Source organism: Bos grunniens, chromosome X (assembly GCF_055505025.1).
Source record: "Bos grunniens cultivar Pamir isolate PY7600 chromosome X, Bosgru_T2T1.0, whole genome shotgun sequence".
Classification (NCBI taxonomy): domain Eukaryota; kingdom Metazoa; phylum Chordata; class Mammalia; order Artiodactyla; family Bovidae; genus Bos; species Bos grunniens.
Window position 1 is genome coordinate 143,603,817 of NC_141194.1, and position 121,486 is coordinate 143,725,302.

At 41.4% G+C, this 121,486-nt stretch overlaps 1 protein-coding gene and 1 non-coding gene across 3 annotated transcripts; both read right to left on the bottom strand.

Moving 5' to 3' along the window:
- Positions 1-554: 554 nt before the first annotated feature.
- IL13RA1 (interleukin 13 receptor subunit alpha 1) lies at positions 555-78,641 on the bottom strand. 2 transcript variants are annotated; one of them, XM_086388264.1, is made up of 11 exons: positions 78,499-78,641; positions 72,290-72,429; positions 66,417-66,555; positions 65,042-65,162; positions 51,942-52,129; positions 48,735-48,886; positions 42,810-42,857; positions 42,403-42,535; positions 38,585-38,681; positions 34,903-34,987; positions 555-3,025 (listed from the first exon to the last, which is right to left on the bottom strand). In XM_086388264.1, exons 1-11 carry the CDS (start codon positions 78,575-78,577, stop codon positions 2,933-2,935), a joined length of 1,275 nt encoding a protein of 424 aa, XP_086244390.1. In that variant the 5' UTR covers positions 78,578-78,641; the 3' UTR covers positions 555-2,932. The 2 variants fall into 2 exon arrangements, with proteins under 2 accessions (XP_086244390.1, XP_086244391.1); XM_086388265.1 differs by lacking the exon at positions 555-3,025 and adding an exon at positions 4,992-5,026.
- Positions 73,727-73,854, bottom strand: LOC147341571 (small nucleolar RNA SNORA35). The gene has a single exon (XR_015160011.1). It is a non-coding gene; the product is annotated as a small nucleolar RNA SNORA35 (small nucleolar RNA).
- Positions 78,642-121,486: the final 42,845 nt, after the last annotated feature.

Below are 121,486 nucleotides of genomic sequence, written 5' to 3' on the forward strand. Positions count from 1 at the left end.
AATACTAGAGTGGGTTGCCATGCCCTCCTCCAGGGTATCTTCCCAACCCAGGAATCGAACCCAGGTCTCCCACATTGCAGGCAGATTCTTTAACGTTTGAGCCACCAGGGAGGCCTGAGAATACTGGAATGGGTAGCCTATCCATTCTCCAAGGGAACTTCCTGACACAGGAATCAAACCAGGGTCTCCTGCATTGCAGGCAGATTCTTTACTAGCTGAGCTAGCAGGGAAGCCCACACTGTTCTCTACTGGAAGCTTAAAATCAGAAAGGACCAGTTCCCCATTTCCCTTGTTAGAACCATGATTTATCAAACACTTATGTCCCTTTAGGTACTGTTTGCAAAGGCTGTGCTAATATTAAACCACATGCACACCTTTATCAGAAAACCCAGGCATGCCAAGAACAGCAGAGAAGCTCATGATAAATGGTTGTAAGATAAATTAGCAGTCTTGGAATTTTTTCCCAACTTACATTCTTTTAACTCCATTTTTTTTTCTGCCACCTACTCCTCATAACACTTTCTTCGAAATAAGACAAAAGGAAAACATTTGGGTGACATACAAAAAAACAATATTTATTTTACTCAAGCTTTTCTGCAAGAAGTTAAAATCATCCCCAGTTGAAGGCATTACCAAAAATGTTAACATAGTTTCATGTATCCCTTCTGTGCCAGATGAGGAAAAGACTTATCTGAATGAAAGAATAAGAATGACCATTTTTACAGTGGGTTTACTTAGCTATGTGGAGAAAAAAAAATATAGGTTAGACATCAAATAGTACATAAATCTACTAGTTTCCTATAGGTAGTGGGAATTAAGCTGATGTATTAAAGTATCCAATTGCTCTCAAGACCTGGGGATCACTTTTCAGGAATTATAAAACAGCCATAGGCACTTTCATAATTCACCACCCCATTTTTTCCCCCAACTATTTTGCTACTAAAAGAGCAAGATGGAAACAAAACACAATTTTCCCACTCCCAGGCTGCAGGACTGTCTGGCATCAGTAGTTCCTTAGATCATCAGAATATTAGAGCATCCCCCACCACTGCCATCTAAGTAGGACGACAGGAAAAATGGCTTTGGGTGAGGCATTTAGGTGTTGTGTTTTCTGGAAGTATAAGATCTGGCTAGGAAATAATAATCTCTTCCCTACACAGGAAAACCAAATATTCTTTCTAGAGAACAGTAGGGCAGAATGGAACATCCATGCCTGTCTTCCAGCCTCAACCTGACCTCAAATATAGAAGTGCAGGGAGGAAACATCTTGACATCTGCCATTGCCATGATCCCTAATTTTCTCCTCCACTGTGGTGCAAAGACATTGCCACTTTTGCCCAAACCTGTAAAGAGTAGGGATGTCTTATCTCCCTTCCCCCTAAGAGCAGGAACTGGAACTAGCACTATCTTATTAATATGAATGAATGAATGTTTGGAGAACTTGTGACATAGAGTTCTCAAATTCCTACCAGTAATCTGAGTCTATGTGAGGAGGGGGACTTCTCATTTCCATACTCTGAATATAGAGGAAGTAGAAATAGAGGGAATATATATATATATATACACATATGAATATGTTGTGGGGATGGGTGAGGATGGAGCCCTAACATAGGCAAAAAACAAACAAACAAACAAAAAAACCCCACAAAGGACTAACGTTGGAGCCTGGGATGGCTGGGTATCAGTATTAGAAATGAAGCCTGCTAATAACCATTTGGGGGAGTAAGGGGAAAGAGAAAGATATAACTATTCTTTTTTTCTCAAGCAAATATCAAAGTTCTAAGTGAAGAGAATACTTCTTTTCTGTGTAGAAAATGCATAAACAGTAAATGCTGAAAACCTTCAAATAAATGCAGACTCACATAGAAGTTAAAAAATATGCGAGAATTAGTCATTGTTTCTCAATCTACTCACACTTGTCCTGAGATGCAAATTACTCCGTGCTCCTCTAGGTGCTGTGAGCAGATTTATATTCTAATTGCTAATGAGAGGTGAAAGAATACACAGAGGGAGAATGCAAAAGGGGAAATCGGGGTGGGGAGTGGGGAGCTGAAACGTCTGGAAAATGACTAGTGGGGAGAAAAAACTGATCGAGCCCCAACTAGACTGTGAATTCTTTGAGGGAGTCAGCGCTTCACAGCTGGAGGCCCAATACAATCCGGACGTGTGCTAAATACTTGATCTGAATAGCAGTGGTGAAGAAGAAATTCATCATTAGAAACTGTGTCCTTCAAACTCTAATAGTCAATAAGTTGTTCTGCCTCCACTGCCATTAAAAGCCTGCAATGGCTTCAAAAGTTCTCAGTAAAGAAGCTGCGTCTGCTTTTTCTGTAGTCACAGCTGGCTGACACGGATGCCTGGGCCTTTCAAAGCAGAGAAAAATGCTGCTGGAGGGGATGAAGGTTCCATACTATTAAAGAGTTTTAATAGCCGTAGCCCCAACTCAGTGGGATCCCAAACAATAGATAACAGATTCTATCAATTCTGTTTTGTTAGATGTTCTCTATAACTCAAGTTTGACTTCAGCATTTGCACCCAAAATGAGTTCTCCTACAAATAATATGTGTTGGTATTATCTGAGAAAAAGAATTCAAAGCAGGCATAGATCCCTCAGGAAGTTGTCACAATTCTTGATAAGATTAACTCAACTGCCATCATCACTTTCTAGCTTTTGCCCCCTAGTGTGAAGCCTTCGCAAAAGATGTCTGCCTTTAAAATTCAACAAGAATGACTCTGTTCTTTTCTCCAAAGGGCCTATTATTTTTAGTTTTTCGGTGCACGACTCAACAGAAAAACCTGTGGCTCTTATGAGCTGCCTGTTTTGAAATGGTCCAGTAGTTTCAGTTTCCCTTTAACAAGGTCCCAGATAATAAATGGAGAAGGGAATGAATCTTCACAAGGTCACATTGAAGGTTAAAATAAATTATCTCCGTCACTGAGAGGCTCTCTTGAGGCTTTCTATCAGCACTACAGAGTCAGTGTCTTCTTTGGTTTGCTTCTCGTAGATGTCATACTTCTTCCAGTGCTGGAAGGGAGAAAAAAGCACAAGATGACTTTTTAAACCGTGTTCTTTTCCTGAGTACCTGCAGTAACTGCTTATTTTTAGGTTTGTGTTCATGGAACCCCGAGTGTATGTTTTCCTTTTTGTTTTGGGGTTTTTGTTTGTTTGTTTTGACCCAAGAATCTTCATCTGTTTGGACAATTAAATGAATTTATCAAGAAGAAAAGCATGGGATTGTTAATAGCTATCTCAAAAGGTAAACTTCTGTGGACATACAGCTCCAAAACTGGAAACAAAGTCTTTTGTAGAAGAATGAAAGAGTGACATGTTTTTCTTACTTCAACTGTTTCTATCTCTATTTTTTTACTGCTCAAATTTGACCATTGCTCCAGAGCTGTCAGAGGCTCAGGAAGGCATCAAGGTTTACGGCAATGTACAAAATATCCTAGAAGACAGTGCAGTTAAAAGTTTTGAAAGACCTTGCATTAACAACTTCATGCAAGAAAAGGGAATTGTGCATACAAAGTAAGCACATCTTGAACTCAAGTTAAGTGTGTCTCTTATGGTGAAAGCCAATATCCTAGTCCTTGTCTTCCTTCCTTCCAAGTCAGAGGAAAGGATGAAATGTCACGTCCATTTGTTTCTGTATCACCTATGGCTGTTTTCACGCTACAACAGCAGAGCTGAGTTGCTGTAATAGACCCAGTGGCTTGTGAAACCAAAAATATTTACTATCTTCTTCTTTACAGAAAAAGTTTGTCAATCCCTGCATTAGATTATTTCTAAGCTCCTTTCTGCTCTGCTGTTTTCTGGTTCTGTAAGACTAGAGAAGTAAATGGAAAGAAAAAAAACCAAAAACAAATGACAATGATGATTTAGCTGCCTCATGTTGTGCAACTAGAGATGGACCCAGCAAGTCAGGAGCATCCAGTCTTAAAGCACATATAGAGGGATGAGTTGGGAAACACTGCTTAAAATATCCAAATTATCCTAAATATTTAACCGTGATACTCCTAGTAGAAAGGCTACAATAAAAAAATACTGACAATTCCGAGTGCTGATAAGGATGCAGAGTACCTGGACTTCTTATATATTGCTGGTGGCAATGTAAAATAGCACAATCACTATGGAAAACAGTCTGACAGTTTCTTATAGAACAAAATATACACTTACTGAATGACCCAGAAATCTCGCTCCCAGGTACTGACCGAAGAGAAATGAAAATATGTCCACACAAAGACCTCTACATGAATGTTTATAGGACCTTTATTCATAAAAGCCAAAAATCAGGAATAGTCATGATGTCCTTAAACAAGTAAATGGTTCAATACAAATAAAAGCAATGATACACAACAACACAGCAACATCATGCTAATTGAAAGAAGCTAGACTCAAAAATCTGTGGGTTGCATGATTATTTTGGGCTTCCCTGGTGGCTCAAATGGTAAAGAATCTGCCTGCCAATGCAGGAGACCTAGGTTTGATTCCTGGGTTGGGAAGATCCCCTGGAGAAGGAAATGGCAACCCTCTCCAGTTTTCTTGCCTGGAAAACCCCATGGACAGAGGAGCCTGGCAGGCTACAGTCCATGCGACCACAAAGAGTAAGACATAACTGAGGGACTAACACTTTCCCCATTCACTTTAATCATGATTCCATTTATATAATATTCAGGAAACGGCAAAAACTTACGGATAGAAAACAGATCAACGGTTGCAAGGGTACACGATCAGGGAAGGGGGTGTACTGTAAAAGAGTATGAGGGAACTTGGAGGGATGATGGAAGTTTTCTATATCTTGATTGGAGTGGTGGCTACAAAATTGCATACATTGGCTAAAACTCTTGTAACTGTACACATAAAAATAAAATGTATGGTATGTAAATCTTAACACACTTGAATTTTTAAAAAATGCATAGATAACTGATAAAAAATCTAAAAACATTATACAACTGGCTAAACATTTGAAAACTAAAGTGAAACCCTACCTCACAGCCTGTATGGATACACCCTCTATGGATTAAAGGCCTGTATGTGAAAAACAAAAATCAAGTAAGTCCTGGAAAAATGTGTTAAGGAGCAATTATATAAATCTGTAGTAGGAAAGAGCTTTCTACACATAAAAAATAAAGGAAGGGGAAGAATAAGATGGTGGAGGAGTAGGTGGACATGGAGTACAATTCTCTCCATGGATACATCAGGAATACATCTTCAGACACAGAAGTGCATGCAGAACACCAGCTGAGAGCAGACAGGAGTACCTGACCAGAGGAAAAGAGTATATAGAACCATGTAAAACTCGGTAGGACGAAGGAATTAGGGAGAAGAACAGGAGTGTGAGTAGGACTGGACCTGCCCTCGGTGGGCAATCATCTGAGTCAGAGGAGACACATTTAAGGCTGATAGTGAAACAGCTGATCTGTGGCAATCTAAATGGAATGAGAATCAGACAGTCCTTGCCACAGCTATACATAACCCAGACAGGGATGCAAGTCTCCTAGAAGGTGCAGCAGCCAGGAGCTAAAGTTTAGGAATTGTGGAGCAATCCCAGGGTGAGGGCTTCTGTTGACTGGGGCGAGACCAACTGAGGGGACTTGAGGGAGGAGACTGTGGTGGGAAATGCCTGTGGAGGAAAGCCAGGCAGCCATGGAAGCAAGATGATACTGCTGAGTCATGCATAGGGGGTGGAGCCATCACCATAGCCTCTTTCTCCCCACATACCAGCATCAGGAGCTGAACAATAGACAGGCTGGCCCATCAAACCCCTGACTGCACTGAACTACAGAGCAGGACCCCACCCAGGGTGCTCCTTTAAGTGCCTGATGCGCTGATCTACAGAATAAGACCCCAGCCATGGGGGTCCCTCTATGTACCTGACACAGTGAACAACAGAAGAACCCCAGGCAAGGGAGCCCTCTAAGTGCCTGAACGGGCAGAGTTATGGAGAAAGACTGGCCAAAGAGGCCTTCTGATCACTAGCTAAAAGGGGCTTGAAAAAAGACTCTGATAGGGCCATAACTTCTGTGGCAGGGGCAATCCGTGTCCCTGCATACTTGGTGCCACCAGGGTCCCCGCAGGCCAAGCAGCTGTACCACCTTCATGCTTAACTCTCACTGGGGCAGAGCTGCCACAGGCAAAAAAAATTCTTGCATTTATGCATGCAGGGTCACTTCAGTAGTGTCTGAGTCTTTGCAACCGTATAGACTGTGGCCTGCCAGGCTTCTCTGTCAGGGAGGGGGGTTCTCCAGGCAAGAATGCTGGAGCAGATTGGCCAATACTGGTTGCCATACCCTTCTCGAGCACTATATTTCCTGCTGCCCAAGCTGCCAACTCCCCTGACTACCTGGTACTGCCAGAACCCCTGCGAGCCAAGCAGGTGCACCACCTCCACACCTGGCCCTCACAGGGGCAAACCCAAATCCTCCAGGGCAGCCTCAGGAGCAAATCCCAATGGAAGACCCACATGCAGAGGTAGAAGTAAAACCACAATTGAAACCCAGGGGCAGTGTGGCTAAGGAAGAAGACCCAAAACCTTCCCACCAGCTGTACAAGCTGCAGATTAAATCCACACAATCAACTAGGCAGACTCTGTCTATGGAATATATAAAAGGTCATGAGAGCTCCCACAAAAGAAAATGCCCTAGTTCTGATAGCTGAGGACATTGAAGGCAAGAACACATAGTAGTTGGATCAGATTAGAATACGAGCTGCCCCCACAGCAGGTCCAGAGATCAGCACAGTGTTGGACGGCATCCTAGGGAGGTGAGGTGGACTTTGACTCCCAGAGAGGGAAAGGACTCTGACAGCAGTGACCCAAGAAAAACATTTATTATTCTTAGGTTTTGACTTGTTCTGTAGATTCTTCTGGACTTTTTCTTTCTTTTTTTTCCCCCTTTTTTCCACCCTCTGTTGTAGTTGCAGATTTTATTGGCACTATGAAATCTAATTAAGCTTTTGATTTTTTTCCTCAGTCACATTTTTTACTGTTGTTATAAACATCTGCCTGTACATTGGGCTTTTGCAATTCTGTGGAGTTTTCCCTTTTCTCTTTTTTTAATTTTAATTTTTTAAACCTATTATTATTTTTCTAAATGTACTCTTTTGTTTGCCCTTCCTACTGTTCTTTTCCCCTTGCAGTTAATCTTTAATGTATATGAATCTTCTTCATCTACCTCTATTTGACTGCATATTTATTCTTTTTTTCTTTTCTTTCTTTCCTTTCCTCTCAACATATTTGTTAGCTTTGTTTTCATTGCTTTATTCCCCACTTGGTACCTTGAACTAGTTTTGTTTTCCAGTTTGTGCTTTAGTTAGTTTTTTTCTTAACTGGTAAATATAACTTTTGATTTCCATTGTTCTCTGGGTCAATCTACTGTACTTTATTTTTGTCGGACTTTTTTTGACTTTGCTCATGGGTGTATATATATATGTGTGTATATTCCATTATTTTAATTATTATTTGCCTGATTTTGTAACTGCCATTTGTCTGGGGTTCATTTTTGGTTTCTTGATTTTGGATATTTGTTTTAATCTCACTTAATGCCATAACAAGCCACTTGTGGAATCTTCACTCCTGACCAGAGATCAAGCCCTGAGCCTTTGGGAGCACTGACTCCAAGACCCTAGACTACCAGAGAACTAACCCTAGGGAGTATCAAATAGTGAGAACTCACACATAGGAAGCCACGTGAATTCAAGACCTGGCATCACCCAACCACCAGTAGCCTCATCTAAATAACAAACAAAACAAAAATACAAACCCAATCATCAGCAGACAGGATTACCACCTCACTCAGCCTTGCCCATCAGAGGAAAAACAAACAAACAAACAAAAACTCAACACAAAACTCAGCCTATACGAAGCTCACACAAACCACTGGACCAAACTTAGGAGGGCAGAAACGAAAAGGAAGAAAGAATTCAACACTGAAGCCTGGGAAAAGGAAACTTTAAACACAATAACTTACAAAAAAAATAATGAAAAGGCAGAGAAATACTACACAAATGAAGGAACAAACTAGAAACACAGAAGTCCAAATAAATTAGGGGGAAATAGGCAAACCACCTAAAGAATTCAGAATAATTATAGTAAAGATGATCAAAAACCTTGAAAACAAAATGGAGAAAACGCAAGAATCAATTAACAAAGACCTAGAAGAATTAAACAATAAATGTACAGAGACAAACAACACAATTACTGAAAATAAAAAAACTCCAGAAGGAATCAATAGTAGAATATCTGAAGCAGAAAAATGAATCAGTGATCTGGAAGATAAAATGGTGGAAATAACTGCTGAAGAGAAGAATAAAGTAACAAGAATTGAGGATAGTCTCAGAGTCCTCTGGAACAATATCAAATGCACGAACATTTGAAGTATAGGGGTCCCAGAAGAAGAAGAGAAAAAGAAAGGGTATGAGAACAGTTTTGAAGAGATTATAGTTGAAAATTTCCTCAACATGGAAAAGGAAATAGTCAATCAAGTCCAAGAGGCACAAAGAGTCCCATACAGGATAAACCCAAGGAGAAACATGCCAAGACATACACTAATCAAACTAACAAAGATTGAACACAAAGAAAGAATATTAAAAGCAGCAAGGGAGAAGCAACAAGTAACACACAAGGCAAGCCCCATACATTTAATAGCTGATCTTTCAGCAGAAACTCCGCAGGCCAGAATAGAATGGTAGGATATATTTAAAGTACTGAAACGGAAAAATCTACAACCAAGATTACTATACCTGGCAAGGATCTCTTTCAAAACTGATGGAGAAATCAAAAACTTTTCAAACAAGCAAAAGTTAAGAGAATTCAGTACCACCAAACCAGCTTTACAACAAATGTTAAAGATACTTATATAGTCAGGAAATACAAGAGAAGAAAAAGATCTACAAAAACAAACCCCAAACAATTAAGGCAATGGCATTAGGGAACATACATATCAATAATTACTTTAAGTGGAAACGGATTAAATGCTCCAACCAAAAGACACAGACTGGCTGAATGGATACAAAAACAAGACCCATGTATATACTGTCTACAAGAAACCCACTTCAGACCTAAAGACACATATAGACTGAAAGTGAGAGGATGGAAAAATATATTCCATGCAAATGGAAAGCAAAAGAAAGCTGGGGTAGCAATCCTCATATCAGACAAAGTAGACTTTCAAATAAAGAATATTACAAGAGATAAAGAAGGACACTACATAATGATCAAGGGATCAATCCAAGAGGAAGACATAACAATTGTAAATATCTATGCACCCAACATATGAGCACCTCAATACATAAGACAAGCACTAACAGACATAAAAGGAGAAATTGACAGTAACACAATAATAGTAGGAGACTTTAACACCCCATTCACACCAATGGACAGATCATCAAAACAGAAAATTAATAAAGAAACACAAGTCTTAAATGATTCATTAGATGAGACAGATCTCACTGATATCTTCAGGATATTCCAGCCAAATACAGAAGAGTACAACTTCTTCTCAAGTGCACATAGAACATTCTCCAGGATAGACCACGTCTTGGGTCACAAATGAAACCTCAGTAAATTTAAGAAAATTGAAATTGTATCAAGCATCTTTTCTGACCACAATGCTATGAGATGAGGTGAAGTTTTTTTCTTACAAGAAACAAACTGTAAGAAACACAAACACATGGAGATTAAACAACATGTCTCTAAATAACCAACAGGTTACTGAAGAAATCAAAAGGGAAATCAAAAAATTTCTAGAAACAAATGACAATGAAAACACAACTCAAAACCTATGGGGTGCAGCAAAAGCAGTTCTAAGAGGGAAGTTTATAGCAATACAATCCTACCTCAAGAAACAAGAAAAACATCGAATAGACAACCTAACTTTACACCTAAAACAACTGGAAAAAGAAAAAACAACCAAAATTAGTAGAAGGAAAGAAATCATAAAGATATGAGCAGAAATAAATGAAAAATAAAAGAAATAATAGTAAAGATTAATAAAATGAAAAGCTGCTTCTTTAAGAAGACAAAATTAACAAGCCTTTAGCCAGACTCATCAAGAAAAAAAGAGAAAACCATCAAATCAACAAAATTAGAAACGAAAAAGGAGAGGTTACAACAGACAATGCAGAAATACAAAGAATTATAAGAGACTATTATGAACAACTATATGGCAATAAAATGGATAGCCTGGAAGAAATGGACCAATTCTTAGAAAAGTTCAATCTTCCAATACTGAACCAGGAAGAAATAGAAATTATGAACAACCCAATTACAAGCACTGAAATTGAAAGTGTGATAAAAAAAATCTCCCAAAAAAACAAAAGCCCAGGACCTGATGGCTTCACAGGAGAATTCTATCAAACATTTAGAGAAGAGCTAATGCCTATCCTTCTAAAAGTCTTTCAAAAAATTGCAGAGGAAGGAACACTTCCAAACTCATTCTATGAGGCCACCATCACCCTGATACCAAAACCAGACAAGGACAACACCAAAAACCAAAACTACAGGCCAATAACACTGATGAACATAGATGCAAAAATCCTCAACAAAATTTTATCAAACAGAATGCAGCAACACATCAAAGCTCATACACCACGATCAAGTTGGGTTTATTCCAGGAATTCAAGGATTCTTCAATATTTGCAAATCAATGTGATACACCATATTAACAAACTGAAAGATAAAAACCACCTGATCATCTCAATAGATACAGAAAAAGCCTTTGACAAAATTCAGCACCCATTTGTGATTAAAACTCTTCAAAAAATGGGCATAGAAGGAACCTACTTCAACATAGCAAAGGCAATATATGATAAGCCTACAGCAAACATTATTCTCAATGGTGGAAAACTGAAAGCATTCCCCCTATGATCAGGAACAAGACAAGAGTGTCCAGTTTCACCATTATTATTCAACATAGTTCTGGAAATCCTAGCTATAGCAATCAGAGAAGAAAAAGAAATAAAAGGTATCCAGATCAGGAAAGAAGTAAAGTTCTCATTGTTTGCAGCTGACATGATACTGTACATAGAACCCTAAAGATAGTATCAGGAAATTACAAGAGCTAATCAGTGATTTTCGCAAAGTTTCAGGATACAAAATCAATACACAGAAATCACTTGCATTTCTATATACTAACAATGAATATTCTGAAAGAGAAATTAAGGAATCAATCCCATTCACCATTGCAACAAAAAGAATTAAATATCTAGGAATACATGTTTCAATGCCATTCTCCCAAATCTTCCCACCCTCTCCCTCTCCCACAGAGTCCATAAGACTGTTCTATACCTCAGTGTCTCTTTTGCTGTCTAATATCATGTATGAAATGAGTCACCAGTCCAGGTTCGATGCACGATACTGGATGCTTGGGGCTGGTGCACTGAGATGACCCAGAGGGATGGTACGGGGAGGGAGGAGGGAGGAGGGTTCAGGATGGGGAACACATGTATACCTGTGGTGGATTCATTTCGATATTTGGCAAAACCAATACAATATTGTAAAGTTAAAAAATAAAATAAAATAAAATAAAAATGAACAAACAAACTCACATAAAAAGAGATCAGATTTGTGGCTATCAGAGGTGAAGTTAGGGGGGAAGGGGAGTTGGATGAAGGCTGTCTAAAGGTACAAACTTCCAGTTATAAACAAATTATTAGGCATGCAATGTACAACATGATAATTAACACATATGTTATATATAAAAGTTGTTGAGAGTTAATCCTTAAAGTTCTCATCTTAAGTATGTGTATTCTAATGCCACCATTTCCTTAATATGAAGGAATCATACCCTAGATATTGAACCAGAGTGTTTAATGAGACAGCATATATTATATATTTTTATACATCAGTAAAATAGACCTACCTCATTTTCTTGAACCTCTGTATAATATTTCATTGTATGACTACACTATAATTTATTTAAGCAGTATCCTTAATATTAATAGATATTTAACTTGTATATCCTTTCTGGATGACAATTTGTCAATGGCAATTCAAGAGTTTAAAATGAATATAATCTCCTTTCATCTGGCAATCTTAACTGTAACAATTTATCCCAAGAAAGTAATGAAATATATATGTTAATATTAGCTGTGAAATGATGCCTATAATAATAAAATTTAGATTAATCTAAATGGCCAATAATAGGGAACTGATCAAGTGCATCATGATATTGACACTTTGCTGCTGTAGCATGAAAGCAGCCATATACAGATGAATAGGCATGGCTGTGTTCCAACTGACCTTTATGGACACTGAAATTTGAATTTCATATAATTTTCTTCTTTAGATTTTTTCAACTACTTAAAAGTATACACACCATTTGCAGCTTTCAGCCTATATGCAAACAACTGGCAGACAGGAGTTGGCCCACAGTCTGTAGTTTACAGAGAAATCCTATGAGGAAGGTCATGGATGGCAGCATAATTTTTTTTTTTAATTGAAGGATAATTGCTTTACAATGTTATATTGGTTTTTGCCGTTATGACAGCATGAATCAGCTATAAGTATATACATATCCCCTCTCTCTTGAGTCTCTCTCCTCCCACCCCACCCTTCTATCCTGCCCACTCTTCTACCTTCTAGGTCCTCACAGAGCACCAGGCTGAGCTTCCTGTGTTATCTAGCAACTTTCCACTAGCTATCTGTTTTACACATGGTAATGTATATATTTCAAGGCAGCATAGTTCTTCTGTTTCCCCAAATGCCACAATAAAAAGCACAAGCAGGAAAGGTAAGTCCACATGCTAAGTAGGAAGGCAAAGCTAAAATCCACAGACATAGTCTGCAATAAGACCAGATCAAAGTGATGCTCCAATGAACCCTGAAATATGACTGGGTGGCCAAATTAGAGATGCTAGAAGAGCAGGATCGTATTAGTTACAGGAGAGTCTGGAGACAGAATCAGCAGGGCCTCTGGTAGATGTCAGGACTCTAAGACAACTCACTGTAATGTCAGCAAGCTGATGTATGAAGTGAGTGAGTCTGGTAGGAGTCTGCATTGTCCAAGAGTGACCAAATGCAAGGAGACCATGGGACAGCCTGGGAGCCACCTGGGCCCTTTGAACTCTCAAAACCACCCAAAGCTCCCTTCCTGGGCCAAGTCTACCCTGAAGAGAAACTGATGGAAACAGACTCCACACTGGCTAGGATAGAGCCAGGAGACACAAATTACAGAGTCCAGATAAAAGTAGAGGAGGTGAACAGGCAGAGTCAGATTTCAGAAAGGAATTTACTATAATTAAATTGGCAAAAATAATAGAAGATGGAACTCTATTGCTGTGAAATTAGGAGAAAAAAAAAAACTATCCTAAATCAAGCCTCCTTCTAAAACTTCAGGGAAACTACTTTCATGTAAAAATAAGCAACAGAATAATATTGTTACAGAATTAAAGCAGGCCAGAAAGATGTCCACCAAAAAATAGATGAAAATTATAATCTAATGTTTTAAAACTAGTGAAAAGATATTAAGAAAAAGTTATGTGATATGGGAAAATGTACATGATATCAAAAAATATAAAAATTCAAAATAAGAGCAACAGAGAAATTATATGGTAAAACCCAATAAACAGAAGTAAAAGAAAATAATCATTTCAGAAATGAAGACTAGCTAGAGGAAACATGGGCAAATAAACACAACAGATAATACCTTAAGAGAAACAGACAATGAAAATTTCTTTTAAATCAAAAGAATTAATTAAATAAGATTTCTTTTAAATCAAAAAGAAATGAGATTAAAATAATCAAAAAGAAAGTTATCAAAAGGATGTGACAAACATAGAAGACAGGCAAATAAAATAAGGGGACAGAATAACAAAGTTTATAAGCAAAGAAATTTTTACTGAAATTTAAAAAAATGATTTGAAACTACATACTGAAAAGGCACACTATATACCTTGGAAAATCAACCCAGAATGACTAACACCGAAACATATCCTAATAACATTATTAGACTTGAAGGAAAGAAGTCTTTTGACAACCAGGCAAAAAAGACCAAGTGTTTCAATACAGAGAAAATTGTCAGTAGACTTTGACAACATTTATGCCAGAAGAAAATGGATGACATATTTAAGACACCCAAGGCAAGAACATGTAAGCCAAGGATTTTATATCTAGCTAAAATGACTTTCAATTATTAATGAAGGAAACTCCATCAGTGTGTAAATAATTCAGGAAATGTTGGTCTCATGAATCCTGAGAAAACTTTTGGTGCTTCATAAAACCAAAATTACTGGAATGACATCAACAGAAAGAATGTGAGTTAGCATCAAATACATACCATACAGAATTAAGACTAAAAAGGGCTATAATGGAGAAAATATAGTACATAATGACCTTATGCATTGGACATGTAGATACTGGACAACTTCAAGAATGGGGAGATAATGGGAAGAACATATGGAAAATTTGCTATATTTGATAATCATTAAAAATTATTTTATAGCTTTGTCAAAAGTTCAGAAATTCCTTCAGATCCACCTGTTTCTTTCTCTTCTGTTAAATTCAAATAAAGATGTGAGCATTTTATTAAAACATGTTATATACTATGATTTGTTAAAAGCATGGACTGGGCGGTCCTAAGATGGTGGAGGAATAGGATGGGGAGACCACTTTCTCCCCCACAAGTTCATCAAAAGAACATTTGAATGCTGAGAAAATTCCACAAAACAACTTCTGAATGCTGGCAGAGGACATCAGGCACCCAGAAAAGCAGCCCATTGTCTTCGAAAGGAGGTAGGAAAAAATATAAAAGATAAAAAGAGAGACAAAAGAGGTAGGGACGGAGCTCTGTCCTGGGAAAGAAGTCTTAAAAAAGAGAGGTTTCCAAATACCAGGAAACACTCTCACTGCCTAGTCTGTGGTGAGCATTAGAACCATAGAGGGCAACATAATTGGGAGGAAAAATAAATAAATAATTAAACCCCACAGATTACATGCCCAACAGTAACTGCCCCAGCGGAGAAGCAGCACAGATGCCTGCATTCACCACGAGCAAGCAGGGGCTGGGCAGGGAGGCTTGGGCTGCATTGCTTAGAGTAAGGACTGGGCCTGAATGCCCTGAGGACAATCTGAGGGAACTAACTTGGGATAGAAAACCAGACTGTGGGATAACTACCACGTGAAAAGCCCTAACCTGAGACACCACCAGGCCGGCTCACAGAACAAAGGACTGAGCAGAGCTAGCCGGCTGCAGACCAGCAATCCCCCTCCGGTGCCAGGCAGACGAGGGTAGCCAGAGCCGGAAGGGGGCAAATGCAGCCCCAGAGAGGCATTATCTACCAAACTGCAAGCAGGCTTCATTGCTAACCAAGACTTCTTGGGATTCTGGACGGTCAACATCTGCCTGAGAAGGTGCACTGGTTGTATACCCAGAAAACCAAGAGGCAGGGATGGGGGAGGCGATAAGTTCAGCTACCGCACTCACCAAATACCTGGTCACCTGAGCTGCTCGGACCTGGGAAGGGCACAAAACACAGGCCCAACTGAGTCTGTGTCTCTGAGGACTACCCGAGTACCTGAACCTGTGTGGCTTAGACCTGGGAAGTGCATACAAGCTGGGGCTGGCCTCAGACAGTTCCTGGCAAAGCAACCTAGAGCCTAAGCAGTGTAGACAGGGAAAGCACACACGCCGTGAGCGGGGGCAAACCCAATGTGGCCGAGATACTGCAAGCACATGCCAGTGTTATTTTTTTGCAGCGTCCTTCCCTCCCCACAGCATGACTGAACAAGTGAGCCTAAAAAAGTGTCCACCACCGCCCCCTTGTGCCAGGGCGGAAATTAGACACTGAAGAGATCAGCAAACAGAAGAAGCTAAAATGGAGGGAACCTCCTTGGAAGTAACAGGTGCAATAGATTAAGATCCTGTAGTAGGCACCAAACTACATAGGAAGGGGCCTATAGATCTTGAGAAATATAAGCCAGATCAAGGAACTACCCGAAAATAAACTGACCCCACACTGCCCACAACACCACCAGAGAAAGTCCTAGATATATTTTTACTATCATTCTTTAATTTTTTAAAAAAATTGTTCTATTTTTAAGTCCTCTATTACTCCTTTAATTTTCATTTTTATAACCTACTATTACTTTGCAAAAAAAAAAAAGAGAGACCTATTTTTTAAAAGCAAACTTATGTATATATTTTATAATGTTTGTGACTTTTTTTTCCTTTTTCTTTAATATTGTATTCTTGAAATTCCAACCTCTACTCTAGATTTTTAATCTTTGCTTTTTGGTATTTATTCTCAGTTTTGTACCTTTAAGAACCCAGTCTTCAGTACCCATTTTTACTTGGGAGCGAAATTACTGGCTTGACTGCTCTCTCCCCTTTGGATCCTCCTTTTTCTCCACTAGGTCGGCTCTATCTCCTCCCTCCCCCTTCTGTTCTCTACCCAACTCTGTGAATCTCTTTGTGTGTTCCAGACGGTGGAGAACACTTAGGTAACTGATTACTGGCTGGATCTGTCTCTCTCCTTTTGATTCCCCCCTTTATCCTCCTGGCCACCTCTGTCTCCTTCCTCCCTCTTCTCTTCTCTGTAGAACTCCTTGAACATCCCTGAGTGATCCAGACTGTGGAGTGCACATAAGGAAGTGATTACTGGCTAGCTTGCTCTCTCCTCTTTTGATTCCACCTCATCTCATTCTGGTCACCTCTATCTCCTTCCTCCCTCTTCTCTTCTCTTCTCCATGTAACTCTGTGAACCTCTCTGGGTGTCCCTCACTGTGGAGAAACTTTTCATCTTTAACCTAGATGTTTTATCAACAGTGCTGTATAGATGGAGAAGTCTTGAGGCTACTGTAAAAATAAGAGTGAAAACCAGAAGCAGGAGGCTTAAGTCCAAATCCTGAGAACACCAGAGAACTCCTGACTCTAGGGAGCATTAATCGACAGGAGCTCATCAAATGCCTCCATACCTACACTGAAACCAAGCACCACCCAAGGGCCATCAAGTTCCAGAGCAAGACATACCACACAAATTCTCCAGCAACACAGGAACATAGCCCTGAGCTTCAATATACAGGCTGCCCAAAGTCACTCCAAACCCATTGACATCTCATAACTCATTACTGGACACTTCATTGCACTCCAGAGAGAGGAAATCCAGCTCCACCCACCAGAACACCAACACAAGCTTCCCTAACCAGGAAACCTTGATAAGCCAGCCGTACAACCCCACCCACAGCCAAGAAACTTCACAATAAAGTGAACTACACAAACTGCCAGAATACAGAAAGGCCACTCCAAACACAGCAATATAAACAAGATGAAGAGACAGAGGAATACCCAGCAGGTAAAAGAACAGGATAAATGCCCACCAAACCAAACAAAAGAGGAATATCAGATAGGGAATCTATCTGATAAAGAATTCTGAATAATGATAGTGAAAATGATCCAAAATCTTGAAACCAAAATGGAATCACAGATAAATAGCCTGGAGACAAGGATAGAGAAGATGCAAGAAAGGTTTAACAAGGACCTAGAAGAAATAAAAAAGAGTCAATATATAATGAATAATGCAATAAATGAGATCAAAAACACTCTGGAGGGAACAAATAGTAGAATAATGGAGGCAGAAGATAGGATTAGTGAGGTAGAAGATAGAATGGTAGAAATAAATGAATCAGAGAGGAAAAAAGAAAAACGAATTAAAAGAAATGAGAACACACACCTATGGATAGATCAACTAAACAGAAAATTAACAAGGAAACACAAACTTTAAATGATACAATAGACCAGTTAGACCTAATTGATATCTATAGGACATTTCATCCCAAAACAATGAATTTCACCTTTTTCTCAAGTGCACATGGAACCTTCTCCAGGATAGATCACATCCTGGGCCATAAAGCTAGCCTTGGTAAATTCAAAAAAATTGAAATCATTCCAAGCATCTTTTCTGACCACAATGCAGTAAGATTAGATCTCAATTACGGGAGAAAAACTATTAAAAATTCCAACATCTGGAGGCTGAACAACACGCTGCTGAATAACCAACAAATCACAGAAGAAATCAAAAAAGAAATCAAAATTTGCATAGAAACGAATGAAAATGAAAACACAACAACCCAAAACCTGTGGGACACGGTAAAAGCAGTCCTAAGGGGAAAGTTCATAGCAATACAGGCACACCTCAAGAAACAAGAAAAAAGTCAAATAAATAACCTAACTCTACACCTAAAGCAACTAGAAAAGGAAGAAATGAAGAACCCCAGGGTTAGTAGAAGGAAAGAAATCTTAAAAATTAGAGCAGAAATAAATGCAAAAGAAACAAAAGAGACCATAGCAAAAATCAACAAAACCAAAAGCTGGTTCTTTGAAAGGATAAATAAAACTGACAAACCATTAGCCAGACTCATCAAGAAACAAAGGGAGAAAAATCAAATCAATAAAATTAGAAATGAAAATGGAGAGATCACAACAGACAACACAGAAATACAAAGGATCATAAGAGATTACTATCAACAATTATATGCCAATAAAATGGACAACGTGGAAGAAATGGACAAATTCTTAGAAAAGTACAACTTTCCAAAATTCGACCAGGAAGAAATAGAAAATCTTAACAGACCCATCACAAGCACGGAAATTGAAACTGTAATCAAAAATCTTCCAGCAAACAAAAGCCCAGGTCCAGACAGCTTCACAGCTGAATTCTACCAAAAATTTAGAGAAGAGCTAACACCTATCCTGCTCAAACTCTTCCAGAAAATTGCAGAGGAAGGTAAACTTCCAAACTCATTCTATGAGGCCACCATCACCCTAATACCAAAACCTGACAAAGATGCCACAAAAAAAGAAAACTACAGTCCAATATCACTGATGAACATAGATGAAAAAATCCTTAACAAAATTCTATCAATCAGAATCCAACAACACATTAAAAAGATCATACACCATGACCAAGTGGGCTTTATCCCAGGGATGCAAGCATTCTTCAATATCCGCAAATCAATCAATGTAATACACCACATTAACAAATTGATAAACAAAAACCATATGATTATCTCAATAGATACAGAGAAAGCCTTTGACAAAATTCAACATCCATTTATAATAAAAACTCTCCAGAAAGCAGGAATAGAAGGAACATACCTCAACATAATAAAAGCTATATATGACAAACCCACAGCAAACATTATCCTCAATGGTGAAAAATTGAAAGCATTTCCTCTAAAGTCAGGAAAAAGACAAGGGTGCCCACTTTCACCATTACTATTCAACATAGTTTTGGAAGTTTTGGCCACAGCAATCAGAGCAGAAAAAGAAATAAAAGGAATCCAAACTGGAAAAGAATAAGTAAAACTCTCACTGTTTGCAGATGACATGATCCTCTACATAGAAAACCCTAAAGATTCCACCAGAAAATTACTAGAACTAATCAATGACTATAGTAAAGTTGCAGGATATAAAATCGACACACAGAAATCCCTTGCATTCCTATACACTAATAATGAGAAAACAGAAAGAGAAATTAAGGAAACAATTCCATTCACCATTGCAACGGAAAGAATAAAATACTTAGGAATATATCTACCTAAAGAAACTAAAGACTTATATATAGAAAACTATAAAACACTGGTGAAAGAAATCAAAGAGGACGCTGATAGATGGAGAAATATACCATGCTCATGGATTGGAAGAATCAATATAGTGAAAATGAGTATACTACCCAAAGCAATTTATAGATTCAATGCAATCCCTATCAAGCTACCAACAGTATTCTTCACAGAGCTAGAACAAATAATTTCACAATTTGTATGGAAATACAAAGAACCTCAAATAGCCAAAGCAATCTTGAGAAAGAAGAATGGGACTGGAGGAATCAACCTACCTGACATCAGGCTCTACTACAAAGCCACAGTTATCAAGACAGTACGGTACTGGCACAAAGACAGAAATATAGATCAATGGAACAAAATAGAAAGCCCAGAGATAAATCCACGCACATATGGACACCTTATCTTTGACAAAGGAGGCAAGAATATACAATGGATTAAAGACAATCTCTTTAACAAGTGGTGCTGGGAAATCTGGTCAACCACTTGTAAAAGAATGAAACTAGAACACTTTCTAACACCATACACAAAAATAAACTCAAAATGGATTAAAGATCTAAACATAAGACCAGAAACTGTAAAACTCCTAGAGGAGAACATAGGCAAAACACTCTCTGACATACATCACAGAAGGATCCTCTATGACCCACCTCCCAGAATACTGGAAATAAAAGCAAAAATAAACAAATGGGACCTAATTAACCTTAAAAGCTTCTGCACATCAAAGGAAACTATTAGCAAGGTGAAAAGACAGCCTTCAGAATGGGAGAAAATAATAGCAAATGAAGCAACTGACAAACAACTAATCTCAAAAATATACAAGCAACTCCTACAGCTCAACTCCAGAAAAATAAATGACCCAATCAAAAAATGGGCCAAAGAACTAAATAGACATTTCCCCAAAGAAGACATACAGATGGCTAACAAACACATGAAAAGATGCTCAACATCACTCATTATCAGAGAAATGCAAATCAAAACCACTGCGAGGTACCATTTCACACCAGTCAGAATGGCTGCGATCCAAAAGTCTACAAATAATAAATGCTGGAGAGGGAGTGGAGAAAAGGGAATCCTCTTACACTGTTGGTGGGAATGCAACCTAGTACAGCCACTATGGAGAACAGTGTGGAGATTCCTTAAAAAACTGGAAATAGAACTGCCTTATGATCCAGCAATCCCACTGCTGGGCATACACACTGAGGAAACCAGAAGGGAAAGAGACACATGTACCCCAATGTTCATCGCAGCACTGTTTCTAATAGCCAGGACATGGAAGCAACCTAGATATCCATCAGCAGATGAATGGATAAGAAAGCTATGGTACATATGCACAATGGAGTATTACTCAGCCATTAAAAAGAATACATTTGAATCAGTTCTAATGAGGTGGATGAAACTGGAGCCTATTATACAGAGTGAAGTAAGCCAGAAGGAAAAACACCAATACAGTATACTAACGCATATATATGGAATTTAGAAAGATGGTAACAATAACCCTGTGTATGAGACAGCAAAAGAGACACTGATGTATAGAACAGTCTTATGGACTCTGTGGGAGAGGGAGAGGGTGGGAAGATATAGGAGAATGGCACTGAAACATGTAAAATATCATGTATGAAACGAGATGCCAGTCCAGGTTCGATGCATGATACTGGATGCTTGGGGCTAGTGCACTGGGATGACCCAGAGGGATGGTATGGGGAGGGAGGAGGGAGGAGGGTTCAGGATGGGGAACACATGTATAACTGTGGTGGATTCATTTTGATATTTGGCAAAACTGATAAAATTATGTGAAGTTTAAAAATAAAATAAAAAATTTAAAATTAAAAAAAAAAAAAAAGAAATGAGGACAATCTCAGAGACCTCTGGGACAATGTTAAATGCCCCAACATTTGAATCATAGGAGTCCCAGAAGAAGAAGACAAAAAGAAAGACCATGAGAAAATACTTGAGGAGATAATAGTTGAAAACTTCCCTGTTTGGGATGCAGAGAGTCCCAAACAGGATAAGCCCAAGGCAAAACACCCCAAGACACATATTAATCAAATTAACAAAGATCAAACACAAAGAACAAATATTAAAAGCAGTAAGGGAAAAACAACAAATAACACACAAGGGGATCCCCATAAAGATAACAGCTGATCTTTCAATAGAAACTCTTCAGGCCAGCAGGGAATAGCAGGACATACTTAAAGTGATGAAAGAAAATAACCTACAGCCCAGATTACTGTCCCCAGCAAGGATCTCATTCAAATATGAAGGAGAAATCAAAAGCTTTACAGACAAGCAAAAGCTGAGAGAATTCAGCACCACTAAACCAGCTCTCCAACAAATGCTAAAGAATCTTCTCTAGACAGCAAACACAAAAAGGGTGTATAAACTCTAACCCAAAACAATAAAGTAAATGGCAATGGGATCATACTTATCAATAATTACCTTAAATGTGAATGGGTTGAATGCCCCAACCAAAAGACAAAGACTGGCTGAATGGATACAAATACAAGACCCCTATAAAAAAAAAAGACCCCTATATATATTGTCTACAAGAGACTCACCTCAAAACAAGGGACACATACAGACTGAAAGTGAAGGGCTGGAAAAAGATATTCCACACAAATAGAGACCAAAAGAAAGCAGGAGTAGCAATACTCATATCAGATAAAAGAGATTTTAAAACAAAGGCTGTGGAAAAAGACAAAGAAGGACACTACATAATGATCAAAGGACCACTCCAAGAAGAAGATATAACAATTATAAATATATATGCACCCAACATAGGAGCACTGCAATATGTAAGACAAATACTAACAAGTATGAAAGGAGAAATGAACAATAACACAATAACAGTGGGAGACTTTAATACCCCACTCACACCTATGGATAGATCAACTAAACAGAAAATTAACAAGGAAACACAAACTTTAAACGATACACTAGACCAGTTAGACCTAATTGATATCTATAGGACATTTCACCCAAAAACAATGAATTTCACCTTTTTTTCAAGTGCACACAGAACCTTCTCCAGGATAGATCACATCCTGGGCCATAAAGCTAGCCTTGGTAAATTCAAAAAAATTGAAATAATTTCAAGCATCTTTTCTGACCACAGTGCAGTAAGATTAGATGTCAATTACAGGAGAAAAACTATTAAAAATTCCAACATATGGAGGCTGAACAAAAAGCTGCTGAATAACCAACAAATCACAGAAGAAATCAAAAAAGAAATCAAAATATGCATAGAAACAAATGAAAATGAAAAACACAACAACCCAAAACTTGTGGGATACTGTAAAAGCAGTGCTAAGGGAAGGTTCATAGCAATACAGGCATACCTCAAGAAACAAGAAAAAAGTCAAATAAATAACCTAACTCTACACCTAAAGCAACTAGAAAAGGAAGAAATGAAGAACCCCAGGGCTAGTAGAAGGAAAAAAATCTTAAAAATTAGGGCAGAAATAAATGCAAAAGAAACAAAAGAGACCATACCAAAAATCAACAAAACCAAAAGCTGGTTCTTTGAGAAGACAAATAAAATTGACAAACCATTAGCCAGACTCATCAAAAAACAAAGGGAGAAAAATCAAATCAATAAAATTAGAAATGAAAATGGAGAGATCACAACAGACAACACAGAAATACAAAGGATCATAAGAGACTACTATCAGCAATTATATGCCAATAAAATGGACAACTTGGAAGAAATGGACAAATTCTTAGAAAAGTACAACTTTCCACAACTGAATGAGGAAGAAATAGAAAATCTTAACAGACCCATTACAAGCATGGAAATTGAAACTCTAATCAGAAATCTTCCAGCAAACAAAAGCCCAGGACCAGACAGCTTCACAGCTGAATTCTACCAAAAATTTAGAGTACAGCTAACACCTATCCTACTCAAACTCTTCAAGAAAATTGCAGAGGAAGGTAAACTTCCAAACTTATTCCATGAGGCCACTATCACCCTAATACCAAAACCTGACAAAGATGCCACAAAAAAAGAAAACTACAGTCCAATATCACTGATGAACATAGATGAAAAAATCCTTAACAAAATTCTAGCAATCAGAATCCAACAACACATTAAAAAATCATACATCATGACCAAGTGGCTTTATCCCAGGGATGCAAAGATTCTTCAGTATCTGCAAATCAATCAATGTAATACACCACATTAACAAATTGAAAAATAAAAGCCATATGATTATCTCAGTAGATGCAGAGAAAGCCTTTGACAATATTCAACATCCATTTATGATAAAAAAAAAAACTCTCCAGAAAGCAAGAAAAGAAGGAACATACTTCAACACAATAAAAGTTATATATGACAAACCCACAGCAAACATTATCCTCAATGGTGAAATATTGAAAGCATTTCCCCTAAAGTCAGGAACAAGACAGGGTGCCGACTTTCACCACTATTATTCAACATAATTTTGGAAGTTTTGGCCACAGCAATCAGAGCAGAAAAAGAAATAAAAGGAATCCAAATTGGAAAAGAAGAAGTAAAACTCTCACTGTTTGCAGATGACATTTTCCTCTACATAGAAAACCCTAAAGACTCCACCAGAAAATTACTAGAGCTAATCAATGAAGATAGTAAAGTTGCAGGATATAAAATCAACACACAGAAATCCCTTGCATTCATATACACTAGTAATGAGAAAACAGAAAGAGAAATTAAGGAAACAATTCCATTCACCATTGCAACAAAAAGAATAAAATACTTAGGAATATATCTACCTAAAGAAACTAAAGACCTATATATAGAAAACTATAAAACACAGGTGAAAGAAATCAAAGAGTACACTAATAGATGGAAAAATATACCATGTTCATGGATTGGAAGAATCAATATAGTGAAAATGAGTATACTACCCAAAACAATCTATAGATTCAATGCAATCCCTGTCAAGCTGCTGCTGCTGCTGCTAAGTCGCTTCAGTCATGTCCGACTCTGTGTGACCCCATAGACGGCAGCCCACCAGGCTCCCACATCCCTGGGATTCTCCAGGCAAGAACACTGGAGTGGGTTGCCATTTCCTTCTCCAATGCATGAAAGTGAAAAGTGAAAGTGAAGTCGCTCAGTCGTGTCCGACTCTTAGTGACCCCATGGACTGCAGCCCACCAGGCTCCTCCGTCCATGGGATTTTCCAGGCAAGATTACTGGAGTGGGGTGCTATTGCCTTCTCCGCCCTATTAAGCTACCAACGGTATTTTTCACAGAGCTAGAACAAATAATTCCACAATTTGTATGGAAATACAAAAAACCTCGAATAGCCAAAGCAATCTTGAGAAAGAAGAATGGAACTGGAGGAATCAACCTGCCTGACTTCAGGCTCTACTACAAAGCCACAGTCATCAAGACAGTACGGTACTGGCACAAAGACAGAAATATAGATCAATGGAACAAAATAGAAAGCCCAGAGATAAACCCACGCACCTATGGACACCTTATCTTTGACAAAGGAGGCAAGAATATACAATGGAGAAAAGACAATCTCTTTAACAAGTGGTGCTGGGAAAAGTGGTCAACCACTTGTAAAAGAATGAAACTAGAACATTTTCTAACACCATACACAAAAATAAAATGGATTAAAGATCTAAACATAAGACCAGAAACTATAAAACTCCTAGAGGAGAACATAGGCAAAACATTCTCTGACATAAATCACAGCAGGATCCTCTATGACCCACCTCCCAGAATATCGGAAATAAAAGCAAAAATAAAGAATTAATCTCAAAAATATACAAGCAAGTCCTGCAGGTCAATTCCAGAAAAATAAACTACCCAATCAAAAAATGGGCCAAAAAACTAAACAGACATTTCTCCCAAGAAGACATACAGATGGCTAACAAACACATGAAAAGATGCCTAACATCACTCATTATCAGAGAAATGCAAATCAAAACCACTATGAGGTACCATTTGATGCCAGTCAGAATGGCTGCTATCCAAAAGTCTACAAGCAATAAATGCTGGACAGGGAGTGGAGAAAAGGGAACCCTCTTACACTGTTGGTGGGAATGCAAACTAGTATAGCCACTATGGAGAACAGTGTGGAGATTCCTTTAAAAACTGGAAATAGAACTGCCATACAACCCAGCAATCCAACTGCTGGGCATACACACCGAGGAAACCAGAATTGAAAGAGACATGTGTACCCCAATGTTCATCGCAGTACTGTTTATAATAGCCAGGACATGGAAGCAACCTAGATGTCCATCAGCAGATGAATGGATAAGAAAGCAGTGGTACATATACACAATGGAGTATTACTCAGCCATTAAAAAGAATACATTGGAGTCATATTATACAGAGTGAAATAAGTCAGAAAGAAAAAGACCAATACATTATACCAACACATATATATGGAATTTAGAAAGATGGTAACAATAACCCTGTATGTGAGACAGCAAAAGAGACAAAGATGTAAAGAACAGTCTTTTGGACTCTGTGGTAGAGGGCGAGGGTGGGATATTTGGGAGAGTGGCATTGAAACATGTATAATATCATATGTGAAATGAATCACCAGTCCAGGTTGGATGCATGATACAGGATGCTCAGGGCTGGTGCACTGGGATGACCCAGAGGGATGGTATAGGGATGGATGTGGGAGGGGGGTTCAGGATGAGGAACATGTGTTCACCCATGGTGGATTCATGTTGATGTATGGCAAAACCAGTACAATATTGTAAAGTAATTAGCCTCCAATTAAAATAAATAAATTTATATTAAAAAATAAAAAATAAAAGCGTGGACTGGAGGGGACTTCCTTGGTGGTCCATTGGCTAAGACTCCCCAGTCTCAATGCCGGGGGCCTGGGTTTGATCCCTGGTCATGGAACTAGATCCCACATGCCACAACTAAGCGTTCACATGCTGCAACTAATATCGAAGATCCCACATGCTGCAACTAAGACCCAGTACAGTCAAAAAAAAGAAATATATTTTTTGAAAACAGTGGACCAGAGGATAAGAATGCCTGAGTTCATATCCCAGCTCAAACACTTGTTAGTTGAGATCCTAGCTCTGCTAGGTAGCAGCTGTGTAACCTCAAATGAGTTACACATAATCCCTCTGGTACTTCATTTTCTTCATCTGTATAGTGGAGATAAAACCTACTGCATAAGGGGGACAAATTAATGAAGGAAAGACTTGGACAAGTTTCTGACACAGAGCAAAAGTTCAATAAATATGAACTGTTATTACTATTTTTGTTACTATTTTTCCATTTACCGGTAAAAGTGCAGTGAGTCCTCCAGAGGATATTCATAGGTTATGTGCAAATACTACACCATTTTATATGAGGGACTTGAACATCCATGAATTTTGGTATTTGAGGGGGTCCTAAAGCCAATCCCCACAGATACCAAGGGACGACAGTAAAAATGATTTTAATTAAAAAAAAAAGTAACCTGAATATTACATTTTCATTGGTTTCTGCTCATTAGACTCAATGCTTAAACTGTGTTGGACAGGAAAAAAGCAATCTGCACACTGCAGCAGAAATGGCTTCTAAAAATACATTAATTTTTTAATTGCCTTTTTTTATTCCTGAAACTTTTATTACTCTCATTTTTACCCATCATCAGCAACAGGGCCTTTGAGCACTATGTCTGCGAATATGTTCACATAAGGTTAAAGGGACAAAAGCAAAAGCTCTGGCCTATTATCCAATTATATGTCAGTCTAATTTTGAAATTACTTGTAGAAAAAACCTAAATCCACAAAACTACAGTCCACAACTCAATTCTTACCCGATTGATTTTTTAAATAAGATAATCAACAACAGAATAATGGCCAAAGATGAAAAACATCCTAGGTGAAAATATAACAGGTGTTTGGGTGGTGAACACAAGTAGTTTTTAGTTGGTAGTCATCCTAGAAAAATAACATGTATGTAACTATTATTTTTTAAAGAAAGAAATAAAAGTCGTAGAATAATGGAACATCAAGTCTCAATTGAAGAGTGCTTTCAAGATTTAGTTATTTCCTGCAGTGAACTATCCACAGGGGTGAAGTGGGCTTCATGCACCTTAGCATCACACAAAACACTGGACTTGTATGTGAAAGTCAATGGATTACGTGCCTCTGTCTTTTTCAGAGCAACATTCACAACAGAAAATTGCACAATATGAATCATAAATCCCCATGCCTTCAAATCACTGTAGCTTAAAAAGAACTAGCTGAATGTGGTATGGAGGGGACTAATTTGATATCAGTTGAGGTGGTTATCAATTCAAACCCTCACTTTAAAAATTGATAATTAAAGGGAAAGAATTAAATACATTTCCTGCCTTTCTAGCAGAAACTGAATTCCAGAACAATTAAAAGGAGCCTAGCTGATAATTGAGAGCAGTGCTTATAGGAAACTGTCAGCTTAGAAATGTAGATTAAATGATAGATGAGAAAAATCATCATCATTTCACAACCACTAGTGAGATTATTGAATCAAGCAAGGATACTAAGTGACCAATAAAAAGCATCAGCTGAAGAGTTGACAGGGTGCTAACATAACACCACACAGATTATCTTCCAGTGGCAAGGGGAGACGACATGTTATCACCATCTTAAATACAGTGGTCGAGCTTAGCCTCACTATGGGTGGACAACTGGATATTATCTGTCTCCTGATACCTGGGACAGCTGGAAAGATTGGAATATGGACTGAGCATTAGATGATGTGCATGCATGCTAAGTCGCTTCAGTTGTGTCTGACTCTTTGCGACACTATGGACTGTAGCCCACTCTTCTGTCCATGGGATTCTCTAGGCAAGAATACTGGCTAAGTCGCTTCAGTCGTGTGCGACTCTGTGCAGCCCCACAGACGGCAGCCCACCAGGCTCCCCTGTCCCTGGGATTCTCCAGGCAAGAACACTGGAGTGGGTTGCCATTTCCTTCTCCAATGCAGAATACTGGACTGAGTAGCTATTTCCTTCTCCAAGGGATCTTCTCAACCCAGGGATCGAACCTGCATCTCTTATGTCTCCTGCATTGGCAGGCGGATTCTTTACCACTAGTGCTACCTGGTAAGCCCGTATTAGACGATATTAAGGACATAATCATTTTTAAAGTGAGGCCATGCTATTTTGGCTATTTAAGAAGCGATCTTAGCTTTTAAAGATACATACTGAGGTTTAAAAAAATTCAGCAGTACTTGGAAGTCAACTTCAAGTTAAAAAGGCTGTTTTCTAATCAGGAATTCAAAACTGGCACAGGACTGAAAATAAAATTGGTTTCCAAGAAGCAGGGGAAGAATAGATAATATTTTAGGGATGAAAAGAAATGCAGATGCAGAAGAAAAGCAATTCCCTCTGCAAATCACCCACCCCCAAATATGGCCAGTGGCCCAATTAGTCACAAAGAAAGGGAAAACAGCAAAGCAACAGGAAAAAATGCTGTTGGCCAAAATGTTACTACAGTGATAAACAAAACATTGTCAAAACACTAGAAACCTTAAGGAAAACTATACAGAAGATTTAATTTATTGGTAGCCACACCTAAATACATTTTAAGTACCACTACTGATGGCACAGCATGGAAGAAGAAAGTGTTTAGAAAGGGCATGGATTATTTCTTGGGATTAGAAGCTGGTCACTTTGGGCTACAGTGACTTTTAGTGCAGGTTCTGGAATTATCTGTCTATGTGATAGTCCTTAAGAAATTTCTCCACGGCCCCCAGTGTCTCCATCTTAAAAGTGAGGGCCTGGACCAGAACCTAGAGTTTTGAAAATTTATAATTAAAGGCAACTAAACATGTAAACATATACCTCATTAGATGACCTCTCGGGCAATGTTCATGCTGTAATTATTCATTTCATAATTCAATGGTTCTAGAAGTAAAATGACAGTCTTTCCGCTAGTATATGCAGTTCAGTTTGTGAGGATTATTGTCATGTAGAGAAAGTAGATTAGTCATCCAGTTAAAAAGCAAACATGGAGATTTGCTCTATTATCCTTTCCCCTGCCTGGCACTTTTATTATATTTTTAGTTTTAAACACTGATTTTATTTAATGGTCTGCAGCCACCACAAACAAAAACATCTTATGCTTTTAGTGGTCCATCTTGTCAGTGTATCCGCCTCACTAAATTACAGAATTATCTGACTCATCGGGACAACATATTATCCTCTAGACAGCAAATTGAAAAAAAGCAATTTTCCCATCTCTGAGAAAGATAATTGATTTGATTTTGCTGTCAATGTTATTATCATTCACTCTATCACCCAGACTTGAAACCCTGAAATTATTTTTTACTCTCACCACCTTTCATCACCCACACAGAGTCACTGAGTCATAATGAGTTCCCTTTAATAATGTCTTTTGCATCAATCGCCTCTGCTACCACCTAAGTTCGAATCCCTATTATCTCACAGGCTTGGATGACCATGATATTCGCTTTTCCCTTAATGACTTGTATGGAGTTTCTTTTTATTATAAAAGTAATACATGCTCATTACAGGCAATTTGGAAATTTCAGAAACATGGAGAGACAAAATAATATCAATTATCCACAATCTTTCTGCCCAGAGATGATTATTTTGACCTATTTCCTTCCACTCATTGTTCTATGTATATATTGATGAATTTTTATAAAAATTAGGATTGTAATACACTACACATTTATGATACGTTTTTTATACTTATGTCGTAAGTATTTTGTTAGGACACTAAATGCTTTGAAAACCTAACTTGTTAAAAAACTTATTCTTGACTGTTGATGTTTCCTTGGCTTCTAATTTTTTGTGTTAGAAACAAAATCTGCATTGGCCATCCTTATGTCATTGTTGGATTATTTTCCTAAAATAAATTCCTAAAGAAATAATTATAATATTGAAGATGATTCTGATTACATTTTATTGGGTTGCTCTCTGGAAAGAAGGGCATTTTACAGGCCCACCAGTGGTGTGTGAAGAGTACCAGTCCCCCATCCATTTGTTAACACTGGATATTAGCACTTTTTAGAAATTTAATAAGCTGGAAATTCATATATCTTTGGTTGTATGTCTCATATATATCAATGAGTCCAAACACGTTTTCACAGACATTGGGCATTTGTGTCATGGCACTTTGCCTGTCTTCATTCTGCTAAGAGTGGTAGCAAACTCAAATGCCTTTCAGGGGTCTAGCATGTTAGGTCAATGTGTGAAACCACAGTGGGAATTGGGAATGGTAGGGCCTGAGATGAATTGGTAGTCCATGCCCTGCTTAAGATCCCAAATTGAAAATTTTTAAATACACTACACTGGCCAAACAAAACATCTATGGGACAAATTCAGGACTAGATTATCAGTTAGCAACTGTGATAGCACTTCCTGTCTCTAATTCATTCCCTTCAGGTTGTTGTCAGAATGATAGGTGTGGAGACAAGGGAACCCTCCTACACCATTGGTGGGAATGTAAATTGGTACTGCCACTATGGAGAACAGTATGGATATTCTTTAAGAAGTTAAAAAGAGAGCTACCATATGATCCAGAAATCCCACTGCTGGGCATATATCTGGAGAAAACCATGGTCCAAAAGGATATATGCACCCCAGTGTTCACTGAAGCACTGTTTACAGTAGCTAAGACATGGAAGCAGCCTAAATGTCCATTGACAGGGGAACGGATAAAAAAGATGTGGTATATTTATACAATGGAGTACTACTTGGCCATTAAAAAGAATGCCATTTGCAACTTAGACGGACCTAGAGATTGTCTGGGAGTAAGTCAGACAAAGACAAATATTGTATGATATTGCTTATACACAGAATCTAAAAAAAATGATACAAATGAGCTTATTTATAGAACAGAAATACAGAACAAACTTACAGAATAGATTTATGGTTACCAGGGGCAGGGAGGGTAGGGGAAAGGGATAGACTGGGGAGTTTGGGATTGACGTGTACACACCGCTATTGATATATTTAAAATGGATAACCAACAAGGACCTACCATATAGCACAGGGAATTCTGCTCAATATTACCTAACAACCTAAATGGGAAAATAATTTGAAAAAGAATAGATACATGTATATGTATAACTGAATCACTGTGCTGTATACCTGAAACTAACACAACATTGTAATCAACTCTACTCCAATTTTAACTATTTAGGTTGGCCAAAAAGTTCATTAGGGTTTTCCATTCCATCTTACAGAAAAACCTGAACAAACTTTTTGGCCAGGCCAGTCAGTTCAGTCACTCAGTTGTGTCTGACTCTTTGCGACCCCATGGAGTGCAGCATGCCAGGCTTCCCTGTCCATCACCAACTCCTGGAGCTTGCTCAAACTCATGTCCATCGAGTCAGTGATGCCATCCAACCATCTCATCCTCTGTCGTCCCCTTCTCCTGCCTTCAATCTTTCCCAGCATCAGCATCATTGGCCATGCCAATGAAAAGGATTCATGTTGATGTATGGCAAAACCAATACAATATTGTAAAGTAATTAGCCTCTAATTAAAATAAATAAACTTAAAAACAAACAAGCAAACAAACAAAACCCCAAAGAATGATATTCCTATTACCTTCTCATAGAGACCAACCAAAATGTGACTCCAAATCTATTTCTGGGAACTCCTCTATCCCAACCCAGTATTTCTACCACACAGAACTCTAAGGAGACTGTGAGGCTCTTGAGGACAAACATCCTGTCTTACAAAAGGCCCTGCAGCATGGTGGAAAGAGAGAACTCTAGAATCAGACACTTCTTGGTCAAATCCCACCTTATTATTTCCTTGCTGTGTGACTACAGTAAAGTTATCTAACCTCACTGAGGCTCCAATTCCTCATCTACAAAATGCTACTAAGAGCACTGACACCACAGGGTGGGTGTGAAGATGGAGCACTGAATACACTGTGTACACATGGGAGACTGCCAGTCGCTGGTTACAGGTGTTATTAGAATACTTGCACAATTCTTAGCCTCCAGCATCTATCACAGCAGCTGGTAAAATGAAGACACAGGGGTAATCCTAAGGAAAATATCGGTAACAGTGATTTTCAAAGTGTGGTCTGTGAATGATCTTGCCAGGAAAGGCATCACTGTTGGGCTCCTGTTAAGTGTGCAGATTCCTGGGAACCATCCCAGACCAGTGAGTTCGAACTTCTTGAAACAGGGCCCAGGATTCTATATTCTTACAAGCATTCCAGTCAACTGTGACTCAAAGGTGAAGAACCACTGGTTGCCACAGCCACCTCGGTCACAATATATGAGTCCTTCATTAGGCAGCTGACTTCTGGATCTCCCTGCCTAGTGGTGCCCTATATAGCAGAGTTACCCACTGTCTATGACCCTGATTTGGTGAAAAAGATCCAGCATGCGAGCCTCTGTGCCTTCCTTCCCTAGCCACATAGCATCACTGCCACTGTGAACCACCCGTTATTATAAGAACTGTTCGGGCATTAAAGAGAAATGGAAAGTATTATCAATAGTAATACTAAGCACTAACATTTGTTGTGGTTGTTTAGTTGTTAACTAAAAAGTTAATACAATAGTCATGTCTGACTCTTGCAACTCCATGAACTGTAGCCTACCAGGCTCCTCTGTCCATGGGATTATCCTGGAAAGAATTTTGGACAGGGTTGCCATGCCCTCCTCTAGGGGATCTTCCCGACCCAGGGAACGAAGCCAGGTCTCCTGCATTGCAGGCAGATTCTTTTACCACTGAGCCACCTGTGAAGCACCAAGCACTAATATTTACTAAGCACCTATAAAGTAATTTCCAGGCACACTAAGGAGTTTCTATGTATTAATTTAATCCACATAACAACATTATGCATGATAAACTGCTTCAGTCATGTCCGACTCTTTGCAACTCTGTGGACTGTAACCTGACAGGCTCCTCTGTCCATGGAATTCTCCATGCAAGAATACTGGAGTGGATAGACATACCCTCCTCCAGGGGATCTTTCCAACCCAGGGATCGAACCCACATCTCTTATGTCTCCTGCACTGGCAGGCAGGTTCTTTACTGCTAGTGCCACCTATTATTACCTTCACTTTACAAGTGTGAAAACTGAGACACAGGGAGGTTAAGGAAGTTACCTAAGGTCAAATAGATGGTACATGACACAGCAGAGATCCGAATCCAGACAATCTGACTCCAGAGCACAAGCTATTATCTACTATGTTCTACTATTTCCCTGAATTAAGTGTCTTATGCCTGAAATGATTACTTTAAGATACATACAATAATATTGATATTTATTTTATTTAGTGTCTTTATTATCTTATTTGGGTGAATGTATTTATCAGAGAAACCACAAACTCTTTTGTTCCCACAAGGTCTTAGCTCTCCCAGCCATAAATTCCAGCAGGAGTATCTGTAGCCACCTAACTCTAACAGTTCGGGGGGTAAGAGGTTGCTCTAGTTCCGTGTCTTCTGAGGCCAGCTTTCCAGGCAATAGCATGAATAAAATCGAACTCAACTGTTTGCATGCATGTGTACTCAGTAGCTCAGTCATGTGTGACTCTTTGCAACCCCAAGGACTATAGCTCACCAGGCTCCTCTGTTCATGGGATTCTCCAGGCAAGAATAATGGAGTGGGTTGCCATTTCCTCCTCCAGGGGATTGTCCTGACCTAGAGATCAAACTCGCATCTCCTGTGTCTCCTGCATTGCAGGCAGATTCTTTATCATGGAGCCATGAGGGAAGCCCTTTGACTGTTTATCTTATGTTTATATTTCCCCAAATTAAATTTGAAAGATTATCCAAGAGTCAGAAGACCTACCTATCAGTTTAGTTTCATAAAGGAGGCTCTTCCCCCTGCATGTTTGGATCAAATACATTCTCTTCCCCAGAAAGAGAAAGAAGCCCAGCAATACAAACTGGGTGAAGTATTCTGGGGATTTCTTAAATATTATGTTTGGCCTGAGATACAGCATTTTAAATCAGTTCTTTAATCTTTTAGACAAAATGTACTTTAAAATAACCAATTTTGAAATGAAATTCTGACCCATGCTACAACATGGATGAACCTTGAAAACATTATGCTAAGTGAAAGAAGTCAGACACAAAAGGCCAAATATTGTAGGATTCCATTTATATTAGGTACCTAGACTAGGCAACTTCATAGAGACAGAAAGCAGAATTAGAGGTTGTCAGGTGTTGAGGGGAATGGAGAATTATTGTTTACCAGGTACAGTTTCTGTTTAGGATGATGATAACATTCTGGAAATAGTGAGGATGGTTGAGGATGGTCCAACAACATTGTAAATGTACTTAATGTCATTGACCTGATATTTAAAACTGGTTAAAATGGTAAATTTTATGTTATGTATATTTTACCAAAAAAAAATTTTTTTAATCCTATAGCCTCCCCTCAAAAAATCAATTTTATACCCCATATAGTCAGTACTTACCAGGGTATCATCATTCTGGTCTCCAAACATTTCTTTAAAAATCTTGCCAGGATCAGGAATTGGAGGGAATATAATGATCTTGAGCCTTTAAGAAAACAGGGACATTTCTGATCAAATCTTCCAGTCCATAGAAATGTTCCTCTTAAATACAGCCATATTAAAAGAGGGCTTAGACAAAAGACATGGTACGCAAGTCATCTTTAGTGATAATGCAGTTGTGAAGAAATTTCTAAAGCACGCTGAGAAATCAATGTCTCAAGAGTATCAAGTGTGGGTTTTCCAGCTTTATTGAGGTATACTTGACAAACAAAAATTGTATAAATCTGAGGTGTACAAAGTGAGTTTTATGTAGGTGTACATTGTGAAAAGATCATCACAATCAAGGTAATTAACATATCCATCACCTCACATAGTTATAATTGTGTGTGTGGGCCTGTGTGTGTGTGTGTGTTATACCCTATCATTTAAATAATAATGGTGTTTTACTTATCACAGATCACATGGGAGCCTGCTGTTTATAATTTTTTAAAAAAAAATCTGAGAACAGGGGACATTCCTCTTTAATTTTTCTTTTCTTTTTCTAATTCGTCTTCTATTTTAAATTTTTTTTCAATTTTTCTAATTGAAGTATAGTTGATTTACAATGTTGTGTTAATTAGTTCTGTACAGCAAAGTGACTTAGTTATACATATAAACGTATATTCTTTTCCACTATGGTTTACCACAGGATACTGAATATAGTTCCCTATGCTGTACAGTAGGACCTTATTATTTGTCCATTCTATACATAATTGTTTGCATCTGCTAACTCCAAATTCCCAATCCGTCCCTTCCCCCACACCCCTCCCCCTTGCAACCATCAGTCTATTCTCTATGTCTGTGATTCTGTTTCTGTTTCACAAATAAGTTCATTTGTGTCACAGTTTAGAGTCCACAATAAGTGATATCATATGACAAATGATAATCTCCCACTGCATCAATGTTGCTGCAAATGGCATTATTTCATTGTTTAATAGCTGAGTAATATTCCACTGTATAAATATACTACATGTTCTTTATCCCTTTCTCTGTCAATGGATATTTAGGTTGTCTCCATGTCTTGGCTATTGTAAAGAGTGCTGTTATGAACATAGCAGTGCATGTATCTTTTTGAATTACCGTTTTGTCTGAATTCTGTTTTTGCATCTGATAGTATTACATTGGCCCAAAAGTTCATTCAGGTTTCTCTGTAAGATGGTGTGGAAAAACCCAAACGAACTTTTTGGCCAATCCAACAGTACCCTCTGGTGCACCTACCTCATCTCCTAGGTCTCTAAATATTGATGTGTCCTAGGGTTCAGTGTTTTGCCCTCTTTATCTCCCTCACTTTATGAGCACTCTCTTCTGGTCTTAGGGCTTTAAATCTATTTATATGCTGAGGACTCCCAAATTTCTAACTCTGGCCCAAACCTCTTCTTTAAACTCCTGTATACTCATGTATACAGGTAATGATTCAGCATCTCTACCTGGATATTTAATAGGCATTCCAAACTTATCATGTTCAAAACTGAAGTTCTCACCTTTTCCCTAAAGTCAGATCTCCTCCCAATCTTCCCCATCTCAGTAAAAGGCTGCAATATTCACTCAGGTGCTGAAGCCAAAAATCTAAGAGTTATCCCTTGAATCCTCAATTACTCCTACAACCTCCAAAAACAAGCAGCCATCAGCAAGTGCTATTATTAATTTCATCTTCAAAATACATCCTGCTGCTGCTGCTAAGTCACTTCAGTCATGGCCGACTCTGCGCAACCCCATAGACGGCAACCCACCAGGCTCCCTCGTCCCTGGGATTCTCCAGGCAAGAACACTGGAGTGGGTTGCCATTTCCTTCTCCAATGCATGAAAGTGAAAAGTGAAAGTGAAGTTGCTCAGTCGTGGCCGACTTAGCGACCCCATGGACTACAGCCTACCAGGCTCCTTCATCCATGGGGTTTTCCAGGCAAGAGTACTGGAGTGGGGTGCCATTGCCTTCTCCACAAAATACATCCTGCATCAGAATATTTCTTACTACCTTCATTGCAAACCTCCTGGCCTACACTATTCTCATCTTTCCACCCAAGCACTACAATGTTTCTCAACTGGTCTATCTGCTTTTTACTCTTGTCCAAGTCAAGTCTTCACTCAACAATACAACGATCCTTTATGACAGTCAATCCAATCACATCCCTCTCCTGCTTAAAACTCTCTAATATTTTCCCATCATGCTTAGGATAACATCTCAATTCCATGCCACAGCCTACATGATCTGGTCTTGCCAGCCTCTCCTGCCTCATATCCTCTTGTTCTCCCCCCTTGTATGCTCTCCTCTAACAAGACACACTAAGCTCATTCCAGCCTCAGGACCTTTGCACTTGCTGTTCTTTTGGCCTAGAATGTTCTTTCTTTGAATATCTGACTGGCTAACTCCTTTAAGTCTGTCTTCAAATGTCACTTTCTCAGAGAGGCCTTGCCTGGCATTCCATGTAAGTGTAGCCTCATATCACTTCCTAGCCTTTCTCCCCAGCCCAACTCTATAACTTTACTACTCACTATGTGAACCCATAGGTAGGGATTTTGTCCTGTTCAGCACCACAGCTCTAGCAATTAGAAGAGTGCCTGGCACATAATGCTGACAAAGGTCCATCTAGTCAAAGCTATGGTTTTTCCAGTAGTCAAGTATGGACGTGAGAGTTGAGCACCAAAGAATTGATGCTTCCGAACTGTGCTGCTGGAGAAGACTCTTGAGAGTCCCTTGGACTGCAAGGAGATCCAACCAGTCAATCCTAAAGGAAATCAGTCCTGAATATTCATTGGAAGGACTGATGCTGAAGCTGAAAGTCTAATAATTTGGCCACCTGATGTGAAGAACTAACTCATTGGAAAAGACCCTGATGCTGGGAAAGATTGAAGGCAGGAGGAGAAGGGGATGACAGAAGATGAGATGGTTGGATGGTATCACCGACTCAATGGACATGAGTTTGAGCAAGGTCTGGGAGTTGGTGATGGACAGGGAAGCCTGGCGTGCTGCAGTCCATAGTGTCACAAAGAGTCAGACATAACTGAGCAACTGAACTGAACTGAGCTGGCACATAAATAGGCACTCAACACATGCATGTTTAAAGAATACTGAAATAATGATAAAATATTGATTCTAGAACCAGCTTAGTAAACTTATTCCAACTTTAGGTATTTTCCTGAAAGAGCAAATAATAGCACCAGACTAGTCCCTATGATGAAATCAAGAAAGTAAAAAATTCTCCAAGAATGAGTATCATGTCTTAGAACTTGAAGTACTTTATCCTATAGCATTAAGTAGCAACTCATTTTGCCTTCACATTAGACAAGTCATTTAATTGGTAATGATCTCCACTTCTAAAACTTAAGAGCTAGCAAGTAATGGTTGACAAATTAGGTGTTTTAGGGAGTTGAGTGAACGTAAGTCTTATCAACATTCTAAAACTGTACAAACAGAGCGCTGCCTGAGCAGCACCTTGGAAGACTAACACTTTGCTCACTAGAAAATGGGCACAGTAATACTTGCCACGCCATCCTACCAAAAGCCAGGTATAGCCAAAATGCTGCCAACACACTGGGAAGACATCAAACACACCCACAAAGAATAGTAGCCAGGCTAGCAGAAAGCCTGCCTGAGCAGCTGCCTTACCTTTTCAAATACAGCAGAAGGACAATGACTGCGGCTGCAACGATGACTGGAATGATGAGTAATGTGGTTATGTAAAATGTCTGATTGGCCTTCTGACCTGGAAAATGGAAAGCAAACAGAAAGACATGAGAAATAAAACCTTTTGAGAAATAAACTAAGCAATCTTGTTATATTAGACTAACGAGATTACAGCTATTTCTGCCCTCTACACCAACATATTCCCCTAAATTCTTCAATTCTCTTGTCTTTTGTTATGTTACTAGTGGGGAGGGGGGAGTCCTACTCTAAAATTCCATGGATGAATAAGCACCTTAAGGATTATCTGAAACCAGGATATCTTAATTGGTTTTAGACACTATTAACAAAGAAGTTATATTTTTAAAATATGTCATCTCATTAACACCAATTATCTTGTTTTATTGGTTATTTAGCATTATTGTTGTCATTGTTTTAGTTGCTAAGTAGTGTCCAACTCTTCTGTGACCCCATGGACTGCAGCCCACCAGGCGCCTCTGTCCCAAGGAATTCTCCAGGCAAGAATACTGGACTGGGTTGCCATTTCTTCCTCCAGAGGATCTTCCCAATCCAGGGATCAAACTCATATCTCCTGTACTGGCAGGTGGATTCTTTACTGCTGAGCCACCAGGGAAGTTCTAGAGATAGATAATATTATTTCCCATTTATACAGATGAGAGGTATAAGGCTGAGAAAGGTTTAATGGCTTGTCCAGAGGGTTTAATAAGTAATGGAGTCAAGCCTAAAACCCAGCACTGTCCAATTCCAAATCCTTTCATTAACTGCCTTGCTACACTTAACACTTAGAATGGCATATGTCTATTTATATCCTCATCTTTTCCATGAGGGCATGAACATCTGGAAAGCATCATCAGGGCCTAGCATTGTGTTAGGCAGCCTCTAAGATGACTCTAAATGATCCTTGCCTCCTGATATTCACACCCTTGTGTAATTCTCTCCCCTTTAGGGTGGGCTAGACTAAATGTGTCAGAGAAGGCAATGGCACCCCACTCCAGTACTCTTGCCTGGAAAATCCCATGGATGGAGGAGCCTGGTAGGCTGCAGTCCATGGGGTCACTAAGAGTTGAACACAACTGAGCGACTTCACTTTCACTTTTCACTTTCATGCATTGGAGAAGGAAATGGCAACCCACTCCAGTGTTCTTGCCTGGAGAATCCCAGGGACAGAGGAGCCTGTTGGGCTGCTGTCTGTGGGGTCGCACAGAGTCAGACACGACTGAAGTGATTTAGCAGCAGCAGCAGACTAAATGTGTGAACCACAACAGTGATGGAATGTCCCTTCTGAGACGAGGTTATAAAGGGCTGTGGTTCTCATATTGGGTGTTCTCTCATACGCTCTTTCTTTCTTGGACCACTCACTTGGGGAAGCCAGCTGCCATGTCATAAGGTAGCCCTGTGGGGAGGTTCAAGTGGTAAGGGACTGAGAGAGACCTCCGTATTAGTTTCCTAGAGCTGCTGTAAAGAATCGCCATATACTGGTTGACCCAAAACAATAGAAACATATTCTCTCATAGCTCTGGTGGCCAGAAGGCCAAAATATTAGCTTCTGGTGGCTCTCAAGAATCCTTGGCATTCCTTGGCTTGTAGCTGCATCACTCCAATCTCTGCCTTCATCTTCACATGGCCTTCTCTGTTTCTGTGTATTCTCTCTTCTTCTGATAAGGATACTAGTCACTGGATTTAGGACCTGCTCTCAGCCCTTAAGGGCTTCCCTGGTGGCTCAGATAGTGAAGAATCTGCCTGCAAGGCAGGAGACCTGGGTTTGATCCCTGGGCCAGGAAAAGCCTCTGAAGAAGGGAATGGCAATTCACTCCAGTATTCTTGCCTGGAGAATTCCATGGACTGAGAAGCCTGGCAGGCTACAGTCCATGGGGTCACAAAGAGTCAAACACAACTGAGAGACTAACACTTTTACTTTTCACTTTTCACTTAGCCCTTATGGCCTCCTCTTAACTTGATTACATCTGTAAAAATTCTATTTCCAAATAAGGTCATATTCATATGGATGAGGAATTGCAACTTGAACATATCATTTGGAGGCACAAAATGAAACCTTCTAAAGCCTCCATCCAGCAGCCAGTGTGAAAATGAGGATTTGCAATGACCATATAAGTGATCTTGAAAGTGGATTCTCCAGCACCAGTCAAGCCTTCAGATGGAACCACAGACCCAGTCAACAGCTTGACTGGAACCTTATGAGAGAACTTGAGCCAGAGGTACCTAGCTAAGTTGTGCCCAGATTCCTGAGCCATGGAAACTGTGAGATAGTGAATATCTATTTTTTAAGACACTAATTTCTTATGCAATATAATGTAGCCTGGCATATAGCTTGTTCAATCTCTCAATTAATAGGGCTTGATTACTTCAATAGCCTGCTTCTCTTATTGTTAGGTAGCTGTTGCTGCTGCTGCTGCTGCTAAGTCACTTCAGTTGTATCCGACTCTGTGCGACCCCATAGACGGCAGCCCACCAGGCTTCCCATCCCTGGGATTCTCCAGGCAAGAGTACTGGAGTGGGTTGCCATTTCCTTCTCCAATGCATGAAAGTGAAAAGTGACAGTGAAGTCGCTCAGTCGTGTCCGACTGTTAGCGACCCCATGGACTGCAGCCTACCAGGCTCCTCTGTCCATGTGATTTTCCAGGCAAGAGTACTGGAGTGGGGTGCCATTGCCTTCTCCAAGGTAGCTGTTAGGAAGTTCTTAAGTTGGTCCTGTTTTGCCCCATAGAGCCACACACACACACACAAAAGACAGCCTATTCTCTCTTCTACTTGACACTACCTCAAATACTAGAATTCAGCAAACATGACTCCCTAGGCTTACTTCATTAACTGTGCCTCCCCAAATTTTAACATTCTTCAACATCCTGATTATGCTTTCAGGGAAAAATTCCAGTCTCCTAATATACCTCTTACAATGTGGTGCCCAGGATGGAATACTGCACACTTCAGATGTGGCCAGGACATTGTGCCACACGCTGTAGCATTCCCTTATTCTGGATGCTGTACTATCACTGCTGCCTATGATTATATATGCCTTTGGGAGACATTTAAAGGGTCTGATGTTGAGTCACTTTGAGCTTACCATCTAATAAAACCCTAGCCCCCACCCTACAATACATGTATCCATAAGGCACATGTCTTTTCAATCCTATACTTGATTCTAGCAATTAATAAGTGAAACTTTTTTTTTTCAAACCTGAAAGTGTGAAAGTCACTCAGTCATGTCCAATTCTTTGCCACCCCAAGGACTATACAGTCCATGGAATTCTATAGGCCAGAATACTGGAGTGGGTAGCCTTTCCCTTTCCCAGGGGATCTTCCCAACCCAGGAATCGAATCAGGGTCTCCTGCACTGTAGGTGGATTCTTTACCAACTGAGCTATCAGGGAATCCCAGATACAGGTTTATTTCAATAAAATGTCATCAAGGTTATTGTCATACTCTTGATTCTGTTACCAGCACATAGGATAGTCCTCTAGCACTGCACAATCTGCAGATTTAATCATGCCTGCCTTCTATAGTTTTGTTCAGGTTGTTGGCAAAGATGGAAACAGGACAAAAGAGAGAATAACATCATTTGGATGGCAAATTTTCAAAGAGCTGCATAATGTAAATTAACTCTGAGTGACTTGATAATAATTAAACAGAAAGTATATTTCAATTGTGAGTGTTCTCTGGCTGATGTCAAGAATGAAGAACAGTGCTTTCCCATAATGTTTTCTGCCTCAATTTAGTTTCCATGCATCAATGGTTTAAATTTTAATGAAATCCCATTCTCTTACCTATACTCATCGCTTGACTCCAATTACTCCAGAGTTTGTCATCTTCATAGCATAACTTATTTGTTTTGACTCTTATTCTGACTGTGTTCAAAGTATCAGGAAGAACACCAGGAACCATGAAACAAATTGTACCCTTAGATACAAGATAAAAACACAAGGAATATTACCAGTTTATTCTCTTTCTCTGCTTCTGAATCCTAAATATAATTATCTGCCAAGTTCTGTATATGACAAAGACTTCGTATTGCAATGTAAATTATCTGACTTTAACTCATGAAAAAGAAAATTGGCAATAATCTATAGAACAAAGTACTTTGTTTTCCTTAAAGCAGTTCAAATTTAGGATATGCCTCATCACCAATTACCATTGAGTTTAAGTCCAAATAGCTCAAGTTGAATTCACTGACCTCTAGGTTTCCTTCAAATTCTGTATTCTGACATTTGGCCTCTTCAACCTCAAAAATATAAAAAAATACATAAATTCAAAAGAAATTAAAGACCATATTTTATATCATTTAAGCATTTTAACAAGTTTTTTTTATACCATTAATAGAAGACCAGGTATAGTGGGAAAAAGGGAGGTTTTTTAAAAAATAAATGGTGCTAGGATTGTCATACTGAGTGAAGTAAGTCAGATGGAGGGAGGAAATATCATAGGATAACCCTTGTGTGTGGAATCTAAAAAGAAATGAGGGGATATATGTACACTTATAGCTGATTCACGTTTTTGTATGGCAGAAACCAACACAACATTGTAAAGTGATAATCCTTCATTTAAAAATAAAAATTAAAAAAATAAATGATACAAATGAATTTATTTATGAAACAGAAACAGACTCACAGACTTAGAGGATGAACTTATGGTTAGCAGGGGGAAGGGTTGGGCGAAGGGATAGTTAGGACGTTTGGGATGTACAAGTATACAGTGTTATATTTAAAAAGGATAACCAACAAGGACCTACTGCACAGCACAGGGAACTCTGCTCAATGTTATGTGGCCGCCCGGATGGGAGGGGAGTTTGGGGGAGAATGGATACGTGTATATGTATGGCTGAGTCACTCTGCTGTGCACCTAAAACTATCACTACATTGTTCATCGGCTACATCCCAATACAGGGCTTCTCAGGTGGCACTAGTGGGATTCGAAGTCCACATAATAAGTGCTCTTTGGGAAAGTAGTGACCAAAAGAGGTCACGATTGAGCTTATGGGGAGCTGGTTTTGTAAGTGACAAATCATTTGTGAAGAATCACTGAGCTGTCCATAATGCCTTCTGCAATTTTTCTATAGTACACTACATAGCAATACATAGTTTAAAAATATGCTCCCTTGTTGAGAATACGTGCTCAGACGCTCAGTCGTGTCCCACTCTTTGCAACCCCATGGGCTGTAGCCAACCAGGCTCCTCTGTCCATGGGATTCTCCAGAAAAGAATACCGGAGTGTGTTGTCATTTCTTTCTCCAGGGGATCTTCGTGACCCAGGGATTGAAACTGCGCCTCCTGCACTGGGAGGCAGATTCTTTACCACTAGCACTACTACCTGGGAAGCCCAATAACATATCAAATATCAAAAAAGGACTGAGTTAGGACTTGCCTGGTGGTTCAGTGGTAAAGAATCCACCTGTCATGCAGGAGACACAGGTTCGATCCCTGGTGCAAAAAGATCCCACATGCTGGGGTGCAACTAAGCCCGTGAGCCACAACTATTGGGCCTGAGCTCTAGAGCCTGGGGACTGCAACTACTGAGCCTATGTGCCACAGCTATTGAAACCCGTGTGCCCTAAAGCCCATGCTCTGCAACAAGAGAATCCACAGTAATGAGAAGCCTGCACACCACAAGAAAGAGTAGCCTCTGTTTGCTGCAACTAGAGGAAAGCCCATGCAGCAACAAAGACCCAGCACAGCCAAAAATAAAAACATTAAACAAAATTATTGTTTTTAAATGACTGAGTTAGAGAAAACAAAAGAAAATGCAAATTTCTCCTCTACACAATTTAAGTCACTTGCTGTACGATGTAAAGAGAATAACCAGTTCCTAAAATGCAGATATTTCAAAATCAACACATGAAAGTCTCTTGCTTCATTTCAATAGTCTACTTTTGGCAACAGGTCCATGAAAAGACATTCAACATCACTAATATACACTATTATACACTAATATCACTAATATACACTAGTGTATAAAATATACACTAATCATTAGCAAAATATACATCAAAACCACAATCATCTTACACTGTTGATAACAGAATGGCTGTCGTCAAAAAGATAAGAGATAACAAGTGCCGGAGAGGGTGTAGAGAAAAGGAACCCTCATGCACTGTTGGTGGGAATATAAACCGTTGCAGTCACTTTGGAACAGTATGGAGGTTTCTCAAAAAATTAAAAATAGAACTATCATATGATTCAGCAACCCCAAGGAAATCCTGCCATTTGTGACAACATGGAAGAAACCTCAGGGCACTATGTTAAGTGAAATAAGTTAGACAGAGAAAGACAAATACTATATGATCTCACTTGTATATGGAATTCAAATAAGTCAAATTTACTGAGGCGCAGTGCAGCATGGTAACTGCCAGAGGCTGGGGAGTGGGGAAAATGGAAAGATGTTGGTCAGGGGTACAAATTTTCAGTTATGAATTCTGAGGATTGAATGGGGCTTCTCTGATAGTTCAGTTGGTAAGGAATCTGCCTGCAATGCAGTAGATCCTGGTTCGGTTCCTGGGTCAGGAAGATCTGCTGGGGAAGGAATAGGCTACCCACTCCAGTATACTTGGGCTTCTGTTGTGGCTCAGCTAGTGAAGAATCCACCTGCAGTGCAGGAGACCTGGGTTCAATCCCTGGGTTGGGAAGATCCCCTGGGAAAGGGAAAGGCTACCCACTCCAGTATTCTGACCTGGAGAATTCCATGGACTATATAGTCCATGGGGTTGCAAAGAGTTGGACACAAGTGAGCAACTTTCACATGATGATTACAGTTAATAATACTGTACTGTATACCTGAAATTTGCTGAGAGATCTTGTTTTCTCACCACAGAAAAAGCTAAGTCTGTGAGGTTATGAATGAGTTAATTTGAAGTGATAATCATCTCACAATGTATATGATTATTATAACCTTGTATACCTTAAAATAATATTGTACAACCTAAATACATATAATTTTTACTTGCCAATCATACCTCAGTACAGATGGAAAAAATAGTCAACTTCTATCAGAGATGTTTAAACATGGGACAAAGACTAGAACACATGCTATGATTTGGGGCATTCAATGTCATTCACTGAATGGTTCCTACCAGCATTTGTGAAGAGTGAAAGGCCAACTGAATGATGATGAGCCATCCTGTCAATACTTCATATAAGGTCAGAGAAAAAGCTACTCGGGGGTTACTGTACCCCAGTGCTGGCCATATGGAGTCAGAGGCCTGTTGTGTAAATTGATGGTTCTGGGCTCTTGTTCAAATGTAAATCTCCTTGTGTAGTTTATCAGCTGCTCAGATACTTCCGTGAGAAAAGGGAAACAAGGACACAGATTACCAAGTGGATAGCTGGCGGGAATGGGCATGCCCAAAGATAAGTCACTCCATGCTTTATGATTCTGTCATAAGCGACCCCTGACCCAGAGCCATGGATGGCACCAGCTCATGCTCCAGTTTACTTCCCCCTCTTAACTAGAACACCAGGCCAAATAGCTCCTCAAAAAGTCTTGCAAGAAGAACCAAGAAAGGGTCTAACCAGCTGAGCTCAAAAGCAGTGTGCACACAAAAAGCTGATGACAATCTAGGGGATGGAGCAGCTGGTGAACATCTGCTAAGATACAGAACATTAAACTCAAGTGTATAAACAGAGTTAATTCCAAATTGACTACAGTTCTGGTTTTGATGGATAAACTCCACAGTATATATGCTCTCTTCAGTTCAGAAGTTTTTTTTTTTTTTAAAAAGGTAACAATCCAATAAGAATTTATTAAGTGACAACTGTACACATGGTCTTATACCCAGTGTTCTTGGTTAAAATGTAATACCTGGAGACCAACCTCTGAAGTCATACTTACTAGCTGTGTGGCCTGTAGCAAGTTACTCAACTTGCTCTTTGAGCCTTGTTTCTCACTAAAACATAGGTTAAAAAGGAACCAATTTCATGGATTGCTATGAGCAACTCTATAAGAAGTACATAGAAGACTGTATTTGTAATACATCATGAGCAATAAGTGATGGCTATTACTAGCAAGAGGAAGTACTGAGGTGGTCCCTAGGGGGTTAAGAATAAAAGCTTTGGAGTTAGACTTTTGCTGAAATCTTGAATTCTAACCCTTACTAGAAATGTGACCTTAGGAATAATCTTTGAGACTGAAGTTTTCCTATCTGTAACAGGCCTAGATCCTTGGGGTTACTGTGAGGACTAAATGAGACAACTCAGATAAAGTACTTATTAAAATAGCTGCTGTTGCTGCTGCTGCTGTGTCGCTTCAGTCGCGTACGACTCTGTGCGACCCCATAGGTGGCAGCCCACCAGGCTACTCCATCCCTGGGATTCTCCAGGCAAGAATACTGGAGTGGGTTGCCATTTCCTTCTCCAGTTGAAATAGCTAATACACAGCAATTGCTTAATACATTAGCTGGTATTAGTAGCCAGAACAGTACAAAGTAAACACCACCTAACTCCTCCCCCTTACAGGAGCTTATATTTTTAGTCAAGATCATGGGTAGCTAGCAGGACATCATTTAGTGCCAAGTGAGTAATGCAAGTGGCATGTGTCTCTGGATTTCAGACAGAAGAGAGCAGTCAAGGCTGGAATAGTCAAGCATATTTGGCTTTCTGATAACTCAGTTATAAATTCAAGCCTCACCCCCTCCCCGCATGGAAGCCCTTTGCTTTTTCCTTTTGTGGCATTATTTGGAGACCCTGGTTTCTGGGATGAAAAATGATTATTCTGCTTCAACAAATGCTTTCATTTGCAAATGCCCAGAAGAGCTCTGCTCAGCTGTGGACCTGGTTGCTCCCTCAAGAGTTACAGCCTGTCAACAGTGGCTTATTTTAGTAAATAAAATACTTTAGTTTTCGAAATTCCCATGACGAGCTAAAACAAGTGAACCAAGGGATCTTCCCACATGTGAGATGCAGGACTCCTGTAAAAGCCCATGGTTTCTAACCTCTCAAACTCAAATGGACACAGGGCCCAGGCAGGTAACACAAGTGAGTGGCACAGTTCCAGTGGTCCTAAGGCGCCACCTTATGGCAACTATACCCTCAGGTACCACAGTTTTCAATCTGGGCAGAAAAATCAAATGTAATATACAAGCAAACAAAACCCCACTTCGTTTTGTGGTCCAAACAAAAATGTCTGAGGTCTGAGTTTGAGATCTCTGTTCTAGAGCATAACAATGCAACTGAGCCCTGAGGTTATGCCACACCCTGTTAGGCCCAGTGCTCCAATGCATGTGTATATGCTCAGTCGCTCAGTGGAGTCCAGCTCCTTGCGACCCCATGGACTGTAGCCCGCCAGGCTCCTCTGTCCATGGAATTCCCCAGGCAAGATTACTGGAGTGGGTTGCCATTTCCTACTCCACAGGGACCTCTAATCTGCTTGTTTTGTATTAGATTCTAAAGAGCATAAATGTACATTATCCAAAAAATACTAACTACTCAGTATTGACTACTCTAGTTGCTACAAACTCCAAAAAACTGAACAGCCATACTGGAGCCTCTAAGTAGCTACATAATCTGATCTCGGCTCTAGGCTCAGACACCTCTTCCTACTATGTTTTGGTCATGCCAGTCTCCTGTTTCTCACACATGCCAAGCTCATTCCTGCCTAAGTCTTTGACCACGCTGTCCCCTCCACCTCCAGATCATCAAATGGCTAGCTCCTGCTCATTGTTCTGGTCTCATCTCAAATCTCATCACTGTGGATACCTACCCTACCTAATATTCCCTCAGGCCTTGCCATTACCCCACTTAAATTTCTGCATAGCATTCATTCTCTAAAATTAGTTTGCTCATTTATGTACTTATTTTTTAGTAGGTAAGCTTCATGGGCAAATTTTTTTTTTTTTTTTTATCAGGTGTCACATGCACGTAAAATAGTGCCTGGTAGTACACGACAGACATGTAGTAAAAAGACTTTTCAGCAAATACATTAAGGAATGCCTGAACTCTTGTAGGCAATACTATCATAAACCATCAAACCTTCCACCACACGCTGTTTCAGAGAAACCATTATCATCGGGTGACAAATCTATAAGCTATTTTTCATTGATATTTCAATTTATTATACTGTAACAAATGCAAGAAAAATTTCTAAATAACAACTATCTAAAAAAAAAACTTACATAGAAAATATCATGTGTCTCAGCGTGGCTGTTATTGACTTCTACTTCATAAGACAAGCATTTGCTTTGAAAATTCTGTGGATTTGTCCACTGCACATATAAGTCACCATTTTGGAAGGAGAGATTTTTAATATGTGGAGGATCAGGTTTCACTGAAAGACAAAAAACAGAAGAATACAAATTAATTTCCAGAGTTAATTTTGATGAGATACACATATGGGCTTTCCTAATAGGTCAGCTGGTTAAGAATCCGCCTGCAATGTAGGACAGCCCGGTTTGATTTCTGGGTCAGGACATTCCCCTGGAGAAGGGATAGGCTACCCACTCCAGTATTCTTAGGCTTCCCTGTGGCACAGATGGTAAAGAATCCACCTGCAATGTGGGTGACCTGGGTTCGATCTCTGGGTTGGGAAAATCCTCATTCTTGCCTGGGGAATCCCTATGGACAGAGGAGCTGGCAGACTACAGTCCATGGGGTTGCACAGAACTGGACAGGACTGAGCGACTAAACACGGCACAGCACTTATACGTAGAGACAATGAAGGTCACAAAGGTAAATCAAAATAGGTCTGATGCTTTTAATGGCCTTACATGATCAGACATACAGTTCTAGAATTTCTGATTAATCACAGTTAATGTAGGAAGCTTATTTTTTTTTCTTTGTTTCTTTTTCTTGTTTTTGGCCACACCACACAGTATGCAGGACCTTATTTCCCTGATCAGGGATTGAACCTGGGTCCTCTGCAGTGGAAGCTCAGAGTCCCGATCACTGGACCAGAAGGAAAGTCCCTTGTAGGAAGCTTAAACTGCGTAGTAAAATAGATCTAAGGAACATCTTCGGGCTGGCAGATGATGCAGATTCTGACCTGCATCTGGTTAGGGCATGGCTGGGGTATAATCTAGACATCTAGCTACAACAAGGGGGTGGGGTAAAGAAGTGCTTGGGTCCAGACGTGACTCTTCCTGATGGTACTGAGGGGCATCAGGTACAAAGGGTTCCCCCAGCCAGCGCTCATTTATGCCAATCAAAGACCACAATGAAAACATCAGCATAGTTTTGTCATAGATTACAACAGGAATGAAGGGCTTCTCGTGTGGTGCAGTGGTAAAGAACCCACCTGCCAATGCAGGAGATGTAGGAGATGTGAGTTCGATCCCTGGGCTGGGAAGATCCCCTGGAGGAGGGCATGACAACCCACTCTAGAAAATCCCATGGACAGAGGAGCTTGGCAGGCTATAGTCCATAGGGTCACAAAGAGTCGGATATGACTGAGTGACTAAACAACAACAGGGATGAACTTGGAGGACATGATACTAATGAAATAAGTCCATTACAAAAGGACCAATACTGTATGATTCCACTTATAAGAGGCATCTAAAGCAGTCAAAGCCATAGAAACAGAAAGTAGGAAGGTGGTTACCAGGGGCCGGGGGAGGGAGAATTAGTATTTCATGGGCATGAAGTTTCAGTTTTACAAAGTGAGAGAGTTCTAGAGATCTACTGCACAACATTGTGAATATATTTAACACTACTGAACTGTACACTTGAAAATGGTTAAGATGGCATATTTAATGTTATATAATCATAACCATGATTTAAAAGAAAGTAAAAAGAGAAATTAGCCTGGTCAATTTAGTTTTTCAGGAGTCAATTATGCTTAAGACCAAGCAACAAAAGAGAGTGGACAATTAACAGAAAACAACTTCACAGCATCCTCTTCTGGCTAACAAGAATCTCCCATTCATCTCTTACAGCACCACTCATCTCTAGGTAGAAGAGCAGCAAAATGAGCTTTAAAAGGTCCATTGAGGACATGCTTCCAAGCAAGGGGGAGGAGAGAGAAGGGCTTTGCTTCAAATGATCCCATTTGGCAAGTTGCCTCAACATCACTCCCTGGCTTACAAATTAAGCTGCCTTGGGTGCACTATTAGAATTCACTTCCACGACTGTCTGAAAGGGCAGTAAATAGTGTTCTGCTCACAGACTTGGGAACCTTTGTCAATTCATGATTATTTGCTTGTAAATTTTCTGTGTACCACTTTAGCTAGAATCAGAGCTCCCTGTTGTGATACTACAGCAAATAAGTAAATATAATGTGGCTTCCCTGGTGACTCAGGCAGTAAAGAATCTGCCTGCAATGCAGGAGATCTGGGTTCGATTCCTGGGTTGGGAAGATCCCCTGGAGGAGGGCATGGCAACCCACTCCAGTATTCTTGCCTGGAGAATCCCCATGGACAGAGGAGCCTGGTGGGCTATGGTCCATGGGGTTGAAAAGAGTCAGACACGACTGAGTGACTAAGCACATATGACTCTGCTTTAGAGATATACAAAATGCCTTTACATATGTCACATCATTTGGACCTTACAACAATCCTCTGAGTTCCAGAGGGACTATGTACCCCCTTTTATAGATGAAGAGGAAATTAGAGTGTATATGCCATATCCAAAGTGACCTTAAGCAGGTATTTTGTTTTCCAGTTGAGGGCTCTTTGTAATGGGCCGAAACTCAGCTGCACTGGTTGTTCTCATTGATCCGTGCCTGGGTTACTCAAAATGTTAGACAGTTTGAATATCAATCCTGATCACTCCATCTCCAGTCTAAGCTTTTTTGTTGTTGTTAAACAAAGAGACAGATTATTCAGCAACTATATTAAATCACATTTATTCTGCAGCATCATCCTCTGGAGTGTAAGTAAAAGAGAATAGATCTTAAGAGTCAGAGAGGAACATCCCTGGTGCTCCAGTGGCTAAGACTCTATGTTCCCAATGCAGGGGGCCTGGGTTTGATCCCTGGTCAGGGAACCAGATCCCACATGCTGTAACTAAAGATCCCATCTGCCACAATGAACATCAAAGACTCCGCATGCCTCAACAAAGACCCAGTGAAGTCAAATAAATAACTAAACATTTAAAACTGTTAAAAAAGTCAGAGAACCTGAGCTCCAATCTCAGTTCTACAACTAACTGCTTGCTCTAAGGCTCAGCATATGCATAAGTAAATATGGATAAAGCATGTGGCATATATGCACAAGAAATATGAGAATTTACAAGCTTGCTACTTTAACAAGGAACAAAGAAAAATATACATAAATATAGTCCCTTTTTTCTGGGAAGATCTTCAAATCAAAATCATCATTTTTTTTATCATGCGTATTGATGACATAACACTTTCATCCACACTGTCATGGAGTACTTCTAAAACTTACCATGAGAAGTTAAAGGCACTATATTGAAGGATGGTCTGATTTTTCCTGCATTGTCCTTAACCATTACTTGGACGCTGTGCTGTTCAAAACTGGAATCCTTCACCTTAGTCAGATTAAAGGAACAAGCAATGTGTTGGCCTTCTCTGTAGATGTTTTCACACTGAAGAATTTTTCCCAGGCTGTTGTGCCTACAGGATAAAATGAGATAACCTTCTGCATTATTTTTTAACCACATATGCAAGAAACAAATACAGATGTCTGTTTGTTTTTAAATGATTAAAGATATCCATGAAAAGCCATATTTGCAATTTGGCAGGGTAGCTTTTTTTTTAAAGCCCTATTTTATAACATGGCTCCACTTCACACTTGAGGAAGAAATGAATGTTCCTTTTTCATGAATATTGTATTTTCAATAGCTATGGAAACCATAGGAGTCTTGACTCTTTTTCCTCTTCTGTATGGGAAACAGTACGAAGCCAGGAGGACAAATTTTATGTTTCCTGAAAATGCCTTATCTGCTCAATTCCAAGTTTCCCTAGTCCCTCTGTCTGCTCCTTCCTTGTTCTCTTGGCTTGTTCCTTTCCTTTCTTCTATTCTCACAGAATTCACACCCAGTCTTCAGCCCTCTGTGTATTCTTCTCTATTTCTTACTCCCTCATCCACTCGCCCATTTATCACTTCCACTCCTCAACTAGAATTTCTGCACTGAGGATTCCTAATCCTGACCTACTGCCTTGGAGCCAGTCCCAGATTTCTAACTGCTCCACTTTAGAGTTCCACTCTTGCCTCAAATTCAACAGCCAAGACAGATGTCCCCTCTTCTTGGACAAACTGCCTTTTTTTCTAACCATCCCAACTGCCATCAGCCAGAGCTCATTTTTCTCTGGGCTCCTTGATTAGATTAGAGCCTCTGAAATCACCCCTCCCCTCTTTTTTATATCTTATCACCAAATTCGGTTACTTCTTTCTTTGCAAACCCTCTGGAATTCTCTATGATATTCCTCTCACCCTATTTCATGCCCTAATCACTTGAGGCTTCATGTCTTCTCCAGATTGACCTCTCTGACATTATTAGTGTCCTTTAAACACAATCTTTACCTATCAGGGGGCAGACAGAATGAAAACCACAATCACAGAAAACTAACCAAACTGATCACATGGATCACAGCCTTGTCTAACTCAATGAAACTATGAGCCATGCCGTGTAGGGCCACCCAAGATAGACAGATCATGGTGGAGAGTTCTGACAAAACGTGGTCCACTGGAGAAGGGAATGGTGAACCACTTCAGTATTCTTGCCTTGAGAACCCATGAACAGTATGAAAAGGCAAAAAGATATGATACTGAAAGATGAATTTCCCAGGTCGGTAAATGTCCAATATGGCAAAGAGTGGAGAAATAGCTTCAGAAAGAATGAAGATATGGAGCCAAAGAGAAAACAAAGCCCAGTTGTGGATGTGACGGGTGAAGGAAGTAAAGTCCAATGCTGTAAAGAACAACACTGCATAGGAACCTGGATGTTAGATCCATGAATCAAGGTAAATTGGAAGTAGTCAAACAACAAGAGTGAACATCGACATACGAGGAGTCAGTGAACTAAAACGGACCCAAATAGGCAAATTTAATTCAAATGACTATTATATCTACTACTGTGGGCAAGAATCCCTTAGAAGAAATGGAGTACCCCTCACAGTCAACAAAAGATTCTGAAATGCAGTACTTGGATGCAATCCCAAAACAGCAAAATTATTTCTGTTCATTTCCAAGGCAAACCACTCAATTTCACAGTAATCCAAGTCTATACCCCAACCACTAATGACAAAGAAGCTGATGTTGAATGGTTCTATGATGACCTACAAGACCTTCTAGAACTAACACCCAAAAAAGATGTCCTTTTCATCATAGCGGAGTGGAATGCAAAAGTAGGAAGACAAGAGATACCTGGAGTAACAGGCAAGTTTGGCCTTGGACTACAAAATGAAGCAAGGCAAAGGTTAACAGAGTTTTGCCAACAGAATCCACTTGTCATAGCAAACACTGTCTTCCAACAACACAAGAGACGACTCTGCACATGGACATCATCTTATGGTCCCTACCAAAATCAAATTGATTATATTCTATGCAGCCAAAGATGGAGAAGCTCTATACAGTCAGTAAAAACAAGACCAGGAGCTGACTGTGGCTCAGATCATGAACTCCTTATTGCAAAATTAAGACTTAAATTGAAGAAAGTAGGGAAAAACCACTAGACCATTCAGGTATGAGCTAAATCAAATTGCTTATGATTATACAGCAGAAGTGACAAATAGATTCAAGGGATTAGATCTGATAGACAGAGTGCCGGAAGAACTATGGACAGAGGTTCATGACATTGTACAGGAGGCAGTGATCAAGACCATCCTGAGAAAAAGAAAGGCAAAATGGTTGTCTGAGGAGGCCATACAAATAGCTGAGCAAAGAAGAGAAGCTAAAGGCAAAGGAGAAGAGGAAAGATATACCCATTTGAATGCAGAGTTCCAAAGAATAGCAAGGAGAGATAAGAAAGCCTTCTTCAGTGATCAATGCAAAGAAATAGAGGAAAACAATAGAATGGGGAAAACTAGAGATCTCTTCAAGAAAATGAGAGATACCAAGGGAACATTTCATGCAAAGATGGTCACAGTAAAGGACAAAAATGATATGGACCTAACAGAAGCAGAAGATATTAAGAAGAGGTGGCAAGAATACATAGAAGAACTATACAAAAATGATCTTCATGACCCAGATAACCACAATGGTGTGATCACTCACCTAGAGCCAGACATCCTAGAATGTGAAGTCAAGTGGGCCTTAGTAAGCACCACTATGAACAAAGCTAGTGGAGGTGATGGAACTCCAGTTGAGTTATTTCAAATCCTAAAAGATGATGCTGTAAAAGTGCTACACTCTATATGCCAGCAAATTTGGAAAACTCAGCAGTGGCCACAGGACTGGAAAAAGTCAGTGTTCATTCCAATTCCAAAGAAAGGCAATGCCAAAGAATGCTCAACTACTGCACAACTGCACTCATTTCACACGCTAGCAAAGTAATGCTCAAAATTATTCAAGCCAGGTTTCAACAGAACATGAATCAAGAACTTCCAGATGTTCAAGCTGGATTTAGAAAAGGCAGAGGAACCAGAGATCAAATTGCAAACATCCCTTGGATCACTGAAAAAGCAAGAGACTTCCAGAAAAATCTACTTCTGCTTTATTGACTATGCCAAAGCCTTTGACTGTGTGGATCTAAACAAACCCTGGAAAATTCTTAAAGAGATGGGAATACCAGACCACCTGACTTGCCTCCTGAGAAATCTGTATGCAGGTCAAGAAGCAACAGTTAGAACTAGACATGGAACAATGGACTGGTTCCAAATTGGAAAAGAAACACCTCAAGGCTGTATATTGTCAGCCTGCTTATTTAACTGCTTTTTATTTATTTATTTTCCTGCTTATTTAACTTATATGCAGAGTACATCATGTGAAATGGTGGGCTAGATGAAGCATAAGCTGGAGTCAAGATTGCTGGGAGAAATATCAACCTCAGCTATGCAAATGACACCATCCTTATGGCAGAAAGTGAAGAGGAGCTAAAGAGCCTCTTTCAGTTCAGTCACTCAGTCAAGTCCGACTCTTTGCGACCCCATGAATCGCAGCATGCCAGGCCTCCCTGTCCATCACCAACTCCCGGAGTTCACTCAGACTCACGTCCATCGAGTCAGGGATGCCATCCAGCCATCTCATCCTCTGTCGTCCCCTTCTCCTCCTGCCCCCAATCCCTCCCAGCATCAAAGTCTTTTCCAATGAGTCAACTCTTGGCATGAGGTGGCCAAAGTACTGGAGTTTCAGCTTTAGCATCATTCCTTCCAAAGAAATCCCAGGGCTGACCTCCTTCAGAATGGACTGGTTGGATCTCCTTGCAGTCCAAGGGACTCTCAAGAGTCTTCTCCAACACCACAGTTCAAAAGCATCAATTCTTTGGCGCTCAGCTTTCTTCACAGTCCAACTCTCACATCCATATATGACCACAGGAAAGACCATAGCCTTGACTAGACGGACCTTTGTTGGGAAAGTAATGTTTCTGCTTTTGAATATGCTATCTAGGTTGGTCATAACTTTCCTTCCAAGGAGTAAGCGTCTTTTAATTTCATGGCTTCAGTCACCATCTGCAGTGATTTTGGAGCCCAAAAATACAAAGTCTGACACTGTTTCCACTGTTTCCCCATCTATTTGCCATGAAGTGATGGGACCAGATGCCATGATCTTCGTTTTCTGAATGTTGAGCTTTAAGCCAACTTTTTCACTCTCCACTTTCACTTTCATCAAGAGGCTTTTTAGTTCCTCTTCACTTTCTGCCATAAGGGTGGTGTCATCTGCATATCTGAGGTTATTGATAGTTCTCCCGGCAATCTTGATTCCAGTTTGTGTTTCTTCCAGTCCAGCGTTTCTCATGATGTACTCTGCATATAAGTTAAATAAGCAGGGTGACAATATACAGCCTTGACGGACTACTTTTCCTATTTGGAACCAGTCTGTTGTTCCATGTCGAGTTCTAACTGTTGCTTCCTGACCTGCATACAGATTTCTCAAGAGGCAGGTCAGGTGGTCTGGTATTCCCATCTCTTTCAGAATTTTCCACAGTTTATTGTGATCCATGAAAGTGAAAGAGGAGACTGAAAAAGCTAGCTTAAAACTCCACATTCAAAAAACAAAGATCATGGCATCTGGTCCCATCACTTCATGGCAAATAGATGCGGAAACAGTAGAAACAGTGAGAGACTTCTTGGGCTCCAAAATCACTGCAGATGGTGACTGCAGCCATGCAATTAAAATATGCTGCTCCTTGGAAGAAAAGCTATGACCAACCTATACAGCATATATACCAACCTATACAGCATATTAAAAAGCAGAGACATAACTTTGCCAACAAAGGTCCATCTAGTTAAAGCTATGGTTTTTCCCGTAGTCATGTATGGATGTGAGAGTTGGACCCTAAGGAAAGCTGAGCACCAAAGAATTGAAGCTTCTGAACTGTGGTGTTGGAGAAGACTCTTGAGAGTCCATTGGACTGCAAGGAGATCAAACCAGTCTATCCTAAAGGAAATCAATCATGAATATTCATTGGAAGGACTGATGCTGATGCTGAAGCTGAAGCTCCAATACTTTGGCCACCTGAAGCGAAGAACTGATTCATTGGAAAAGACCCTGATGCTGGGAAAGATTGAAGGCAGGAGGAAAAGTGGATGATAGAGGATGAGATGGTTGGATGGCATCACAGACTTGATGGACATGAGTTCAAGCAAACTCTGGGAGATGGTGAAGGATAGGGAAGCCTGACGTGCTAGATTCCATGCAGTTGCATAGAGCCGGACACGACTGAGTGGCTGACCTGAACTGAACCACTGCCAGATCAGTGTTCCATAGCATGAGGTCTTTCTAAGTGTCTTACTCTACTATGTGGCTCTAAATGCTGATATCTTCTTTCTTATTTCCAAAAACGTCTATGTAGACCTTTCCCCAGTAATCATCCAGCACAGTACAGGCAGACAGAATGTGCTCATTACACTTTTTGTCAAAGTTATCAAAGGATTCTCTTTTATAGTAACTAGAAGAATACACAGAGTAAAGCCTTACATCATTAGTCACAAGGGAGATGTGCAAACATTCTGCAGAAAAGGAAGACAATGTAGAAAATGAACTAAGAGGAAAGAGTCCCAAACCCTTGATTTGTTTACTTTAGAATCATCTGTGATCATTTGAAAAATGCAAGTCCCTCAACCCCTCTCCCAGAGAATCCTACTTAGAAGGTTTTGCCCAGGGACTAAGATAAGCATTTTGACAGCAATTCTCCAGGGGACTGTGCTACAAATCCAGTCTTATAAAAAGCAGATCTTTCCCATAAATACAGTCAATTGATCTTTGACAAAGGGGAAAAGGCAATACAATGGAGCACAAATAGTCTCTTCAACAAATGGTGCTGGAACAACTGGATATCCACATGTTAAAAAAAAAAAAAGAATCTAGTCACAGACCTTATATTCTTCACAAAGCTAACCTCACAATGGATCACAGACCTAAATGTAAAGTGCCAAACTATAAGCCTCCTAGGAGATAACATAGGAGAAAACCTAGACAATCTTGGGTATGGTGATGACTTTTTAGATACAATATCCAAGGCATGATCTTTAAAAGAAATAACTGATAAGCTGAATTTCATTAAAATTAAAAACTTCTGCAAAAGATAATATCAAGAGAATAAGAAAAGAAGCCAAACACTGGAGGGGCGGGAGAGAAAATGTATGCAAAAGACACATGTGATAAAGGGCTGTTAGCCAAAATATACAAAGAACTCATAAAACTGAACAATAAAGCAAAATACTCAACTAAAAAATGAGCCAAAGATCTTCACAGACATACAGATGACAAATAAGCACATATCATCGGAGAAATGCAAATGAAAGCAACAAGATACCACTACACACCAGTCAGAACGCCCATAATCCAGACATCGGCAATATCAAATGCTGATGAGGATGTGGAGCAACAAGAACTCTTGCTCATTGCTGGTGGAAATACAGAACGGTACAGGCACTTTGGAAGACAGTTTCTTACAAAACCAAACATGTTCCTACCATATGATTAGTAATTGTGCTCTCTGGTATTTACCAAAAGAAATTGAGACCTTATATCTACACAAAAACCAACATACAAAAGTTTAAAGCAGCTTTATTCATCATTGACAAAGCTTGGAAGCAATCAAGATGTCCTTTAGTCACTAAATGGATACATAAACTGTAATACATCCAGACAGTGGAGTATTATTCAGCACCAAAAAGAAATGAACTATCAAGCCATGAAAAGATATGGAGGAATGTTACATGTGTATTATTAAGTGATAGAAGTCCATCTGAAAATGCTACATACTGTCTGATTCCAACCAGATGAAATCCTGGAAAAGACAAAACTAGGAGAATAAACAAATCAATGGTTGCCAGGGGTTGGAATAGGGGAGAGATGAATTAGTGGAACGCAGAGGATTTTTAAGGCAATGAAAGTACTCTGTATGGTAATTATAACAATGGATATATGTCATACATTTGTCCAAACCCATAAAACGTAGAAGGCCAAGAGTGTACCCTAATATAGACTATGTAGAATTCTGATGGTGGTGATGTATATCAGTGTAGCTTCATCAATTGTAACAAATGTACTATTGGTGAGGGATGTTGATAATGGGGAACGCTATTAATTGTAGGGGCAGTGGGTATATGGAAAATCTCTGTACCTTCCTCTCAATTTTGTTGTAAACCTAGAACTGCTATAAATAATGTCTTTTTAAAAAAACGAAAACAAAAAAAAATTTTTTTTTAATTCAGATCTAATGTATTTACTTCTTCAAAGGCTGTTCAAAGAAATGCTTCAATATAGAAAGTGACCTTGTCCTTTAAGAGATAGTATATAAATTTTTTCTCCTAGTTGTTGGCCCCTGTGGTTCATGAATGAAAACAGTTTTTTAAAAACTAAGTTACAGCCATGACTAGTTTTTAGATCAGAGAGGCCTGAAATGTTTTGCACACACACAGAAATAGAAACTGAAGAAACTTACGACATTATTGTTACATAACTAAAGAGAACTATGTAGAAAGTTAACGTTGTTCAATAATGAAAGGAACTCGTCTAATGAGTAACCTTTGAGATTCCTTTTTCATTGTACCCTGAGTATTTCACATATTCTCATGGAATCCAGATAAGAAATGTAAAAAAAATCTTTTGTTGTACTTCAGAAAAAAATAACAAAAGGGAAAATACTGATTTTGAAGATAAAATTTTTGAAATCTTGTGAAAGATTAGATGATAACCTAAGATAGGAGGCATTTTAGTGCTTCCTGTTAAAAACCACACACTGAAATCCACACAATCACTCTGCTGACAGAAGGAGGAAATGGACAAATTAAAGACTATTTCCTGCACTGTAAAGATGATTAGTTTGTTAAGAAATTCCCTAAAATTCATTGGCTTGGCTAGTCTGTAGCTATTAAGGTCAGGCTCCCTTCAATGCCAGACTATCCCTGAAGGACTGGAAGTCATCGCCCTGGGGCTTCAAAATGACTCCATCTTTTTCTGACTGGAGATTAGGGAAACAGTCTCTCGCAGTTTGTTTGAGGTGATTTTAAACTGGTACTTCAACCAATTCTGACTGTTTGATAATGAATGAGCCACGTGTCTTTCTTCTGTGGTTTAGATTGGAAAGGATCTCTCCAGGGGAGAGTGGGGAGGAACAGGGGTGGGCTAGGTGCCAATTCTGTGAGGTGGTGGAAGAGGTCAGCTCTGTGTACCGGCTGCATCCTCAAGGGAGTGGGGATGAATAATAAAAAACCATATAGCTAGCACGTATTGCATGCTATATGGGCTTCCCTGGTGGCTCATACGGTAAAGCATCTGCCTGCAGTGCGGGAGACCCGGGTTCGATCCCTGGGTTGGGAAGATCCCCTGGAGAAGGAAATGGCACCCCACTCCAGTACTCTTGCCTGGAAAATTCCATGGACTGAGGAGCCTGGTGGGCTACAGTCCATGGGGTCACAAAGAGTTGGACACGACTGAGCGACTTCACTTTCACTTTCATTACATGGTTACTCTACAGATGTTAGCAATTAGGCCAACTCCAAACACTCTTCATATAACAGCCCTCAAAACATCCTTAAGAGGCAGCACTATTGTTACTACTCCCATTTTACAGATTACAAAACTGGGGCTGAGAGAGAAGTAACTTGCCCCAAATCACACTGCTAGTAAGAGAGTCAGTATTTGAACCCAAGCAGTATGGCTCCAGAAAAGAGAATAAGGTGGTAAGGGCAAAAGATACAGAATTTATACCAGCCTGTCCAATAAAATTTTCTGGGATTATGGAAATTTGTGCTGTTGGTACAGGAGCCACTAGCCATATGTGAAACTGGCTAGTAAAACTGAGCAACTTAAGTTTTAATTTGATTTAATTTTAATTAATTTGAATTAAAATGTAAACACAGTCATGTGTGACTAGTGGCTCTTGTATTGGACAGTACAGGTCTATGTTATAGGAAGAGTCCACGCTGATGACCGACTCTGGGAATGTGTATGACAAGAAGTGGTATCCCTGCTGCATTCCCCCCACCTCTGGGTGCCAGCGAACCCCCACTATCTTGGGATGGATGCCATCCCATGGTTGTAGCTTATCCCTGCACCACAGTATGAACTAAGGGCTGAAAGCCAGCCAACCAGCCCAAGCACCGTCTGCGGTCAGCTTTGGTAAGATGCTGCATCAGCCCTGAAGTTGAACACTTTGGTCCAGAGGAAGAAGAATGCCTTCTTATTTGATTGGGCCAGTTTTTGATAATTTATTCATCCAGAGGGGATGCTAGTTTTGTAATCTGCACTAAGATTCATTTTGTGCTGGTATATGCCCCAAGGTGGGGCTTTCCAGGTGACTCAAGGGTAAAGAATCCATCTGCCAATGGAGGAAATGCAGGTTTGATTCTTGGATCGGGAAGATCCCCTGGAGGAGGAAATGGCAACCTACTCCAGTATTCTTGCCTAGAAAATTCCATGTACAGAGGAGCCTGGCAGGCTACAGTTGGTGGGGTCACAGGGAGTCAAACACAACTGAGTGACTGAGCACGACACACTACTATATATAAAACAGATAAGTAATGAGGACTCGCAGGAGATGTGGGTTTGATTTCTGGGTCTGGAAGTTCTCCTGGAGGAGGAAATGGCAACCCACTCCAGTATTCTTGCCTGGGAGAACCCCATGGGCAGAGAAGCCTGGTGGGCTACAGTCCATGGGGTTGCAAAAGAGTCAGACACACTGAGCCACTAAATAATAACACGTTCCAAGGCACTTCCCTAAATTTGTCTAATAAGAACTCCAAGGGCTAGGCTATCATCTGCCTCAGAGCTACCCTAATTTCTATATTTAGGTTACTTTCCTGCACGGTCTGCTGTGGACTGAGACAAAGTTTTAAGACTTCTTCCCTTCCTTTCCCTGTCCCTGCTAAAGATAGATTCTTTGAAGGTTTTCCCTGTGATTTTACCAATAACAACTCTAGGAAAAGCAAGGGGAATTAATAGCATAATAAACTCAGGGATCCTAAGCCTATAGTAACGGCTCTTTCCAGACTTCACCAAAACATTACCAGGGCCAGGCTGCTTCTTTTAAGGCTTAGTTCTTGGGGAGGCAGATCTACTCCATCCTTCTCTCTTTTTGTTCCTGAATTATAATGCTCCTGAGTTGCTTATCCTTGCCCCCTAAGTCCTCACCCCAATCCTGAATGTTGTCTAACTTTGGATACTACCAAACGTTCAAAAACCTATTCACAGAGCACCTCCCATGTGTCAGGCATGGGGTGTGGGGGAATAAGACACAGCCCCTGCTCTCAAGGGAGACGGTAGCCTGGAGAGGATGACCACTAAGTAAACAGGAAATGACATTGCAATGTGCTGAGTATTATGACACAGGAAAGTACAAGGTACTATGGTACATGACAACCGGGCACGTACCTAGGCTAGAGAGGTCAAGGAAGGCTTTCTGGAAGGGAAGAGGTGCCTGAGCTGAGATAAGGACAAGTTAGAAGCGTCCAGGTGAACAGGCAAGGCCTGGGCCACAAGGGCATGCAGAGTGATTCCACTATTCTGCCTGAATGTTGGGTCTGTATGCCACTCTTCTGTTTGAGTGTCTGAAGAGTGAGTTTGAGGAACTGAAAGAAGTTCAGTGTGGGTTGGGTGGTGGGTGCAGGATGACACTGAGGCGACAGAGCCAGTTAGGAGAGCGAGCATAAAAGGCTTTGTTGCTCCTGCTGATGAGTTTGGACTTTAGACTGTAGGCGCCAGGAACCACTGAAGGGCTTAAAGTAAAGGAGAAGCAACAGGTACCACCAGCAGGCAAGTGAAACTGCAGACCTCACATGAGAATGATCTGTACTGGGGAGTCAGGGGGACTCCAGACTGAACCACGTGAATTCAATGCTGTCTGCCTTCGCCTGCAGTGCCCCTCAACTTGCCTGGGAGCACCTCTGGGGACAGGGGAAGAGAGAGAATGCCAACCTCCAGGTCACCTGGGAGGTTTCTGTTCAAAAATTCATGTGATTTTTTGGTGTCCTATTCCATGATATAGCCACGAGGGTCGTCACATACCAAAAATATTCATACTTTTCATCCAGTCATTGGGCAAAATGGACATTCCAGGATAAAGGCCCTGTTCATCCTATAACTTCAGAAGTTCTGGATGTGGCCCTCCATACCCCACTCTCTCAGAAACAGTCTGAATGAATGACAGATGGGGGGACAAGGCCAGGTGCAGGGCACCCTGCCAACATCAGACCTCCTGCTTCCCTACCTGGAATCACATAAACGAAATACTCCCAGTCCTGAGACCATTCTGCCTCAGCGCCAGCCTCCAGCCTCAGAGACACTTCCCCATCTGGGCAGTCCACCCATTCAGCAATGCCTCTCACCTCGCTCCACCACCATGCCAAGCTCCACCCTCACTCCTCACACGCCTGTCTGCACTTCTGCAAGCCTCCATCACGCACTCTTCTTTGTATATAAACTACCGTGTCCAGCGCTGTCACCTCTACAATGACGCTTCAGGAGTAAAAAGACGGGTTTCTTATTTCTGCTCACCATTCAGAGCTTTAGCCACTATGTATGCTCAGGTTTTACTAAATTCAGTTGATTAACCTGGTTCTTTCTTCCCTGTTCTGTTGTTAATAATCAATTCTAGGCTCCAAATGAAAGGAAATAATGAAAGATTAATTTAGAAATTTAACAAATTTTGTAGATACAGTCACACATAGGAAATACAAGTTATTCTCTGGGGCAGTAAACTACTTTTTAACTCTGGGAATGATATAATTTTCCTTTTGAAAGATAAAAACCAATCACTCATACATTGCTGGTGAGAATGTAAAACAATACAGTTACTCTAGAAAATAATTTGGTGGTTTTTTAATAAAACTAAATGTGTAATTACCATATGATCCAGCAATTATACCCTAAGGCATTTGTTCCAGAGAACTGAAAAGTGATATTCACATAAAAACCTGAACATGAATATTTATAACTGCTTTCTCATACTTGCAAAAAAATTGAAAATAACCGAGATATCCTTTAGTGAATAAAAGGTCAAACAAACTGATACATCCATATCATAGAACACCACACAGCAAGAAAAAGAAATGGACTATTGATATATACAACAGCTTGGATGGATCTCCAGAGTATTATGCAGAGACTGAAAAATATAGTCAGCCTCTGACAGTTATTAATATATTTTGTATGATTCTGTTCCTGTTACATTCTTTAAATGACAAAATTATAGATGGAGAACAGATGAGTGGTTGCCAGAGGTTAGAGACTTGGGGGAGAGGAGTGTGGGGAGAGGGGTGCAGGAAGGAGGTGGGTGTAGCTATAAAAGGGCAACTTGGGAGTGCCCTGGTGGTCCAGTGTCTAAGATTCCTCACTCTCAATGCAGGGGGCCTGGGTTCGATCCCTGGTCAGGGAACTAGACACACATACCACAACTAAAGATCTATCATGTAGCCACTAAGACCAGGTGCAGGCAAACAGATTAACTGATTTTTAAAAATAAATAAAAGGACAATTAGAGGGATCCTTGTGGTAATGGAACTGTTCTACATCTTTGCATATGATAAAACTGCATAGAACTACACACAGATCCAAATGCCTGGACGGAACACTGGTGAAATTGGAATAAGGTCAGTGGACTGTACCAATGTCAATTTTCTGGTTTTAATACTGCACCATATATATGAGATGTTACCATTGAAAGCAACTGGGTGAAGGGTAGATGGGATCTCTTTGGATATTTTTTGCAACATACCAGTGGATCTATAATTATTTGTTAAGGTTTTTTTTTTTTTTTTTTTTTTTAATGAGACACCAAGAGCAGATGCATTTTTCATTAGAGCAAACTGTAGAAAGGAATAGGGTATTCTGTTTATGTTTTAACTAGGTTAGCTTCAAAGGTTCCCAATGCAATCACAGTCAGTCCCTCTGCAGTAAGTAAGTGTACAGTCCATACTCACCAGTAGTATAGAGTGTAGTTAGTGTCAGGACTTGTATTCCTTCCAGGGAGCCAAGTGCATTTCATGTACCTCAGGTTGTGCCAAATGCATTGGAGCTCAGTAACAGCAGACTCAGGATCACCTAGAACATCCAGCTAAGAGTTCACAACTGTCCTCGCCTTGTAGTGCCAGCTAGCCAATCACTCTGAGGGCTGGGCGTGATGAGGGTGCTTCAGGCTGCTTCTCCAGAAAGCTGACCCCTAACTTCTCAGTCCCATTTGACCCAGAAGGCACCCAGGAGGGAGAAAACCCAAATCTAATTTGCTCACAACTTTCTCTCTCATCTCCTCAGATTAAGAAGACATCTTTACTATTGAGGGACCCTAACTCTTGTACTCCTAACTGGAGAGAGAGTTTAAAGGTCAAACAATATTTCAATCATAGGAAATGACTAGGAAGTTTCCCAAATGAATGTGAAAACATAAACAACCATTATATCTACTTGTTGTTTAAAAAAATACATTTACTGAGTTATAATTTACCTTCTTGTCAATTGAGCAATACTGACACATCTTGTTTTAAAAATTAAACAAACATTCCTCTTGAAGCAATTTGGGGAAAGGTAAACAAAATATAACTCTTAGTCACTTCCTATTGCGTGTTATGGTGTTATGGTCTTAGGAGCCAGAAAATCTTATTGACCTGAAATCTCTACCTTTAGAAAGCCTTTTAAGTTACGATATAACATCTCTAAATTAAATGCCTTTGTTTAAAATTCAAACCTGCTATCTATCGTGATCCTTAAAAGGCTACTTTTTGCCATAATACAATTTTTTGTATCACCAACCACCTTTTGGTCATAATACAGTTTAGGCTTTATTCAGATTATTAAACTCCTCGGGAAATGAGAATAGGGGAGGTTAAGTTGTTATAAACCATGCTCCCAGCCTCTTACCCATACTGAATAATATTTTTGTTATTTTTTTAAGGCACTGGATCTAGGATCTGAAGATCTACAGCAACTCACTCAGTTTCCTTTTTCCTCATAAAATGAATCAGGATAATAATACACACCTTTGTCATTTCACAGAATAAGCTTAAGAAGCTCAATTCAGGGGAAAGGCATGTGTGCGCGTGCATGTGTGCATGTGAGGGTGCGCCAGTGTGTATTACTTTCCAAATTAGTCGGTACTCTATAACTACCAGGCATGGTCATTCAAGTTGTCTGTGAGCATCTCACAGTTATCAGTGTGTTGTCATCATCTAGTACAAGTGCCTGACACTTATTAGACTCAAGTGTTTGAAAATGGAATGAATTAATGAACACTGAACATAAGCAGGTAGATAATTTGGATGTATTCTCTAAATGCCAAGAGATAGTGCTTTTGGTTGTTACCTTCAGGGGGCGAGATGCACTTTTCCACCAAAATGCTGGGCTTTTCACTTTCATTGGTGCTGCACTGGGACCCCACCTGCAGACAGATCCTCTCGTTCAGGGGCACTTCTTTTGAACGATGAGTTTCTGGAGCAATTTTCTAAGGTAAAGAAATGTAAAAGGTATTGCTGTAGCCAATGCACAGAAATACATTTATGTAATAAAACATTTGCATGTTGAAATGTGTAAAGAAAATGAAAAGTTAGTAAATGGTATGCAGTTCAGTGATTCTCAACTGGGTGTGATTCTGTTCTCCCCCCCGTTGATAACATTTGTTGATGTCCAGAAACACGTTTAGTTGTCATAACTGGTGGGGGGGGGGCGGGGGCAGAGTGAATTGCTACTGGCATCTAGTGGGCAGAGGCCAAGGATGCTGCTAAACCCTCTACAAGGCATAGGACAGCCTTCCCTCCCCCCACAACAAAGAATTACCCTACATTAAATGGCAGTAGTGCCACCATTGAGAAACCTTGGTAGAAACAAGAGACAGTTCCTCACATTTTCATGTATAAACATCATGACATTTTCTCTAAACCTACCATGCTAACATGTCAACTGTCTAAGAGCAAACTCAAAGGAAACACAGTGAGATTATAAAAATTCACTTCCAAGTAGACGTAGTATAACATCAAGATTAAGGTCAAATGAACTGGTCTAAGAACCTGGCAACTCTGGTCACCTCTGAGGAGAGGAAGTAAAGAAGAGGAGCCTGAGGGCTGAGGAACGACTTTTTCACCAAACATCTTTCCGCACTGACCATTTTGACAATCTCACATAAACATAGGAATGATAAGGGCTGACACGTGCACTGAGTGCAGCACACTCTTATTCTGAAAGGTAGATAAGCTTTGTGGAACCACAGCCAACTTACAGACAGCCTACAGATAAAAATCACAAGTCTTGTTATTATGATTTAGAATAATGAGATTAAAGGACTCTTCAGGAAATTCACATTTTCCAAGGTGACAGAGTTGGAATTATTAAGAATGGAGCTGCTTTTAATCAGAGTTCCAAGGCGCTTCCTGTTTTGTAATATTTTCTGACTCAAGTTGGAGACAGCATTTCCTTTTATATACGTGCTGAGAGCCATGAAGAGGAAATTTTGTCAGTGTTACCTCTATCTACCACTCTAAAGGGGCTACTCTGCCATTTCACATGCCTGCCAGCAGCTGAGCATGAAGGCGACTGTGAGAGACTCTCAAAATGAGGACCCAAGGATGTCCTCTGAGAGGTAGCCAGCCAATCATCAAGCAACAAACCATAGCAAAGACACAAGGGAAAAAACAACACTTTATGAGATACTGAATAGCTCTAAGGACTAGGCAAGACAGCACTCTAAAAGAGGAGTTCGTTGGTCAGCCCTGGAAAAAGAGAAAAAGAAATGTCTGCAAACAAAATTGTGATGGGGAGAAAAGGTGATTCGGTCCATGAACATTGAGTCAGTTTGTCCCAGCAGCAAAGCCATGCCTACCCTCAGTGGTGCCTCCAGCTATTCTGAGCCAAGTACATTTTCACAACAAATTCCTGACTCCTTGCCAAGGAACCTACTTATCATTTTGCTTTCCATACAGTTGCTGCCTACAGGGATGGAACATACCAGCTGTGCCAACAGAAGCCTCTCGAGACTGTTTCACCATTATTGTTCTCATGGTGAAGTAAGGAACTGGCCCTGGATTGATGAATACATGCTGAGGAAATGAGGTTTCTTGAAACACTCTTGAGAATGCTTTGGCATTATTGTTCCCATGATGAAGTAAGGAACTGGCCCTGCGTTGATGAATGTGTGCTGAGGAAATAAGGTTTCTCAACCGGTGAAACTGACGACCAGTCCCAGGATTTTTGGTGATGACGGCAGGGAAGCTCTGAATGCACATTTCACCAACCACACTATTTTACTCAGCAAAAGTCCCATATACCCCTGAAGGAGCCGTCCTGACCAAGAATCCTTGATAATTCTTGTGTGGAAGTTGCGTTTGCCATTTGAGGACACCCAGGGGAAAATGCATGGTCAAATGCCATCAGTGAGAATCATCAATGAAAAATCTCAGTTATTATACTAGATATTGTTCCAGTGAGTGGGCTGAGTTTTATTACGCAAATATTTTTAATAAATAGAATTTCTTAAATTAAAAACATACTTTAGTACCTAAATCTGAACCTTTTGTTTTGGGCAAATGAATAATAAAATAACTTAGAAACGACATGGTAGGGGAAAAGAAAATACTTTAAAAAAATTCTCTTCTGAAGCTCAAGGCAAATAATATTAAACTGGCATGAATAAAGTAGGAATCCCAGTTGTCAATGACTGCCACATCAAGTGTGCCTCTATCAGACCAGGAACCAAATCCCTCCCAGCAGATCTTGATGAAGTATGTCTGATGGCTCCCACGTGACTTTCGGCTGTGGTGACTCATTCAACTGGTAGCTGCTGTATGACATTATGCTCCACCCCTCAGAGAGTCTGGGCTCCTTTGAAAATTAATCAAAAATCAAGGCCAGAGTCCTGAGCCAATCCTTCCCCCTCAAGACCAATGTTCATTTGGCTAGGTTGCAGCTTTCCCAATTCCTAATCCTTTCTCAGAAGGAAAGGGGGGTCAGCTTGATCTTTAGCTTCTTTGGATGCCTAGACAGAACAACAGCCTTTTAATTTATTCACCGAGTGAGACTCACCTGTCTCTTGATGATGAAAGAAATCTAAAATCTGAGGCCCGATCCTATTAGATATTGCTAAAACACTGGTGGAGGGCAGCCATTTGGACTAGTCTTCTATTTAAAAAAAATTTTCTACGATTCTCTATGTCTCATCTTAATGTTTCTCCAATCTGAAGACTGAAAATGACCTCAATGATTTACCTCATTTAGCAATTTGGGACCATTAGATGGTCACAAAAACACCATAACACATACAAACTATTATAATGCCACTGCATCAATATGCTTCAAAGCATGGGCCTTCCCTGGTGTCTCAGTGGAACAAAATCCACCTGCCAAGCAGGAGACATGGGTTCAGTCCCTGAGTAAGGAAGATCCTCTGGAGAAGAAAATGGCAATCCACACCAGTATCCTTGCCTGAGAAATCCCATGGAGACAGAAGCCTGGCAGGCTACAGTCCATGGGGTTGCAAAGAGTCAGACACGACTTAGTGACTAAACAATAACAATATATACATCCCAGTGTGGTCTCACGACATTAATGCTATATTCAAAGGACAGTGTGAGGGGAAGAAAATCTCTCCTGCCATTGACTCTCAGACTCAGGACTGTAAACTTCAAAAGGACCAGACAGGAAATCCCCCATCACTGATTGGAAGGGATAATCTGTGTTTATCACGGTCCTGACATTGGTAGCCTTCAATGCTGCAAATGCCTGCAATAAATGAGTAGGCCTTAGGCAGAGGCCACCCTTTATAGGTTTCTTTGGGAGCAAAAGGGAGGGACCAAGATTAAACAATAATACTAGTTCAACCATACAGATGACCTATAAAAGAAACAATTTTACATGATTCGATCCAACAGTAATCATAATAAAAGCTAACAATTATTGAACACAAACTCTGTACCAGGTATATCACAAACATTATCTCCTTTCATAAATGTACACCATTCATACGAAGTAAGTACTTTTACTAGCCTTCCCCCGCCCCACCCCAGCATTTTACAAATAAGAAAATGGAGGCTCATGCTCAGAGAAGTTAAATGACTTGCCTGCCTAAGGCCACAAGACTTGAAAGGGGAAAAGACAAAATTTCCAACCCAATTCTGATTCGACTGCCTCCTAAAGTTACTTTTATGTCTAAGTTTCTGTAACTATACTAAGGAGTCAGCCCCATTTCTAGGCTGGCATGTCAGCATATCTAGCTGACTCATCCTTGAGCATGGCTGACAGGCTACTGAACAAGGCCCTGTTAGAAAGATGGTGACCTCTCTTGGGGGTTTCAGTTAGATTATTTAGGTGACACACTAAAAAGGGTCTTTCCTGTAATTTCTGAAGGCTGAACTACCAGAAGCTGTCACTAAGACTCCAACTGTCCAAGGCCCATCCTTCGGAACAAGAGGAAGCCAACAGTGTGAAAAGGGGAACTGGTCTACCAGAGTTTCACTGGCTTCCGCATTTGGAGGACCTCTCTTAAAAGGCAAATACTTGGAACTGACCAGCCTCTTATCAATCGACATCTAAACTACAATTAACACCTCTGTGGGAAGGCAGATTAGCAAGTTCCCCTCGGGAGGGAGAGCCCATTTCATCCTCACTTCATTAAGCTTTCCCATACATTAGTTTTGGTGTCCCAGCAAGCCAGAGAAGTATAAAGCCACAGTTTACACACAAGGAAATGAAGGCTCAGAGAGGTTAAGGACTTTACCCCAGGCCACTGAGCTAGCTGCATGGTGCACTAACTAGTTCTCCGGACTCTTCCTGCCACCAAACTGCCTGGACGTGATGATTCCACAGTTCACTGAGCCGAAGTACTGTCATTAATAACAACTTCTCATTGGCCTCCTCAAAATCCTGGGCAAACTCAACCCCAAACATCTTCCATCTTCCCCACCCACACACTGAAAGAAGAATCACCCCTCTTACATGGGAGAGGCATTGGTTCCAGGGCCTCCTGTAGACACCAAAATGTGTGGATGCTCAAGTCCTTTATTTAAAATGGCCTAGTGTTTGGATCTTCCCTGGTGGCTCAGACGGTAAAGCGTCTGCCTACAATGCGGGAGACCTGGGTTCAATCCCTGAGTCGGGAAGATCTCCTGGAGAAGGAAATGGCAACCCACTCCAGAATTCTTGCCTGGAAAATCCCATGGACGGAGGAACCTGGTAGGCTACAGTCCATGGGGTCGCAAAGAGTTGGACACGACTGAGCGACTTCCTCACTCACTTCACTCAGTGTTTGCATATGACCTCTGCCCTATACTTAAATCCTCTCCTATACTTAATCTCTGGATGACTTATAATACCTAGTACAATGTAAATGATATGGAAATAGTTGACAGTTTGAAAAATTCAAGTTTTGCTTTGGAACTTTCTGGGATTTTTTTTTTTTCCTGAATATTTTCCACCTGTAGTTGGTTGAGTCTGCAGATGCAGAAACCAAGGAGTGTATACAGGTATAAAACAGTTCTGAACAGACAATATGATGCTTTGAGGAACCTGTCAATTATAAGGGGCTACAAACCAATAAGGCTCTTAAGAGAAATTTAAGTTAAATACGATTATCATAAAGAATCTGAAATCTTGTTAACAAAAATTCACTGAAATTGGTTGCACATCCAACTGGGAAAAGCTGAAAGTTTCTCTCATTTTTCCTCAAACATCAGGGAATCTTTTAGTCAATCCCACCTGTCATGGCTATTTTCTTTGGCAACACATAGATCTTGCATATCTACCTGTGCATGTGATTAATGGATGGTAAATGAGAAAATTCCCTGAGAAACTGAGAGTCTTATATAAATACAATGCTTCAGGCAACAACACAGAAACCAATTTTAACATAATTAATTATTCATGGAGTGCCTATAGGAACTAATTTTAACATAATTAATTATTTATGGAGTGCCTACTAGACAACGATACCTAATATTTCCTAAGAGATTAATAACCTCAATTGTATTTGATTAGCAAATATTTTCTGATGTTCAGTTTTGGACATAGTTGTTTTCATAATTTTCCACATAAAAAAAATTAAAAAAAAAAAAGATGCAAGTGAAAAAAAAAAAAATTTGGACACGACTCTAAAAACCCCACTTTGAAGTGAGATTAGAATGTAGCTCATTCTTAGCTCCAACTCACAGTTGATCACTTTACCTTATCAGTGTGATCTGTTCCAGAAAACTTACCTTATCCTGTTTGTTGCCAAAATGACTGAAATACTTTAGACTACAATTTGGACTGGCTCCCTCAGGAGGATTCCATGTCCATATGATGGTGCAGAGGTTTTCAACAGAAACACTCAAATTTGTCACAGGTGGCTGAGATTCTGTTCAAATCAAGCACAGGAAACACATTTATCAACAGCAGCCAGTGTTTTCAGTGGTTCATTTCATTTTTCCTCCAAGTCCTAGAGGCCAGGAATCATAAAACTGAGTTAATGAGAGCTAACATTTACTGACCCAGGTAGTATCATAAATACTCTCCACAAACGAATCTGCTCAGCCCTCACAACCTTAGAAGACAGGGACTATCAGCTTGTAAAGATGAGGAGACCAAGACAAGGGCTTTGAGTCACTTGCCCCATATCCCATGGCTGGTAAATGACAGAGCTGAGATGCAAACCCAGGAAGTATGGCTCCCATTCCGCATCATCTGCTACAGAGTGAACCCAGAGGACAGTATATTCTTAAACATCCAACTTTTCCTCCTGTGGGTATTTGGAGTCCCCTACACTTGCTCACCAAAGGGCACTCCATATAGACACTTCCCTCTCAGCAGTTCTGCGAATGTGTTGAAGTGCCTCATCTTTAACTGTGCTTGCTAACGTGACCTGGTAATTGTTTTTTAATGACTATTCCAAAGAAGTACTGAGAGAGAGATTTAACAGCCCTGGTTGCTCCCTTGAGGTCTGACACTAAACAGCTGGAACTGTAGCTCTGGCAAATCTGAAGAGGGAAGAGAAGAGGAGAAACAGTGAACCAATGTCTTGAAAAATGTGTTTCATTTGGAGAAAACCCACCACTGTCTCCACCAAGTATTTACTGACTCTATTATTTTGGATTCAGCTTTAGGACCAGGGAAAGGAGTTTTCATGCTTCTGCCAAATGCAGGGAAGGAAACAGAGAGGGAAAGGAAATATCATTTCAAACTTTCCTGAGAACTTCTCCTGAGGCCAGGACTACCAAAATCATCCCCCGCCCCCCCGCCCCGCCGCAAGGAGACTGGATAAGGGCTTCTCTGTACTATCTTTGCAACTTTTCTATAAGTTGAAAATTATTGCAAAACTCAGTTATTTAAACTAATGGAAACTTAATCATTATTAATTACTTAAAAACTACAGCTATATTAACTTATCAATAGGTAGTTATATTTTATACTCTATGCCAACACTTTGGAGTGCTCTGGGCCTCTTACATGATATGCAATATTTATAGCATTACCTTCCTTTTTAACTGAACAAAAAAATGCCATTTGTCCCAAAACATCAACCCGACAGGCACTATGTAGTTGTGATTCCCCGCAAAATCAGTTTTCTACACGGCAGCCTGCACCGGCCATGAATTCTCAATATTCAGCCCACCATTCCTGACTCAACTACCATTAGCATTTCTGAAAGGTAAACCAAAGGCCCAGCTGTGGGGAGGAGCAGCCCATAGCAGGCCAAGTCCTTGTAGAAGCAGGGAGTTCCTATTGCACTGCATTTAAACACAGCTGGTGCCAGGGGGCACCAATGGGTCAGGTGACAATGATTTTAAGTTAAGATTTTAAGTGATTAAAAGTTAGGATTTAAGTTAGGACTTGATATACAGTTATTCCATTTTGGCCTTTCTGACATCACATCAATGATATTTTTGAAGACAAATCATTTATCAGGTATACAGCCTTTAATGAAAACATTGTTCCTACTGGAGACCACACTCTACTTTAGGATTAACTCCCTTACTGTGCAGTTTCCAGAAATGCACTGCACCAAAAGTCCAGGATAGCTGGTTTAGCCCTTCCTGACATACTGCCTTCTCACCCACCTCCCACTCCCACACAGAAATTAAAGCCCTCACAATAAAAATATTACCTATTTATGGTTCACTTTAAATCATACCCCAATTTTCAAGGTAGTTTAAGACTTTTTAAAATCTATCTTTTAACCTTGGTATTTTAATGGAATATTAGCCTCCCCTATTTCCCATCTCTCAAATGGATTTCTTTTTTGCCCATTTGTTCTGAAGTAGATCCCTGGCTCGGGAAGATCCCCTGGGGAAGGAAATGGCAACTGACTCCAATATTCTTGTCTGAAGAATTCCATGGACAGAGGAGCTTGGTGGGCTACAGTCCATGGGGTTGCAAAGAGTAGGACACGACTGAGCGACTAACACACACACACAAACATCCTTTAGTCAGATCTTCTAACTCGTTTACATTTTAGGTACTTATGGCTCTCTGCCATCCTTTTTTCCCCTAATAGTTCCTTCCATTTCTCTTGAGATTCTTCTACTTCCTATTTAAAACACACACACTCACAGAAAGTTTAAATGCAATCTGCAAATGTTTAAACGTATCTGAATACATGTATGTGGGTATAATACATCCAGACATACTCATAAACAAGTGGAGACTGTGCTTCTTGTAAAGCTCTCTAACAGCTCTTCATCTGTAAGACATTTCGTTTCAGCGTAGTGTAGTGATTAAGAGCACAGACTATGGAGCCAGGCTGCCTGAACTCAGATGCCAGCTCTATTACTTACTAGCCAGCAAGTTACTTAACCTCTCTGCCTCTCTCTGCATCTATAACATGAAGATGATAATTATACCCAAAGAAAATGGTTATTATGAGGATTAAATGAGTTACGACAGATGAAAAGCCCCAAACAGTGCCTGGCACAGAATAAGGGCTATGTAAATACATGCTATGTGCTTTCTTTCTTTTTGAGGAGACCAACAGTTCTGAATGGTTGCTTTGGTTTTCTATGGAATTGATAATCTGCCCATGGCCTTAGAGACAGAACAAGCTTATCTGCCTGATAAACTTTTCTTAGGCACCTAATTCCAACCATTTCTTAGGGGTTGATCACTGGCCGGAAAGGGGAGTGGGAAAGCCAGGGGGACTCAAGTTAACTACCCTTGACTAAACTTCAAACCTCAAGTGAGTCTGTATGGTCATCTAGCGCAAGATTCCACTCTAATTTTGAATGAATACGATCAATGCTGTCTCTAATAATAAGGCTTAACTCAAAGCTTGTGCTGTCTCTCGTTCAGTCACAGGAACTGGCAGAAGCATGCGTATGTCGGGAAAAGTCAAGGAAATCACGAGTTACACGTGAGTCATCCATCTCCTTCCTTTACATCTTAATCATCAACCTCTTTCAGTGCTTTCCTTGCAACACCTCTCTTATTATCCTGATCATACTCAGGTGCTCTGCTGTGTCTCGTGAGGCAGGCAGACATACAGCAGTCAGGCCCGAGCCTGGACAGAAGGCGTGCAGGACCCGTCTTTCTAGGGGCCACCTCCAATCCTAGATTCCTGCGGAGCTTTGCACTCTGGCAAGTCCCCTCTCCCTCCAGCCCCACACTCAGTCAAGTCTCCCTGTTGACTTCTCTTCCAGTGTCATTTCCCTCCCTCTGCACCCCAACTCAGCCTCAAGGGCAAATGAAGCCCTTCTGCCTTGACTGGTTTGGCCAATACACCCTCCTGCCAAGCCAGACTCCTCGTTGAGCCCACAGGGGCACCACCACCGTTACTTCTGGGCCTGTGCTCCTGCTCGCCTCCCAAACTGGGAGTAACTTCTCCTCCACCAACTCAAATGTCACCCACCCTAAAAGTCTAGCTCAAATTTCAGTTCTTCCTCAGAATTCCCAGCCCTCAGTTTCCCCTCTTCTGAATGCCTGTGGTACCTATTGTTTGGACTACACAGTCTGGCAATCATAAAGCAAGTCTCCAATACATGATCATTTGCTTTTTACCAATGGCCTGTACATACTTGCGTGAATGCCCACCAGGCCTGCCCTGCTGCTCTGGGAGAGGCCCAGCTCCCCTCCCAGCCAAGGACTCTCCTCATTTCTGCAGAGAGAGGCAATGAGTGCAGTGGTTAGGGGCACGGTCTCTGGAAGCCACTGCTGGGGTCAGCAGCCTAGCTCCCTCCTGCAGTCTACCACCTACGAGACTCTGGGCAAGCCTCTGGGCCTTGCCGTGCCTGTTTCCTCCTATACAAAACAAGAATGGTAACAGCACCAACAGGAGAGGTTCTGTGGAAAGCTGAAATAGGTCACGTGGAAAACTTAGAGCGCTGCCCGGCATAGAGTAAGCACTATAGAAATGCTAGTTGTTATTAAGAATGCCACAATGTGGGCTTACCAATCTACACAGACTAAAACTAAGCTGGTAACCTAATCATTTTTATACACACTCAAACGATTAGAGCTGGAGGAGCCCTTAAACCTTATGGAGTTCAACCTCCTTTCACAGAGAACACTGTTGCACGAGGGAGGGAAATGACCAGTCCTGAAGTCCCACAGCTGGGTAAGGTCAGACCATTATAACAGTCAAGTCCCCTGTTTTGTTTTGCCTTTTTCCCCCCTCCATATCTTAATGCAATTGTATCAATATTTCCAATGGGAAAAAGTTTCTGTATTTCTAAGTAACCAAGTCGCCAATGAACCTCTGTGACAAAACTGATTAGTTGGGGATTGCCAGTATCAGCTAGAGTCAGCTGTTTGTTGTTCCAGGTGTGAGGTGTGTAGGAGAGGGAGTCTGGAGGAGGGAGGGGACTGCAGTGGCACGGTGACAATCAGGAGACTACAGAGATGGGTGGCTTCCCTGCTGGCTCAGCAGTAAAGAACCCACCTGCAATACAACGCAATGCAGGAGATGCGGGTTTGATCCCTGGGTCGGGAAGATCCCCTGGAGAAGGATACGGCAACCCACTCCAATATTCTTGCCTGGGAAATTCCCATGGTCAGAGGGGCCTGGAGGGCTACAGTCCATGGGGTCGGAAAAGAGTTGGACGTGACTGAATAACTCAGTGACAACAACCGAAGGGAAAGGTGACCCCCCTCCCTTCTCTGCACTGTAGCTGCCCCATGATATGGAAATCAGATCCCCCCAAGTGAACTAGGAACACAAGATTACACAATATACTCCAAGGCTCTAAGCCAATGCACAACACCTGGCTCAGTACTAAAGAAGGCAGGCACTTGAATGAATAACTGGCAAACTACAAACTTCCCTCAAGTCTCTCCTCAAATGCTGCCTTTTCAGTGGCAGTCTACGTAGTCCACCCTATTTACAATGGCAAACCCCTAGATTGCTTTGTTTTTCTCCATAGTACTTACTGCCCTCTAACAGACCTTATAATTTACCGCCCCCCCCCCGCCCCCCGCTTAAGCTGACTCTACCAATAGCATACCAGCTCCAAAGGGCAAGGACTTGCTCTGTTTTGCTCATCACTGTATTCTCTGCCCCTAGAACACTGCCTGGCACAAGGCACGCAGAGTGGGCATAGGTTTTGTTGACTGAATCAATAGAGGGCATCCAAGTTTCCTAATCAACATTTCAACTTGGGTTTCAAAGCCCAACGCACTGGCTGAAAAAGCAATAAACAAATTGTGGGTGTTTGTGTCAACGTGACAATAAAACCTATCAACTTTGGAGCTACTATCTTCACCAAAAAAACGTCCAGAAGGTCGCTCAGGCCAAAAGCTGTCCCTCAGGAATTCATTAGTGCCCCTCCCCACAAGTTTTCACAGTAACTGGTTGGTTCATTTAAATGGCCACACCAGGTGAAGAGTATGCATCTGTGCAACTTTTCTGTAAATCGAAAATTATTCCAAAATACAAAGGTTACTAAAGAAAAAGGCTTCCACGCGGATGGTGCCCCGGATTTCCCATGGATTTCTTGTACGCCAGAGGAGACCCGTCCTTTGCTACAGGGACTAGGCGCTTCAGAGGTTCCCTTCGACTGCCGCCACCTCGCTGGACCCGCCGCGCAAGGAGCCTCGGCGCGTCACCCGCACTCCCGGACCTTGGTCGCCGTCCCCGCGGGCTCCCAGCCCCTCATCCCCGCTCCGGGCCACGGGGACACTCCCGCCCCCGACCCCGCGAACTCCTTTCGGGCCCCAGGCCTTAGCGCCAGGCTCCTCGGCGCTGCCCGACGACCAAGGGAAGTGCGGCGACAAGTCGTCGTCCTCCCGCCCCGCCGCCCCCGCCGCCCGGGATCCGGGAAAGCCCGGTCGCCCCGGGTCCCCCAAGCTCCAGCCGGGCGCGGGAGGCGCCTGCCGCCGCGGCCGCGGGCTGTCCCGAAGAGGGCCCTCGACCCCGACTCCGCCGCGGCCCTCGGCCCCAGGCGCCCCGGCGGGCCTCTCGGCCGCGATTCCCGCTGCCCCGGCTGGGGACCGAACTCACCCGCGGGCGCAGCCACGCCGCCGCGGCCGGCGTAGAGCAGCAGCACCCACAGCCCGCAGAGCCGCGCCGGCCGCTCCATGCAGCCCCCCGCTCGCTCGGAGCCCGGCCGGGCTGCAGCCGCCGCAGTCTCCGCCTCTTTCGCTCCCTCTCCCACTTCCCGGCTCCGCCGCCCTGGAGGCAGGGGGGGGCCGGCGCAGACGGGAAGGGCCGCCCCGCCCACCGGCCGCAGGTAACCCCGCGGCCAGCGCCGGCCGAGGGGCGGGGCGCCCGCGGCTCCAGCAGCGGCTTCCGAGGCGCGACACCTGGCCCCGCGGCAGCCGAGCCTCCGTCGCGCCCCGGGAGTTCGATCGCCGGCCAGGCAGAGCGGCCCCGACCTCGTCGCGGCCAGGCCTCTGCGCCGCCCGGCTCGGTGCGAACTGTGTGCAGCCCGGAGGAACCTCGGACGTGTCCAGCCGAGCACCCGGGCAGGGCAGGGCGGCCTCTGAGTCTCAGCTTGCAGTCGTTGGCCTCTGAGCCCTTGTTTCCTAAAACTCTGACTCCAGGGTTAGAAATCCCAGGCCTGACTTCACAGGGTGCACTTGGAAGACCAAAGAGGGCACTTGGTGGAAGCCTCCTTTGTGAACGGGACAGAAGGTATATTTGAGAGCTGGTGATACATAATGTGAAGTTGAACATAGAAAGAAAGAAAAAAGCTAAATGTTAAATATGAGAGACAGTACCATACTGGGCTTCCCTGGTGGGCCAGTTGGTAAGAATCCCTCTGGAATGCAGGAGACCCAGGTTCGATCCCTGGGTGGGAAGATCCTCTGGAGGAGGTCATGGCAACCCAGGCCAGTATTCTTGCCTGGAGAATCCCATGGACAGAGAAGCCTGGCGGGCTACAATTCATGGGGTCACAAAGAGTCAGGCAGGACTGAGCATCTGAGCACAACAGAGTACCATACTATGTACTTGGATTTTTCAAAACTCACAGCCAACTTTCTATACACTTCTTTTTTACAGATATATATTGGGAGATGGAAGGTGAGCTGGAAAAGTACGCACTGAATACGTTGAAAGTGGGTGATTGTGAGGATTAAGGATGATGAGGATGGAGGAAGAACCCTTTAGTTTTCCTGTGGCTGCTGTAACAAATTATCACAAATTTAGTGGCTTTAAACCACCCAGTTTTATGATATTCATATTAGAATCCTGTAGGTCAGAAGTCTCATCGGACTCCAGTCAAGCTGTAGGCAGACCTGTGTTCACTTCTGGAGGGTGTGAGGGTCAATCTATTTCCCTGCCTTTCCCAGCTTCTAGAGACTGCTACATTCCTTGACTGCTTCCTGCACCACTCAGACCTCTGCTTCCCTTGTCACATCTCTTTCTCTGACTCTGACCCTCCTGCCTTCCTTTTTCATTTATAAAATCCTGGTGATTTGATTGGACCCACCAGCTCTAGAGAAGCTGGTGGTTGGGGTAGGGGAATGGGAGGTACCAACTACTGGGTGTTAGGTAGGGAGCGAGGACGTATTCTACACCACAAGGAATATAGCCAATGTTTTGTAATAACTGTAAATGGAGGGTAATCTTTTAAAATTTGTGTACAAAATTTTTTTAGTGTAAAAAGGAAAAAATATATAGGACCTCCTAGATAATCCATGATCATCTTCCTATCTCAAAATCCTTGATTTCTATTAATAAAAAGCTACTGTATAGCCCAGGAAACTCTACTCAATACTCTGTAGTGACCTATATGGGAATAGAATCTTAAAAAGAGTGGATCTATGTATATGTATAACTGACTCACTTTGCTGTACAGTAGAAACTAAAACAACATTTTAAATCAACTGCTGCTGCTAAGTCACTCCAGTCGTGTCCGACTCTGTGCGACCCCATAGACGGCAGCCCACCAGCCCCCCCATCCCTGGGATTCTCCAGGCAAGAACACTGGAGTGGGTTGCCATTTCCTTCTCCAGTGCATGAAAGTGAAAAGTGAGAGTGAAGTCGCTCAGTCGTGTCCGACTCTTAGTGACCCCATGAACTGTGGCCCACCAGGCTCCTCTGTCCATGGGATTCTCTAGGCAAGAGTACTGGAGTGGGGTGCCATTGAATCACCTATATGTCAATAAAAACTAGTTTTTGAAACTCATTGATATAATCACACCTGCAAAGTCACTTTTGCCATATAAGGTAACAAACATATGCACAGTTGTCTGGGATAAGGTCATGGACACCACTGGGAGGGGATTATTTTGTCATTGTGTGCTAGGTGCTTAGTTGTGTTCAACTCTGTGACCTCATGGACTGTAGCCAGCCAGCCAGGCTCCTCTGTCTATGGGATTTTCCAGGCAAGAATACTGGAGTGGGTTGCCATTTTCTTCCCCAGGGGATCTTCCTGAACCAGGGATTGAACCCATGTCTCCTGTATTGGCAGACAGATTGTTTATCCCTGAGCCACTTGGGAAGCTCCCCCTACCCTGCCAAAAAAAAAGAGTCTTGTCTGGACGGATGATGAGACCCGCTAACTGGGATGTATTTTTGTTGAATTAAGCCAATTTACGCACCTAAAATCTGTTGCAAAAAGTATAGCAATAAAAATACTGATAGTACACCTAGTCTAGAGTCTACACAGGGGCTTCCCAGGTGGCACTAGTGGTAAAGAAGCTGCCTGCCAATGCAGGAGACATGAGACACGGGTTTGATCCCTGGGTTGGGAAGATGCCCTGGAGGAGGGCATGGCAACCCACTCCAGTATTCTTACCTGGAAAATCCCATGGACAGAGGAGCCTGGCAGGCTTCAGTCTATAGGTCGCAGAGATTCAGACAGGACTGAAGTGATGTAGCACACATGCAGAGTCTATTCAAAGGGCACGGGAATGCTTAACCTATCCAAAACAATGGCCTCACTCTTGGTATTAGACCCTCAAGTTCAGTAAACTGAGGTAGACAGTCATTAAAAGCAGGCCCTGCCAACAAAAAGTTGCAGTCATTGTGAGGGGAGATCATAAGGGCAAGAACAGGGAACTGTGGGACACAAAGAAGGGACAAGTTATTGGAGAGCAGAGGCAGGAGAGACTTCCAGAAGGCAGGCCTGCCTGCTCTGAATCTTGAGATATTGAGTCTTGTTGGTTCAATTTTCAGAATAAATTCTTGAGTGTATATTTTTGTTGTTGTTGTTTAGTAGCTAAGTTGTGTCTGACTCTTGTGACCCCATAGACTGTAGCCTGCCAGGCTCCTCTGTCCCTGGGATTCTCCAGGCAAGAATACTGGAGTGGGTTGCCATGCCCTTCTCCAGGGGATCTTCCTGACCCAGGGACTGAACCCGTGTCTCCTGCATTGGCAGATGGATTTTTTTTACCACTGAGCCATCTGGGAAGCCTTTGCATGTGTACATTACTGTACAAAATAATGTTTATGAAAACACTATGTAAACTATCAAAACCAGCAGAACTGAGATATTACTATTATTTCTAAATCCCCCCACAAATAGGCCAGTCACCCTCTAATGTAAGAATCCCCTCCCCCATCACCACACACATACACTTGTTGACATTTGCTATAAACATTATATGTTTATAACATAACATAAATAAGTTTATAATAATGTTTCCAAAATGATTATATTATCTGCCTTCAAAGAAGTCTCCAGTTGGAACAGGAGTCCCTGGGGAATGGCTGAGTGCCACCATGGGCATTGTCTTGCATAGACTGAGCGAGTACTTAATAAAATGAACAGTAATGGCAGCAAATGATTGGAAAATAGGATCATGACTTGTCATTAGCCTCCAGAAAAGGCCCTGAAAATGTGAGCACTGTGAGGAAAAAAAAAAAAAAACCCAGGCAGTGGCATGGCCAAGGTAGTCCTGGCTTGCTGTCCTGAGTAAGAGTCTTATATATAAGTCAGTTTCATTTCCTCTAGATCCTAAACATCAAGCAACATTTGAAAAAAGAATTTTTTGGTAGGGCTAGGCAAGGGTTAGGAAGGCTCTTTCTTCAGCATCAAACTCTTATTTGTAATCTCTGTGTACATTTATTCAAAGACCGTCTTGGATTGAGTTAGGCCACTGCCTGGGTCTGCAAGAAGATGAAGACAAAAGGAAGACTTACGGGGAGGGAGGAGGGAGGAGGGTGCAGGATGGGGAGCACGGGTATACCTGTGGCGGATTCCTTTCGATGTTTGGCAAAACTAATACAATATTGTAAAGTTTAAAAATAAAATAAAATTTTAAAAAAAAGTAATAAATGAAAAAAAAAAGACTGCTTCCAAAAAAAAAAAAAAAAAGGAAGACTTTCCAGGGACTGCAGTAAACAGAGTTTTCATTTTGGTTTTGTGTAATCAAAGTCCTGATGAGTCAGCATCAGGTTGAGCTTTAACCTTTAATCCATCGTGCCCTAATGACTTGGGTATGAGACTCCCAATCACAGCTCTTTTTGCTTTGACTGGGTGGGGCTGGAGTTCTGGGCTGACTGGTGCATCCAGTTGGCTTTCTTGATCTTTACCCTTCTCCCTAGGGCTTTCTTCTTTTCTGTAAGTGGAGTTAGAAAAGGACTTGTTGTTGTTCAGTCACTAACTCATGCCCAACTCTTTGTGACCCCTTGGACTATAACCCTCCAGGTGCCTCTGTCTATGGGATTTCCCCGGGCAAGAATACTGGAGTGGGCTGCCATCTCCTTCTTCAGGGGATCTTCCCAACCCAGGGATTGAACCTGCATCTCCTGCATTGGCAGGTGGATTCTTTACTGCTACGACCAGGGAAGCCCTAGAAAAGGGCACAAGAAAATATCTGGGAAGAGAGAATGATATCCTTCTTTCCAATGTCAAATCTCCTTCTAGCCAGTTAGACGCCACCTCCAAAGTTCATAAAGGACAAGACCCCAGCACAGACTAAGGGCTTAACCAAGAATTCTGGCCCCTTGGGCAAATCTCACAAAAGGTCTTCTACGTTTTATTAAGCAAAACCAGAACAGACCCTCATCACCATTGCGATGCAAAGCAAAAAGGGAAATAGCAAAGAGGGAACTTCCCTCCTGTCACTAGAGCAGTGGTTCCCAAACGGGCAATTTTGCCTCTGCAGGGGACGTTTGGCAGCATGGTCTGGAGATATTTTGGGGGGACATGACTTGAAGTGTGGGGGTGTATGCTACTAGCATCTAGTGGGCACAGGACAGTCACCTACAGTACACTTCCCCAGTACAAAAAGACAACAGTTGAGAAATTCTGAGCTAGGATACTCTGTTATCTTTTGAACCTCATCCCGAGCCAGCTACCGTCCCCCTGCCCACCAAAAACCAGTGAGACATGAATGCTAAAACTTATCCTTGACACCTCCTTTCCCTGAATCTAGTGTAAATAGTTTGCCCATTCCACCTATTAGCAATGCACTCACTTAAATGCAATCAATCCTAAAGGAAGTCAATCCTGAGTATTCACTGAAGGACTGATGCTGAAGCTGAAGCTCCAATACTTAGGCCACCTGGCGCGAACAGCTGATTCAGTGGAAAAGACCCTGATGCTGGGAAAGATTGAAGGTGGGAGGAGATGGGGACGACAGAGGATGAGGTGGTTGGATGGCATCACTGACTCCATGGACATGAGTTTGAGCAAGCTCCAGGAGATGGTAAAAGACAGGGAAGCCTGGTGTGCTGCAGTCCATGGGGTCGCGGAGTCAGACACAACTGAGCAACTCAACAACAACACTTAGATGGGAAACCACCTCTCAGATCTACTCTCCTCCCATCCTCACCTCTGCTGTTCTGTTCAGGTCCTTATCGCCTCACCCTTATAGGTCATGTGTGTGTGTGCTGTGTGCTAACTCACTTCAGTCGTGTCTGATTCTTTGCAACCCACTGGAATGCAGCCCATCAGGCTCTTCTGTCCATGTGGATTCTCCAGGCAGGAATACTGGAGTGGGTTGCCACGCACTTCTCCAGGGGGTCTTCTCAACCCAGGGATCAAACCCTCTTCTCCTACCTCTCTCGCTTTGGCAGGCGGGTCCTTTACCACTAGCAACACCTGGGAAGCCCCTGAGTACCCGTGGCACTTGACAAATTCCTCTACTGTAGCAAATAATACAGAGGATTGTAGGCATGTCCATTTTTCCCACTGGATTCAGGTTTCTGGAAGCCAGAGACTGTTCAGAGTGATTCCAGGATTTCTACCTAGAAGGAGCTTAGGGCCAGCAATCTGATTGGAAGGGGTAACAAGCAGGGGCTTCTCTGGAAGCCATGTGTATAGCATGCAAGCACAATAATCTTACTCAAGTTCTGAGTTTATTTGTGATGGCTAGAGGGAAGACACAGTGTGGCACCATGGAGACTATAAAGATGGATGTAACCTGATCAGTCTGGGTTTAATTGACTCATAGGTTCTTTGCTCTTCAGCAAGTGCTTTTTGTCTAGAAATGTCGCGGGGGTACACTCAAGGCAATGCTGTTGACACAAGAGGCCTGTGATGGGATCCTCTGAATTTAACCTTAGGCAGAGTAGCAAGGTGCTGAGCAGAGTCTTCATCAATGTCCTGAAACCCATTGATCTCTACGTCTTTACACTTGACAGCAGTGATTAAATTGACTCTTTAAAAAATGTTTTTGGGGTTATAATTTACAATGCTGTATTAGTTTCAAGTGTATAGCAAAGTGCATCAGTTATTCATGTACACGTATCTAATCTTTTTTAGCTTCTTTTCCCATATAGGTCATTATATAGTATTGAGCAAAGTTCTGTGTACTATACAGTAGGTCCTTAGTAGTTGTCTATTTTATATATAGTAGTGTATATTTATCAATCCCAATTTTCAATTTTACCCCTCCCCTTACCTCCCAGTAACCATGTCTGTAACTCTCTTTTTTGTAGATAAGTTCATTTGTAGCCTTTGATTTTTTAGATCGGAGAAGGCAATGGCAACCCAGTCCAGTACTCTTGCCTGGAAAATCCCATGGACAGAGGAGCCTGGTAGGCTGCAGTCCATGGGGTTGCTAAGAGTCGGACACGACTGAGTGACTTCACTTTCACTTTTCACGTTCATGCATTGAAGAAGGAAATGGCAACCCACTCCAGTGTTCTTGCCTGGAGAATGCCAGGGACGGGGGAGCCTGGTGGGCTGCCGTCTGTGGGTCACACAGAGTCGGACACGACTGAAGCGACTTAGTATTTTTTAGATTCTACATGTAAGCAATATTATATGATATTTTCTTTTCTCTTTATGACTTCCTTCACTCTATATGACAGTCTTCAGGTCCATGCATGTCTCTGCAAATGGCACAATTTCATTTCCTTTTATGGTTGAGTAATATTCCATTGTATAAATGTGTCACATCCTATTTATCTATTCCTCTGTTGATGGACATTTAGGTTGCTTCCATATCTTGGCTATTGTGAGTAGTGCTACAATGAACACTAGGATGCATGTATCTCTTTGAATTATGGTTTTCTCCAGATATTTGCCCAGAAATGGGACTGCTGGATCCTATGATAGTTCTATTTTTAGTTTTTTAGGGAACCTCCACTCTTGAAATCAATGAGGCACTCCTCTCCTCAGAACTCTCCAATGGCCTCCAAGGCCCTACCGCATCCTACCTTGCTAACCTCATTTCCCACTGCTGTCCCCCAGTGTGCCCTCCTCTAGTCCCAGAGACCTCCAGTCCCCTCCTCACACAGGCCTATTGCACTTCTGCCTCAGGGCCTTTGCCATGCCTATGTCCTCTGCTTCTTGCCCCACTCCTTCCCTTCATTCAGATCGTTGTTCATTGAGGCCTGCCCTGACCACCTCCTTGAAAATTGAAAACCACATCAATACTCCCTATCTCCCATCATGGGTCACTCTGTCTCTCTACAGTCAAAAGTAAGCTTCAGGAGGGCAGGGAATTTGCTCTGATTTGTTCCCAGCTGTATCCACAACACTCATAACTATACCTGACACATAGTACATACTCAATAAATATATTTGAATGAACAAATAAATTACACTTTGCTAGGTGCTGTCAGGGATACCAACCAACCAAGAAAAGGCAATAGTTCTGGCTGTTGCCCTTGGGGAACTACTAACGTAAGTTACGGAAAGACATAGAAAACAACTAGAGAAAATGAAGCAAATGAAATGCTCTTTTGTGTTACAGGTTTCAGAGAAAGGCAAGACAAACCAATATGGTTGGAATTGCTTGTGAGAGCTTCTTGGAATAGATGGGAGTTAAACTAGACCTTAAAGGATGACCAGAACTTAGAGAAAGAAGTGGGGAGGGAGCTGGAGAAGTGGAAGGAGGGAGAGAGCACATGAGTGAATAGTAGTCAGCTTATGGCTGGATCTCAGACGCAATAAGGAGATTTTCATGAACCAGGTAGTGACATACATAACACATGTGGTGTTTAGGAGATTTGGTGGTCTAAGATGAGTCATCAAGACTTTTTCATTCTTGCCTAGAGGGAAGAAGGTAGTGGAAGGACAGTTTGAGGTTTGGGCAATCAGGAACAGGGTCAGCCTCTAGGCAAAGTACGGGCTCCACCATCAGATCACAGGGGCCTAGAGGCTGATTCTTCTGTGGGCCAAACAACTTGGGGCACTCTGCTACAAAGAATACATGGGGATCGGGGGTTGGGGCCTGGTATCCCTACTCTCTCTCCCCTTGAGAGCATTCAATATCACCTGCAGGGGCTCCATGGCCTCATTCCCTTCAGGCCACAAACCCTTCCTCTATGGAACTGACCCTTTTCTGCTTTCTGACTCTTTGGAGGAAGGGCCTCTGTCAGTCAGTTCACTCGCTGAGTCATGTCCAACTCTTTGCAACTACATGGACTGCAGCATACCAGGCTTCCTTGTCTATCACCAACTCCTGGAGCTTGCTCAAACTCATGTCCATCAAGTCAGTGATACCATCCAACCATCTAATCCTCTGTTGTTCCCTTCTCCTGCCTTCAATCTTTCACAACATCAGGGTCTTTTCAAATGAGTCAGTTCTTCGCATCAGGAGGCCAAAATATTGAAGTTTCAGCTTCAGCATCAGTTCTTCCAGTGAATATTCAGGACTGATTTCCTTTAGGATTGACTGGTTTGATCTCCTTGCAGTCCAAGGGACGCTCAAAAATCTTCTCCAACACCACAGTTCAAAAGCATCAGTTCTTTGGTGCTCAGCTTTCTTTATAGTCCAACATTCACATCCATACACGACTACTGGAAAAAGCATAGCTTTGACTAGACAGACCTTTGTTGGCAAAGTAATGTCTCTGCTTTTTAATATGCTGTCTATGTTGGTCACAGTGTAACAGGAGGGAAAGGGGCAAGGCACAACTTTTGAAAGAATAACATAGCCCAAGGACACAACATAAACTGATTAGAATCAAATGCGATCAAATGGCAGACAAGACTTGACCTTAATCCTCAATCAGCAAGTGAAATGACACACCCAGAGGTGCCATGACAGTTCCTCAGCACTATTAAAAGACCAAGGAGTGAGCGGTGACCCAAATCCAGGAAGTCTCCACCCCTTCCCTGAAAATAGTTTGAATAGTCCTCCCACTCATTAGCGTATGAAATTACCCAGCCTATAAAAACTAACCATGCCACATTTCTTTTTTTAATTAATTAATTAATTTATTTTAATTGGAGGATAATTGCTTTACAATATTGTAGTGGTTTTTGCCATACATTGGCATGAATCAGCCACGGGTGTACATGTGTTCCTCATCCTGAAACCCCCTCCCACCTCCCTCCCCATCCCATCCCTCTGGGTCATCCCAGGGCGCTAGCCCTGAGCACCCTGTCTCATGAATCAAACCTGGACTGGTGGTCTATTTCACATATGATAATACACATGATTCAGTGCTATTCTTTCAAATCATCCCATCCTTGCCTTCTCCCACAGAGTCCAAAAGTCTGTTCTTTACATATGTTTCTCTTTTGCTGTCTAGCATATAGGGTCATCGTTACCATCTTTCTAAATTCCATATATATGTGTTAATATACTGTATTGGTATTTTTCTTTCTGACTTACTTCACTCTGTATAATAGGCTCCAGTTTTATCCACCTCATTAGAACTGATTCAAATGCATTCTTTTTAATAGCTGAGTAATATTCCATTGTGTATATGTACCATAGCTTTCTTATCCATTCGTCTGCCGATGGACATCTAGGTTGCTGCCATGTTCTGGCAGCAGTAAACAGTAAACAGTAAGCAGTAAGCAGTAAACAGTGCTGCAATGAACATTGGGGTACACATGTCTCTTTCAATTCTGATTTCCTTGGTGTGTATGCCCAGCAGTGGGATTGCGGGGCTGTATGGCAGTTCTATTTCCAGTTTTTAAAGGAATCTCCATACTGTTCTCCCTAGTGACCATGCCAGATTTCATGGAGGCCACATTCACCCTCTGTGATGGCCCACACTTGTCTGTGGAGTGTGCTTCTCTCTGAATCTGAATAAATCCACTTCTTACCTGTCACTTTGTCTCTCACTGAATTCTTTCTGCGATGAGACATCAAGTAGCTAAGTTTCATTAGGTCCTGAAACCAGGTACTGTGGGGTTTGGCTGGGTTTGAGCCCCAGCCACATGGGTTCAAGTCCCAAGGAGGGTTTTCACTGGGTTTGAGCCACAGCCACATGGGTTCAAGTCCCAAGCACAGTTTTGGCTGGGTTCAAGTCCCAGCCATGTGGGTTCAACTCCCAATCTGAGGTAAAAGATTTCAAAAGCTTTTCATCCAAGGAGCAAGCTTCTTTTAATTTCATGGTGGTTGTCAATATCTGCAGTCATTTTGGACCCCCAAAATAAACTTTCTCACTGTTTCCATTGTTTCATCATCTATATGCCATGAAGTGATGGGACTGGATGCCATGATCTTCGTTTTTTGAATGTTGAGTTTTAATCCAGCTTTTTCACGCTCCTCTTTCACTTTCATCAAGAGGCTGTTTAGGTCTTCGTTTTCTGCCATAAGGGTGGTGTCATCTGCATATCTGAGGTTATTCATATTTCTCCTGGCAATCTTGATTCAAGCTTGTGCTTCATCTAGTCCAGCATTTCTCATGATGTACTCTGCATATAAGTTAAATAAGCAGGTTGACAATATACAGCCTTGATATACTATTTTCCCAATTTGCAACCAATCTATTGTTCCATGTCTGGTTCTAACTGTTGCTTCTTGACCTGAATACACAGTTCTCAAGAGGCATGTCAGGTGGTCTGGTATTCCCATCTCTTGAAGAATTGTCCACAGTTTGTTGTGATCTATACAGCCAAAGACTTTGGCATAATCAATAAAGCAGAAGTAGACGTTCTTCTGGAATTCTCTTGATTTTTGTAGATCCAGTAGATGTTGGTAACTTGATCTCTAGTTCCTCTGCCTTTTTTAAATCCAGCTTGAACATTTGGAAGTTCACGGTTCATATACCGTGAAAGCCTGGCTTGGAGAATTTTGACCATTACTTTGCTAGCGTGTGAGATGAATGTAATCCTGTGGTATTTTGAGCGTTCTTTGACATTGCCTTTCTTTGGGACTGAAATGAAAGCGGACCTTTTCCAGTCCTGTGGCCACTGCTGAGTTTTCCAAATATGCTGGCATATTGAGTGCAGCACTTTCACAGCATCATCTTTTAGGATTTGAAATAGCTCAACTGGAATTTCATCACCTCCACTAGCTTTGTTCATTGTGATGCTGCCCATGGCCCACTTGACTTTGCAATCCAGGATGTCTGGCTCCAGGTGAGTGATCACACCATCATGGTTATCTGGGTCATGAAGATCTTTTTTGTGTAGTTCTTCTGTGTATTGTTGCCACCTCTTCTCAATATTTTCTGCTTCTGTTAGGTCCATGGCATTTCTGGCCTTTATTGTGCCCATGTTTGAATGAAATGTGTCCTTGGTATCTCTAATTTTCTTGAAGAGACCTCTAGTCTTTCTCATTCTATTGTTTTCCTCTATTTCTTTGCATTTATCGCTGAGGAAGGCTTTCTTATCTCTCCTTGCTATTCTTTGGAACTCTGCTTTCAAATGGGTAAATCTTTCCTTTTCTCCTTTGCCTTTAGCTTCTCTTCTTTTCTTAGCTATTTTTCTCTTAGCTTTTCTCTTCTTTTTTTCAGGGATTCTGTGCCTCATTGTTTGGAGAAGGCAGTGGCAACCCACTCCAGTACTCTTGCCTGGAAAATCCCATGGACAGAGGAGCCTGGTAGGCTGCAGTCCATGGGGTCGCTAGGAGTTGGACACGACTGAACGACTTCACTTTCACTTTTCACTTTCATACATTGGAGAAGGAAATGACAACCCACTCCAGTGTTCTTGCCTGGAGAATCCCAGGGACAGGGGAGCCTGGTGGGCTGCCATCTATTGGGTCGCACAGAGTCAGACACGACTGAAGCGACTTAGCAGCAGCAGCTGTGCCTCATTGTTAGTCCAGGGCTTGTCCTTTGGCCTCAGATTGGGGTGCTGTCATTGGGGCCACTAGCCCAGGTCTCAGCCAGGACCCCTGCCACCTTCTCACTACACTCTCCACCCTGGAGGAAAGCCCTATTCGGGTCCTGCCCCTTCCCTGACCCAGGCAGGGCCAGTCTGTACACACCATCAGGTCTTCAACAGCCCCATCTGTGCTGGTGCCTCAGGACCCAGGACTCTTCACTTTAAAGATGCAAATACATCATTTGCATGTTAGTTTCCTGCAGCTTCTGGCCCTGAAAAGCCTCCATTGTTTGTCTAGAATGTGTTATGATTTACATCTGAACACCAAATCTCCAGTCCCTCCTGCCTCTTCTCCATCCCCTCTATCCAAGGTGTTTCTCTGAGGAGGAGGATCTTTGCATAGCTGTGACACCGCTCTGGGCATCAGTGTGCTAATTTGCACTTCCAAAGAACAGAAGGAAAAGGCAAAGGAGAAAAGGAAGGATATACCCATTTGAATGCAGAGTTCCAAAGAATAGCAAGGAGAGATAAGAAAGCCTTCCTCAGTGATCAGTGCAAAGAAAGAGAGGAAAACAATAGAATGGGAAAGACTAGAGATCTCTTCAAGAAAATTAGAGATAGCAAGGGAACATTTCATGCAAAGATGAGCACAATAAAGCAAAGAAATGGTATGGACCTAACAGAAGCAAAAGATATTAGGTGGCAAGAATACATAGAAAAACTATATGAAAAAGATCTTCGGGAGGAGCCAAGATGGCGGAGGAGTAGGACAGGGAGAACACTTTCTCCCCCACAAATTCATCAAAAGAGCATTTAAACGTCGAGTAAATTCCACAAAACAACTTCTGAATGCCGGCAGAGGACATCAGGCACCCAGAAAAGCAATCCAACTCTTCGAAAGGAGGTAGGGAAAAAATATAAAAGACAAAAAAAGAGACAAAAGAGGGAGGGACGGAGTTCGTCCCGGGAAGGGAGTCTTAAAAAGAGAGAAGTTTCCAAACACCAGGAAACCTTCTCACTGCCGAATCTGTGCCGAGCTTTGGAAGCACAGAGGGCAACATAACGGGGAGAAAAAATAAATAAACAATTAAAACTCGAAGATTGCGAGTCCTACAGTAACTCCCCCAGCGGAGAAGCAGCGCAGACGCCTGCACGCGCCATTAGCAAGCGGGGGCTGGGCAGGGAGGCGCGGCGCGGGCTGCATCGCTTAGAGTAAGAATCTGGCCTGAATACCCTGAGCGCTATCTGAGCGAAATAATTTGGGCTAGCAAACCAGACTGTGGGATATCTACCACGCGAAAAGCCAGCCCCAACCTAAGACACCGCCAGGCCCACGCACGGAACAAAGAATTGAACAGAGATAGCCGGCTGCAGACCTTCCGCCTCCGGTGACAGGCAGCCAGAGCCGGAAGGGGGCAATCGCAGCCCCAGAGAGACATTATCTATAAAACTGTAAGCAGGCTTCTTTGCTAACTAAAACTTCTTGGGGGTCTGGACGGTTAACATCTGCCTGAGAAGGTGCGCCGGTTTTACACCCAGATAACCGAGTGGCGGGGAGGCGATAAGTCGCAGCATTGGCGCTTGCCAAACACCTCATCACTTGAGCTGCTCGGACCTGGGAAGAGCACAAAACTCAGGCCCAACTGAGTCTGCGCCTCTGAGGACTGCCCGAGTGCCTGAACCTGAGCGGCTTGGACCTGGAAGGTACATGCAGCCCAGGGCCAGCCTTGGATTGTTCCTGGCGGAACAACCTAGAGCCCGAGCAGTGTGGGCAGGGAGGCTACACGCGCCGTGAGCGGGGGCAGACCCAGTGTGGCTGAGGCACTGCGAGCGCACGCCAGTGTTATTTGTTTGCAGCATCCCTCCCTCCCTCCCCACAGCGCGACTGAACAAAGAGAAGAAATACAGCTCCACCCATCAGAACACCGACACAAGCTTCCCTAACCAGGAAACCTTGACAAGCCACCTGTACAAACCCACACACAGCGAGGAAAAGCCACAATAAAGAGAACTCCACAAACTGCCAGAATACAGAAAGGACACCCCAAACTCAGCAATTTAAACAAGATGAAGAAACAGAGGAATAGCCAGCAGATAAAGGAACAGGATAAATGCCCACCAAACCAAACAAAAGAGGAAGAGATAGGGAATCTACCTGATAAAGAATTCCGAATAATGATAGCGAAATTGATCCAAAATCTTGAAATTAAAATGGAATCACAGATAAATAGCTTGGAGACAAGGATTGAAAAGATGCAAGAAAGGTTTAACAAGGACCTAGAAGAAATAAAAAAGAGTCAATATATAATGAATAATGCAATAAATGAAATTAAAAACACTCTGGAGGCAACAAGTAGTAGAATAACAGAGGCAGAAGATAGGATTAGTGAATTAGAAGATAGAATGGTAGAAATAAATGAATCAGAGAGAATAAAAGAAAAACAAATTAAAAGAAATGAGGACAATCTCAGAGACCTCCAGGACAATATTAAACGCTACAACATTCGAATCATAGGGGTTCCAGAAGAAGAAGACAAAAAGAAAGACCATGAGAAAATACTTGAGGAGATAATAGTTGAAAACTTCCCTAAACTGGGGAAGGAAATAATCACCCAAGTCCAAGAAACCCAGAGAATCCCAAACAGGATAAACCCAAGGCGAAACACCCCAAGACACATGTTAATCAAATTAACAAAGATCAAACACAAAGAACAAATATTAAAAGCAGCAAGGGAAAAACAACAAATAACACACAAGGGAATTCCCATAAGGATAACAGCTGATCTTTCAATAGAAACTCTCCAAGGCAGGAGGGAATGGCAAGACATACTTAAAATGATGAAAGAAAATAACCTACAGCCCAGATTATTGTACCCAGCAAGGATTTCATTCAAGTATGAAGGAGAAATCAAAAGCTTTACAGACAAGCAAAAGCTGAGAGAATTCTGCACCACCAAACCAGCTCTCCAACAAATACTAAAGGATATTCTCTAGACAGGAAACACAAAAATGGTGTATAAACTCGAACCCAAAACAATAAAGTAAATGGCAACGGGATCATACTTATCAGTAATTACCTTAAACGTAAATGGGTTGAATGCCCCAACCAAAAGACAAAGACTGGCTGAATGGATACAAAAACAAGACCCCTACATATGTTGTCTACAGGAGACTCACCTCAAAACAGGGGACACATACAGACTGAAAGTGAAGGGCTGGAAAAAGATTTTCCATGCAAATAGGGACCAAAAGAAAGCAGGAGGAGCAATACTCATATCAGATAAAATAGACTTTAAAACAAAGGCTGTGAAAAGAGACAAAGAAGGTCACTACATAATGATCAAAGGATCAATCCAAGAAGAAGATATAACAATTATAAATATATATGCACCCAACACAGGAGCACCGCAGTATGTAAGACAAATGCTAACAAGTATGAAAGGAGAAATTAACAATAACACAATAATAGTGGGAGACTTTAATACCCCACTCACACCTATGGATAGATCAACTAAACAGAAAATTAACAAGGAAACACAAACTTTAAACGATACAATAGACCAGTTAGACCTAATTGATATCTATAGGACATTTCATCCCAAAACAATGAATTTCACCTTTTTCTCAAGCGCACACAGAACCTTCTCCAGGATAGATCACATCCTGGGCCATAAAGCTAGCCTTGGTAAATTCAAAAAAATTGAAATCATTCCAAGCATCTTTTCTGACCACAATGCAGTAAGATTAGATGTCAATTACAGGAGAAAAACTATTAAAAATTCCAACACATGGAGGCTGAACAACACGCTGCTGAATAACCAACAAATCACAGAAGAAATCAAAAAAGAAATCAAAATTTGCATAGAAAAGATTGTGTGGATCACAACAAACTGTGGAAAATTCTTCAAGAGATGGGAATATCAGACCACCTGACCTGCCTCCTGAGAAATCTGTATGCAGGTCAAGAAGCAACAGTTAGAACTGGACATGGAACAACCTCCTGGCTCCAAATTGGGAAAGGAGCACCTCAAAGCTGTATATTTTCACCCTGCTTATTTAACTTATATGCAGAGTACCTCATGAGAAATGCTGGACTGGATGAAACACAAGCTGGAATCAAGATTGCCAGGAGAAACATCAATAACCTCAGATATGCAGATGACACCACCCTTTTATCAGAAAACGAAGAACTAAACAGCCTCTGGATGAAAGTGAAAGAGCAGAGTGAAAAAGTTGGCTTAAAAGTCAGCATTCAGAAAACAAAGATCATGGAATCCAGTCCCATCATTTCTTGGCAAATAGATGAGGAAACAATGGAAACAGTGACAGACTTTCTTTTCTTGGGCTCCAAAATGACTGCAGATGGTGACTGCAGCCATGAAATTAAAAGAAGAAAAGCTCCTTGGAAGAAAAGTTATGACCAACCTAGACAGCATATTAAAAAGCAGAGACATTGCTTTGCCAACAAAGGTCCTTTTAGTCAAAGCTTCGGTTTTTCCAGTAGTCATGTATGGGTGTGAGAACTGGACTATAAAGAAAGCTGGGTGCCAAAGAATTGATGCCTTTGAACTGTGGTGTTGGAGAAGACTCTTGAGAGTCCCTTGGTCTGCAAGGAGATCCAAACAGTCCAACCTAAAAGAAATCAGTCCTGAATATTCATTGTAAGGCCTGATTTGCATCTGAAACTCCAATGCTTTGGCCACCTGAGGTGAAGAACTGACTCTTGAAAAGACCCTGATGCTGGGAATAATTGAAGGTGGGAGGAGAAGGGGACGAGAGAGGATGAGATGGTTAGATGGCATCACCGATTCAATGGACATGAGTTAGCTAGGCTCCAGGAGTTGGTGATGGACAGGGAAGCCTGGCATGCTGCAGTCCATGCGGTTGCAAAGAGTCAGAGCGACTGAACTGAATTGAACTTAGAGGTCATTTTGCTTATCAGACTGTTGGACATTTGCTTCAGCAAGCAAGGAATGGAAGTCTCACTATTCACTTGGAAAACACCAGGCTTGAGGGAGGGCGGGGGAGCAGCAACACCTATCTTGATTTAGTTCCCCAACGAAATGACACCATATTGCCCACAGCTCCTTACCTGGATTGCTCTTTCTGACTCTCTGCTACTTAAAGAAGCATGACCTCAGCTAGACCACGTTGTGGGTCACATTCCTGGTGCGGGGCCATGGCCTTGGGCTCTCTGGACCAGCCTCCCCACTTCTAAGTCACAGAAGCCAAGGCCAGCACTTAACTCCTCTGCATCCTCACTTCCCAGGATGGTACCAAGCCTTGCAGATTTGATTAAGTTTGCTTTATGACACAATGCATAGCTGATATTTGTAAATGTTCCATGAGTGTTTGAGGAACAATTCTCCAGTTATGGAGCCCAGTGTTCTGTGTGTTTACATTGTATCAAGTCTGTGGGTTGTGTTGGTCAAATCCATGCACTTGCTGAGTTTTTTCTTTTCTTAATGAACCTGCCAGTCACTGAGACATGGTAAAATCTCCCACTATGATACTCTGATTGGAGAACGAAATGGCAACCCACTCCAGTGTTCTTGCCTGGAGAATCCCAGGGACGGGGGAGCCTGGTGGGCTGCCGTCTATGGGGTTGCACAGAGTCAGGCACGACTGAAGCAACTTAGCAGCAACTTCTCTCACTTAGCTTAATATTTTTAAGGTGGTTGTTGTTGTTCAGTTGCTCAGTAGTGTCCGACTCTTTGCAACCCCGTGGATTGCAGCATGCCAGGCTTCCCTGTACTTCACAGTCTCCAGGAGTTTGCTCAGACTCACGTCTATTGAGTCGGTGATGCCATCCAAGCATCTCATCCTCTCTCGTCCCCTTCTCCTTCTGCCCTCAATCTTTCCCAGGAACAGGGTCTTTTCCAATTAGTTGGCTCTTCACGTGAGGTGGTCAAAGTATTGGAGCTTCAGTTTCAGCATCAGTCCTTCAGTGAATATCCCTACAATGAACTATTATTCGGTAATAAAAAGGAATGCCTCATTAACTATTTTATGCAACCAACTTACTAATGTATTGCAAGATTCCAGACATATTTATACTTAGTTTTAATAAATTATTTGGTAGTAAAATATTCATAACACAAAATTTTTCCATTTTAAGTGTACAATTCAGTGACATTAAGAATATTCACATTGCTGTGCACCCATCACTAATATCCATCTCCAGAACTTTTTCATCATCCCAATCTGAAATGCTGTGTGAATTAAGTAGTAGCTCCCCAATCTTCCCTCCCCTCCAGCCGCTGGCAATCACCACTGTTCTTTCTGTTTCTATGAATCTGACTCTTCTAGATAACTGAGACAAGAGGAATAATACACTATTTGTCCATTCGTTACTGGCTTATTTCATTTAGCATAAAGTCTTCAGTGTTCATCATTGTTTTAGCATTGTCAGAATTTCCTTCCTTTTTAAGAATGAATAATATTCCACTACATTTTGATCATCCATCCGTCAAGGGATGTTTAGGCTGCGTCCACATTTCAGCTGTTGTGAAAAATGCTGGTATGAACGTGGATGTACAAATGCCTGTTAAAGTCACTGCTTTCAATTCTTTTAGGTACATATCTAGAAGTAGAATGCGTGGATCATATGACAACCCTGTTTAACTTTTTGAGGAACTGCCAGACTTTTCACAGTAGCCAATTTTCCACAGTAGCGTCATCATTTTATATTCCTACCAGCAGTGACCCAGCATTCCAACTTCTCTAGATCGTCATCAAAACTTGTTCTTTTCCCTTCTTTTTAAAATAATAGTCATCCTGATGAGTGGAAAGTGGTGCATCACTGTGGTTCAGATTTGCATATTCCTAATGATTATGCCATATTTTCCTAAGCTATATTATCCAAGAACTACCTTACAAGATTTTAAAAAATTGTTTACAAAACAAATAATCCCCACACATGTTATTAAATTTACTTATTTGAAATCAAGTATATCCCTTACTGTGGAAAGTACATTGCATGAATATGGAAGTTCCTGGGCTGGACACTTGTCATAGGTTAATCTTCCCAGGAAGTGAACTCTGAGGAAGTTCAGAGTGCAGGGTGTTAAGGAAGGAGTGCCCTTGGGATGAACACCTGTGGGAGACGGGGAAACAAAGTCGAATTGCGATTCCCAAAAGTTTTAAGAGTTTAAAGTTGTTCTGAGATCAAAAAATTTGAGAGCCACAGGCCTAGAACGTATTAGGGGAAGTGAAACCCGCTCAGAGTCACTTCAAATCAAATTCTTACCTGACTACTACAACTGGAAGGCCCAGGACTTCCCTGGTGGTTCCGTGGTTAAGATTCCATGCTCCCAATACAGGGGCTCTGGGTTCGATCCTGGGTCAGGGAACTAGATCCTTCATGCTGCAACTAAAATGAAATTTGTAAAAAAAACTGCATGTCACAATGATGGTCAAAGATCCCAAGTGAGCAACTAAAACTTGATGCACCTAAAAATATAAAAAATTCTAATACCCACTCTCCCGTTTCCCCCCTCTCTCTCCTCTATTCCTTTTCCTACTTTTTCCTAAGACTGTCTCACGTCTCCAGGTGTGTTTCACTCTGCACCAGGTCTCCGGCATATATTTTGGGGTTTTATTGTTTTTGGCTGCACTGGGTCTTCATTGCAACATGCAGGTTTAGTTGCCTAAGGGCACATAGGATCTTGGTTCCCCGACCAGGGATGGAAACCATGTTCCCTGCATTGGAAGGAAGAGTCTTAACCACTTAACCAGGGAAGTCCCCTCCAGCATATGTTTATCTCACCTTCTTCTCCACATCTTTTCTGTGGATTTCAAGAATTTAAACTGCTCCTATTTTCCACACTGGCAGAAGCATTCACTTTGGTGAAGACAGTTATAATACATCATATATAGTTTGTATTTTTAGAACTTGTGAATCCCAGAGAGGCCTTTTGTTACTGTACATGCTAACAGAGATGTATAGCATCTCATTCACATTGTAAGTTGATACTGGACTTTTGGAGCAAAGTTCAAAAAATACTGAGAGCATCTATTTACTGTTTACTGTGAAGAATAAAAGTATATACAAAATTGCCATCAAAAGATTATGGGATTATTTGAGAGAATGGTATTGAAACATGTACATTACCATATGTAAAATAGATGACCAGTACAAGTTCCATGCATGAAGCAGGGCACCCAAAGCCGGTGCTCGGGGACAACCCAGAGGGATAGGGTGCGGAGGGAGGTGGTAAGGGGGTTCTGATTCATGTTGATGTGTGGCAAAACCCATCACAGTATTGTAATTATCCTCCAATTAAAAGAAATTAATTAATTTAAAAGAGATTAGACTCTCATATTTGTGTGAAGCCCATTCAAAATACAGATGTTCAACACCTCAGTTTATTTCAATCCAAGCACAGAAAGCACCAGAGAACAGAAAAACACCCAAAACTCCACCAAGTTCCAGTGTTCCTCTAGTGATATAATGTCTTTTGAAAGAATGTCATGCTACCCAGGACACAGAAAAAGCGAAGATATGAAGTAAGTGGGGTGAGGAATCATCATGGCAATCAAATACCATTTATTTGAGTTAAGAAGAAGTTTTCCTTTTTGGTCTGGGGAGATTTTGCTTTTGGAAACATAAAGTGTTACTTTCTCCAGGCATCACACATGTGCACTGCACACACACAAAGTACGTAGCTGCTAAATTTAGCTGTGGTTCTGTCACAACAATGACAAAGTTTCCTTCTGACCACAATGTGTTTGCCTACAAATGGTTCCTCTTTCCAGGCTCTGCTTAGTCCATACACACATTCCTAGTATGGTGACCCCCACAATCTCACAGCGGGACAACTTCTTGAGAGCAGACAGCCAGGATCCGGCCATCCTCTCTAGGAAGAGACACAAGGAATTAAACTGTTTCCTAGCTGGTGGGTTCTGCGGCCTTAGGCCCATTTCACAGAAACTGATAATCGCAGCTGATTCACTTTCACCGTGGCCAGCCTAGAATGACACGCAAATGAAGCCCCGTGTTGGGGGGGACCGCCATCACCTTGTGGAATGGGATTCAGTCAAGGTGCCACTGTCTTCTCCCGCACCTACTGTGCCACAGAGCCGCAGCACACAGACTCCTCCCCAAAGGGCTTCACCACCGAGCTGCCTTGGGGATGGAGGGCTGAGCGCAAACAGGAAATCAAATGGCATAAAGGAGAAATGAAAGAAAAGGGACTGAAAACAAATGGGATATTGTCAGCAGAAAGGAGAACAACAGAAGCGGAACCGCAAGATACAAGGGAACGCTAAAGATGAAAGAGTACTAGAACTTCCAATAATAGTTCCCAGTTAGGAGTGCTTACCCTGTGTTAGGCACTGGATAAGCATTTCATGTGAGTTTGTTCATCTCATTCAATACCGACAACAAACCCTGTGGTATGTATATTTTACAAAAAATAAAACATGCTCTTGCAATGAAGAGCCCCCCAGCCACACACACACATTTAAAAGAAATCGAAAGAGGAGGTGATAAAAAGAAACAGAAAAAATGGGACAAACAGAAAGCACAAAACCAGATGGTAGAAATAAGTTGAAACATACTAGAACTAAACTACAGTTAAAAGACAATGATTGCCTATAGGATAGAAAACAAAGAGATTTGCACTCTATGCTGTTTCCAAGAGCACATCTAAAACATAGCAGAGACAGGCGAGTAAGGATGTGTGGAAAGGTACAAGGTACACACTACTAACCAAAAGAAAGCTTATGAAGTGAGACTAATATTAGTCAAAACAGAACCTGAGGCCAATAACATTCACAGATTAGTGAAACCTACTTCTTAGTGATTATTAACTCGGTTCTCTATGTGCTCAATCCATCAGTCATATCCAGTTGTTTGTGACCCTTTGGACTGTAGCTCACCAGGCTCCTCTGTCCATGGGATTCTCCAGACAAGAATACTGGAGTGAGTTGCCATGCCCTCCTCCAGGGGATCTTCCCAACCCTGGGGTCGAACCTGTATCTGCTGTATTGGCAGGCAGATTCTTTATCACTAAGCTATTGGGGAAGCCATCGATGGTTCACTATGAAGCTATAACAGTTCTAGATTTGCATGCCTCTGATGAAATAGCTTCAAAAATACATCTTTGTAAAGCAAAAATGAACAGAATTATAAAGAGAGCTTGACAGATCCACCATCAGAGTATCATGCTGCTGCTAAGTTGCTTCAGTCGTGTCCGACTCTGTGCGACCCCATAGACGGCAGCCCACCAGGCTCCTCCATCCCTGGCATTCTCCAGGCAAGAACACTGGAGTGGGTTGCCATTTCCTGAGAAGGAAATGCATGAAATGTGAATGAAATGCATGAAAGTGAAAAGGAAAAGTGAAGTCGCTCAGTCATGTCCAACTCTTAGTGACCCCATGGACTGCAGCCTACCAGGCTCCTTCATCGAGTTAGTCACACACACACACACAAAACACATATTGAAAGATGTCTGGAAGATGCAAGTACTTAGAGACAGAAACTAGTTTAGTGCTTGCCTAGGGCTGGGAGGAGATGTGGGAAGAAAAGAGGAAAGGCTGCAAAGTGGTGTTAATGGACACAGGGTTTTTTGAGGCAGAGTGATGATAAGGTTTTAAGTTGATTGTGGTGATGATCATACAACTCAATGGCAGTACTGAAAATCATTAAATTCACTTTATATCTCAATAAAGCTTTTGTTAAGAAAAAGATTAATGAAAAACCAAACTCATAGAAAAGTCTCTTGAGGAATATCTTTACTGATTGACCTAAGAAATTAACCTTTTATGCCTCTTTGTGGAAAGGTTCATGAATTTTTCTTGTATTTCCCTTTAATCATTCAGTAAATATTTATTGCAAATTTTCTGTGGACAAAAAACGCTATTGAATGACATAGTGATCTACAAAAAATATTTTCTTAAAACATGGTGTCTGCCTTTCAAAAGCTTTCTCTCTGATTAAGGAGACAAGCCATTCACACACGAAATGAAATTAAGGCAGTGCCACATTGGAGGTCAATTATTGACTCATGTCCATTTGCCACACACAACAAACTGAAAGCATTATTATTGTAAATTTAGCGATACTGAAAATAAGATTTCACAGTGGTTAAGAGCAAGGGCTCTGGAGCCAGACTGTCTGGTCTGAATCTTGGCTCCATCATTTACCAACTGTGTGACCTTGTGCAAGTTACTTAACTTGTCTGTGCCTCAGCGTCCTCCTGTTGAAAATAGGGATGATTATGATAATAATGGCACAACTTCAGAGAGTTGTTGTGATGATTAGATGTGCTAATACCGATAAAGTGCTCAGAACAGATCCTCGCACATAGTAAACACTCAAAGAAAGTATCAGTTACCATCATTTCCAGAAAACTGTGGGTGACCTCTTTGATGAATATTGAATATTTGTGCAGTGAAAAGCTTTAAACCTACATTTTAAAGATACTTCTTAACAGAGCTGAAACCCTATGCTGGAGATTTTGGCAACACATAAGGCAGGTGTCATTCAGGATGTCATAGTTGTATTGGTTCAAGGCATCTACAATGTCCCGAATCCTGACTGAGCATGAAGTACAGGCTCAATAAATATTAGAATTCAAAGAAAAAACTTAGATTAAAATGTTAACATTTTGGATGATGCAATTATGTCATTTTTAAGCCATTTTCTATTTTTTTTTCTCAAAATGACTGGATTACTTTTATTTCTTTATATATTTTATTGTTAATATTTCAAGTCCACAGATATATATATAGAGACTAACATGCTGAGCCCTTATGGCAGAAAGTGAAGAAGAACTAAAGAGCCTCTTGATGAAAGTGAAAGAGGACAGTGAAAAAGTTGTCTTAAAGCTCAACATTCCGAAAAAAGATCATAGCATCTGGTCCCATCACTTCATGGCAAATAGATGAAGAAACAGCGGAAACAGTGGCAGACTTTATTTTTGGAACTCCAAAATCACTGCAGATGGTGACTGCAGCCATGAAATTAAAAGATGCTTACTCCTTGGAAGAAAAGTTATGACCAACCTAGACAGCATATTAAAAAGCAGAGACATTATTTTGCCAACAAGGTCTGTTTAGTCAAGGCTATGGTTTTTCCAGTGGTCGTGTGTGGATGTGAGAGTTGTACTGTAAAGAAAGCCGAGCGCTGAAGAATTGATGCCTTTGAACTGTGGTGTTGGAGAAGACTCTTGAGAGCCCCTTGGACTGCAAGGATATCCAACCAGTCCATTCTAAAGGAAATCAATCCTGAATGTTCATTGGAAGGACTGATGCTGAAGCTGAAACTCCAGTACTTTGCCCACCTGATGGGAAGAACAGACTCATTGGAAAAGACCCTGATGGTGGGAAAGATTGAAGGCGAGAGGAGAAGGGGATGAGAGAGGATGAGCTGTTTGGATGGCATCACCGACTCAATGGACATGAGTTTGAGTAAGCTCCTGGACTTGGTGATGGACAGGGAGGCCTGGCATGCTACAGTCCATGGGGTCACAAAGTGTCAGACAGCACTGAGCAACTTAACTGAACATGCTGAGCACACATATACCCGTTACTTAGCTTTGTTAAACTGCAACCCTAGGAACTTCTCTGGTCGTCCAGTGACTAGGACTCTGTGCTTCCAGTGCAGGGATTCAGGGTTCGATCCCTGGTCGGGGAATTAGATCCCACATGCCCCAACTAAAAGTTCGAATGCTACAAGTAAAAAATCCCACATGCCACAGCTGAGGATCCTACATTGCACAGCTTAAAAGAAAAGATAGGAAAAGATCCCTTGTGCCACAATGAAGACCAGGCTCAGGCCAATAAATAAATTCAAAAAATTTTTGAAATATAATAAAAAGTATGTCAGGAGCCTTTAAATAAATAAAAGCAATTAGTAAATAAAAGTTAACTTTAAAACATAGGTAAAAATAAACTGTAACCCTAGGCCTTGTGTACCTGAGTTTCCTTTCTTAAGATTTAAATCGTTATGCACCTGTATGCACCTTTCTCAGTCTCTCAGACACCACCTCTCCCCTAGAAGTGCCCTTATCTTGAGTATTTTTATACTACTACCAGAGTGAGGGTATTCATAAATAATATAGGGTTTTTGCATATTTTGAAACTACATACACAGAGAACAAACTTGTGGTTGGAAGGGATAGTTAGGGAGTTTGGAATGGGCATGTACACACTGCTATATTTAGAAAGAATAACCAACAAGAACCTACTGTATAGCACATAGAACTCTGATCAGTGTTACGTGGCAGCTTAGATGCTGGAGGCAGGTGGGGGAAGTTTGTATACATATGGCCGAGTCCCTTTGCTGTTCACCTGGAACTGTCACAACATTGTTCACTGACTATACCCCAATACAAAATAAAAAGTTAAAAAAATTATGTACAAATGGTAATCTGTACATGTGTCATTCTGAAACACCATTTTCATTTAGCACTTTCTGAGACTCCTTCATGTTGCTACATGTAGCTCTAGTTCATTTTCGCTGTTGTAGAGAATTCCAGAAGGTCTATGTTTATTTATCCTTTCTTTTGATGGAGGACATTTATATCCTTTCCATTTTTTCCCTACTACAAATGGGGTTCCTCCAAAAGTTCTTGGGTATATGTATAGATTTCTCTAAATGTCCATCTAAAAGAGATATTTGCGCCTTCAACTTGACCAGATATTGCCAAATTGCTCTGTAAAGTACTTCTATTCTCACCAGCAGTGCCAGGAAGTTTCCATTGCTTTACATCCTTGCCAAAAGTTGATATGTGTTGTGCTTTTAAAAGTTTTGCCAGTTTGATGGATGTGAAATGATGTCTTATGGAAAGCACATAGAAGTTTGCCTGGCACATAGTAGGGTCTGAGTAAGGGTGAGTTACTATTTTAATGACCATATCCATAATCAGTATGATAATCAATATGGGTTGGGCACCTTTTCATTTGTTTGTTGGTCATGAAAAGTTTTCTGTAAGGTACTTCTTCAGGTCTTTTCCCATTGTTCTACTGCATTGCCTTTTTCTTAGTGATTTATGGGATTCTTTATATTTTCTTGCACTATTGCTTTGCTTCTTATGTATTCTTGGGCATGTGTTTAACTTCATTTATGGTGTCTTTTGTCCTTCAGAATTATGTTTTTTAATTTAATATACTCAGATTTATCATTTCACCCTGTGGGTTGTGCTTTTTATATCTTATTTTAAAAAGTCCTTCCCTATTAGTGGGGCTTCCCAGGTGGTGACAGTGGTAAAGAATCCACCTGCCAATGTAGGAGACATGAGATGCAGATCTGGTCCCTGGATCAGGAAGATCCCTTGGAGAAGGAAATAGCAGTTCACTCCAGTATTCTTCCCTGTTAGTGATTATGAATTCCCAAGGGAACTCTGTTTTTCTGGACAGAACCCAGGCCTAGGTAGGCAATCTCTCATTTAGTCTCCTCTGCCAGTGGACACATGGTTTTCCCTAATTTTACATTTCACTGAGGGAATAACTAATTAATGGCCCACGATTAAATATGAGGGTCTTGGTCTCAAAGCCTTGGCTCCTCTCTCTATTTGTACATTGAACTGATTAGTATTAGGCTCAGCTGAGAGCTGAACCTGATACTCCACAGTAATAGAGACATTGATAAGAGCCAAACTGTCTCATATACCAGTCCAGAGAAAGGCAGCCCATGCTGGCATAGAGTGTTTATCCTCACCATGTCTTCAGGCACCCAAGCTCTTCGTCTCTTGTTGTTCCAGTCTATGTGGCCTCTGTATCTCAGGTCACTTCATAGTCCAAGAAGGCCCTAGCTTTCACGTTTACATTCCAGCCAGCAGAAAAGAGCAAGAGGTCAAGCAAAAGGGACATGGCAGCTATCTTTTAAGGAAGATTCTCAGTCACTTCCCAATGACATTTTCTTTAGTATCCCATTGGTCAGAACTTAGTCATGGTCGTCTTTATTCCGGGTGACTGTCCCACTGAAAGTTAGGAGTTTGGTTTTAGATACACAGGAGAATATATATTGGGGGCTAACAGTCTTGGCCACAGAGATCAGATCTCATCAAATCTCAAGTTGCCCATATACTAGTCTAGTTTTTAGTTCTCTCATCCTTTCTGGTACCTTATTTTCTTGTACTCTCGACTGTGCCTTTCAGACAGTCATTCAATAATTATTTATTGAGCATGTACTATGAAGCCAGAAACTGTTTTCAGAGCAGGACTTACACCAGTGAAGAAGACAAAAGCCGTGCCCGCATGAAGCTTACATTCTAATTGAGGGAGGCAGACCACAAGCAAACCAGAAAATGCAATACTGTAATGTCAGAGGGTATGAATTGGGATGGAGAAAAGTAAAGCATGTTTACTAAGGGGATGAGAACTGCTGGGAGCGGAGCGAGTGGTTACCAACATTTGGGTGAGAGCATTTGAGGCAGAAGTAAGACCAAGTGCCCTGAGGTGGAAGTGGACACTGAATGTTCAAGGAAAAACAATAGGGTGTGTGTCGCTGGAGCATGGTGGGAAACTGGAGAGAGAGAAAGAGATCGGGGGCACACCAAAGATCCCAAGCACCAGATCAGCCAGAGCGTAGCAGGCTTTTGCTTTTATTGGAGTGAGAAGAGATCCACTGGAGGGCTTGAACAGAGGGGCATGCCACAGTCTGACTGACGTTTCATTTATGTATTTGCCCTCTTCACGCTGCATGTGGGATCTTATTTTCCCAACCAGGGATCAAACCTGTGCCCCTGCAGCAGAAGAATGGACTCTGAACCACTGGACCACCAGGGACGTCCTTGTCTTAAGTTTTATGAAGCCCACTTCAGCTGTAGAGGTGAGAATAGACTCTAAGGTAGGAAACGGTGGATGGGGGGAGATAGGTGAGGAGACTACGGTGGGTGGCCAGGCAGGAGAGGAAAGTCACTCAGATTAGGATGGTAGTAATGGAGGTGGCTTCCCCAGTGGCTCAGTGGTAAAGAGTCTGCCTGCAGTGCAGGAGACTCAGGAGACCCAGGTTCGATCCCTGGGTCAGTAAGATCCCCTGGAGGAGGGCACGGCAACCCACTCCAGTATTCTTGCTTGAGGAATCCCAGACAGAGGAGCCTGGCTGGCCACAATCTACTGGGTTGCAAAGAGTCAGGCATGACTGAAGCGACTTGGCACAGGACAGCAGAATGGGGGTGACAAGAAAGGGTAAAATTACAGGTATATTGTGAAGGTTCAGCCAAAAGTATATGCTGAAGGATCAAGACAGGGTGTGTGTGAGACAGACAGAGGTGATAGAACCAAGTCTTAGGTTTCTGGCCTGAGCAAACATTGAGTGGTGATGTCATTTACACAGATGAGGAATTCTGGGAAACAAGCAGGCTTGGGGGATGGAAATCAAGAGACCTGGTTAAATATGAGATATGCAAGGGGAGACATGATACAGTTGGGCATAGAATTTGCAAGTTCAGAGATATTTGGGTTGGAGATATGCCTGTGGGAGTCATCAGCATGTACGTGGTCATGAGATGAGGGGAGATCAGGAGGAAAGGCAGCATAGAGTTTGGGAGAGTTGGCAGTAGGGAAGATCGGGACATCCTCTTCTGAGTCCTATTTTTTGAGTGAAATCAGAAGAAAGATCATTTGCTGAGAGTGACATGGTACAGGAGAAACTGGAGGTTTGAGGAGAGGGGACACAGTGTGAAATATCTATGTGTGATGTTGTATTTTATACAACATTTCTAGGTGTTTGTTTTGGAACAGAGTTTTGTGTTATTCAAGGAGCAGTTTGCTGTGGTAGTTCACTTTTACACAAAGGAAAAGGTCATATTAAAAGACATGTAGTTACTTCTAATCATCCTATCCTTGGCAACATAGAAAAAAGAAACAATCAGAAATCGAAAATGTTTCTTACAGATTTCCAGTTGCCATGAGGAAGTGGGGTGGGGGAGGGAAGTATTGGGAGTCTGGGATTAGCAGATGCAAACTATTATATATAGCATGAATACACAACAAGGCCCTATACATAGCACAAAAACCCATTTTCAGCATCCCATGATAAACTGTGTGGAAAAGAATATGAAAAAATATATGTGTGTGTGTACACGGAATCACTTTACTATACACAGAAATTAACACAACATTGGAGATCAATCACACTTCCATAATATTTTAAAAAACCTAAAATGCTTCTTAAATTCCAGCAAATGCATAAAATTGAAATGGAATTGGCTTTCCCCTTTCTTTACATGGGAGGCATGACATCAGAGAGTGATTTGCCTAACGTCTCTTGCTCCCACCAGGACTACGTGACTGTCATCCTACAGACAAGGTGAACTCCAGGGATGTTTGGCCACTGGTCCCCTTTCCAGGGAAGCATGCTACTGCTCTACAATGCTGCACTGAAAGTGTAGACAGGACAGAGGACCAGAAACTAAGAAGCAATGCCTCAGCTCTCTTGGGCAGATTAGCTGAGTTCTAGCCTCCTGAAGATGTCATGGCCCCTAACCGAAGCGGATCTGAGTGTCTCACTCTGGAGATCACTGGAGATAAGGGCCTGACCTTGGCCAGGCAGTCCCTGAGGTTAGACGGAGCCAACGTGTACTCAGGAGCTCTCTCCCATTCTCTGATTCATAGTCCCTTTCACATGGACTAGATTACAGAGCATCGTTTCCCCTCTCCTCCCAGGCCACCTCATGAAACACTGGCAGTCATGAACAGATTTTTTCTGCAGTGCCAGATGTAGGAAGAAGCAAACTCTTCTTTAGCTTATCCTTCACACTGTGAGGAGCTTAACCTGGGAGGGACATGTACTTCTGCTTTACCATAGTCATAGAGGATCTTTCTTTGCAGTCTTCAATTTTGTTTAACTGTCCATGTCAGGAAGCCATGTGGACAAGTGGTGTAGATATGGACAAAGATCTCACATGGTGTATGTATGGATGAAGAAGTGGGACAGATCCAAGACGTGTTCAGGAAGTGAGTTCTGTAGGACTTGTCTGATTAGATGTGAGAAGGAAGGAGCGTGAGGATTCTAGACCAACGAAACCCGGCCCATTTATTTCTGTATGACCCATGACCTAAGAATGGATTTTACATTTTTAAATAGCTGGGAAAAAATCAAAAGGAATCTATCATTTTGGAACCTATGAAAATTATGTGAAAATGTTTTAGTGCACCTAACTGAAGACTCATTGGAACACAGCCCCACCCACTTGCTACATGCTGTCTAATGACTGCTTTCATTCTGCAATGGCAGGGCTGACTAGTTGCAACAGAGACCGTATGGCTGGCCAAGCCTCACGTATTTCCCATTTGGGTTTTATGGAAAATGTATGCTGACCTAGGTGACTAGTGGGTTCCTGGCCTGGGTAACTGGAAGGGAGATATTGTCATCACTGAGACGGGGAACACAGGAAGAGGAGCAGGTGTTCAGGGAAGAGCAGGAGGTCAGGTACGGGCATGGTGATCCTCAAGTACCCATGGGTCCCCAAGGGGAGAAGCCCAGCAAGCAGCTGGGTATAGGCTCTAGAACATAGGAGAGAGGCTGGAGCTGGACACCAAGCCATGGAATATTGACACCCTTCTGGTTCTACCTACCAAAGTCAACACGCCAAACCCCGTAGTCTTCTTGCCACTCTGGGTAAGGAGCTGAGAGTTCCAGGTTTGTTCTCAGGGCCAGTGTTTGCTTTAGCCATAAAGCTCTCATTTCTTTTGGAACCCTAAAGATGTGGCAAGGTGCAGGTGAAGGTGAGAGGACTTTTGAGAATTTACTTGAGAATTGGAATGATATTCAGTTTAGTCTCCAATCTTCCTAGGCTCTTAAGGCCTGTTGTTTAAATAGGGCTTCCCAGATGGCTCAGTGGGTAAAGAATTCACCTGCAATGCAGGAGACACAAGAGACACAGGTTCAGTTCCTGGAGGAGGGCAGGGCAACCTACTCCAGTATTCTTGCCTGGAGAATCCCACGGACAGAGGAGCCTGGTGGGCTACAGTCCATGGGGTCGCAAAGTATCGGACACGACTGATGATACTTGGCAAGCACACATGCACACACTTGTTGAAATTACAGCTGTGTGGTGAGGGAGGACATAAGTGGATCTTTTTATTTTGTTGTCCTAGGTTATGCTTTGGCAGAGAGGTGAAAAGCAAAACCAAAATGTAGCATTTTTTTATTCCTGAATTCAGATTCCTTCGGAAAACCATTGCTTTATTTACTATATAGAAACAACAGTAGAATGTTAGTGAAAGTGAAACTGAAGTCGCTCAGTCGTGTCCAACTCTTTGCGACCCCGTGGACTGTAGCACACTAGGCTCCTCCGCCCATGGGATTCTCCAGGCAAGAATACTGGAGTGGGTTGCCATTACTCAGCTATAAAAAAGAAGAAAATAATGCTATTTGCAGGAACATGAAGGGACCTAGAGATTGTCATATTGAGTGATATAAGGAAGACAAACATCATATGATACTGCTTATATGTGAAATCAAAAACAAAAATGGTACAAATGAATTCATTTGCAAAACAGAAATAGGGTCACATAGCAAAAGAGACACAGATGTATAGAACAGTCTTTGGCCAATGTGGGAGAGGGAGAGGGTGGGATGATTTAGGAAAATGTCATTGAAACATGTATAATACCATATATGAAATGAATTGCCAGTACAGGTTCAATGCATGATACAGGATGCTTGGGGCTGGTGCACTGGGATGACCCTGAGGGATGGTAAGGGGCGAGAGGAAGGTTCAGGATGGGGAACACGTGTACACCCGTGGCAGATTCATGTTGATGTATGGTAAAACCAATACAATATTGTAAAGTAATTAGCCTCCAATTAAAATAAATAAATTTATATTTTAAAAAGTGTGAAAAAAAAAAAAGAAATAGAGTCACAGATATAGAAAACAGATTTCTGGTTACTAGGGGGGAAACTGGTGTTGAGGAGGGATAAATTTGGAACATTGGGATTGACACGTATACATGACTATGTATAACTAATGAGAACCTACTGTATAGCACAGGGAACTCTACTCAGTGCTCTGTGATGACCTAAATGGGAAGGAAATCCAAAAAAGAAGGGATATATGTATACATAGAGCTGATCCACTTTGCTGTACACCAGAAATTGACAAAACATTATAAAGCAACTGTACTCCAATAAAAAAAATTGTAATGAAAGTAAACGTTGATTCCTCTGGACACCATTTATTTCATTGATTTGAACTCTTGCCTAAGTCCTATGTACTTAGTAAGCTTTGGTAACAGGGACAGAAGTCGGTGATCCACGGACCTGGAAAAAGAGGCTGGGTACCATCCAGCAACTGCCTTCCGATGTCAGGGAACTGAAGCTTTCCTCCTCCTTCCTTCCTTCCTCATCATTTTATTCTCCTGCATCTGTCCTCTTTTTTCCTTGATTCATCTCCATGTGGTGGTTCAGAGTGTCAATTTCTACACTAGATTCCCTGGGTTCAGATTCTAGGTCACTACTTATTGTGTGCTCTCAAACAACTTATCTAGCTTCACTGTGCCTCAGCTTCCCCAGCATAAGGTGGTGGGTGATACTAGTAATTGCCTCACAAAGTTGCAGTGAGTATAAAATGAGCTCGTGTATGCAGAGCCCACCTGTAGACCAAGTGCCAGGTTAGAAATGAGGGTCAGGAGGCCCGCTCCCGCTTGTGGTATGCAGGTACGTGTGTGTGCACGTGCTAAGTCACTTCCGTTGTGTCTCACTCTTTGTGACCCTATGGACTGTAGCCTGCCAGGCTCCTCTGTCCACGGGGTTCTACAGGCAAGAAAACTGGAGTGGGTTGCCACGCCCTCTTCTAGGGGATCTTCCCGACCCAGGAATGGAAGCCGCGACCCTTATGTCTCCTGCATTGGCAGGCGGGTTCTTTGCCACTACCGCCTCCTGGGAAGCCCGGTACACAGGAACACAAGAGGGTAACAGTTGCAGTTGAGGGTAAAAAAGTCCCTAGTAGGAAAGAGATCTCCCAGTGAATTTACTGATGGGATGGCCAGCAAAAGGGTCCTTGAGGACGAACCAGCCGGTGGAGCAGCTTTCAGGGAGTTCACTGAGGCAGGTGGTAGTGGTACTCCGCTCTCCTGACCTTAGAGCCAGGTACATTTGTGTTGTGGGTGGCTGCCTGTGCACCGTAGGGTGTTGAGCAGCACCCCCGGTCTCTACCCCACTTCCCAAAATGTCTCCAGTCATTGCCAAATGTCTTGGCATTGATCCTGCCAAATGATCAATCCCAATTAAGAACCACTCTTCTAAGATCTAAGGGACCAGGGAACAAAGGAATAACCAAAGAAGTGAGCATGTGTGAGGTCGGCCAGCAGGTGATGGTGGGGAAGGTCAGGGTCTATACACACATACCTGCATACCACAAGCAGGAGCGGGCAGCCTGACCCTCATTTCTAACCTGGCAGTTGGTCTACAGGCAGGCTATGTTTAGGAATCTGAGGATGCTCAAGGTCTGCCTCACCATCCCTGTAGCTGTCCTTTCCACTTCCTGGTGAAGTCTTTCTCACTACTAGCGACCTCCAACTTGTTAACTTGAACAAACAATTTCAGTTCTATTACCGCTGCCAACTATAAAGCAGTTTAATTCCTCTAATAAGACCCAAGACTTCTAAGATATTAGCCCTGAAGGAAAAAAGCATTAGCTGGAGAAGACTATCTACTGAAAGACATAAAAAATAAAGTCCTGAATCAATGGAGGTGTGTGTGTATATCTTGTCACAATTACAAAGATGTGGTGGCCTGTTGGCCTCCTGGAAAGAGGAAGTGCAAGATCCACACCCCACTCTGCTACCTACTGGAAGAGGGGGTGGGATGGTGAGGTATCTGACTTCCTAGGGATGTCCCAACATCGGATCAGGAGGAGGAAGCAGAGCAGGGCCAGGGACTGATTTGCTGAGAGCCATCCAAAGGAAGAAATCCGTGCTGCAGAATACCTGGCAGGGAGGGAGCCTGAGGGTAGAGAGGTATCCATCTGCGAGATAAATTTCAGATTTGGGGTGAAGAGAGGGAAACTATAGCCAGTTCCATCTCAAGACATTTCCCTACTGCAGGCTTGTCAGATCCTGACTAACTAAATGTCAATTTCCCCCAAGTTGCAGTGGCTGCAGAAACTTGCTGAAATGCCCTTCAGTGACATGAGCTGGAGTTATGGGTCACGGTTGTGGGAACTGATTCATCCAGACAGCGAGCACTGAGCAGCTAGTGTGAGGAGAGCACACAGCACAGAGGGGTGGGGAGCTCTTGGAGAGAAGAAGAGACTGAGCAGAGGAGGACAGGACCTAGGACGCACTGGGAGGGAGGGGCCAGCACTTGACTTCTAGACACAGAGAGTGTAGACCTCACTCCAGGTCCCATCACCCAAAGTGAGGATGAAATGTCTTTAAACAAGATTGGTTGGGCAAATTTTCCCCTACAGGATTTCGAAATGGGTAGGAAATGGGGAGGGGAAACTGAAAAGTTTTTCATCTTTTTTAAGAGAGCTGGTTATCTGTGAACGTTGACAGAAGAAATCCAAATGAGAAACATACATTAAATTCAACAGAAGGAAGCTATGGCTTTACAGACTCTCTACAGAGGAAATACTGAGGGAGTAACTCATATCAGTTCAATTGCAAACCGAAAACCACTTCTGTGTAATTCTGATAGTGGAAGGAAGCCAGAGGAGGTAAGCAGAGAGGCCCAAGAGTTTGGGGGCATAAGGGATGGGTGGTTGATGCTCAGATGTGTGTGGAAGCTAAAACGATCAATAACTGGCTACCGTTCAGGGAGACAGACACAGGGCAGGGTTCCTGTGCAGTCAGCGTGTGCCAGTATGGCAGCATTGATTGCTATCAGCCAGCGTCTTTGTATGTTTTGTCGGTGGGCTTCCGTGGTGGCTCAGATAGGTAAAGAATCTGCCTGCAATGCAGGAGAGCCCGCTTCGATCCCTGGGTAGGGAATGTCCCCTGGAGGAGGGCATGGCAACCCACTCCAGTATTCTTGCCTTGAAAATCCTATGGACAGTGGAGCCTGGTGGGCTACAGTCCATCGGGTCGCAAAGAGTCGGACATGACTGAGTGACTTTCAATTTCCATAACAGAGGATGTGGTGGTGGTGGTGGTGGGATTACCTTATTTTCAAAACCAAAACATTCTGTGTAAATACCCCAGATTACCTCTTTGAACATAATTTCTCTTGCATGTGACCTTAATTGTATTCAGCTGACCCGGTGCCTACTTGGGGTTCCGGTGGAACCAAGTGCAGCCTAGTTTCCTCCCAGAAGCCTTTCACTTTCACTGTACTTGTTCTGGTAGGGATCATTCTGCCAGATCAGCCTTTTCCCTTCACTCAACCTCTTTCATTTTGGGTGTTTGTCTATCTAGATTTAGTTTGGGCTATGGAGGGAAGATCTAGTACTATCTCCATGTTACATTGCTTCTGGAAGCATCTCAAATCTTGACTATGGCAAAGAGGAACTATGAAATAATTCAGTGCATGAGCACTATAGGACCTGGTCAGCTTTGCACTGAACAGAACTCCACATCTACATTAGCTCTGCTTTTGCTTCTCAGTATCAAACATCCAGATATAACAGTGCTAGGCACTATTACTTACATCTCTCAATCGGATACAGAATCCAGAATACCCAGTCCAGTTAATGAGAGAGAAAGGCCACCCTTGGAATAACTACTAGATTACAATGTCTTAGCTGTGTATCCCAGGTGGCTCAGTAGGTAAAGATTCATGTTGATATATGGCAAAACCAATACAATATTGTAAAGTTAAAAAAAAATAACTTTAAAAAAAAAGAAAAAAAGAATCTGCCTGCAATGCAGGAGATGCAAGAGACTTGGGTTGGATCCCTGGGTTGGGAAGATCCCCTGAAGGAAGGGATGGCAATCCACTCCAGTATTCTTGCCTGGAGAATCCCATGGACAGAGGAGCCTAGCAGGCTACAGTTCATGGGATCAGAGTTGGACACCACTGAAGTGACTTAGCACACACCTGTGTATCTACCCACTGAATACAGCCTTGATCGTCCGTATAGCTGGCTTACAATGGTAGATCAAAAAATTGTGACAGATGGTCGACAATTCCCAGATTACAGCCCTCAAGAGTTCATATGATAGCTTTCCTTGGTTTCCTATCAGAGGCACACACTCAGCATGCCAGATGAGAAGTACAGAGCCTGTAAGACTCTCAGCCCTAGGTGATCTACAGAATTAGTGATTATTACAAAATGCTGAAATACACAAAGAATACAAAATGCTGCAATACACAAAGAACAAGACTTGTTGGTTAGAATTTGACCGAGGTTGGCTTCAAAATTTTTCTAACATGGGGATGAAGCAACTAGAGTGCAAATGTTCTGACAGAAAAAAAAAGCTGCTTTACTGAGTTTGAGTCTAAGGCAAAAGGATAAGGGGGTCAGAAGAACAAGATAATGTTACCTGCTTTTATATGCAGGTAACATATTATTATTATTATTATTTATTTATTATTTATCTATTATTATTTTTCCTTTGCATGGCTCTTATTATAGTGATCGGTTCTAATGGTCAGTGTTCATATAATAATTAAAATGAAGTTTTTAACTACCCTGCCTGAGGTCCTTCCTTAACACACACATGCTGGTTCCTACCCATCCTTCAAGGCTGTCGTCCTTCATGAAACCTTTTTTGTTCTACATCTAAAAAAGCTCTGCCCATTCAAGCACTTGTCATGACCACTGATTTGCTATTATCAGACCTTCTCCTATCTCCTTATGTGACTTTGTCTTATCGTCCTCAACCACAAGCTCTTTGAGGGCTGGGGTACTGTTCACACTGCCTTGCCCATACTAAAAGCTCTAGAAGGATCTGCTTATCTAAACTGGCTTTCTTGAGACTGTTCAAGTACTTATCCTTTGGCAGGTGCTTTTATGTTTCAGGGAAACAGAGACAAAAAATCAGAAGAGACTCTACCCTTAATGGGCTTACCTTCTTTGTAAAAAAGTGGAAGAGAGGAAACTTTGTGTGTGTCTCTGTACAAAGCTGCAGCAGCAGACTGTAGGAAATAGTATATAAGAGCTGAAAACACATTGGACTCTGAATTAGGATGCTTTGATTTCATTTCTAATTTGATGTGTATCTTGAGTACATTTCTTAACCATTTGTCATCCATTTCCTTATATGGCATAGAGTACATGTCATATTAACATCAAGAAATGTACTCTTTCTTAATAGGGTACATTTGTCATCTATTTCCCTATACGTCATACAGGGATCATATGATTACTGGGGGAATTGATTGAATCGGAAAACAGATGCAAAGCATGTTGCAGGGAACTTCCTCAGCCTGATAAAAAGCATCTATGAAAAACCCATGGCTAAAAGTACACCTAACCTGAAAGTTTGAAAGCTTTCTCCCAAAGATGAGTAATAAGACAAGAATGTCTTGCTCTTACCACTGCTATTTAACATTCTACTGGAAGTCCTAGCCAAGTGCCAAGTGAGAATATGAAATGAAAAGAATCAAGATTGGAAAGGATGATGTAAAATTCTCTGTATTTCCAGATGACACAATATTATATAGAAAACACTAAAGAATCAGTAAAAAAAAAAAAAAAAACCATTAAAGCTAATAAATGCATCCAGCAAGCTTTTAGGATACAAGGCCAATATACAAAGTCAGTTGTATTTCTGTAAACTAGCAAAGAATAACTGGAGAATGAAATTAAAAAAAAAATCCCTTTATAATAGTATTAAAAAGAATAAAATAGCAAGGAATACATTTAACAAAGGAAGTGAAATACTTCTACACTGAAAACCACAAAATACTGTTGAAAGAAATTAAAGAAAACCAAAGTAAACAGAAAAACATCTTATGTTCTTGAATTGAAACTTAAGGTGGCAATACTTAAGGTGGCAAAACTTAAGGTGGAAATACTCCTCAAATTAAATTATGGATTCAAAGCAAATCCTACCAAAATCTCAACTATATTTTTTTGCAAAAACTGACAATCTGAATCTAAAATTCAAATGGAAATGCAAAGGACCAGAATATCCAAAACAGTCTTGAAAAAGAACGAAGCTGGAGGACTTGTGATTCCCAATTTTAAAACTTACTATAGAGCTACATTAATCAAGACAATGTAGTCCTGGCATAAAGACAGACATATAGATCAATGGAATAGAACTGAGATCCCAGAATAAAACCATTCATTTATGGTCAATTGATTTTTGAAAAGAGTACCAAGGCAATTCAAGGGGGAAAATAAGTCTTTTCAACAAATGGTAAAAAGACAACAGGATATCCACATGCAAAACAATGAATCTGAACCCTTATCTCAAACCATAAACAAAATCCAGCTTGTAATGAATCAAAGACCTAAAAGTAAGAGTTTAAAGTATAAAACTCAGAGGTGCTGATAGTCCCTACGGCGGCTGCTCTGGAGCCTAAGGACCCAGGGCATGGGAAGGTAGAAATAGAAGATTATGTGACATTGGAATAGGAGGATTTATCTTGGCGACTTTAGGATGCTGGTTCCATTGTAGGTATAATTACGCAAAGCTAAGAATCCAGGAAAGACTTGCAGAGAAGGAATTAAAAATAAGATTATATATGAAAGTGCCCATCTTGATCCTGAAAGAAAACAAATCAGTGGCAGCAGCAGCAATTGAGCATAGAAAAGAACTCACTTCAGTGTGAACAAAGCTGAGATGAGCTACAGAAAGCATTTTATGTACCATAAGAAGACTTGCAATTTGTAAATAAAGTATGGGTAAGTAGTAAAATAAATTTTTTTTTTAACTCAAAGAAAATTAAGTATAAATCTCCATGACCTTGGATTGGGCAATGTAGTCTTAGGTACAACATCAAAGCACAAACGACAAGAAAACATAGAGAAATTAGACTACATCAAAATTAAAAACTTTTGTTTCAAAGAACACCATTACAAAAGTAAAAAGTCAACCACAGAAATATATGGAAATCATATAGCTGATAAGAAACTTGCATCTAGAACATATAAAGAATTTTTGCAACTCAACGATCAAAAGCAAATCAGTGTTTAAAAGTGGGTGAAGAATCTGAATAGACGTATTTCCAAAGAACATATAAGAATGGTCAACAAACACATGAAACAATGCTCAACTTCATTAACCTTTTGAGAAATGCAAGCAAAAACCCCAATAAGATACCCCTTCACACCTACTAGGAAGGTATAATCAAAGAGGCAGATAATAACAAGTGTTGTTGAGAATATGGGGAAATTAGAATCCTTATTTAGCGCTGCTGGGACTGTTCAGTTCAGTTCAGTCCCTCAGTCGTGTCCGACTCTTTTGTGACACCATGAACCACAGCACACCAGGCCTCCCTGTTCATCAGCAACTCCCGGAGTCCACCAAACCAATGTCCATTGAGTCAGTGATGCCATCCAACCATCTTATCCTCTGTCGTTCCCTTCTCCTCCTGCCCTCAATCTTTCCCAGCATCAGGGTCTTTTCTAATGAGTCAACTCTTCAATTCAGGGGCCCAAAGTATTTAAATTTCAGCTTCAACATCAGTCCCTCCAATGAACACCGAGGACTGATTTCCTTTAGGATGGACTGGTTGGATCTCCTTGCTGTCCAAGGGACTCTCAAGATATTCTCCAATGCCACAGTTCAAAAGCATCAATTCTTTGGTGCTCAGCTTTCTTTATAGTCCAACTCTCACATCCATACATGACTACTGGAAAAACCATAGCTTTGACTAAATGGACCTTTGTTGGCAAAGCGATGTGTCTGCTTTTGAATATACTGTCTAAGTTGGTCATAACTTTCCTTTCAAGGAGCAAGTGTCTTTTAATTTCATGGCTGCAGTTACCATCTGCAGTGATTTTGGAGCCCAGAAAAATAAAGTCAGCCACTGTTTCCCCGTCTATTTGCCATGAAGTGATGGGACCAGATGCCATGATCTTCGTTTTCTGAATGTTGAGCTTTAAGCCAACTTTTTCACTCTCTTCTTCATAGTGCAATTACTGTGGAAAACAGTCTGGCAGTTCTTCAAATGGTTAAACATAGTTACCATATGACCCAGTAATTCAACTCCTAGGTATATGCCCAAGACAAATGAAAACATATCCATAGAAAAACTTTTACACAAGTGTTCATAGCAACATTATGAAAAATAACCAGAAAACAAAAATAACCCAAATGTTCATTAACTGATGAACAGATAAAATATGACATATTCATACAAAAGGAGTTATTACCCAGCCATAAAAAGGAGTGAAACTCTGATATAAGTTAGAACATGGATGGACCTTGAAAACATGCTAAATGAAGGAAGGTAGTCAGAAAAGGTCACACAGTATGTGATTCCATTTATATGAAATGTCTAAAATACTAATCTATAGATACAGAAAAGTTGATTACTGATTATCAGGGGCTGGGGGCTGGTTGGTGGGCAACAGAGAGTAACTGCTTATGAGTATGGGATTTTCTTTGGAAGTGATGAAAATATTCTAAAATTAATTGTGGCGATGGCCACACAACTGTGAATATACTAAAACCCACTGAATTGTGCATTTTAAATACGTGAGTTGTATGGTGTACAAATTACAGGTTAACTAAGAGGAAAAGAGAAGACCAGAAAGTATGTTGGAAAAAGTCTTAAGATGCCATACATAGAGGCACAATCTTTGAAGAATTTAGTCGCAGTGTCAATCCAGAGTTGGATAAACATACGTATACACTTTTCTCAGAGGAACCATTATGTGGCTAGGGACTAGAAAGAAAGCATTGTCAGTGGGACAAGATGAACAAAGCACTTTTACTGGCCACTTCCCAGGACAGGGGAATAGTCCTGTGATACAAACCCATTCCCCAGCCTAATGGTCTTTTACTCTACTCCTCTCCCTGTGTTTCGATAGCTGAAGTAGTGTACTGTTATTAGAAGACTGAAGGTAGCCCACCAGTCCGTGTATGAGAAGCCTGAAATATGTATCTCTTTATTAAGAGTTTCGAGAGTTAGGAAATTCCTAAGATTTCTATACATTGCTCAGGTTCTGCATTACAGATAAACTAGTATTTATAATCAAAGGCTTGGGTTTGTATTATGCTGACCTATTTAGTTTGTTCATTAACCAGTGAGTCATCTCTAGTTCTACGATATGTTGGTCATGGTTCCAAGTCTATTGCTATTACTGCTGCTTTTTGTTTCATTTTTAAAAAGATGTTTCAGTTCAGTTCAGTTGCTTAGTTGTGTCCAACTCTTTGCGACCCCATGGATTACAGCCCGCCAGTATTCCCTGTCCATCACCAACACCCAGAGTTTGCTCAAACTCATGTCCATAGCAGATTAGTGATGCCATCCAACCATGTCATCCTCTGTCATCTCCTTCTCCTCCTGTCCTCAATCTTTCCCAGCATCAGGGTCTTTTCCAATGAGTCAGTTCTTCACATCAGATGGCCAAATTATTGGAGTTTCAGCTTCAGAATCAGTCTTTCCAATGAATATTCAGGTCTGATTTCCTGTAGGATTAACTGGTTGGATCTCCTTGCAGTCCAAGGGACTCTCAAGAGTCTTCTCCAACACCACAGTTCAAAAGCATCAATTCTTTGGTGCTCAGCTTTCTTTATAGTTCAACTCTCACATCCATATATGACTTCTGGAAAAACCATAGCTTTGACTAAATGGACCTTTGATGGAAAAGTAATGTCTCTGCTTTTTAATATGCTGTGTAGGTTGGTCATAGCTTTTCTTGCAAGGAGCAAGCATCTTTTCATTTCATGGCTGCAGTCACCATCTGCAGTGATTTTGGAGCCCAAGAAAATAAAATCTGTCACAGTTTCTATTGTTTCCCCATCTATTTCCCATGAAGTGATGGGACCAGATGCCATGATCTTAGTTTTCTGAATGTTGACTTTTAAGCCAACTTTTTCAGTCTCCTCTTTCACTTTCATCAAGAGGCTCTTTAGTTCTTCTTTGATTTCTGCCATAAAGGGTGGTACATCTGCTTATCTGAGGTTATTGATAGTTTTCCAGCAACCTTGATTCCAGACTGCGCTCTATCCAGTCTGGCATTTCTCATGATGTACTCTGCATATAAGTTAAATAAGCAGGGTGACAATATACAGCCTTGACATACTCCTTTTCCTATTTGGAACCAGTCTGTTTTTCCATGTCCAGTTCTAACTGTTGCTTCCTGACCTGCATACAGGTTTCTCCAGAGGCAGGTCAAGTGGTCTGGTATTCCTACCTCTTTCAGAATTTTCCACAGTTTATTGTGATCCACACAGTCAAAGGCTTTGGCATAGTCAATAAAGCAGAAATAGATGTTTTTCTGGAACTCTCTTGCTTTTTTGATGATCCAACAGATGTTGGCAATTTGATCTCTGGTTCCTCTGCCTTTTCTAAATCTAGCATGAACATCTGGAAGTTCACAGTTCATATGCTGTTGAAGCCTGGCTTGGACAATTTTGATCATTACTTTGCTAGCATGTGAAAGGAGTGCAATCGTGCGGTACTTTGAACTTTCTTTGGCATTGCCTTTCTTTGGGATTGGAATGAAAACTGACCTTTTCCAGTCCTGTGGGCACTGCTGAGTTTTCCAAATTTGCTGGCAGATTGAGTGAAGCGCTTTCACAGCATCATCTTTTAGGATTTGAAATAGCTCAACTGGAATTCCATTACCTCCACTAGCTTTGTTCTTAGTGATGCTTCCTAAGGCCCACTTG

Coding starts and splice junctions, on each gene's coding strand:
- IL13RA1 (XM_086388264.1), bottom strand. CDS start 78,577: ATGGAGCGGCCGGCGCGGCTCTGCGGGCTGTGGGTGCTGCTGCTCTAC. Junction 48,887..51,941: donor AGTGCCTTTAACTTCTCATG/GTAAGTTTTAGA, acceptor TTTGTCTTTCAG/TGAAACCTGATCCTCCACAT. Junction 42,858..48,734: donor AGACACATGATATTTTCTAT/GTAAGTTTTTTT, acceptor TATATTTTTGAG/GTTGAAGAGGCCAAATGTCA.